The sequence below is a fragment of the Etheostoma spectabile genome, chromosome 10, assembly GCF_008692095.1.
Source record: "Etheostoma spectabile isolate EspeVRDwgs_2016 chromosome 10, UIUC_Espe_1.0, whole genome shotgun sequence".
NCBI lineage: Eukaryota > Metazoa > Chordata > Actinopteri > Perciformes > Percidae > Etheostoma > Etheostoma spectabile.
The window spans coordinates 3,566,528-3,710,706 of record NC_045742.1 but is presented as its reverse complement, the minus strand read 5'-3'; the positions used below and the strand labels follow the sequence as shown (position 1 = coordinate 3,710,706).

The 144,179-nt window shown below is 40.9% G+C and overlaps 3 protein-coding genes and 2 long non-coding RNA genes across 5 annotated transcripts in view; 3 read left to right on the top strand and 2 right to left on the bottom strand.

The window, feature by feature from the left end:
- LOC116697171 (uncharacterized) overlaps positions 1-2,477 on the top strand; it is a 13,668-nt gene extending 11,191 nt beyond the window's left edge. The window contains exon 3 of the long non-coding RNA XR_004333944.1: positions 2,466-2,477. This is a non-coding gene — a long non-coding RNA (uncharacterized LOC116697171). The remainder of the gene's footprint in view (positions 1-2,465) is intronic.
- A 19,702-nt stretch (positions 2,478-22,179) lies between these two features.
- slc25a48 (solute carrier family 25 member 48) lies at positions 22,180-38,507 on the top strand. The gene is made up of 5 exons (XM_032528461.1): positions 22,180-22,292; positions 25,984-26,236; positions 32,096-32,383; positions 34,851-34,984; positions 37,734-38,507. The coding sequence occupies exons 2-5, from the start codon at positions 25,987-25,989 to the stop codon at positions 37,836-37,838; spliced, it is 777 nt and encodes a 258-aa protein (XP_032384352.1). The 5' UTR covers positions 22,180-22,292; positions 25,984-25,986; the 3' UTR covers positions 37,839-38,507.
- Positions 38,508-54,769: 16,262 nt separating this feature from the next.
- cplx2b (complexin 2b) lies at positions 54,770-112,550 on the bottom strand. Its single transcript, XM_032527662.1, has 4 exons — positions 112,439-112,550; positions 73,714-73,877; positions 56,647-56,825; positions 54,770-55,584 (listed from the first exon to the last, which is right to left on the bottom strand). Exons 2-4 carry the CDS (start codon positions 73,742-73,744, stop codon positions 55,387-55,389), a joined length of 408 nt encoding a protein of 135 aa, XP_032383553.1. The 5' UTR covers positions 73,745-73,877; positions 112,439-112,550; the 3' UTR covers positions 54,770-55,386.
- A 16,003-nt stretch (positions 112,551-128,553) lies between these two features.
- Positions 128,554-144,179, top strand: part of LOC116696587 (uncharacterized) — a 16,072-nt gene continuing 446 nt past the window's right edge. The window contains exons 1-2 of the long non-coding RNA XR_004333780.1: positions 128,554-128,568; positions 137,477-137,482. This is a non-coding gene — a long non-coding RNA (uncharacterized LOC116696587). The remainder of the gene's footprint in view (positions 128,569-137,476; positions 137,483-144,179) is intronic.
- Positions 133,931-144,179, bottom strand: part of thoc3 (THO complex 3) — a 15,607-nt gene continuing 5,358 nt past the window's right edge. Inside the window, exons 4-7 of the mRNA XM_032527661.1 lie at positions 143,594-143,755; positions 141,801-141,901; positions 139,376-139,705; positions 133,931-133,942 (exon numbers count right to left, since the gene is read on the bottom strand). Of these exons, the coding sequence (XP_032383552.1) occupies positions 139,542-139,705; positions 141,801-141,901; positions 143,594-143,755 (427 nt within the window). The 3' untranslated portion in view covers positions 133,931-133,942; positions 139,376-139,541. The remainder of the gene's footprint in view (positions 133,943-139,375; positions 139,706-141,800; positions 141,902-143,593; positions 143,756-144,179) is intronic.

Here is a 144,179-nt window from a genome sequence, read left to right as displayed (position 1 = left end):
CCTACCTTTATTACTATTTGTATCCAAAAATGTATCCCCCCCTCCCTCAAATGGATCAATGCAACATCACCAATAGCCCACATATCTTCATTAGAAGTATTTTAACCCTTGTGTAGTCTCTTACCATCAACCATAAAAAACAACAACATTTTTTTTCAACATTATTGCTTTTTCCAACATTTTTCTCACTTTTTCGATGTTGTGGGGGCTTTTTTTGATGTATAATATTTTTAATGTTGACATTTTCACCTTGTTTCGATGATTTTTTGAGACAAAGAAAAAAACATTAACTGAAAACGGGTCTATTTGACCTAAGGACAACATGAGGGTTAAACTAAGTAAAGCGCTATAACGTGAGAAGTCTATAGTGCGAGTGGAAGTTGCTGGTTGTATTTGTCGATACAGAGCTCCAGGACGGGCTACCAGCGTTACATCACTTCCGGTGACGCTGAACGTGACGTCCATTAAAAAAAACCTCAGTCTCAATATACTGTAGAGCAGTGGTAGATTACAACTAAGTACTAAGCTGAAATAATTAGACCATCAAACACACAACTGTTTGGTACTTTTCCTGTTTCTAAAATGTAAAGTACTTTTACTTTTAGTACTTTAAGTGCATTTTCCTGATGATACTTACAGACCCAAAATACACAGCCACCATGTAACGTTAGCCGTAGCCCCGAATAGCCACATCACTGAAGACACACTTTGTCTAACTTGCTGACTTTGTCTAAAGCGTTACAGCCTACTAAAATGAAAACACACTCAACTTACCACTCTGAAACGTCCTGCTGACCTCTTCTAAAAGAAATGAATTGGTCCTCTTCGCCTGAATCCTCTGAACGTGAGTATTCCGACTCTAACTGGTAAGGTCTTGCAGATCCCACTGCCATGTTTGTAGTAACACAATCAGATTCCAGGCCGCCTTCTACGCAGATCTGTGCATAGCCAATCAGAGCGTTCTGCTCTTGAATATTAATTAGTTGTGGGCTGAACATTCCATCCTGCAGCGAATCCAAGCGTTTGTGTAGGGGAAGAAAAAAAGCTCCCAGAAAAGTGTAGGAAAAACAACCAACTCTTTTTTTGTTTGTTGGTAAAACTATTGAAATAGTGTTTAATAGACAGATATAAATGGTACAGATATGAGTTTAAGTGTCATCATATGGGACCTTTAAGCAGGACTTTTCGTCAGGGTGTTTTACAGTGTGGTATTAGTAGGCTACTCTTACTTAAGTTAAGGATCTGAATACTTCTTCCACCACTGCTGTACGTACCAATACCAGCAGCCTAGATGTGTCATGAACTCTTAATGTCTATGATTGGTGTCGTTACTTGTAGTTCTCCGCATTTAAAAGCACATGAAGTAGTAGATGAACACAAACATCTGTCCAGACTTTAATTTGTCTTACATGCATCTCCCTCTACCCATAATCCCTTGTTTTTTTGGGGTTGTTGAATATAAGTGGAGGAATTACATTCTCCCTTGGTGGTTAAATCACCTTAACATGAAAGTGTGGCTGAGTTCCAAATCCTTCCAAAACACATGCAAAGCCAACTTGCACATATAAATCTTGTTTGTTTTGGGCTTCGGAGGACAAGATAACAAAGCCCTCTGAGCCTTGAGCTCAAACATTCAACACTGTACTTTATAATTACGCTGTTATTCAGCATCCACTACCATTTCCTGCCTATCCAGAATCTACAGTAAACACCTTAACATATAAAGCTGTCTTCTTAACCCTCTTGGTATGCTCCAATGTAACCTTAATCCTCTGCGTCAATTTGACCCCAATTTAAACCTCCAGAAAATGAACGCCAATGCCTTTGTGTCAGGTACTTGAAGTCTTTTTGTTGACTACTGAAATACCCCTTTAGATAAAACATACCTCCCCTCCGCCCCTCCTTAAACATCCACAATATCCTTTATGCGAAACGACTATGGAAGAATATGCAAAGTACCCTAAAATCACCGATTAACCTAAAGTTTAAAAAACCTCTTTTGCTGTTTTAAATTTGGCTTTAGAATTTTTGGAAACTCAAATAAAAACCCAAAAAACCGGATTTTTTGGGCCAAAAAATCCTTTTTTATTGGAATAAAAGAAAAACAAAAACCAAATACTCCCAAAAAAGGTGTTTTGGGCCATGGGAAAAAAAAAGGGCTGAATTTTAAAAGGGCCGGGGCCCAAACAAGGGTGGGGACATTAATTCATCTTTTCCATTTTTTGGGAATGTAAAAAATTTTAACCATGGGCCCTATTTTACAGTGGGGGGGGGGTTTCCCAACCCCCCCAAAATAAAAACTGCCCCGTGAAAACCCAACTCAAAGAAACCTTTTAAAATTTCCCCTTTCATAAAAAAGACACCCCCTGAAACCCCATGAATGAGGCAAAAAAGGCCAAATTTTTGCGGAAAAAATTTCACCAAAAATGAAGGAAATAAAGTGTTTTTGCTAAAATTCAATTTAGCAAAAAAGTGGAACCCTCACCCCCCCTACCCCCCCCAAACCCCCCCCCCAAGTTAACCCAAGAATCCCCTTGCCAAAAAATTGAATGGGCCCAATTGACCCCGGATACCGGGGGTTTAACAAAAAGACCACTTTCCCAATAACTTCACAAAACCCCAAAACACGCCTTAAACCAGCTGACAATTTTTAAATTGCATACTTTTTTTTAATTAAACCGTGAATACTACATATCCCCGGGTGGGGGGGAAAAATGTGCAGCAAAGCATTTTTTTAAACATGTTTTCTGCGCCGTTTTCTATTTTAAAAACGCTTTTTAAAAGGCAGAAGGGCGAAAAAACCCTTTGGAATCCGCGCTTTTTTTTTCCTCCACTCCAACCTCTGTGTGTTGTTTCATCGCGTGCACCCCTGGACTAGCTCAGCTTTATTTACTGGGCTGCTTTAGGAGCTCCATCGGAATCACATGTCCCGTGACAGGAAGGCTGCCACGCCAGGAGAAAAGGTCGTCCGTAATTGAAACTGTGACATTGAAAAGGCAAGACAGAGGTGGAATTAATGGTCCGTCCCGACACTCAAAGATGAAGTTATTCTGCCCCCTAGTGTCAGCCGACCTGTCTTGTTTTTTCCAGGAGTGTCAAACTCTCCTATTACTCTACACACTGCAAAGGAATCATATAGTTTATTGACATGCTTTCATGAAAAAGTATGCCAAGAATGTTGGAGAAAGTGACACAAAATGTTGAAAGAAATCTGCATAAACTTCAAAAATAGCACCACTTTTTTTTTTTTTTGTATATTCCCAAAACATCCAAAAAAGCATCAAAGGTTGTTAAAAGCCATCTAAATGTTGGAAATAGGTGCAAATACGAGTCGGGCCAAAATGTATCGTGAACCTAGTGGTGCTCATGAGTTTATGAACTCATGCTAAAGTTGACTAAAAAGAGAAATAAAAAAAATCACCTTTTGAAATTTGATCTTAATGCCTTAATTAAAAAAGTTAGGAAAAATCCAACTTTTAAGGACACCAATTTCTTTGTGAATGAATAATGTATTGTGTTTGTCAGTTTTAAGTCTATGCTTGTAAGGGCAGTTGCTGTTAAAATAACACCTTTATCTGACCTTTATTTAGGAGTGGTGATGACGCAATGGATATACCTTGTGTGTGGGAGATCTTGGTTTCCATCTCCCTCTGTGATACATCAACCAACTGTCCCCCGACAAGGCAAATTTAAACCCCCAGTTGGGTCCCAGAGGCGTGGGACCTCTGACATAAGCATTGTAGCACATACAGTGGTGCTCATGAATTTTTATGAACCCATGCTAAGTTTTACTTAAAAGAGGAACAAAACTTTTGGGAAATAGAAATCTCTTTGGGGAAATTGATCTTAAATCCTTAATTTAACAAAAAAGGAAAATAACTTTAAGGGCACCATTTTTCCTTTGTGAATACTAATGGATTGTAAATAAATAAAATAGTTCTTCCTTAAAATACAGGGGCAAAAATATACACCCCCTATGTTAAAATACATTGGGCATAAGTATACACCCCCCTATGTTAAATACAGGGGCATAAGTATACACCCCCCTATGTTAAAATACAGGGGGCATAAGTATACACCCCCCTATGTTAAAATACAGGGGGCATAAGTATACACCCCCCTATGTTAAATACAGGGGGCATAAGTATACACCCCCCTATGTTAAAATACGGGGGCATAAGTATACACCCCCCTATGTTAAAATACAGGAGCATAAGTATACACCCCCCTATGTTAAAATACAGGGGGCATAAGTATACACCCCCCTATGTTAAAATACAGGGGGCATAAGTATACACCCCCCTATGTTAAAATACAGGGGGCATAAGTATACACCCCCCTATGTTAAAATACAGGGGGCATAAGCATACACCCCCCTATGTTAAAATACAGGGGGCATAAGTATACACCCCCCTATGTTAAATTCCCATAGAAGAAGGCAGTTTTTTATTATTAAAGGCCAGTTATTTGATGGATCAGGATACTATGCATCCTTATAAAGTTCCCTTGGCCTTTGGAATTGTAATAGCCCCCCCCCCAATATCATCATTTACCATACCTAGAGATTTAAGTTGTTATTATACTATTAGTCTAACTGAAATAAAACCATGCCAATCTCTATCGAAAAAAATAAACAAAAATGACAAAAAAGTTAAGCGAAATTTGACAAAATACGTGGAAAAAAGTGACAAACAAATTGGGAGATGCAACAAAAGACTAAAACTTAAAATATTAAATTTTGACCTAGAAATACTAAATGTTGAATGGTCGATGAGGAGACAACACACGTGTTAAAAGCACGTGGAATCATCTGTACTTTCAGTAACTCACCTGCATGACACAGACACACACACATGCCATTTCAGAGTTTGAAGAACAACAACAAAAAACTGACAATTCTTCTGACTGTGCACGGTTCATTGCGTTTTATGTCTCTTTCATAGTGTTTTCTATTTCTTTACATTGTTCATTTAATTTAATTTTTCCTGCTGTTATTAAAGCATCTAGATACAGATCTCCAAACACTTGGAGCCACATAACACCATGACCCGGACGGCAGCTCTTACTCGCCAAGTGCAAACACAGACATGTGCTTTTGACAGAGATCTTCTCCAACAGATCCATGCATACGTACCACAGGTCAGTACACTTTGCACAGCACTTACAAAACAACACACCTCCAGTGTTGTTGTTTGACGAAACATCGAATCAGAACAGATTTCTGAGAAACGTCCTCATCTTTGGGGTCTTATCGATCACAGAGCTCAATAACAAATGTCAGACATCTCTCAGTTGCATAGTGGCCCAATCTTACCTGCAATGTTGTCATATTTGTTTAATATCTGCATTTTTATACATATTATATATTCCACTTGCAAAAACTGTACAAAGATTCTGTACTACACTCTATATTTATCTATATCTATATATCCATAAATATTTTTTCGTAGACTCTTTGTTGTATGTCTATATTTTTGCGTATTTAATGTGTAACTCCATGTTGTCTTTCACATTTTGTGCCATGTCTTGGCCACAAATTGTTTTAAAATTGTTAAATGTAATCGTTTCTATGGAGATATTATAGCCACTTATTAAGCCCCTTGACGTTTTTTCGGCAATTATCCATCACATATTCTTTTGTGAAACATATAATACTGTTTTAATGTTTTTGTTGTGAAAATAAAATGAATCAAATCAAATCAAGTCAGGTCGTCGCTGCAATGAGAATTTTTGTCAATTGGCTAACCTGGTTAAATAAAGGTCAAATCTATTTATTTTTTTCTAAGTTGAAACTGTTCACACCCCCCCCCCCCCACCCCCCCACAGCTATCTAACCTCTAAAGCACACACTCTTTCTCTTCACTTACTCTATATCATGAGAGATATAAACTGCAACAAGTTAAATGATATACTATATATATTAACTTGTTGCAGTTTCTATCTCTCATAATTACTAATTTATTAGTATAAAACAGAGAAAATGTGTGTTTGTCCATCGGCTGTCTAAGTAAAGTACTATATAAGTAAAGTACTACATGACATTCGGTTCTGTCTGTCTGACACACATCGAAGCTTCCTCGACGAGGGGGTAAACTCACGCACCATCCATGTCAACCACACCTGCCCCCACGGACCAATCACAAGCCAGAATCCGGTACACACCACGGACACATGTCAGACTGGCACACGCAGGGTTCAACGGCACAGACAGGACTGGTTTTCGCAGAGATGGAGCATGTGACCTCATGTTTATATTTCTGTGTTTAACCCCAATACAAATTCAAAGCCGTCGTTAATGTTGAAGTTCACTTTAACCGGGTTATAAAACAACATAACCTCCCACACAGGCTGAATACATCCACGCATTGCCATGAACGGGCTCGTATGATATTGCACAAAAACATTATGCACATTAACACGTATTTTATATGAAAAGTAGAAAGCCGCCGACTGGTTGACGTGACATCAGTTACACAGCTCCATGACGCCTAGCGACGGTTGCTAGCTGTTTAAGACGCTACAGATCTTTCTTCCGAAAATCAACACTTTTGTTGACAGTTTTTATTGATGTTTTTAACTTTTTCTTACGTTTTTGTCCCTTTTTTCAACACTTTTGACATTTTTTTTCAACGTTTGTCACTTTTTTGGACGTTTTCAACACTACGTAACACTAACTTATTAACTTTAGTTTTACAGTTATTTTGGGAATTTATGGTCAATTAACCTCATTTATAGGAAATTATACCTGATGTTTGAGTTAGAAAAGCAGAAATTAGGAATTATTGAGACTAAAATTAAAGGAATGGATGTTGATGATAATCACAGACTGGAACATGTCAACTTTTACTCAATACTATTTCAAAAACAGTCTTTTTTTTTTTTTCAAATGCTATAAAATTTAATAAAACACTCTAAAGTTAATGAAAGTAGAGATTTGTACTTACCAAAGAGCGTTGGGTGGAATCAATCATGTTTTTTTGGGTAGTTACAATTGGATAGTTATGGGATATCATATATATATATATATATATATATATATATATATATATATATATATATATATATATATATATATCACCAGGGTTGAAATTGTTCTTTCTTTGGCTCACCAGACCTACAGTACAAGACAGATAAACATACATATTGTACAACATCTCAAACTTTAACTATAAAAAAGATGTAATAAAAATATCAGGATAAAAAAGAATACACATGCTTAAATTCATTATAATAGCAGCTCAGTTTGTCACTTGATTTGAAGAGGATGCTGATGACATTTGGAATATATAAGATTTTTAAAAACAGAGGCACTCTGAAGCAAAAGACCTCAGGAGCTCAATCTGGCTGGAATAGGTGTGTGTACTGTGCTTTCTGCAGTGATTTTCTTAGCTTTCTTCCTCATTCTGTCAGTGTATATTTGGGTCAGGTGTTTGGGGGGTTTTCCCACCATTTTGCTGCCATTGACACTCCTCCTGTTTAGCTTTTTGAGTTTGCAGCTTAAATGGCCACACCAAGCAGAAAGGTGAAATGTGTGTGTTGTATCCTAGCTCAGTGATCTGAGCCCTGACCCCCAGACGCCTCCGTCCTCTGAGGAGATGGTTGTCAAGAACCACACCTAGGTACTTCAAAGTTCCCACAGTTTCAACAGCCATGCCATTAAGGAAAAACGGCTCTGTTGTTGTGTCTTGATTGCAAAAGAGTAACTCGTTTGTCTTTGCCAAATTAATCTTTAGCCCGCCATCATTGCACCATGCTTCGAGGGCCTTTATGTGTGCTAGATAGGAGGCCTCACCAAGGGGGGCGGTTTTTTGTAAGAGGCCTACTAAGGCCATGTCGTCAGTGTATTTTATCAATTTAAAGGTGCTCTTATTTACAGAACATTCACATGTGAATAGAGAGAAAAGCAAAGGGGAAAGGCAGTCTGCACTAATATGTACTTCTGACAAAATGCTAATGCTAAAAATGCTATTTACGCATATACTCTCTCATATACCCTCTGAGGGGACAGGAGAGTCTCTGATCCAGAGAACCAGACCCTTATCTATGTTAGTATGGGCTAGTCTTTGCACGAGAATGGGTAGCTTCATAGAATTAAAGAGTGACAACAACAAAAAACTGTTATGAAACGTGTGTAACGTTATCATCATCACCACTGGCGCCGGGTGGTCATCGTCTGTTACCATGGTGCAGATGACGCTATCAGCTAGTATGTGTCTCCTCTTTTTCTTTAGTTTTGGCCTATGGTTGTTTATTTTTTTGCTGCTGGGCAACAAACAGGCATTCGGTCACCAGCTGGAACGGAGCGCTTGGAAATCTAGGAGCAATGTTTCGCCAAACCTGCTTTGTCCCACCGTAACAAATTTCTTCCGATTTTATTTTGTGGGAACCAGCAACTGAGAAGCTTAGGGGAAAGGTAGAGGAGTAAAAGTATGCCTTTCATTTAGGAAATGTAGTAGATTAAAGTAGAAATTATTAATATATAAATAACATTTAAATAACAGTTAAATGAGAACATGTACATCTCAGCACAATCTTCCAAAATTATAAATTATTGTAAGTGATTCAAATCAGAAATTCCCATATTATAAGAAAAGGAGTAGGAAGAAAAGGAGTAGGAAGAAAAGGAGTAGGAAGAAAAGGAGTAGGAGGAAAAACCTTTCCAGGTCCTTCCCCCTTTTTCTATTTTTATCTTTTAGTTAAATACAAAACAATTTGATGCTTCACCTATTTATACATGTTTACATTACATGTACCGTATAGCTACAGTGCCTACATACACACACATATACACATACACACACATATACACATACACACACATATACACATGCATACACATAGACACACATGCATACACACATTTACATATTTCTTTTCTTTTATATCTGGCTTCTTCATTTCCGTCTCAAACCGAATAATAACCCCCCCAAACTAGACTTATAAGCCCAGGAACCCGCAGTCAGTGAACAAGACTATCATCTTGAGTCTTTTTCATATCCATTCAAAATGTTCGTTTTAAATAGTCTCTTAAAATTGCTCATTGTTGTAATAATTTAATTTTTTCACTGCAGCGATTATGAAACCTTAAAGGTATAAAAGCTGTTGGGAAATATAGATGGAAAACTGGAGGTCAAGTGTTAAGTTGGCTGTAAACATAGACATCCCTCCCCCCCATCCCCCCCCCCCCCCCCCCCGGCCCCCCCTTCCCCAGACAACCCAACTCCACCCTGTGATGACAACACACTGATAACAGACACACACTTTTTTAACACTTTGTGGAAAATTACCAGAGAAATGCAAGTTCAACCAGCAGCAGGAAACAGCTGACTCACACTTTCATCCACATCACTCTCTGGCGTTTTGTTTCTTCCCTCTTACCAACAAATACAATCTCTCTCTCTCCTCTCTCTCTCTCTCATATATATATATATATATATATATATATTATATATATATATATATATATATATATTATATATATATATATACAGAGTATATACAGTGGTGCTCATAAGTTTACATGCCCATGCTGAAGTTGACTAAAAGAGGAATAAAAAAATCCTCTTTTGTAAATAGATCTTAATGCCTTAATTAAAAAAAGGAAAAATCCAACCTTTTAAGGACACCAATTTTCTTTGTGCATAGTATCCTGATCCATGTAATAACTGGCCTTTAATAATAAAAATGTGCCTGCCTCTATGGGAATTTAGCATAGGGGGGTGTTTGCTTATGCCCCCTGTATTTTAACATAGGGGGGTGTATACTTATGCCCCCTGTATTTTAACATAGGGGGGTGTATACTTATGCCCCCTGTATTTAACATAGGGGGTGTATACTTATGCCCCTGTTTTTAACATAGGGGTGTGTTTGCTTATGCCCCTGTATTTTAACATAGGGGGTGTATACTCATGCCCCTGTATTTTAACATGGGGGGTGTATACTCATGCCCCTGTATTTTACATGGGGGGGGTGTACTTATGCCCCTGTATTTTAACATAGGGGGGTGTTTGCTTATGCCCCCTGTATTTTAACATAGGGGGTGTATACTTATGCCCCTGTATTTTAACATAGGGGGGTGTATACTTATGCCCCTGTATTTTAAAATAGAGGTGTATACTTATGCCCCAGTATTTTAACATAGGGGGGTGTATACTTATGCCCCTGTATTTTAACATAGGGGGGTGTATACTTATGCCCCTGTATTTTAACATAGGGGTGTGTTTGCTTATGCCCCCTGTATTTTAACATAGGGGGTGTATACTTATGCCCCCTGTATTTTAAGGAAGAAAACGGATTTATTTACGATACATTATTCATTCACAAAGAAAATTGGTGGCCTTAAAAGGTTGGATTTTTCCTTTTTCTTTAATTAAGGCATTAAGTATAATTTACAAAATATGATTTTTTTATTCCTTGTTTAGTCAATTTCAGCATGGGCATGTAAACGTATGAGCACCACTGCATACACAGTTATGAGCTAATTACATTATTTTGAAAGTTTAAAAGACATTTGACTTCTTCACTTAAGAGATTTATGTTGTAAAAACAGTTGAATCGCTCTCTACATCATGTCCTCCTAGCAACTGTGGAAGCATCAACCACACAACAATTCATTAAAACAACAGATTTAAACAGTTGCTGACCATAAGCCAAATAAATCAGCCAATAAAAAAAAAATTTTGGGAGAAATATAGATAATTTGACCATTCTGGGCTCTGCCACCAAAACATGAAAGATATACAGAAAAACACTTGAAACAAAGAAAGAGCAGCGTGTACCAGAGACCACTGACATGGAAATATCAGAACTTGCTATTTAAAATGTAAAGTGAAATATGGAGTCAAAACATACTGTATTTTTGTACTGCAACAACATGTATGTGACAGCTTTAGCTGGATTCTGTAGATTAAGACCTTTAATATTCTCTAGTTTTTATAATGTAGGACATTTTATAACTTTATTACTTGGTTTGCATTAACAAATAATTGTTGCTCGTCCCTAAAAGACACCGAGGAACTCAGCTCAGTAAAAACACCCCGCAGGGAAAAGGGAACACTGGCTTCATTGATTCTGTGTGTGTGTGTGTGTGTGTGTGTGTGTGTGTGTGTGTGTGTGTCTCCTCCAGGTGCTCTGGTTTAGCTATTATATGTTAAGTACACAGTGCTGTGGACATAAGTCTGGCAATGTGAGACTATATCCGTCGGTGAGGGTTAAATGCCAGCGAGCTATCAGGAAACCCAAGGCCGATGGTAGCTAGGGGCCGGGGGGGGGGTCTCAGCCCACCCAATGAAAGGTTAACCCTCCTGTTTTCCTCGAGTCAAATTTGACCCATTTTCAAAAAGTTTCTATATCAGAAATTTGTTTTTTTTAATTTAATTTTATAGCATTTGGAAAAAGAATTGAGAAAAAACGTCCAAACAAAGCACAAAAAACATTGAAAAAAGTGACATAAACGTGAGGATAAAGTTAAAAAATGTCATGAAAAGTGACAAAAACATTGGGAAATAGTGACAAAAGTGTAGAAAAAGACGGTCAAAACTTATAAAAGATTAAAAAAATGTATTTGACCCGGAAAAAACAAAAGTTGCATGGTCGTTGCATTTAGATCTCTTATTGAATCTCATTAATTTTCTGCATGCTGGTGAATTTTTCTGCAAGAATTTGTGCCTTTTCTGAATCAAGTTATGGTGCAAATGTCTTTATTTATGTTAAGGAAATGGGGAACTTTCCATAAAATTATCTCTCAATGCAAATCATCAACCAGCTATTAGGCTAACTGAAATAAAACCATGCCAACCTCTGGGGGGGGGGGGGGGGGGGGCAAGGCCAAGGGAACTTTATCAGGAGGCATAGTATCCTGATCAATGAAATAACTGGTCTTTAATAATACAAAATCTGCCTCTATGGGAATTTAACATAGGGGGTGTATACTTATGCCCCCTGTATTTTAACATAGGGGGGTGTATACTTATGCCCCTGTATTTTAACATAGGGGGGTGTATACTTATGCCCCTGTATTTTAACATAGGGGGTGTATACTTATGCCCCTGTATTTAACATAGGGGGGTGTATACTTATGCCCCTGTATTTTAACATAGGGGGGTGTATACTTATGCCCCTGTATTTTAACATAGGGGGGTGTATACTTATGCCCCTGTATTTTAACATGGGGGGTGTATACTTATGCCCCTGTATTTTAACATAGGGGGGTGTATACTTATGCCCCTGTATTTTAACATAGGGTGGTGTATACTTATGCCCCTGTATTTTAATAAGAAAAGGTATTTATTTACAATACATTGTTCATTCACAAAGAAAATTGGTGTCCTTAAAATGTTGTTCCGCATGGGTTCATAAACTTCTTGCAGCACTTCTTGCAGAAATTTTGCTGAAACACATCTGAGCTATTACAGCAGGTAAATTAAGTGAATGCATCACTGAGACCAACAGGTGCCACATGCACATTGAAGGTGACATTTAGAGGTGACGTCCCCAAACAAGGAACACCGAGGAGAAGGGAAGAGGAATTGGAGCCTCCATGTGTGCGTTGACTCAGCAGAGATAACATTAAATGAGAAAATTGATCTGCAGCAGAATACATAATCACTTGAAAAGAAATACCGAATGCCTGAGAGCCCTGTTGCATTATAGTCCATTATGTTTTTGTCTTTAAATTGTCATATTATATAAAGACATTTCCAGCATAAATCGGTGCACAAAGACTAACCACAGTATAGATAATTAAGTGCTTGTATTTAAAGATTTTAAGAGGGGGGGGGCGTGACAACCCAGATCTTGCACTTCATTGTATCTGACCCCACAGATGTTGAAACCAAATCTTTCTCTCTGGGTTGCCATGCCAGCTGTCAGTAAGCCAAATGTATGTGCAATCTAACAAGGGATTTGAACTGGCAACCACTGAACTGCTGGTCTGCTTTTCTACCCTCAGGCATGAAGTTGGTGTTTAATGTCTTATGCGGGGTCAAAAGCAGAGGACAAACGTCCCCACAGGGATTAATGTTAAAGCTTTGCTTAACTTAAAAAAAAAAAAAAAAGAAACACAGACGCCCTAGTGGAAAATTCCCTTTTCTAGTTCTCCCATTGAAGACTGGATCACATCATATAATAGACTGTTAATATTAATGGCCAGAGCATCTGGTTCAACAAAGTGCTGCAAAGGAGGAAGTGTCCTAAACCTGCGTTGTACACGTGCAGTTGCAAAAGGAGGTCTGTTTTTGTAGAAGTATACAAGAAAGTGACCCACGTTTCACTGGATTTATTACCTCAGTCAACATTTTCATATTGAGTTTATTGTCTCAATTAGTTTGAAGTCTTCTGCAACACAGAATGGTGTTCATTTTTTTGAATTATGGTCTTATTTTAAAATCTGCGATACAAGCAGACGGTGTTGTAGGGTGATGTGATTGCCAGTGTCACTCCCCGATGTAAGTCGAGGGCAGATGTGAGTAGTGCGTGCATCAATTGGCGACAAGTAGCCTACAAGATGCTAACGAGAGATTTCCGTAATGTCAATACAGCAAAAATGGACCTACTTAACGAAGTTGGTTCGCTACTGGCTACAAGTTAGCATCAAATTACAACAAGCTTGTCAGTTGAATGGTGTTTTGAGCTAACGTTAGCAATCAATCAACCATAGATAGCTACGTTTTTGAAATGATTGCTAGCCTAGCTACAAGCTAGCATCACACACAACAAAGGTTGTCAGTTGAACGGTGTTTTGAGCTAACGTTAGCAACCAAACAATCATAGATAGCTAAAACGTTTTTGAAATAATTCCCATCTTCTGTTATTGTTTGTAATGAGAAAAGTTTATTATTTTATGGATTTCACAAATCTCAGTATGACACGTTATGCCATAAACCGTTTAAATCTGAGCATGCGCGACTCAAATCTGCACTCGACTCACATCGGGGAGTGTCAGCCAGTGAAAGTGTGTAACGTAACCTAGAGTGTAAGTGCTCCTCCCTCCCTCCTCCCTCCCTCCTCCATCTGTCTAAATCTGTGTTATATACAAGTATCACCAGGGGCTCTGCACAGGAACCCAGCATTGAGAACATCGTTGGTGTACACAGAGTTTACTAAAAAAGGTTTTGAGCAAATCTTAAAAGTGGCACTTCCGTCCTAAACATGTTTTTAAAGAAAAGTTGGACTCGGGTACATTCCCAAAAAGACCCTAGGTTGCATTTTGGCAAGAGTTACGCTATAAGCCTTAAAGCTCCTAAGTTTAATTCTACATAAAAGACATTTAAAAGAACTCATATTTATTTTTTTAACCCCCCAAGGTAGTATAAGTAGACCCAATTTTGGTTTTTCGTGCATATTTTGAGCCCCTTTTACCTCTCTGGGGGAGCAGGTTGTCTTTCATATTCCAGGCCTATATATAGTATATATATATATATGAAAGAATAGGCTACATTTACATCACAAAAGGTCTCTTAACCCTCTTGTTGTCCTCGGATCATATTGACCCGTTGTCCTATATCAATGTTCTTTTTAACTATCCAAAATAACATGATTGATTGCACACAATGCTCTTTGGCAAGTACACATCTCTACTTTCATTCATTTGGGGGGGGGGGGTGTTATTCAATTTTTTAGCATTTGGAGAGAAAAACTTGGAAGTGGTTTTGAAATAGTATTGAGTAAAAGTTGACATATTCCAGTCTGTGATTATCATCAACATCCATTCCTTTAATTTTAGTCTCATTAATTCCTAATTTCTGCTTTCCTAACTCAAACATTAGGTATAATCTCCTATAAATTAGGTTTATTGACCATAAATTCTAAAAATAACTGTGAAACTAAAGTTAATAAGTTAGTGTTATGGAGTGTTAAAGGTAAAAAAAAAAAAAAGACAAACATTGAAAAAAGGGACAAAAACGTATAAAAAGTTAAAAACATTGATAAAAAGCGTCAACAAAATTGTTGATTTTCAATTTTGACTGGAAGACAACACAAGGGGTTAAACATTAGTTTTGCATTGCGAGATCTTCCTCCACAGCGCCATAATACTATAATATTTATACTGACCCCCAATAGGTAAAGTTTAGGCTCCTTCATGAAGATAGTATACAAACTTTCATAAAAATATCTTTGAAATGTTCTAGTGGAGCCGGGCTCAGTCAGGAAGGGGTTAACGTCCAACAGAAGCCTACAGTCTGTATTTTTTAGCTCAGCTCTCCACCTCATGGCTCATTTCCATGACTGGGTCCCTATGGGTGTGTGGCTTTCGGAGAGCTCGCACCTGATTGGCCGAGAAAGCTGTCGCTCAGATTCACGCGTGTTTCTGATTGGCTGCTTGGTGCCAACCTGTACTGCAGCTCCCATGTCAAAGCACACGCTCTATAAGATCTCTTTTTTTTTCTTCTGTTTCTCACACACAGATCTGCCCGCAACTTTATCAATAAGAGCCCCGAAGCTTGGTTGTTTTCCTTCAACTAAAAATAAAAACTTTTTTAATTTTTTTAATTTCGCTGACAGGCCGATGAGAGAGAGTCAGCTGAAGTCTGGCTGAAGATGCAGACCTCGAAGAGCTTTCGGATGGATGATTTTATCGCAGGGTGGATCGGCGGTGAGTAACACACACACACACACACACACACACTCACACACACACATATTTACAGCCTTTCATTCAGAGGGAGAATGAGAGCCTCTGTTACCCAGTGTGCATCGGGTCAGTGAGGGGGATGGTGGGTTGCATGTGTGATCAATTATATTTGCATGGAAGAAAAAAAGACAGGCACAAAGGTGTACCCTTCCCCCCCCCCCCCCCCCCCCCCGCATCCACATCCAGTGTAAATAATGGAGAGTATGCAGATAATCCACCACTCTCTCCCCCCCCCCCCCCTTTTTTTTTAGAATTGTTTTCCTTCTTTTTATTAATTTTTTGTGGGTCAGGATCGGTGGAAGTACGTACATAACACACACAACACAACACACAACAAAAACAACAAGGGAAGGGGGGGATTTCAGTATTTCATGAAATCAGAGTTTTATCTCTATTTTACATACTATACTTCCCTCAATACTTATATTTATTATACCGACCCCCCCCCCCTACCAACCTACCTCGCTTCCCCCTACCCACCCTGCCATCCGCCCTCTCTCCCACCCCCGCAACCGTTTACCCGCACACCCCGCACATTGCTGTTTGACATACACATACACAACACAAACAAACTAAAGATAAATAAACACTCTCGCCTCCAGTGTTTTACCCCTGAACTAAAATGAAGGCAGATCATTTTTCAGACATGACTGATCCTATGTAGACGTTTTTATTCTGCTGAGGAAAAGAAGAACTCTCCAAGTTGGAGCACGTGCAGGGACCGTCCCGGCCGCTAGGGGCGCTGTTGCTGCACCCTTCTTTCAGTTGCATAAGCCTTGTCCTGTTTGTTTTTTTACACGTCAGCTGCAGCTCTTTTGAATGTAATTTCTTACATAACAAAATGTAAACACTAGTAATTATTAAATATGAAAAGAAAGAAGCAGTGACTGAAAAAACGCGTGGTTTAAAGTAAAAGCAAAGAGGATCAGATACAAGTTTTAACTGGGAACGCTAAACTTAAAAGTTTCTTTAGTATCCATGTCAACCAAAACCACAAAAAAATGAAATATATATACTTAAATATATATAAGAAAATACATAAGAAATTTGAAAGGACTCCCATTAATCATGTTGTGTGCGAGTTATGTGGCAAATTTAAGAACAAAAGTAGGATTATCAATCCTTTCAAAAAAAGAAAAAGGAAGAAAAATCTACAAAAGAATATTACACACAAATATTTATATTCTATCTTTTCTTTAATAGCACATTTTACATTTTGCAAGAAACATTCTGTTGAACAGATAATCGATGGCTATAAGTTGATTGATTTTTTGTGTGTATTTTTGGTGGGGAACAACCGAACCCGGCCATTCAAACGCATGCATTTCCACAGTTGTTTTGTTGCCGTTTGTAGACCCCGGGCTGGCTATAGACCGCATTTCTTTTCAGTGTGTTCAGGGACAGGCAGCTAGCAGATAGTGAGATGTTTTTTTTCAGTGTGTTCAGGGGACAGGCATCTAGCAGATAGTGAGATGTTTTTTTACAGTTTTTTCGGGGACGGCACTACGTAGTAGAGTTTTTTTTACGTTGTTCGGGGGACAGGCACTAGCAGTTGGAGATGTTTTTTACGGGGTTTTTTCGGGCGGCATACGATTTGCGATTTTTTTACAGTGTGCAGGGGACAGGCAGCTAGCAGATGTAGATTTTTTTACAGGGTTTTTGGGGGGACGGGCACGCAATGGGGGAGATTTTTTTTACGTGTGTTCGGGGACCGCTGCAAAGGGGAGATTTTTTTTCAGTGTTTTCGGGGGACGGGGCTGCAATGGGGAAAGATTTTTTTTTTACAGGGTGTCGGGGGACAACGCTGCAGATGTGAGATGTTTTTTTTTTTTTGTTCAGGGGCAGGCACTAGCAGATAGTGAGATTTTTTTTCAGTGTTTTCAGGGGACGGCAGCTAGCAATGTGAGATGTTTTTTACAGGTGTTCAGGGGACGGCACTAGCAGAAGTGTGCCCGGGAAACCAAACTTCTTTAAGTTAAATTTTTTATGTTTGACTTTACAAAAAGTCTCTCGTTAGAATTTTATGCAAATTGTTTGCAAAGTGTTGACGCACAACTCCCATCTTCACTCCTCACATGGGGGTTTGACCAAAACATCGCCTTTTCTCGCTCTTTTCTTTTCTTTCTTCTTCTCTTCCCCTAAAAATATTGCTTTCAACTTGTCCGAACGTTGAATTAAAACCTCGAGGGTCGGTTTTAAAATTTTTAAAAGGTAGCATGTAAAAAGTAACAACCAAATTTTTTTATTGTGACATTTTAAGAGTTATTGTTTAAATTCTTAATTTTTCGCAAACATAATGGCACTGCGGGGGAGGGCAGACAGGGCAGCGGGAAAAGTAAAAAAAACCCTTTTATGGCCCCAGGGGAAAATTCATTGTTAGGGCCACAAATGGTAGTAAAAAAAATTAGTGTAAGAAAAAGTAAGTTGCTGCAATATGACCTTGTCATTGTCGAATCTCACCTTATTTTCTTGAGTTGGTTTAAAGGGTTTTTGGTCTAAAAAATTAAAAACATGGGAGGAGTAAATCAGTTTTTCCCCAAAAGCCCAAGATGAGTCCTAAAAGTCTCGTTCTGTCCAAAAACTCAAAGTTTTATCTACTGTCACAGACGGGCCAAAACTAGAAAACCTCAGAAAACTTTTCTCAAACCGATTTATCGATTGTCAAAATAAATCAGGTAAGCAAATTTTCAAACTATCATTGATCTTCGAGCTCTAAAAATCAAATAAATACAAAGGGGGTTTTACCAAGCGTTACCAAAATGTGATAACGAAACAAAATAATATATGGGGTTTTTCTGAATTACTAAAAAATGTATTAAAAAAATATAATAGACCCGATGCAAAAAACAAAAAGGGAAAGGTGCTTGAAATTAGGCTATAATAAAAATGATGTGGGATAAAATATTTGCTTACCGTTTTTTTCCTTTAATCTTTTCTTACTTTAATGTTTTTTAAATCTGCAAAACCCTGTGGCTGGGGGGCGTGGGTATCGGGGGTGGTGAAAACAAAGCCCCCAGCACCCACACACCCCATGCCACGGCAGTTAAAAGGGGTTTTAAAAGGCCCTCGCCGGGGGGGCCTGTGGTGCCCAGTTTGACAGTCCTTTCTGATCGCTTCCTAAAAGGGCTCAAAGCTTTAACCAAAAGGAACCACACCTGTTCCCCTCTTTTGTCTTTTAAATGAGTGAACTCTAAAGGCAAAACAAACCAAACTGTTAGTCCCAATTTGTCTGGGGGGGGGGGGACGCAAAAAGTTTAAAACAATAAACCCGGGGGAACAAAAAACGGCAAAAAAAAGGGGATATTGTAAACTCAACACCAAAACAAATGAAAACAATCTGCAAAAGAATGAATACAGGCTGGTTTCAAAGGCTGGGTTCAGGTCTGCCGCTTCTTTAAAGCCCCCGCAATCCTCTCTCTCACTCTGCCACTCTCTCCCACTCCCCTCTCTCTCCTCTCTGCCCCTCTTACTTGCTCCTTCTGCTACTCTTGCCCTCTCTGCCCCACTTGCCCCCTTTCCTCACTCTGGGACTCTGCCCACTCTGCCCAAACCTTTCTCCTCTGCTCCCCTTTCCCCCTCTGTCCTCTCTGCCCTCCGCTCCCTCTGCCCACCTGCCCCTCTGCCCTCTGCTCACCTCTGCTCCTCTCCCACTCTCTCCTCGTCCTCTGCCCATTGCCCCTGCCACCTTTGCTCCCCCTGCCAACTGCCCCCCTTTTTCACTCTCTCATCTGCCCACCTGCCCATTTCTCCTCTCCCACCCTGCCACCTCTCCCTCCCGCCATGTCACCCCCTCTCACTTGCCCTCGCTCAATCCGGCCCCCCTCTGCTCCTCTGCTCCTCTGCCCACTCTATTCACTCTCTTCCCCTCGCCCCCACTCTCTCCTTTTTGCCACTCTCTCCCACTTGCCCCCCTCGCTCACTCTGCTCACTCTTGCTCACCTCTGCCCACTCTGCCCCCTGCTCACTCTCCCCTCTTTCCCCCCTCTGCTCAATCTTCCACTCTGCTCACTCTGCTCACTCTCCCCCCTGCTCACTCTCTTTTCCTCTCCCGCTCCTTGCCCTTTGCCCCTCTCTCACTCTCCTAAAACTGCCCCCCTGCCCCCTCTGCCCCCTCTCTCACTCGCCCCCTCGCCCCACTCTCTGCTCCTCTCTGCTCCTTGCCCCTTGCCCCCCTGCCCACTGCCCACTCTGCTCACCTGCTCCCTTGCCCCCCCTCTCACTCTTGCCCCCCCTTTCCCCTTGCTCACTCCTTTCCACCTTCCCCCACTTGCCCCCTTTCTCCCCTCTCCACTTTTCTCCTCTCTGCCCTCTTGCTCATCTGTCACTCTGCCCCTTGCCCCCCTTTCCCACTCTGCCATCTCTGCTCCCTCTCTCACTTGCCCCCTCTGCTCACCTTCTGCTCCTCTCGCTCACTCTGCCCACTTCCCCCCCCTGCCCCTCTCTGCTCCTCTGCCCACTCGCCCCCCGCCCATCCTCACTCTCTGCCCACTCTGCTCACCCTGCCCACTTGCTCCTCTCTCTTTACCCCCCCTCTGCCCCCCCTGCCCCCTGCTCACTCTCTGCTCACTCGCTCACTCTTCTCCTCGCCACCTGCCCATTGCCCCTCTGCTCAACCGCCACCTGCCCCCTTGCCACTCTTCTCTCTCTGCTACTTGCCACCTGCTCACTCTGCACAAAACCCCTTTCACTTCATGGGCTCTTTTTAGTCTTTTTGTTTTTCAGGATCTTTAAAAAAAACCGCGCCCCATTTGCTTCCCGTTAAAACCGTGGGGGTGTTTTTGCTTTGGGGGCCCCCCCTAAAAAAAGGGGGAAAAACTTTTTTTCCTAGGTTTTTTTTATCTTTTTTCCGCCCCGGGGCCCACTAAAAAACACAAACAAAAATCAAACCAACCCCTTTTTAAATTCCCTAATTTTTTTTAAAATAAAATTTAAAAACCAGGGGATCCTCCCCCAAAAAGGGCAAACACCCAAAATTTAAAAAAACCCCCTCTTTTTCCCCTCCCAAAAAGCCCTTCAACAGGGTTAGGAAAAACCCTTTACGAAAGGGGAAAAAAAAAAAAAAAAAAAAAAAGGCCCCGGGCCCCCAGAGCCCCCCCAACCCCCCCGGGCTGAAAACCGTGGGGTTAAAAAAAAATCCTAAAACCAAAAAAAGGGAGACGAAGCCCGGGCCCCGGCCCAGCCAAAGGGCCCCGCAGGCGGGCGGCGTTTGATGAACCGGTGGGGTTTAAATGGGGGGGTTCCCCAAAAGTTAAAAAAAAAATTATTTTTTCGTAGCTTTTTTTTTCCTTTTCTTTTTTGGGGCTTTTCTTTTGGGGCCCCGAGAAAAGGGGTGGGGGGCCCCCCCGGGCACGTGGGGATAAATCCCCAAAAACTGTTTACCCTTCCAAAAGTTTTAACTTTTTATTTTTTTTTTTGCATTTTGATTTTTTTTTCTGGTTTTTTTTCCGTTTCCCCCTTTTTTTTTGTCAAACTTACCATTGGGGGGTTTTTTTGGGACCTTATTATCCCAAACACTGAAAAACTTTTATTTTTGTCCCTTTTTTTAAATTTTGGGTTTTTTTTTGTAAATGCAAATTTATTTTGTTTTTTTCGTTATTTTGAATTTTGTCAATAAACCTTTTAAGAATTTAATAACCCGGGTGAAACAAAAAAAATTAAAAGATAAAATTAAAGGGAATATTTTATTAGTTTGTGTCCTTTTTTTTTCAAAAACACTTTATATATTCTCCAAATGCTATAAATTGAATAAGACGCTCCAAAATGAATGAAAGTAGAGATTTGTACTTGCCAAAGAGCGTTGGCTTCTGGTGTGGAATCAATCATGTTATTTTGGGGAACTTAAAAGAACATTGATGTAGGAAAACTCCGTTTCCAGTGACGTTTTGTATATTTCTTTTTAAATTAAAAAGGACACAGATCCATATAGAACATGACATATAGTTGGTTTTGCTCCATTTCGTAGTTTGGTGCAGTATTATATTATTGACAACATCTTCATTACATTTTACTATCCAGGACAAGAGTAGATATTTATCGTGGAAGTCTGGACAGCAAACCTCAGGATAGGTTTCAGGATCTTTTGAGAGAGAGCAATAAAGTAATCTACAAGAAAATACTTGTTGTCTGGGGAATGCTAAGGGGACAGAGTAGAGCGGCAAATATGAACGGATTTTGATAACCGGTTTGAGTTATTTATTTTTGTGACCAAATGTTTCTATTTCAAGTTTACAAACAACAAAATATGCTGAGACATGAGAATGTGTCTCAAGGGTTTGAGTCATTTATAACAGTAAAACAAAAAATCTCTGATTCCAGCTTCTTAAATGTGAATATTTTATGGTTTTGTCAATCCTCCATAACAGTAAACTGAATATCTTTGAATTGTGGACAAAACAAGACGATTTCTGACAATTTATAGACCACACAACTAATCGATTAAATGAGAAAGTAATCGGAAGATTGATCGACATTGAAAATAGTTGTTAGTTGCAGCACTTGAACATAGGCAAGCTAAAAATGAAGGGTGCTGGAGCTTAGCTTAGCTTTCTATTCTATGTTGTTATGAAACTGATTGGTTTCTCTCCTCCAGACGCGGCTCCAGGCGGGGAAAGGCTACAAGAACACGCTACACTGCATTCTCACTATCTACAGGAAGGAAACGGTAAACACACAATCCACAAGTTGAAATTGGCCATTCAAATCTTTCACAAACCCCTCCTCATACACACAGCACACACATGCAATTCAGGAGCTAGCGCAGGACCAACCATGGTACAGTACCCGTGGTGGTTTGGGCTTTTTTCTTTGGATTCTTTTCCTCTTTTTTACATATATATTTTTTTATCCTGTCTTGTGTTCGTATCTTTTCTCCCCGGTCTTGTGTTGTTGGTCCTGTCTTGTGTACCCCTGAGTGTCTGTATGTATGTTCTGTTTCCTGTTTTATTTTGAAGTCTGTTTTTTGTCTCGTCCTGTCTTTAGTTCTACTTCCTGTGTCTTCCCGCTCTTGTGATTACCTGATGTTTTCCACCTGCTTCCCTGCCCTCTTGTAACCTGCCCTCGTTACCTCGTTACCTCGTTACCTCGTTGCCTTGTGTATTTAATGTCTGTGCTTCTGTTGTCTCTTGTCAGATCCTTTTGTCCTGTCTGCGTGTTTCGGTCGATGTTTCCGATCTTCCCCGTGAGTTTTCTTTGTGCAGTTTTCCCATTCGCTGTTTTTTGCCTTTCCTTTTTTTTGCCCCTGGACTATTTTTGGATTTTTGGGACTTTTTGTTGTACTTGTGGACTTTTTGTAGTACTTGTAGACTTAGTTTTTGTTTAAATAAAGCCTTTTGAAGCCTTCTAACCTACGCCGCTTTTGGGTCTTCCTTCCGCATCATAACAGTACCTGGTGTTTGGAGCAGTTTAGGGGTTCGGCACGGAAGGCTACTGCCACACCAGCCTCACATTGCTAAACCTTCCTCCACAGCGCTGCGGAGGAGGATCTGGCTAGTCCACACAGCATTCTGGGAAAAATGTGCTCTGGTTTATTGGCATTTCTTTAAACCAATTACAATTGTCTCCGGTGGCGCTAAGCGCCGTACGGAGCCACGGTGTCGCTGCAAAATAGCCTCGGAAAGTCATTTGTTTTGGCCGAACGTGTACTTTAAAAAGTTGTTTTAGTCGTGCAACAGAAAATTCAGATAGGACAGATAGTCTAGCTAGCTTTCTGGATTTACCCTGCAGAGATCTGAGGACCAGGTAACCGTAGTCCTCAGATTGGACAGATAGTCTAGCTAGCTTTCTGGATTTACCCTGCAGAGATCGGAGGACCAGGTAACCGTAGTCCTCAGATTGGACAGATAGTCTAGCTAGCTTTCTGGATTCACCCTGCAGAGATCTGAGGACCAGGTAACCATAGTCCTCAGATTGGACAGATAGTCTAGCTAGCTGTCTGGATTTACCCTGCAGAGACCTGAGGACCAGGTAACCATAGTCCTCAGATTGGACAGATAGTCTAGCTAGCTGTCTGGATTTACCCTGCTGAGATCTGAGGACCAGGTAACCATAGTCCTCAGAAATCCACCAGAGCTAGAATACAAAGAAAAAGAAAGAGGACAATTGGAAAAGGAAAAATAACTGAGTGTGTTGAACATGGTCGTAATCTTATGTTTCCCTCCAAGAATTACATTAGCATTAGCTACTTGTCAACCAGCACCTTAACAGTAGGTACCAAAGCACTTTTCCTCTCTGTTCCCACTACAGGTTGGGAGCAGAATTGTCCATTACCATTATTATTCTCATGTCTCATTCCAATGAGTTAATGAACCACTAAAACAACTTTTGGACACATTATTTTAAGGTACAAATGAATCTTTGGTGTTGGATTGATCAGCATTGAAATCAATCAATATCCATAAATAAGGTCTCTGTTGTATAACTGTTGCAAAGTGGGATGTAATCAATGATGAAACAATGCCATGTGGCAGAAAAAAAGTAGTATTACGTTTACTGAGAACCCCAACCAAACCCTGGGTTTGGTGTATCGTTAGTTCAGGACCCCAGGAAGTGCTCCGGGCTTAGAAGCAAATTGGAAGTCGGGAAGAGACACACGATTAAATCATTCAAGTTAGCAAAGCGCCAAACCAGAAGTAGCCGGAGGTCTCTAGTGGGCCTGCTGTATGGACCACACAGTGTGGAAGTAGTGTCAATCATTTGGGTAATTTTTGGCTCAGTGCCACTGAGTAGCTCTAATAGGAAGGAACGGGGCTCTGACTCCAACACTGTATCTTTATCTATTCTTATAATACATCCATGGTTAATTCTGGTTAGCGTGACACTCCTCTGTCAGTCATTGTCATAAATCCGGGTCACATGAGATAAGCAGTTGTGATTGGCCGGTCCAGGTTCTCTTTGGCTGGAAGTCTGTCTGAATATGAGGGGGGGGGGCAGATGTATCTGCCAGAGCAAAGTAACATGAGCCTGGTTTGGCTGACCTCAGCAGGATTGCTGAAAGCCGTCATTTTATCTCGAGTTCAGTGAGTTCAACCAGCTCATGAAGTCCTTTCTTTTGCAGCTTTAAAAAGATGATCAATGAAAGATCACCAAAGTCTAGTCATTTGTACATCGGAATTATTGCAGCAACACATTTCCAGTATACACAATTGTGCAACATGGCTGATTCTGGGAGTCAGTGAGAAATACAATGTACTATGCATCCTTGTGGTTGGATGGCTCATTTTAAACACTTTTGATGGAGATGGAGAACCATGTGTCAGCCTTCCCTCCCTGGCAGAAATTACAGGCCTGCTTTTCTCAGTGGTTGGCTGATTTACTCAGGCAGTGGACAGCTGTGTGACCTCCCCCTGCTAAGAGGGAACGGTTTCCATAAAAGAAATATTTGGCAGCAACTTCACCCACAGTTTTCATTCTATGCACAGGCCAATATAATCTGAGTGTACTTTTGGATTCAAAATTGGCACTGTAGGTTGAAGGATAAGTCTCTTTTTTTAATCTGTCAGCAGTGTTTTCTCTATGTGGATTGTGGTGGCTCGACACGGCGAAATTTCTGCCGCCACGGTATCAGAAATAAGGAAAAGGCCGTTTATCAACAGTGATTATTAGAGTGCATGTTGGAGAATAGCGCGGCCACTCTGCGGAAAAGGGAGAGACAGACAAAAGAGAGTGCCGCTGTCCAGAGGTTGACAGCGGCTTGAGATTGCGTGTGTGCATCTTTGAGAACTTTAAGTCGTATAACTCGTGTTGTCAGTTCATTTAAGCCTGTTGTTCTTGTGTCTGTAGTTCTTGCAAATATAAGTTGTTTGTGTTCTTCACCTGCTAAAGTGCAGGTGGCTGTTGACTCGATATAAAGGCGATTGTTGAATGTTCACGTTTGTATTTTAGGTGCATTATTTACATGCTACAGTTAGGCTACACTGCATTAATATAATGGAATTAATAGTGGGTTTATTGTTATTATTTGCTGTATGTAATTCCGATGTTTTTGCATGCATTGTGTATGATAGCCTTTACAATGTTAGTTATTTCTTTGCAGAACCACACACACACACACACACACACACACACACACAACAAATACTAAAGCTACCCACGCCCATGTTTGTAATGTTGCTTGATCTTAATTAAGCATCAAAAGAGAGAAGTTGTCTCCGTCCGTGTTTTAACAGACACACCTGGGGTGAAGTTGGAAACCAGAATCAGCTAAAGTGAAGTTTGAAATACTAATAATACAATTCTAGCCCTCACTCACAGTAATATAATACAAATTGGAGATGTTCGGACAGATCTGCCCCCAATGGTACAAAACAAATCCTTAAGGAAACACTGTCAGTAATCCCTGCCTTTGTGTTTCTCAGGTCATGGGTTTCTTTAAGGGCATGTCTTTCCCGCTGGCCAGCATCACCGTCTACAACTCAGTGGTGTTTGGCACCTTCAGTAACATACAGAGACTCATAAGCAAGTATCGCTACGGTGACGGGCGGCGTTCCTGCAGCATGGCAGACCTGACTGTGGCCAGCATGCTTACTGGTCTTGTGTCAGTGGGCCTGGGAGCCCCGGTGGATCTGGTCAAGATCAGACTGCAAATGCAGACGCAGATGGTTCTAGCAGGTAAATAAGGACAGTTTTCGTGGGATTTTTGTTTTCCTCCTTCAGGAACCAGAAGGAAGAATGTATTCTCCCCTTCCTTTTACAGCTGAAAATAATAGGAGACCGTTTTTTTTTTTAAATGTACTTTTCCCCTGGTTTTCTGGCACATACTTACATATAGACAATAGTCTTTTCAACATGGAAATGCCTGTGTCTTCCATTTAAATTTAAAAACAGATTTAAACCATGTGTAGCGGGTTGGGACCAACCCGCTACACATGGTTTAAATCTGTCCAAATAATTAATCAAAAAAATACGCCTTCTATGAGAAGACACAGGCAAAAATAAAGCATGAAGAGATGACACAGGCTACATCTCCCCTTCTACATTTTGGTTTAAAAACCTTACATTCACACTTGGCGTCTACACACACTTCTTAGCCCCTAATACGGACAGATTTGGAAACACTGCTGACCCTTTTTTGGTTTGAAAACTCCGGGGCTGCTTTGTAGTCTGGATGGACACGAACGTAGACTTTTGTGAACTACGATGCACGCCCGTCACTCTTATCGGTTAGGTAGCTTACAAACCTTCCAGTAACAGTTCCACCTCGTCGTCGGTCCAAGCTAGTAGCTCCCTGGCTGGGTTTTCTCTATCATTAAAAGGCTAAGCCTTCAAGCCGTGTAGCATCAAAATGAACTAAATGACTTTTCTCCGATCTAATGATTGTAGTCCAACATTGGACTTCCTAAAGTGCCCATATAATGAGGAAAAAATGACTTTTTCTGGGATTTGGGGTGTTAGTTTGTGTCTCTGGTGCTTCCACACGCATACAAACTTGGTAAAAAAAAAAACTACCCATGCTGTTTTGAGTGAGATCCAGTTTCTGAATGTCCTCTGTCTTCAGTCTCCGGGTGGGCTAACCGTAGCACATGCTAGCGCTAGCATGCTAGCTCTTTCTCCATGGCAAAACACTGCTACAACACCCACTAGTTCACCATAATCTCCAAAAGAACTACTTCCATGTGACTATGACACAATGAATGTGACATATGACTCCCAACATATAGAAGTGAGATGTCTCACTCTGGAGCTAAAACAGAGATCCAAACACAGGGTGAAAACAGGATCTGCAGCACTGTGCAGTAAAACAAAGATATGGTGTTTTTTGAATATAAAACCATGTAAACTTATTCTGGTACAACCTCAAAATACAATTATGATCCTTAAAAAATGAGCCGAATATTGGCGCTTTAAGCAAGTTTTGTCTTTAAGCTCTCTGAGTGTTATTTATTATCTGCGCCAGCTTTTCATTTTAGATACAGATATGGTGACAATAATCCAAAATTATCTGGCAATTTCTTTTTTTTCTTTTCTCTTCCCTTCTTGTTTTTCCAGCCGGTCTGGAAACCTATCCCCCCCCCCCCCCACCCTTCTTTTGAAATAGGAAGAACCTACAACAGACAAACCAAAGTCAATTCAATTAAAACAAAATAATGTGCGAAAACACCAACGAATATATATAATTATATATCAATATCATTATTCTGATAGCCCCAATATATAGAAATATTGGCAAAATACAGTGGTGCTCATTAGAACCCATGCTAAAAGTGAATTTAAAAAAAAAAAACACTCATCTTTTGAAAATTGATCTTAATGCCTTAATTTAAAAAACAAAAATAGGAAAAAGATGATTTTTTTATTCCTCTTTGTAATCAACTTTAGCATGGGTTCATAAACCTACGAGAACCACTGTAAGTAGTTTAGGGAACATAACAAGTCCCTGAAACAAAGAAACCCCCATCTGTACGCTACTGAAACTGGTACAGTCCATTGGAAGCACTCACTTCCTGTTTGGCCGTTTGGACCCCTGGCCAGCAGGAAGCAGTGATGGTAGCTCATGCTACAACCGTTTTGTCAACTTACATTAACCAATACATAAATCTGAATGGAATGTATTGATTGGTTATTTAGTTAACAATCTGATCAATAACTCGGTACTGTAATGACCAGTAATGACTTACATTTGCAAGTTAGCGTGCTGTAACCACATGTACTTACTATGCTATCTTAACTAAGCCACAGAGGCCTGAACCACCCCCCCCCCCCCCCCCCCCCCTCCAACAAGCCAGTAGCAACATAACTAGAGCTTCAGAAACTGGAATGGATCTGTTGAGTTAAATGGGATATTTCGGTACATTAAGTTAAGGTGGTTGTTAATTTTGAAGTGCTGAAAGGAGATGAATTGTTAATTGTAAGGAAGCACTAGGAGGCCTTTAAGTTGGAGTTGAATTTGTATGTTCAACAGTAACAGATACGTTTTGGGGCATTTTCAGTTTTTATTTTGATAGGACAGCAGAAGACATGAAAGGGGGGGGGGGGGGGGAAATGACATGCAGCAAAGGGCCGCAGGTCGGAGTCAACCCCAGACACGCTGCGTTGAGGAGCAAACCTCTATATATTTGGGCACCCGCTCTACCAACTGAGCTAACCCGGCGCCCATTCCTACCTTTCTTCTTCTTTTTTTTTTTTAAGATTGTGTTTTAGGGCTTTTCCCTGTATAAGTCACAGTGGATAGACAGGAAAAGGGGAGAGAGATGGGGGACCACACGCAGCAAAGGGCCGCAGGTCGGACCCAAACCCGGGCCCCCTGCAGGACTCAGCCCACATGGGGCAAACGCTCCCACTGGGTGAGCCAGAGGCCGGCCCAATTCCTACCTTACTAACAGAATAACGTTTTAACTATTTACAAGAGCCGGCAAAAAAAAGCTCTTACTTGTGCTGTAAAAATCGCCTTAATTTCCACTTTAAATGTAAAGTAAAACTACCACCTGAGCATCCTGAGCCTCATCAAAGTCTCTTCCTTATACTAATAGCACGTGCGTTGTAAATTTCCATGTACATACAGTTAATGAAAATTCACACTTTGATTCTTAGATGTGTGCAAATTACTTCTGTTTGCACTTTGGGGCAATTTCCCAGGAAAAGCACTGCGAAAAGACCAAAAAACGGCGAACAGTGTCTGAACATGGACAGTTACGGCAGTGGCAGTTGAACTAGTACTAAAAGATGTTGAAGTGGTTGCTAAATTTTAAGTGCTGAAAGGTGTTTAAACTGTAAATGCTGAATGGAGGTGAGGAGCCAAGTTGACATGTAATTTAACCTTCATTTTGTCCTCAGGTCAAATTGACCCATTTTCCTATATCAATGTTCTTTATAACTACCAAAAATAACATGATTGATTCCACCCAACGCTCTTTGCCAAGTACAAATCTCTACTTTCATTCATTTTGGGGCGTCTTATTCAATTTTCGAGCATTTGAAAACAAATTGAAGTGTTTTTGAAATAGTATTGAGTAAAAGTTGACATATTCCAGTCTGTGATTATCATCAACATCCATTCCTTTAATTTTAGTCAAAATAATTCCAAATTTCTGCTTTTCTAACTCAAACATCAGGTATAATTTCCTATAAATGAGGTTTATTGACCATAAATTCCAAAAATAACTGTAAAACTAAAGTTAATAATTTAGCGTTGAAAAAGTCAAAAAAGTGACACATCGGAAAAAAGTGTCAAAAATGTTGAAAAATGGCACAAAAATGTAAGAAAGTGTTGATTCTCAACGGAAGACAACAAGGGTTAAGTGCAAGCACTGAACGGAATTTAAAGGCTTGTTGAAGTGTAATTGACAAAGACGTTTTCGGTCTCTTTCTTTCACTTTAAACATTGTGTTGTCTTCCCATTAACCATGATCTTGTCCTTCCAGGTCAGAATTGAAAATTAAAAAAAAATCTGATTTATTTGTCACTTTTTCCAGCTGTTGGCGCTTTAAAAAAAAAACTTGAGCTGATTTAATAACAGGTTTTACACTTATTCTTGGAATTCATGGTCAACAAACCTCATTTATATCAAATTATACACGTGTTTTTAGTTAAAAAGGCAGAAATTATGAATTATTTTGACTAATAGTTAAGATCAGAGGATGTTGAGTGGATCTCAGATGGGTAGATGTCAAAGTTTAGTCCGGATACTGTTTGTAAACCATTCAAAAAAATTATTCAAATGCTCTAAGATTTAATAAAACACCCAAAAAATTCAATGAAAGTAATCATTAATTTAACCTGAAGAACGTTGTATGGAATCATCCATGTTATTTTTGGGCAATTTGGTTGAAAGAAACCCATATTTCTGATACAAAACACTTAGAAACGGGTCAGTTTGACCCGAGGACAACACAAGGGTTAAACATTGACAGTCAATACAGGTGCAGCAGTGGATGACATAAAGGAAACCGGAATAATTTCACTTCAAATTGGAACAATTATTATGCAGCAGGTAGTGTTTCGTAGCTTCTACAGTAGCTAATAATAGAGGATTATAGTTTGAGTTGTGTTGTCGTGGCTGTAACTTTATGATCGACAGTAAAACAATAAAACCAAGGTCAGATCAGGTTAATTACAAGAAAATATTGGCACGTAAAACATTCATAGCTTTTTATACGTTTATGGTTACTGGTTAATCTCGCACCCCTCACACCTGCCCTCATGTGATGACTCACATGTGTTTCATTCACTTCCTGAAACACACTTTGGCCTGGTCATTTAATGACTATTTTTAGGATACTGCCAGAATTTTAGCTCTTCTGTGATTGTGCCTGAATTGTTGAATGTAACCTGATATGAAACTTGGTGCATGATATTCTACAGCACAATAAGGTAGAGATATTAAGTTAGCCATTTTAACTGCAGACCAGAGGAACTTTTTTCCAAAAATGTCAGGAAAAGCCAATTATGTCCAAGATAAATAATGCATTTTATTTAAAGCGCCTTTCATGACACCCAAGGTCACTTCACACACAAAAAAAATCAAGCTTCAAATGGCCGCAACCAACAGTCCCGAGACAGGGGAATATTTTGCCATCCCTGCGAGCCATGTCGATGTTTTTGCAACAAGGTCCTCGGTGGGCTTACTTTGGGCGTCGGACAATGTTGCGTTGACACCGATGCTCTGCAGAAGGTGCACGGCTCCCCCATAGCCGGTAACGTTTTATTAAGTATTTCCTCATTCCTTACGCCAGCAGATGTAGCCATATGCATGAAGTTATTGTGGGTAAGTAGTGATAGTGGCCTGGGCTGTGGGCTTAGGCTACTGCGGTAAACTTAACTTGCATCCTCCGGTCACCATGGCATCCTCCAGTCATCGGGCATCATATCAGACTCCAACAAAAAACAGCGGAGAGATTATAAACTGCGTCGCTATATATAACGAATATCTACTGTGCATTAACAAAAGGTTTAATGAAACCGCATGAGGAAAATGATATGACAAAGACAAATGTTACACTGCAGCTGTCAGTGGAAAGACTGAAAGACATGCCTCCCTTCTAGAGTCACATCGATCAGTCTCCAATCATTCTGAGTTTCACAATTACATTCCCTGCACCTGGGGGCGGTTCCATGTCACCTGGTGTATTTAAACCCACTGTCATTGGTCCGTTGTCGGCACGGTAACATGTTGAGCGCATCTCAAAAGCATCTCAAAAAGCAGGTAAAAATTGATTTTTTTTTGCGTTTATAAAAGATTCATGAGATAAAATGAATATATAATAATAACAAAACATACAATATATAATACCAACATAGCAAACAATGTATGCATCTATCATATCATATATCTATCATATCATATCTCTCTATTTATCTTATCTCCAGATCAGAACAGTGCTTTAAAGATTTACCATTTTCTACTGATTTCAACAATCACACAGGCAGAATTCTATCAGGGAACTTACTTCCTACAACAACAGTAGCAGGTAACGACGTATCCCGCTCGACAACAGCGTGGCCGTCTAACCACATTAAATTCCCGTTCTGCAGAGAATTTGCAACTTGCCGGCAACATGTCGAATGGCACCAACATCCCGATGCGCTCCATCGGCGTCCCCGGCCAGAGGCTCTACCGAGGCCCGATCCACTGCATCAGCAGCATCCTGCAGACCGAGGGCCTGCAGGGCCTGTACAGGGGGGCCGGGGCCATGATGCTGAGGGACGTTCCTGGATACATGCTCTACTTCATCCCTTACACCATCATGTGTGACCTGCTGAAGCCAGACGCCTCGTCGAGCCTCCACCCGGGTTCCATCTGGCTGGCTGGAGGACTAGCAGGTAAATGTCAACACAGCGCAGACACGTGCAGCTTTTTAACATTTCCAGTAGGGAAAGACCGATTATCGGCCAGTTTTTTTGGCAGATTATCTGTGTTCACGTTTCATTTACCTGATAACCGATAATGTAAATGAATTTAAAAGTGCTGCAGCTCTGTGTACGTCCCTCTGCTTCAGTTTCACTCACCACTGAGTCTGAATGATGGCGTTTTTCCACCCCATGGTACCTCCTCAACTGGCCTTGACTCTACTCGCCTTTTTGGGTTTCCATTACAAAAAAAGTCGCTGGTACCTCCTAAAGGTACTTTTTTTTAGTACAACCTCCGTTGAGGTTCCAAGCGAGCTGAGGCGATACCAAAAGGCGACGTGAAAACCTGCAGGCTGCTGATTGGTTGGAGAGAATCGTCATCATCGCTAGCGACAGACTGGTTGGGGGGGGGGCGTCCTGTCCTGCGTCCTGTCTGTGTCCTCATGTTGCCCGTTTTCCTATATCAATGTTCTTTTTAATTCCCCAAAATAACATGACTGATTCCACACAACGCTCTTTGGCAAGTACACATCTCTACACATCTCATTAATTTTCTTAGAAGTCAGGGAGACTTATTCGCTCAGAATACGCATCATCTACATCATCTTTTTGTCTCTGGTTTTATTAGATGGCATAGGCGTAATTTACAGGGGGATGGGAGGGTTACAACCCCCCCCACCCCCCAATATATTCAAAACTGGCCAGTGCAACCACCCCGAAAACCTTTAATAATTTCATTCTTTTTTGCACCGTAACTTGATGCAGAAAAGTCACAAATTGTTGCAGAAAAATTCACCAGAATCCAGGAAATGAAGTGTTCGACATGCTCAACATCTGAATTTTGTTCAGAAGTGGGGATCGATCTCAAAACGTCTCCGAAATTGTATAAAAATAAAGTTGCGTATTAAACTGGGCCTACAATAACATGTTGGGAATACCTTTTTTTGCATATGCTATTAAAATAATTGCTGGCATTCTTTTTGTAAATCATGTTTTTAATGTTAAACGTCATCAATGGGTTTTTTTTCACAAATTGGCTGATTTATTTTTGCTAATATTTTGGATTCATTTATTCAACACATTTAACTATAATTTAACCCCCCCCCCCCCCCGCAGTAACTCTCAGGACCCCCTAGAGGGTCCCTAGACCTCTAGAACAGTGACGTACTTTTTCAACGTTTGTCGACTTTTTCTGAGCCTTTTGAAATTTTCGTGTTTTTTTTTCCCCAAATTTTTAAACAGTTTTTTTTTATATTTGTCACTTTTTTTGTCGACATTTATTTTTTTCAACATTTTTTCACATTTTAGTCACTTTTATTGACATTGTTCTCTCTTTTTTTTTAAAGTTCAATTCAATTAAAGTTCAAGTCCAATTATTTTTTTCTCCAAATGCTATAAAATTGATTAAAAAAAACACCCAAATTGAATGAAAGTAGTGAACTGATTATTTACGGGAACCATCCACGTTACTTGTTTGGACAATTTATTTTAAAGAAACCCAAATTTATGATATATGGAAACTTTTTGGAAAGACAAAAGAACACTGATATAGGAAAACGGGTCAATTTGACCCGAGGACAACATGAGGGTTAAAGGTGGAGAATTGGTTTCTTAGACCATGAAACATGAGCTGGTCACATGTAACGTGATAAAGTATGTGATAAATGGGTTTTGCCTAATTATTTGATGCATGTCTTATTAGATCACATGTGTATGCAAAACCTTTTTTTTTCTCCTTTTGGCCATTTTTGTGTTGCCTAAACTCTAAGTTGTTGTCCATTATCCCATCCTGTTTCACTCACTCTGTTTTCTTATTCGTACATATCTGGAGACTTTTAAATAATAACACTTTAAAATTTAAAAATAAAACTTTGGTTTAGATGATACTGTTATGTGGTATCTGTACCTGTATCAGAATTTTTTTAACGATACCCAGCCCTATGCCCGGTTTTGTGCCTCCATTTCACATGCTGACAAGCAGGAGCTTCTATTTGTTTGTTTGTTTGTTTGTTTGTTTATTTATTTATTTATTTAATTCAGGACAATGCACATTGATGAACAAGCACAACAATACACGTAATTTCTAAAAATCTAAAAAATTGGCTAATTTCCATCTGCAGTCCAATAGGCAGGTTGGAGTTACAGTAAAAAAGACGTAGGATAGTAACATTTAGTATATAAAAACAAGAATATATAAAAATAAAGAAAAAACAGGAAAAAATGGAAACACAAGTTTGCGGTGGTTACACGTTTGGTGAGCTCTAAGCCGCAGCTTTACCTGGCTCTTAAAGGAGGCCAAAGTGGGACGCCCCCTTATAGTTGGAGGAAGTGTGTCCCACAATGCACTGCCTTTGATTGATGCATTATGGCTGAAGGAGGTTTTTCTGAAAGGAACCCCACAGTCCCTTGTTCACAGGCTTGTTCTTCTTCTCTACTTCAGGGTCCATTTCCTGGGTCACGGCGACTCCGGCCGATGTGGTGAAGAGCCGAATGCAGGCGGACGCTCAGCTCCAGAGGAAGTACAGGGGCGTCTTACACTGCATCGTCCACAGCTACAAGACGGAGGGCGCTCAGGTGAGAGCCCAGTGGGGTTTACAACAGACACATAATACAATCCTGGAAATGTTCATTACAAACACAGCGATGCAATTTATCACTTTAACACTGGACTCAACACTGACTCTTTTGATAAATAATTTATGGTCTTTTCTGTCTTCATTTGACGAATGTTCTTATTGTTGTTGTTATTATCATTATAACTGTTATTTTGTTGTCTTTATACTGTCTTTTTTATCTATTTTTTTTTTTTTTGCTTGCGGGCGTCATCCCAAAAGGATTTTGTACAAAAAAATTCTCATAGAAATACAACAAAGGTGAATTGTAGTTTTTAAAAAAGTACTTTTTGGTTTTAGATCCAACCCCTCAATCACCCCAGCCTGGCTGACTGTACTAATTGCTGTAAATCCAACAGATGGTTTCATGGTTTGGAGGTGAAGCTTTAGGAAACCGTGGGACCCCGATGAGAGACCAGCTGTGTTTTCTCAGAACTTGAGTCCCCTGAAAGTGCCCCGGACCGCGTGATTCTGTCAGCGAATGAAAGCCTGGCGTCCAGACGAGCCCCTCTCAGTGCAAAGATCACGTTGCAGCATCGCATCTACACGTGCACTACCAACAACTCACGTGTGACTGATGAGAGGATAATTGATAGTCAGATTTCTTTATTTCATTTTTATTTCATCACAGGATTTTCTTTCAACAGAATGAGCTGCGGACAAACGGCCTGTATAATAAACGACCTTGTCCTCTTATCAAAAGTGACACTGAAATAATATTAAAAATCTTACTAAAAGTTTTTAAAACAAATCCCTCATCAAAATAACTTAAAGGTCCCATATGATGAAAATGGGTTTTTATGGGATTCTGTGTGTCATATAGGCTCGGTGGCGTAAAGTAAAAACTGTGAAAGGTGAAATTGCCACCATTTCTCCCCCCCCCCCCCACAAAACTAGACCGCCTCCCATCTAAAGGGGCCAGTTAGAATTGTGTTGCGTATAAACCGGGTCATCTCACACATGTAAAATCTAAAGACGTTTAAGCCCTAGGCCGTTAAAAAATTGCAGCGTTGTTCATTTTTAATTTCAACTGGTTGTTATCTTTAATCATTTATAGTGATTTCTAACCGATTTACAATGCACCGTTACATCCCAAGTCAAGTTTTTAAAATATATATAGTAGAAAAGAAAGATTGGGTCATTCTTCAAAAAAACATTTAAAAAAAAATAGTTGACATTTTAATGACATACAGACAAAATAAACACAGTTTTTAAAGGTTTTTTTTGTCCTTCTTGGCCTAAAACCAACATCTTGTCCAGCACACAGCGTCCAGGTGTCAGGGTTTGTGATGTTCATAATGTCAAAGGTTGCAAAAAGTAGACAAACTTCCCAGACTTCCAACTTGGAAACGCTCCAATAACCTTGGAAAACAGTTCTGGGGTCAATAACAGAAGGTCATTGGTGTTTGAGCTCAGTGGACTAGACCTGATGGTCCCAGATCAATGACTCGGGTTATTACAGGACAAAAAACATGTAACAGTGTTTTCGTGGTTTGGGAAACAAATCTGGTGTCACTGCTCTACTACTGTCAATCTACTGTTTATTTACAGTAAGCATACGTTTTTAAATTTAAGGTATTTTACTGTAAATAGACCCTTTCTTACCGTATTATTTGAATTTACAGTAATATACTGGCTGCAGTGTGATTTACGTCTTTTCCTTTATTTTAGATTTTAGGTGTACATTTACATCAAAGGTTTACACTGCACTTTACAAGATAAGGTATGAAGTACATGAATAAAAGTTACCGTGCAGTGTAAGAAATGAACAGTTATTAAAAAAGGCAGCATCAGAAAAATCAGAATCAGAAAAGCGTCTCTTGTTCTTGGGGTGGCAGTAGCTCAGTCAGTAGGTAGTTGGGTTGGGAACTGGAGGGTTGCTGGTTTAAGTCCACATACAGACCAGTAAGCTTGGTGGTGGACTGGTAGCTGGAGAGGTGCCAGTTCACCTCCTGGGCACTGCCTCGGTGCTCTTGAGCAAGGCACCGAACCCCCAACTGCTCGGGGTACCCTCACTCTGACAACCAACCAAGGAGTTGGTTGAGCCATCACCGCAGCAGCGTTAGCACGTAGGCTAGTCCACAATGCTCGTTCATCACTCAACCAAATCCTGGAACTCTGTTTGTTATGGTTCGTGGTGCGGGTTGGCACAGTTTGTTTTTGTTGTGGTTTGTGGAGCCTGGGCTGTCTACAGAGATTGCGTTTTTTTACATTGTGTTCTGTGGACAGGCAGCTAGCAGATACTGAGGAGATGTTTGCTTTATGTGACAAAAAGCCGCTAAACCTAAATTAACCTAAATTAATTTGGGAAAGGCATTTGATACTGTATTCATATTTGTTAAGATGATAACCATAGGGCCGTGGCTCATTCTTTTTTTACTTATTCTGAAAAACTAACATTTTGGAACACAATACCCAGCACTATCAGTTGTATACTCTCTCTAGCTTTAAATCACACCAAAAATATACAGTAACCCATCATGTGTCCATAAACCAATCATGTCTTGTCTGAAGCAATGTTTAAAATGGAAAAAGTTCTTTTAATTGTGTGCGGTGTAGCTATTAATATTTAGTCATTTCCATAACTGCTTTGTGACTTTGCTTTCCCAGGGACTGCTGATGTAATGCATGTATTGGGCTAATTCCTGGACAGTCGATGACGGTCCGGCGTCCCAGATAACACAATTAAAACTGTCCGTTCTTGTGTGCAGGTTTTCTTTCGTGGGGTGTCGGTCAACGCCATCCGAGGCTTCCCGATGAGCGCCACCATGTTCCTGACCTACGAACTCTCGCTGCAGTTTATCAGGAGTCTCTAGGACAAAAGGAAAGGAAATCCAAGGAATCACGCTCACGAGCCCCAGTTTCTCTGAGACGTGAGAGTTTTTTGTAGCACACACACATCAGAACTTTTGAACATGTTGCTGTGAAGTGAATATTTTCGCTCTCTGATGTAGCCACTGCTGACCTTCTGGTCACGCAAAGATTGATTATTGTCTCAATGAAGTCTTAAACTCTACATTTTAATTACCAAGAATTAGGACATCAAAGCCAAGCATGTCTTCCTGAGCAGAGCATTGGCTCCAGTACTGAACGTGTCTCTGTGTTAAGCTATATAATATATAAAACTTTACTTTACAATAGGACTGGATCCGAATATTCAAATATTCGTTCATATCACGCTTATGTAGAAAACTTCAAGTGTTACCCAACAAGTCACTTTGTCCTGCAACCACAAACCAGGCTCTTCATCTCTCGCGTCGTCTTCTCTTTTTCCGTGACGTAAAGCTGCCTTCAAGTGTAGTCGGAAATTATACTTTCCTCAGTCGCTGCTGCCGCCACGGAAGCTTTGAAGAATCGCTGTTAAAAAGCACTGAAGCTTCGAAGCTCAAAAACTGGTATTTGGTACAGCTCTACTTTATAAGTCGTCCTGGTATCTCTAGGAGTTTTGTGATTACAGTATTTAAAGGACTGAACTAGTTTAAAAATACTAAAAACGTGTTGTTTTTGCAATTGCAGTACGAAGTACTCACTGGTAGTAACGTAAATGGTTTCTGTGAGTTTAAAAATACCTTTACTGCTTGTTTGTGCAACTAGACATGCTAAACTATTAGCATTACAAAGCTAACAGGGGACACATGGTGGATTTTGGTGTCAATATTCTCATTATGGAAAGGATGAGTACATCTGATGCAAATTTTCCAAAGAGCTCTGCGTTTTCCTCTTGAGGTAGTTTGGAGGAATCGATGTGTTGTTCGGGATCAGTCTGTCCTGAAACAGACTTTTTACTTTCAATGAAACTGCTCGCATACCTGCAGCTTTTTCAAGGCACAGACCATCGTTCTTCTTTGTGGCCCAGATACAAAGAAGTACTCAGTTATATTGTGTTATTACACAATAGCCTGTGCTTCGATTTTAGGTTTGAATCAGTTTTTTAGGTTCTATATAACCATCATTTTAACAACATAGCAGTAACTATGAGTATGTGACACCGACCCTTCACACCTTTAAATACACATTTAAATTTGTCTATTTTAAGTTTAGCCCTGGAAGGGCAGTTGCTGTTGAAAGAACAACTTAATTTAACCTTTACTTGGGAGTGGTGAGGGCGCAATGGAAATGACATAACTTTTGTGTGGGAGATCTGGTTTTAAAAAACTCTGTGATACATCAACCAACGTGTCCCTGAGCAAGGCACTTAACCCCTAGTTGCTCCAGAGGCGTGGGACTTCTGACATATAGCACATGTAGCACATACAGTGGTGCTCATGAGTTCATGAACCCATGCGTGTTAAGCCAGACATTACATTGTGACTTGCAAATCACCAAATTTTAATGAATGTGCGTATCATCTGGTCTTTGTTTCATTCATCAGTAAGGAGTAAAGATGTATGAATTCACGCATTTATAAAGGATGGGACGTTTTCAACACCGTTGAGTCTAAATTGAACATATTTGTTAGCTTTCAGTGTTGATTTCTTTGTTTTGGTTTGTAATTCATTTTGGTTGTATTTTGCTTTTTTTGCACTTTTTTAATTTCCCTGATTGACATGTATAAGTAGTGCATTGTCGCATTTTAATGTCACTTTTAGAATATTTCCTTAACCTGAGAATGAAATTGATGAGTAGGTAGAGTTGGCGGTGTATTACCTGTTCTTAATGTTGTGTGGAAGAGGACATTTCAATCATGACATCAGCTGTTGCCTTCCAGTGCACACGGACTGTGTGTGCATCGCACGTTACCGTCCACTTGTACATATTGTGTTTCTTATATTAAGAAAATTGAGTTTTACAAGTTAATTTTAACTTCCTCATCATGAACCTTTTTTTCCAATAAAGCGCATGAAGTCAGATACATATTTGAGATTTTGCAGTACAGTTAAACTGTTGCTTTGTAAAGTCTGCAGAATACATGTAGAATCAAAGGTCAGTTACACCGACTTTACAGCTAATTGCACAAAAGAAGTTTCATTCTAATCCGAGACTGAAGTGAAGTGAAGAACTACATTGTTAGTATACTAAAGCAAAAAAAGGGGGTAGGACCAGAAAGGTTTTATTTGTTTTAACTTCTCCCTACTCCTTTTTGAACATGGGAATCCTTATTGGAATCATTTACAATTATTTTGATAGATATGCTAAGTGAGTATTACAGTTTTTTGTTGGTTTGTCTTACTTGTGCTGAAATGTACATGTTCTTATTTATCTTTTTATTTTTAACACATTAAAAATAAACAAAAGTAATGGATTTAAAACTAAGAGTTACGGCTTATAAGATGTAATCATAAGATGCAAATCAACAATCCCTTCACTAAATCAAGTTTTCTGGATTTTTGAGTGTTTACCTTTAAACAAAATGTCTGTGGCGTGCCTAATAGCTATATTTTTGAAATGGTTTTCTTATAATGTAAATACTTGTAAATATGTAAACTGCCATTCAGACGGTGGGGAGACACAAGTGTGTTATTGTGTTCAATAAAGATTTTAAACACATTTTATTGCTGCCTCTGTGAATTTGCTCCTCTGAGAATAACGTGCGCCTCATGTGATGCCCTGTCATGAGTCGATTGCAGCTAAAAGATAAGTTGTTACCAGATAAACACTCTTATGTTTACATTTGTTGCAGGAAAAATGTCATTATCATTCGTTGGTACTCTGCCTGCAAACTGCTGATAAGATTTGGACTGAGGTCACCGTCGTACCTACCGTTAACTGTGTACTTTGTGTATGTTGTGTACATTAACCTGCAGCTGCCTGTGATGTTACACAATGTCCACCAGGTGGCAGCGTTTCACACACAGACTCCTGCAGCAGTCATTCAATACCCCCCCCCCCCCCCCCCCTCTGCTTCTCTGCATTTAAAAGGCTCAGTATACTGTGTCGAAATAGGTCTATATATATATATATATATATATATATAGATTATATATATATATAGATATAGACCTATATATATATATATATAGCTATAGACCTATATACATATATATATATATACATACATATTATATATATATATATATATATATATATATATATATATATATATATATATACACACACACACACACACACACACACAGTATGTGTTTATGTGTATATATACTGTATGTATTTACAGTATATATACACACGTAATCCACACACAATCCATGACTTGCTGCTCAATCACAGGAGCACTTTCAGTGAAAGACTCATTCTCCCAAAATGCACCACGGAGCGCCACAGGAAGTCATTCCTGTCTGTGGCCATCAAACTTTATAACTCCTCCCTCTAAGTGTCTGACACACACACACACTTAGAGAGGTGGAAACTGGACAATATTATCTGTATATTATCTGTTTAGTGCAATGACACTGGCCTGAAATGTGTGCAATACTCTACTGCTACTATTATTATTACTGTTCACCATTACAACTCCTTAATTATGTAAATACCTTAGCATAACATTCCTTTAACTATGTAAATACCGTACAGATCCACACTCCTTACATTTCTCTATATTTCTACTTGATATTTCTATTATTTGTGCAACTGCAACACAGAATTAAATCCTTTCTTGGATCGATCAAAGTATTTCTGATTCTGATATGCATATATACGGTATACTGTATATATACACATGTTTATATGTGTATATACTGTATGTATTTGTGTAGTAAATGTTTACCCTTGTTACATGAAAGAGTTGTATTTCATATGTTGATCCTCTGCCTGCACAATGCTGATAATGCAGATAATACCTACGGTTAACTGTGTACTTTGTGTATGTTGTGTATATTAACCTGCAGCTGCCTGTGATGTTACACAATGTCCACCAGGTGGCAGCGTTGCACAACACAGACTCCTGCAGCAGTCAGTCAACACTTCCCCCAGTTCTGTCTCTGTACTCAAACAGGTTGTCCACTGGAGTTCAGTATACAAGGAATAATAAATACAATTGAATACACTTTATTGTCTTTTGCACAAGCTTGTGTACAACAATATATGCTGTTCCAAAAGTCTCCCCAATGCCACCCCCACTAGCTTGTGGGGTGTGGAGCCACACACATTGACTGTGTCTAGCCATGGTACAGCCAGGTTTCCTTTCCCTTTACCAGCCTCTTTGATTCCAATGTGTTCAAGGCACCTGGGAACCCCTGGGATTCCTCCCTTTTGCACAGAGGGGTTCTCTGCCATGTTCTTGTTCTTTAGGAGGTAGCCTGACAGCCGTTGGGAAAGGATACTGAAAGACACACCCCTTCTGCAGATCTCCAACTTTCTGTCTTGCAACTTCCCCCCCCCCCTCCAGACAACCCTCAGGATCTTCCACAGACGGTGCATGAGCTTGGGGGCACTTTGCCAGATATGGCCCCCCATTGGGTCCTGGTGCTGAGCTGGTTATTGCAACCCTGAACAGTTTGGATTTCTTTCCAACTGGGTTAAAATAAAAAGTATATAGAGTATATAAATGTATGAGAGTCATAGTATGGTATGTCTAAAAGACAGTCATGAAAAATGTCATAGTATAGTATGTTGAAAAAAATCATAAAAAGTCATAGTATAGTATGTCAAAAAAAATTAAAAAGTTGTAATAAGCTATAGTGTTGTATTAGTATTTATAGTATGTCGAAAAATAAAAGTCATGAAAGTCATTGCATAAAATAGTCCTTAAAATGACACTATATAATGACATGAAAGTTATTGTATAGTGTGTCAGAAAAAAGGCATGTAAAAAATAAAAACAATACAACATTTATGGTATGGTATGTTGAAAAAAGTCATAAAAAAGTTATATTTTAGTATGTCGAAATAAAAGTCATAGTATAGCATGTCAAAAAATTCATTTTGTTTTTAAAAAAAACAAAGTATAGTATGTCAGAAAAAGTCATGAAAAAGTCTTAAAAAGTTATAATAGGCAATAGTATTTTGAAAACAAGCATAGTAAAGTACGTCGAAAAATAGGTCATAAGTCGTTGTATAAAATAGTCATTAAAATTACACTATGCGTACTGTATGTCGAAAATATTATAAGTCATAGTATACTATGCCGAAGAATCATAAAAAGCCATAGTATAGTATGTCAAAAAATTATAAAAAGTCATGGTATAGTATGTTGAAAAAAATTACATTAATATATTTCAAAAGTCATAGTATGGTATCTCAAAAAAGTCTTGATAAAAAGTCTTAAAAAGTTATGGTAGGTATTTTGAAAACAAGCATAGTATAGTATGGTGAAAAATATGTCATAAAGTTCATTGTATAAAATAGTCATTAAAATTACACTATGCGTACTGTATGTCGAAAATATAAAAAGTCATAGTATTGTATGTCCAAAAAACATAAAAAGTCATAGTATTGCATGTCAAAAAAATATAAAAAAATCATAGAATAGTATGTCGAAATAAATGTCAATGTATGTGTGTCAAAAAAGTCATAAAGAAAGTTATATTATTGTGCGTTGAAATAAAAGGTATGGTATAGTATGTTGAAAAAATTCATAGAAAGTCATAGTATTGTATAACGAAAAAAAAGTCATAGTATAGTATGTCAAAAAAAAAATCATAAAAAGTCGTAGTATTGTATGTCGGAAAAAATCATTTAAAGTCATAGTATAGTATGTCAATATAATCATAAAAAAAATCTTAGTGTAGTGTGTCCAAAAAAGTCATAAAAAGTCATGTTGAAAAAAAAAAAAATCATAAAAAGTCATAGTATAGTATGTCGAAAAATCATAAAAAGTCTTAGAATAAAATGCCGAAAAAAAATCTGTCTATAGTGTGTCAAAAAAGTAATGAAAAAAGTTTTATTATGGTGCGTTGAAATAAAAGTTATAGTATAGCATGCCAAAAACATTCAGTATAAAGTCAAAGTACTGTATAACGAAAAAAAGTAATTGTATAGTATGTCAAAAAAATCATAAAAAGTCTTAGTATTGTATGTCTAAAAAAAATCATTTACATTCATTATAGTATGTTTAAAAAAAAAAAATTATAAAAAGCCATAGTATAGTAAGTCAAAAAAAATCATAAAAAGCCATAGTATAGTAAGTCAAAAAAAGTCATAAAAAGTCATAGTATTGTATGTCAAAATAATCATGAAGAGTCATAGTATAGTAAGTTGAAAAAATTATAAAAAGTCATAGTATAGTATGTCGAAAAAATTCATAAAAAGTCATAGTGTTAGGGTACGGCAAGGTGAAGGACCCAAACGCAGAGAACCAGGAACTAGGCAAGGGCAGGTACAAACAGGTTTATTGACACCGTCCAGGAACACACAGGGAACAAGCAAGGTCCAAAAGCCAGGGGAATCCAAAACACAAAAAAAAACAAAAGCACAAAAGGCAAGCAGTTCCAAAAACAGGTCCAGGGGAAGACAAAGGTAAAAAAAAAAAAAACAGGTAAACAATACAGGGAACAACTCAAGGAGACTATAGGCAGAACGGCTGGACCGCAGACACGGCCGTCTTCACAAGACACAAGGATCTAACAAGAGGCAGAGGGAACACAGGGGTTAAATACAAAGGTAACGAGATAACAGGGAACAGGTGAGACATCAGGTGAATCACATTAGGTCGGGGCTGGACAATCAGACAGGCAAAAGTAAAGCTAGACAAGACTAGACCAGACAGGAAACCATACTACCAAAACAAAACAGGAAACAGACACAGGGGAACACAAGACAGGACCAGCAACACAAGACTGGGGAGAAAACCGAGACCAAGAACACAGGGAAGGCCAAATGGGAAAAATAACCCCAAACAAAACCCCCAAACCACAACACATAGTATAGTATGTTGAAAAGTCATGTAAGTAGAAAATAATTCAGACAAAATCATAGTCTAGTATGTTCAAATAGGTGTAAGTTCAGTATGTTAATAAAGAAAGTCATATAGTATGAAAAAACAAATCCTGTTATATTATGTAATAAAAAAGCCATGACACAGAATCAGCTTTATTGGCCATACAGAGTTTGTTAACACGTTGTCTTTGGTCTAAATGTACATACACAGAAACAGACACAAAGCTAAAACAAAGAAAACAAACCCGGACAAAGATAAAACCTCCACAGCTATGCACAATTATTCATTTCTGTGAAAAAGTATTTGTGTATGAAGAACAACATTTAAATTAGTGCACTCGTGCAAAGGGAGACGGAATAACGAAGAAATGATGGATGAAAGAGGTTACTTTATATACATGAGGTAGGTGGATGTGACAGAATATACAATGTGCAAAGATTCATATTTGACATTAACGATTTGTCAGTGTACATTTAACATATAAAGCCTTTAATAGACAGGTTATTGCACGGGGATATTTTCAGACACTGTGACTGAACTAAGTGATCATCAGAGTAACGGCCTGTGGAAAGAACGTTTTTTTGTGTAGTTGTTTTGTCGTACATTTATCTGTAGTGTCTTCCAGATGTGAGAAGTTGGATCAGGTTGTGTCCAGAGTGTGATGGGTCTACAGAGTCTGCAGGGTCTGGGTCTGATGTTTCCTGCCTGACTCTGGAGGTTGGCGCCAATCTTCTTCTTCACCTCCTGGTCATTGTCGAGGTGCCCTTAAGCAAAACACTGAACCCCCAACCGCCTGGAGCCTCTATCATGTGGCAGCCCCTTCACTCGCTCTGACAACTTTACATTAATACTTGTCTATGGGTTTTGTGTGTGTATTTGTGTGTATCTAAGGCCTTTGTGTATTCCAACAACAACACTATGTACAAATATAACTACCCGTTGAGGGGTAGTAAAGTGTGTTCTTCTTCTTCTTCTTCCATTCATCCATTTCATTTGTATAGTATGTGTTGTGGGTAGCAGGGAAAGGAGGACCAAGAGGCAGGCTGGCGGGTGAACACAGGATAATTTATTGAAAAATCAACAGGAGCAATCCACAAGGGAAAAAACAGTTCAAAGAAAAGTCACAGGGAGCACTGGGAAAAGGCCAAATCCGAGGAACAAAAGAAGTCCAAAAATCCAAAGGGAAATGAGTCAGGCCTGAAAAACAGGCCTGGGAAAAAAGAATACAAAAACAGGTAAGGAGCGGGGGGACTCATGAGGGATACAGGCACAGGGACGCTCACAGCGACCGGACTCACAACTAGGATTACCTGACAAGAGACATAGGGAACACAGGGGTTAAATACAAGAGTTAATGGGGAACATGTGAGACGTCAGGTGAATCACATTAGGGCGGGGCAGGACAATCAGACAAGCACAAAGCAAAGCTAGACAAGATTAGATAAGACAGGAAACTACACTATCAAAATAAAACAGGAAGTAGAACAAACAGACACAGGGGAACACAAGACAGGACCAACAACACAAGACTGGGGAGAAAACCGAAACACAAACACAGGGAAGGCCAAATGGGAAAAATAACCCCCCCCAAAAAAACCCAAACCACAACAGTATGTCGAAAAAAGTCATAGTATACTATGTCATAAAACGTCCTTAAAGGTCATAGTATAGCATGTTGAAAAAGTCAATTAAAAAGTCATAGTATAGTACGTCGAAAAAGTAATTAAAAAGTCATAGTATAGTATGTCAAAAAAGTCATTAAGATGTCAAAGTATATTATGTTGAAAAGTCATTAAAAAGTCATGGTATAGCAGGTTGAAAAATGTAATAAAAAGTCATTAAAAAGTCATAATGTAGCATGTCAAAAAAATCCATAAAAAGTCATAGTATAGTATGTCAAAAAAGTCTATAAAAGTCATAGTATAGCATGTCGAAAAATGTCATAAAAAGTTATAGTAAAGCATGTCAAAAAATCATCAAAAATTCATAGTATAGTTTGTCAAAAAGGAAAATAAATAGTCATGGTATAGCATGTCAAAAATGTCATTAAAATGTCATAGTATATCATGTTAAAAAAGTCATTAAAAAGTCATAGTATACTATTTTGTAGACAATCATGAGGAGGCACAACACAGCATGTCTTAAAAAAGTCCTGGTATACAATTTCCTAAAAAGACATTAAAAAGTCATAGTATACTATGTCAAAAAAGTCATAAAAAAGTTATAGTATAGCATGTTGAAAAGTGACATTATTTCACCTTGTTTCCAGTACAAATCAACTTTCAAGACTCCAAACATTGAATCGTCATGTTCCTGATCTACTGACAGGATGCAGTGTGTAGAAGATGTCACATGTACTGGATTAGTGGACATTAAGAAGTGAACAATTGGTTGTTTTCTCTGTCCATTACATTGCAACCAGGTGGCAAAATGAGACTGCCCACTTCTTTATTGTATCCTGTCTGCAACTCACAGCTAGAACTCCCTGTTCTCACTTAAACACGTTGCCTTGCCTTCTGTCCTCCGTGATCACTCAATCTCCTCTGCTCCCCATCTGTCAGCCTCCTCCATCCACTTCTCTTTCTTTCCTCCTTTCTGCCTTCACTTTGGGGTTCACATGTCTGTGATTTTCCTTCCTGGCTGTGTCACAGTGCAGCTGATGGTCCACTCCTACACAGAAAATACAGGGACCTAAACGCATCGTCTGCCTGTATCGCAAACTCTAAGGCTCCATGTGTTGACTTATGGCTTTAATTCAAGCATCTAGATGCAGTAAAATGCCTTGGTACCCATCAAAAATGCTTTCTTAGAAAGTATAAAATAAGGTAACTGCCAATTTCAGCATTTTCTCAACTTGCTTCTCAAGATTAACTTTAGTAAACTTAGACCACTCGTCTTAAAAAGAGAGTTACTGCCACAAAATGCATATATATACAGTATATATATATATATTTAATTCAAGGGGATGCACCTTTTACATTTTCCATCACCATTAGATCTAATTTTAAGAGACTTTTCTCCAGATATTCAGCATTGCGATCTTTGTGTTACTTATTGGCCAACATGTGCGTTGATATTAATACTGCACACGTACAGAAAACATATCAACAACTCTATAAGATTTTGAAAGTTTAGACTCAGATTCGATAACCACCTAAAAATGAACTCAGGTGAGCTAATAAAAGAAAAAAAAAGCCAAACCAAAAGTTTACGATGCAACAATGTCATGGCGCCTTTAAGTTATTGTGGACAAAAGGTTTCCACTGGTATTACTCTGACTGTTTCTGCAATTAATTTGGACGATGTTATTGTGAGCTGAGTCGGGTGTTGCCGTTCACCGTAACCCACATGTCACTTTCATGTTTCACGGAGAAAAACCAACAAATAACAGAAATGATCTCCCTCTGGACTGTTTGTTCGTTTTGTTGCTTTGAGAAGAAATGGTGGGAATGGAATTATACTTATTCCAAGATACACAGTGTATATGCATGCCTTCAGGAAAATAACACACAAACATGTATACACACATACCAAACACACACACACACAAAATTATACAGCCCTTTGCATTTACAGTGTCCCTGTTAATCTCACTCTCTCTCTCTCTCTCTCTCTCTCTCTCTCTCTCTCTCTCTCTCTCTCTCTCTTATGTTAATAACTTGTGTTGAGTTTTCCATAAACCACTTCCCTGCTGTTTGTCATTCAAAGCCCCGTAAAAAGGAAAGTCTATTGGTACCTGGAAAACCCAAACAGCGCACACACACAAACACACACAAACAGCGCACGCACACACACACGCATGCACATACGCATGCACGCACGCACGCACACACACACACACACACACACACACACACTCTCACATCTGTCACCTTGTATGTCATTCAGGATTAACAGGACTGTTAAAGAGCAGCTGTGGAGTAGGGAAGAGAAGCAGGTGGACAGTGTGAACATGTGGAAATGCAGTGAGTGTGTGAGTGGAGCAGGGTGTCACTGACAAAAGACTAATCAAGGCTCATGTGAATAATCAGCCTTTCAAATACTGATTTTCTTTTGATATTTTTACATTACTGCACAGAGGCTATGATGCCATATCTTCATTTAAAACAAATCTATAAATTAAGAATCTATAGTACAGTAGATCATGAAGTATGTATGAAGTCTGCTCAACACAGAGCCAGCAGCTTGTCAGTCACACGTCTAACACCATTCTTTATGCATCGAGATCAACACACTCCCTCCATGGAAAAGTGTCTTGAGATAACTTCTTTTAGGATTTGACACCTTAAATAAATTTGAATTGCAGTATAACGGGATTGCAGGTGAAATCTGTTGTATCCAAGTTGATTTCATCAAACTACAACTTTCTTTTGGTTTATATATATACACACACATATATATATATATATATATATATATATATATATATATATATATGTATATACACACATATATATATATATATGTATATATAATGTGCCAGTACTACTGCAGAATTTAGAGTGAAGACCAAAACTGGTTATATGATATAGTTACTATAGTGTTATACTATGAGGCCCTATGTGTCTGTGATAGTGTAACATAATCAATTCCTACACACACACACACACCCACACACACACCACCACACACCCACACACACACACACACACAAAACAACAGGAACGCACAAACGCACGCCAGACACACATCTGAGATTTCTTTGTGGGATTAGTAAAGGTTTGTTAGCCCTGCCTTTGGAGATTAATATATTCACTAAGAGCCTGGAATATGCAGCGAAGTCTTTAATTATAGAAGAGATTTCTTTAATTAAAAGGTCAGTCTCTGAGGGAACTCTAAACACAGGGAGGCAACGACCATTTCCTCAGTGACGTGCTTGCAGAGCCACTTTAATATTAATTGTATATAAAGGTTTTCTTCCATTGAGCCACTTCAAAGTAATTCTCCATATTTAACCAATGCAACTGTATATTCCCTAATATAATAATTTGACATACTATGGTTTAGCAGAGATTACAAATCACTCAATCAACTTCAATTTAAACCTGCGACCATGATTTAGGTGTCACACTAATTCAAGGAAAACTGCAAGGCAAGAAAACAAAATGACCCCGGAGAATAAGCTCCCCAGAGCTAAGAAAGGAGAAAAAAAACACAACAAAGGAAGCTTTTTATAAACATTTTTTAATTGGTGTTATGCATTTAATTTCCAAAAAGACCGATTCAATTCCATTGATGAGACAGTTTTACAGTGATTGGGCTCCACACAGAATATATGACATGCAATTAAGGAACAAATAGCATAAGAACTCATATTTTACATTCTTAACCTCTGCATCCTGAAATTAGTTTACCCTGAATTACAAAATAAAGACCCTCTTGATTCAAATACGGGAACTTTAGGAAGAATCCATTCCCATTTTCAGTTGTTTATCTCTTTTTTAAGCCTTTCCCATGTTTACCATAGTCCATGTCAGATCCAACCTCTCAACATGGGGTCTGCCACTGGACAGTAAAGAGAGCTAGAGCACAACAAAGGTCACATCATCAGCAAACTTGTGAACATTGCCAATTAACGTTGGTCGGCACGAATGGCCAAACTAAAGGGATTGCTGCCAGGTACTGAACCCCGATCACTACCATGGTACATGTTTGACGTCTAATACCTTTCAACTTTATCGTTTCGAGGCCTGGCGCACAGTTAACAAAAATTCTACAGGTAGTTGACAGTGGTAACTCTTTAGATGCCATAACCATTGTTAGTGTAACATTTAAACGTATTCTAGTGCAAATGCCAAAAAGACTGGAATGTATTTAAAGAGTTTCTCTTCACAGTAACAAGAGCTCACACAAATATCTCGACTTCCACTGGAGGGAACGTAAACGTGGTGAGAAGACGAGCTCTCTAAGACCTAACCAACGTGACTTCTCTGTAAAAACGTCCGCCGAGCAAGCCACGTTAACAGGATTTACTGGCAGGAATCAGCAGGGCAGTTACAATAATGTTCGTTAAGTGTACGTTGAAAAATGTTACGTAAAAGACAAACGTTATGACATCATAACAGTGTTCAGGAAACAGTCCAGCCTTGTTTTGGAGGAATGATGAAGTTTAAAGGAAAGTTTGTATTCGTCTCTCCATCTCAACAGCTATTTGAATTTCATAAAGTTACATTTATGAAGTTAACATGTGTGGCATGTCTTTTGCACACTGGCCAAATAAATCATTTTGTGTTGATATATTGAATAGTCGTAAGAAACATGTAATGGAGACTCTTTGTATTTATTTATGTGTGTGTGTGTGGGGGGGGGGGGCTGTTTCTGTGCTCCTGACAACAGAAGATGCTTTGAAAATCCATTTTATTTAGCTGCAATCTCTTTCGCTTGCGTTTCCCCTAAAACAATCTGCATCAATGCCTTTGAGCTAAGACGTCTTTAGAGAAACACCAGCCAGGATTCGATGTGTTGTGTGTTCAATGTGGCCTTTCATGTCAATGTTCACATACACTCTCACTCCCCGACATCTACTTCTGTTAGGAAAATATACAGTTAATATAGTAAAATAATCAATTATTATGTATAACCCCTAGAGAAACTACTCCTTTCTTAAATATTGTCTATGAACCAAGGATTTATCTAAACTAAAATAGCCACAGCGGCTCCACAAACACAGTTTTACATACGGACGTAGCATCTCATGCAACCAGAATAAATTAAAACACTTCACACCAGGACAAGAAGCAGATGAGTTACAACTAACCTCACGTACAGATGACATGGTAATAGCCCTTTTTTTGAAAGGCAGTTCACATGCTGTGACGCCTTGAGATGCAGCCTGCTGAGAGACCATTTTACATACAGAGGAGGTATGGCTGTAGTTTCCATGAAGGGCCCATGAATTAAGACTTATCCAGGATTATATATCCCCGCTTTCCTATCCACCCCGGGACATACAAGGCTTGAATTAGCTTAATCCACATGCTGTGCTTGAAAACTGTAGGAGGAAATGTGGGAATCTTTGTGTTTATGTAACGAATGAAATAAAATGAAGGTGATTCTCCTCAGACAACTCAATCAAAGCACGCTGCACTGGAAAACATCTCAATTTCTGCACTGCAACCATTCAAATCTATACGTGGCTGACGCTCATGCACTACTCCAACATGGATGCTAAGCTTTTGATGAAGAGCAAAGCGACTGCATTAAAACTAAGCTCTCTGCCGGTTGGTCTCTTATAGAGAGAAATGGAAATAAGTGTGAAGTATTTTACATTGAAATCAAAACACCTAGGTTATCAAAAAAAAGCAAATATTTTAGTTGCAGTATCCCCTTTTTATGAATTGCATATCCCCCATTTACTTTTTAAAAGCCTTTGAGTCTTCAACACCTAAATGTTTTTGGCGACAACGAGCATCAATGAAACAGTGATTTCTTTAACATTAAATGGAGTTTACGTTGCCAGCTCCCTAGTACAAAGTCTGTGTAATGTCTGAACACTGGGAGATCTGTGGGTAAGGACGAAGGGGGATTTGCACGAAATTGTCCAACTGGAGGGATGTGAGATTCGGAAACTTCTGTCAGTGATGCCAAAATTGGCAGACAATAATGGCAAAAAAACCTGGTTATTTGTGACGAAATTAAGAACTGGCTGCATGAGAACGCATCTGACACGGACAATCTCTTCCATGTGTGAAATGGCAACTTCTGACAATGTCCACTCCTGGTTAGTCGGACATTGTCATCATCCGGAGTTTATATAAGAACAGCGCTAGTCTGTAGCTGTATGGAGCAAGATGAATTTTCGAAAGAATCAATAAATCTCGATCTATCTATCTATCTATCTATCTATCTATCTATCTATCTATCTATCTATCTATCGATCTCCACAGATACAGTCATAGATGATCTTTTTGCTGCTGAATAACAAAGCTCCTGTGCTTCCCCAAACTGCTCAATGAGACAACAAAGAACATTGAACACTCAACAAGCCCATGTCACAGCCGATCCTTCTGTTGCCTGAAGACCCGTACAGAAACAGGAAATTGTCTATTTTTTTTTTCTTTTGGTGTATTCTCTTCTCTACCAAACATCTGCATGCTCAACATTTGAAAGGAATGTGTTAAGTATACCTCTTTTAAGACATGGCGAGACTAGGGAGCCCCCCAGCTTCTGCCTGTGCACAAAATAGTCCAAAGACACATTTACGTAGTATAAAACAGGACAGTAGGACTCAACGACATGGTCTCACGTCACAGACACGTAGAAAGACACACACACAGAAACACACAAACTTACATGTAGTACACTGAGACAGTTATAACAATGGCTTCTTTTTTCTACATACATTTTCTCTGCGTGTACATTAGTATAGAAGAATGATGAGGATCTACAAACAGTTATTTCGGACATTTTTTTCTTTTTCTTTTTTACAGAAAACAAACATGAGATAGTAAACTTTTAATGTTGCTATTATTGCGATCTAAACGATATGGCTTTGTCTAATGAAAAGTCCTATCTGAGCTAGAAAATGAAAAAAAAAGCACTTTTTACAGTGCTTATGACAATTTCCTCATTAGTCTTCTTAATTCCTAGAGTTATTTTAAGTTCAATCATCATTTAGGAATAACCCACATGCTTTGTTTTACTGATACATGTCTGTATTATTAGGTACTTTTACTAATTGGAGATTGTTTCGATTTACAGTACATCTACTTAAATGCTATATGACAAATCACTATTTTATTTTGTTGGATTCAAAGATACAGGATGCAGAGTATACTCAGCTCTGAGTTAGTGAACTCACAAACCAGTTTTCCCAGGTTCAGTCTACAGATGGAAGGAGTTTTATTTAGCCACGGAATACTTTTGAGGAAATTGGAGAGTAACATTTTAGTTTAAGTGGTGGTCTTAGGGATGCATGCACACGCCTCGCACGTACCATAAAAAAACAGATTTGGCATGCGCATCTGTTGTTTTCGGCGTGACAAAAGAAATGTAAGATCTCACCAGTATTTCTTTGGTCTCGATGTTGATGAACTTCAATCAAGGTAAATTTATGCGTTTGAAAAGATGAGGAGAAAAGGTTAGATCCGCTGCAATGTGAATGAAATCACAATTCAACGAGTGTATTGAAAATAATTGGCAGCACATTCGCAAAATGTAATAGTCAAAGTCATTTGCACGACATTTGGCATTTGCATTCATGTGTGAAGAAGACGAAATAAAATTAAGAGACACTTAATAGCAATCAGTTATTCAAGTGCATAATGTAGAACCCACTTTGAACCAATCATAGATGGTGTGACAGGAAATGACAATATGTACAGTACTTGCTGCCCCCCTTGGTCATCACTTTGATTGTCTTTGGGGACCACACTAACTAAAATCATGATGACTTTAAGCTGTGTGTAAATCTGTAATTTCTGGAGGTCAACAAATGGGATTAAAACAAGATATCTTGAGCTAAATAAAAATCTATTTCAGAATCCAAAATCCATACATTGACACGAGGTCTTGACACGTTTTAAGATCTTAGATTTTATTTCTCTAGCATGATGGCAGTCTAACTAGCTGACATGCTTAGAAAGTCTAGCTTTTTTTTAGCCTTAAAGTAGAGATTGACGTAGGAGGGAAATAAAAATCGTTTTCTTCAGCAAACAGTTCTTGTAGGTAACAGTGACTTATGTTTTTAAATACGTTTGCGGACTGTGAGGCCTTCAAAACGTGGTCCGGGATTTCCAGAAGTAGTTTGAAAAATGGCTTCTGGAAACCCCAAAATACGCCAACTTTACATCAAATACATTATTCCAAAAGTGTCTGATGTTGTAACTTTGAACGCATGCCTACATGCTACCAACAACTGTACACCTGTTTGACTCAAAATTAAACCCTCATTTACAATCCCTCCGCTAGAGGAGATGGTATGAAGGCACATGTCCTAAAAACTCAAATGCTGATTCATCTTTTTGTTTGATTTTCAATACAAAGACCTACACGAAGTTCATAAAAGTAGAAAACACCCACTGAAGTAAACACGACATGCTCCATCTACTGGATAACATGGTGGCAGTGCCGTTGGAAAAACCACAGAAGCATGAGAACAGGACTGTGAACTGTCCTTTTAGGGGAAAACTGTTCTCCATTGGTCACCATTGTCTAGCAACAGATGACGACCAACCAATCAAAAGGTTTGATCGTAATAGGTGTAAAAAAAATTGCAACAAGAAAAGGACAAAAAGACTAGTAGTTGTAAGAGTTGTGCTAAGTGGCAGTTGAAAGGTTGTACGGCAGTTGTGGCAAATAAAAGGGGGAAGAATGACGCAATCGACGAGGAGTAGAAAAGAACAAAGTAAACAATTTCTAGAAAGGCAGTGTGTAGCCTCTAACAGTTTGGCAGGACCTCCCCCCCCCCCCACCCAAATCCTTTCCACTTCTACATGCCCTAAATCTACACTGAAACCAATGCCCCCAGTCCCTCTTGCAGGTCCACTCAACCCAAAGTCCCTGACAGAAAGACCCCCGCCTCCCTTTGCCCCGCAGCCTGGACCCTGGATTTAGGGTTTGTTTGATTAGTAGTGGGTTTTTTTTTTTTTTCACTTCTTAAACATGTCCTGCAGAGGTCCGGGCAGAAACTTGAGGACAGTGTCAAGGATGCTCTCCTCGTCCTCTTCGTCTTCGTCTCCGCATCCTCTCGGGATCGCCTTCTTCGGGCGTGTCAGGGACCCCTCGCAGGCCTGCTCCATGGCCGCCTTCTCCTCCGCCTCCTTCTCCTCCTTCTTCTTCAGCCCATACTGAACAGAGAGAGGACAAAAAGTTGATATGCGGAATTTGGGTTGGATTAGAAATAAGAAGAAAAGCTCAGAGGCTGTTAAAACTTTGCAGCTCCAATTCCATTTTTTGCCATCCAGAGTTGCAAAGGTTGTACCTAATTTAGGAAGAAGTAACACATTTACAGGCTGTGGAGCATATTTTAGGAACATGTTTTCTGGGACTGATGACCATACTAACCTATTCCACTGCAGAACAGAGACAGAACGCATCGCGTACCCTGAACGCATCGCCCAGCGGAGGGGAAAACAATCTGCGCCACAATACTAAACTAAGGGCTGAAGCGCTAACAAGTTGTTAGCGCATGTAGCTAGCTACAAACATTAAATTTAAGCATGTCAAAGGATTATTTTAGCAACATAAGTCTACCAGACAGGACAAGTTAGCTGTTAGTAAGCTAATGTTAACTATTTATTAGCAGGCTAAGGCACTTGCAAACATTACACTGCATTGCTTTGAGAGTTATCCAAATTTAAACACAACACAAGTTGCATAGCCTGTCCAAATAATAGCCTAAAACTGCCATTTGGATTTTTAACTTATTAGCAAAATGCTTGATGTAAACGTAATTTTGGGCACAGCGTTAGCTTAGTGTCATTTTTCACCATTGTGTCCACCTTTGTCTTCGTAAAAAAGGTTTTTTGGTTCAACACACACATCCGTCAACTGCACTCTCTTCATCAACTCAAATCCCAATTTAAAACACATCTGTTTAAATTGGCACACCAACCGTGTGCCCCTTGATTTTACTGACATCATTGTTTTTACTAGATGTCATGTTACATGTTTTTATCAATGTGTGCAAGGTGTCCTTGGCAGTCCTAAAAGTTGTCTACAAATAAAAGTCTATTATTAGTCCTCACTTATTATTAGTAGTTACCTACTTTGTATTGCACAATACAAGTCAATGGAGAGTGGAGATTTGTTTTCCCCTCCGTTGGAGGCGGGACTTAAACGTCTCTTTTGGATGCACATTAGAAGTCATAAAGTTAAAACATTAGTCAAACCAGAGGAGACATTCCTACCTTGTCCCTGATGGTCTGCCGTACTTTTTCCCTGTCGGCCTCCATGCGGGTGTGCTTGGCCTTCCGCTCCTCCTCCTGCTGCCTCAGCGCCTCCTGCCGCTCCTCCTCCTTTTTGGCAGCATCTGGATCCTTCTTCTCCTCCTCCCCACCCAGCATCTTACCCATGTCTTTGGTGGCCCCTGGACAGAAAAGAGATATACAGATGTTGGAGGTAAACACGGGCTGACTTTGCGGTTTTACACACTTTCCCACCCTGACAATAATTGCTGGGGGAAATACTAAATACCTGTTCACATTTTTCCAGCAAACTCTTCCATGATATAATTTCATTCAATTCAGGGCCCTGCAATCAATAAAAGACTACACAATGTCCATTTTTATTTTCAAATAACAAATTTGTTTTCCCAAGATTATGTTTTTGGGGGATTTTATGGCCTTTATTCACAGCCCAGCTTGAATATAGGAAAGGGGAGAGAGAAATGGGGGGGGGGGCACGTACAGCAATGGGTCGTGGGTCGGATTCAAACCTGCGGCCGCTGCCTGCAAAGGACTCAGCCCACATGTAGTGCACACGCTACTGGGTGAGCTCGAGGTTGCCCCATCATGTGTCCATTTAACACCATCAGTTCTATTTACAGTATCAAAGAGCAACTAAAATAGGATTTGAAATTGTTACTACTGAGCTCTTCCAGAAGTTTTTATGAAAAACAAACAATTTTCTATAATTGAAAGCATAAATACAAAGAGGAAATTTCGAAATGAAGGCACATGCTAGGCTGGCCTGTTATCTTTTTCCGACTTGCAGAATGCACTCAATCTACCACGTTCCTCTTTCTTCTTTAACCTGCAGTTGAGATCAGCACTCAAGGCATACGGTGTCCCTTGGCAGAGGGCTCTGCCCATCCATCCTATTCGGAAGATATTTACTGTGCAGCCTAAAAACTGGGGTATGGTTTCCAGGCTTTATCAGTTCTCAGTGATATCTAGCTGCTCGCTCCTTCTTATCAAGAGGATCTGGGCTTGTGGTGCCCGGGACTGAGTATTGATCTCGACTGGCATGATATATGGTCTAACATTACAGAAGTATCACACAATTCATCAGCAGATTCACTACATTTTCATTAATAGGACATATCTCACCCCTGTGAAAATGCACCACATGAAAATAATTAACAGTCCTTTATGCACTTTCTGCCCAATGAAAGCACAAGCTACATATCTTCACATGTTCTGGGAGGGTTCTCCTGTTGGTCAGTTCTGGAACAACATTGCATCCAAAATTTCCAGCTTGTTTAATGTTACTGTGCCTGTTAGTGTTAAAGTTTTGATTCTGAATGACCTGTCAGCCTACCAGCTCTCTAAAGCTCAAAAGCGTGCTGTGTTTGCTGGACTCACAGCTGCTAAGAGAATGATTGCAACCCGTTGGAAAACCACCTCATGTCCTGTCTATCTGTACATGGACCCTTTTCTTTTTGGGTGTTGTGTACATGGAGCTCTCCATGGAGCGCCAGGAAAGACCCTGGACACTTGGCACAGGGTGTAGCCATGTGTTTGGTCCCTTGTCTTGTGTCTTTCTCTGTGTGTGTGTGTGTGTGTGTGTCTGTTTCTGCATGTGTTGTTTTGTTTCCCTCCCTCCCAGCTTTCCTCTCTGTATTTTTTGGCTCTGGGACACATTCCAATGTCAAATGTTCGTATCTGTTGATAATTTCGGAATGTAAAATTAAATTAAAAAAATCTGATTACACAAAGAATAACGGCACATGTCCAAGATGATGACATGTATTGATATTATCATTTTGCATCAATCATATTGGATTGGATACATTCATCCCAATCAACCCAGACCACTATTAAAAATAAAATACATAAATAGAGCACATGAACGCTGACACTTATCTGTCAAATTAACATATGAAAACCCTGTGCGTAAGCAGTTCCGAGGATTATTTGGTGATGGGGTTTCTGAAGATCCTCGAGGTGTCTTGGATAGAACAAGACTGGAGGAGACCGGCCAGCTGGAAAAACTTCAAAGAACCGCTGAGACAGAGGAAGACACATTCGTCCATCTGGTGTCGGCCATCTGTCAGAACTACCTGTACCTCCACGTCCCTCTTTGACATGTACCTGAAGTGTTAAACACATAACCAACAACATATGTGTTGTATTTGGAGGGAAATCTGCTGAATCACTTGCTGTCAACAGGAAGAGGGTGATGCTATAATTATATTTTTGTAATTAAATTACATTTGATACTCTACTACACACAGGCCTAAAATACACACACATGCTCAGTTCCTATGTATGCACTAATGGAGAGATGTGGGGGAGTGGCGCCCTGAGTGGTTGAGAGGGTTCGAAGGTGAACTGCTATCACTCCAGCTACCAGTCCACGCTCATACGGGGACTTGAACCTGCGACCCTCTGGTTCCCAACCCAACTCCCTATGGACTGAACAGGTGTTTCTGGCTCTGAATCTGTGGTTGGAGTCACCTGTTGCCTCCATGTTCCTGCTCAACACCCTCTGCTACAATTCTCCATGTCTCTCTCTCTGTCTGTCTGTCTGTCTGTGTCTTTCTCTCTCACTGTCTCTCTTTCTCTCTCCGTCTCTTTCTCTCCCCCCCCCCAACCGGTCGAGGCAGATGCCCCACCACCCTAAGCCATGGTTCTGCTCCAGGTTTCTGACTCTTAAAGGAAGTGTTTCCTTGCCTCTGTGGCCTAGTTCTTGCTCTTGGTGAACTGTTGGGTTTCTGTAAATAACATCACAGTCCGGTCTAGACCTGCTCTTTATGGAAAGCGCAATGAGATAACTAGTTGTTGGGATTTAGCCATATATAAATAAAATTGAATTGAATTGAACTGAACTACTGCCACCCCTGTTGTTCTTCCACAGATGACGGATGCATTGAAACGACAAAGGAGAAGTCTTTTTCAAAATGAATTTGGGGTTATCTGGACTATATCCAGGCAATGAATTGAGTAGTTGATTGACTGAAAACTAACCACAAGGAATTTTTGCCGTGTATTGTCTGGATGCTGCTTTTAAAATGTGAGGGTTTGCTTTTGCTGTAATTTAAATCTCTTTGGCTTTTGGACTCTTGGTCATCTGAAGACCTTTGACTCGAGGAAATGGGATGGGAGTTTTACACTATTTTCTGACACTCAGTTGATTGATCAAAATTTTCATTTTGTCACCAAAAGAGCGGCAGAAGTGGGTCTTGTGTCATAATTTATAAGAAGTTTAAAAAAATGTAACTTTGCTTGATTGATTTTGTTATCTTAATGGCAGTTAAGACATTGTCTGCTTCAATGGTATAGCTTTTCTTAAAGGTGCCCTGCCACACAAAACGACGTACGTACTCATTTTTTTTTTAAATATGTTAGGTCCACACGTATGTGTGTGTGTTATGTGAAAATTAACTCCTACCTCTTCTGTCAGCTCTAGCCACAGAAGACATAAGAGGAGAAATCAGGCCAATCATAACAGCTGGCCAGTCTGATGCCATGTTGCCTGAGCTCATTAATATTCATGAGCTCGCCCAGTTTCGCTGGGTAAAGGATGCTGATACCCAGGCAGTCTTGGCTAGCTGTTAGCCAGTCAGAGTCAAGCAGCTTAGCTTGTTGAATATTGATGATAACTGGCAAAAATCGAGCGGAGTCTTCCTTCAGGCTTTCTATACCACGCTAGAATGGCTTGAAACAAGGTAACCAAGTTACAGAGTCCATGGTAGATCTTCAGACATTACCACAAAGTCATGAAATACGTGTGGTAGGGCACCTTTAAAATAAATTTCCCATGTGCACGATGTACTACACTAAAGTAAAACAATCCTAAGAGAAGGTTCTCTGGATGTTTTGGGCTCTTCCACCTACTTACCTCAGCTCCATCTATCTCTGCCTCTGCTCCTATAAAGCGGGATCAGCTCTTCATCTGCAACAGAAGCTGCTTTCTAGATGTAAAAGAAACTCCCTCTGGCCTATTGATATCGCCCCTGTTACCGCCCTCTGATCGATAGTAAATACAGGACCACCTGAGCGTGTATGAATTATGGATCCTCCAGCGGGGAGAAAACTTCATCTGAGTATTGATCTTCCTCTCGGGCAATAGTGAGAGGAGAGCCTGGCTGCCGGCCTGCTTTACCATCCAGGGCCTTTCTTTAACCAGAGCCAGAATAAAAATTAAATATGTTTTACTGCTGAGGAGATTATTTGAGTGAAAAATAAACATTGGAGAGCTGTGTGTTTCCTACAGTGTATCCCAAAGATTTCTTCTTTTTTTTTTAAATAATGCTGTTGGTTGTGTAGCTTCTTGACATCATTAAAATTCAGCAACTGCATTTTTGAAAAGTCATTAGTGCTCCAGTGGGTCATTGAATGGGGTTAACTGCTAACAAGCTCCTTATGAAAGTAATCATATTGATTATTCATCTGTTTTATCTGCTTTACACGTGTGTTTGGGTTGAATACCGAACTTCAATACTTTTTTCTATATTTTTTTGTATTGAGTATTGAAAAATGCCTCGTCATTACAACACCTAAGGAGCAAATCACATTAAAGCTGCAAACCGGGAACTCCCTGCTGAGTTCAAGGATACCTCACACAAGTCTCTACGTCATACAGGTCATTAGCTGAAAAATGGGGCGTGGCTAAAGCAGAGGGGCGGGCCAAACCATCACCAATGAAAATGGGAACAATGATACCTCACACAAAACTCGACATCAAACGGGTCATTAGTTATAAAAAGGGGCGTAGCTAACGCATAGGGGGCGGGTCAAACCATCACCAATGAAAATGGGAACTCTCTGCTGAGTTCAATGATACCTCACACACAATTTTACATTAAATGGTTCAAAAGCCATAAAAGGAGGCGTGGCTGGAGTATAAGGGTGTGGTTAAAGTAAAGGGGCCGGCTCAGTATCACAAGAAGAACTGGGAAATTTCAAGCAGATATGACAATGTACACTGTAGCAGCCACTTTCTCCTTCATCACTAAACACTCAAAATGGCCGCCATGCCACGCCCACACCGTTTGATGAAAAGTTTTTCTTTTAATAACCATTAGCCATTTTTGGGCACCTTTTCCCCAAACCCTTAAAATACGTACATTTTCACCAGACTTGATGCGAACGCCAAATTTGTTAAGTTTTAGATTATGTTCTTGTTTTCAGGACATCTAATAGAAACAGAACGTAATTAAGTCGCAGACTTAAAGACTGTGGGATCCTGACAATAAGCATTATTGATATTAACATTATGTCCGACATTATGTCTGTATTCACTTTTGTCTTCATAAAAGCCCAGTTTTTTGGGTCGGCAGCTTATGAAAATTGATGTCAGATGTGGATATCACCACACAGCAGCTTTTAGGCATTTTTCTGTTGTTTGCTAGCAGAGAGAAATTGATGAAAACAAGTCAACGGAGAGTGGAGAGTTTCTCCCCTCCGGTGGGCGTGTCTTTTCGGAGTATGACACAATGTCTCTACATGGTGGCCCCGAGGAACCTTTAATCACACTCAGCTGTTTTTCTGTTCTCTGTTTTTTTTCCCACTGACTTCAGTGTGGAAGGTTTGGTTTGAGAAAATGACTAAAAGTTACTTTTGAAAGCCAGGAAGGTCGTTAAAGATTAACGGTTCAGTCATCGCTATATCGATTACCGACCCTTATTACCATCATCAACCCTCACCGAATTATTGTGGTCATTTAGCGTTATGTGGCAATAAAAAATGAAGTACTGCCTCTTTTAAAGCACACAGGAGCCGAAGGAGAACATTCGGAAGGACCAGAGTAATTTACTGAGAAGAAATGGTGCTTAAGGACTCTGTGGTTGGCTCGGGGGGTCTGTGAGGCCGTGGGGGGGGGGCGGTCCTGTAGCTCTGCAGCAGACTCATATAGTGCTCCTCGTTGCCCTGCAGCGCTGTGTGGTGGCAGCAAATCTGGAGATGACAAATTAGCACTCAGCTGGTGGGGTGGGGGGGGGGGGGGGGACTCGCTGGGGAGGCAGGTTAAGGTCACGCTGTCCGCTGAGTGTGCCTCATTGTGTTGAAACACTCAAACACACACCATATGTACTGGAACTGTGTGTGTGTGTTGTGTGTCGTGTGTGAGCATACACCTTCAGAGCAAGTGCGTGCAACCACACACACACACACACACACACACACACACACACACACACACACACACACACACACACACACACACACACACACACACAAACAAAAACACACACACATGAGAAAACGGTTGCTCACGCATGAACACACCAACACACACGCAATGCTGTTACGTGTTTTGAATATTCCAACTATTTTGATTATCAAGTAATTGGGTTGAGTCATTTTAAGAAAAATAGTTACATTTCTTATTTTTGTAGCTTGTTAAAAGTGAAAAATTTCTATTTCCTAGACATTTGTGGACGTCATTTTGGGCTTATGGGAAACACTGATGGCTATGTTTTACCATTTTCTTGACCAAACAACTATTGGATTTATTGAGAATATAATAGAAAGATTAATAGTTGTTAGTTGCAGCCCTATTAATAAAACACTGATATCCTTAGTCAAAAGAAAAGAAAAATGGACGTATGGACTCTAAGTCAGAGTATGCAGAGTATGGCTAGTATAGAGTAGAGCTAAATATTGTAAATGAAATGATAAAGTAATTATTACTCCACTTGCCAGAGAGGTAGAGCGTTTTCTCTTTGACCCGTCAGCATCTTTACCCTTCACATGTTCCCTCCCTCCATCATCCATCCATCCATCATCCCTCCCTCCATCATCCATCCATCATCCATCCCTCCCTCCCTCCCTCCCTCCCTCCCTCCATCCATCCATCATCCATCCATCCATCTATCACCATCCATCCATCCATCATCCATCCATCCCTGTGACCTTCTGCTTCTTTTATCAACTGCCTTTCATTCATTTATTTACTTCCTGTTCCATCTTTCCTACTCTTTCCCTTCCTTTCAAACCAAATTTCTTCCCAGCGTTCGCTTCCCTCTCCACAACACAACCATCACTTTGATGGACAGGACTCATCTATCCTTCTTCCTTTCTTTCCTTTGCTTCCTTGTCCACTTCCCCTCCTCTGTCAGTCCATTAGAGGCCAGTTCACAGATTTCCACCGCAGACAAAGGTGGGCAATTCGGGGCAAAGTGCTCAAACGGCCCCAGTCCTCTTATGTTGCAATCAGACGCTCTTTACTTCCCTCAATCTTTTTCGCTGGCTACGTTTTTGTGCCACAGGGGCTGTAACGCACAACAGCTCAGGGTTTAAAGAGGCGGAGACAGGGCGGCGTCATGCTCAACGTCACTGCTGCCAAATCCAGACACATCCAGTCTGGTGCAGATTCCTGTCTTTTTGCGGGTGCTTTTCCCCCAAAGTGCAAATAGGATTAATTTAGGTTGATTTCACATAGGGCTGGGCTATATATCAATGTTGTATTGATATCGCGATATAAGAGTAGATATCGTCTTAGATTATGGATATACAGTATGGTAATATCGTACTATAGTAAGTGTCTTTACCTGGTTTTACAGGCTGTATTCCAGTGACATTATGTCATTTTCTGAATTTACCAGACTGTTCTAGCTGTTTTATTATTTACCTTTACCCACTAAGTCATTAAATCATTTCTGGGACCAATGCTCAACCATACAATATCGTTGGATTATCAACATCAAGGTATTTACTCAAGAATATTGTGACACTTAATTATCTCTACATCGCCCAGCCCTACTTTTGCACCTACCTTGTTTGGTCTGTTTAAAATGAACCCTGGAGGGTTTGGTCGGGTAGTCAGAACTCTGACTTTTTTTTTTATAAAGTCAAATTTTTTTGGGAACAAAAAAAGTCTTAATTCTGACCTTTTTCTCATTCTGAGAGACTAAACTCAAAATTCAGCCTTCAAACTCCGAACACCAGTGCATGTTTCACATGTGGTCCACTTCAGTATATTTCCCCACTATCTTTCATAACTGGTCATTCTAGAAACGATTCAGACAGAAAGAGCAAAACACTGAAGCAAAAACGTCACAAATCATCCACTCAAGTCTCAGTTGAACTCATTTATAATGAATGAAAGAAGAAACACGTTAAGATATTGTGACATTTTGCAAAGTCATTTGTTTTCTCTCAGGTCAGGAGGTAGATGTGAGACAGACAGTAGAAGAGGAGGATGATTGTTAGTGAACCACGTTAATGTTGCTGGAAAAGGGTTAAATAAACTGTATCGTCTCGAGCCGAGGCCACGGAGTGAAGAAAGCGTCTCTTCAACCAGAAGATGTCATATAATATTTATCTGAGAGTGCAAACATATCCGAGGCGCGGTGGCGTTGCACCCGGCCCCTCTCTGCAGGAAGTCTGATATCTCCTGTCTGGTGGGCAGCGAGGGAAGCCACAGAGAAAGATAGAAACACAGATAAAGCAGAAGGAAAATAGGAAGAAATACAGGATACGGTGGTGAATGAGGGTTTTTGATTGAAAGTTGTGATAGATTTTTTCAAAAACTGAAGGAAATTGTGTATTCTGTTTGCTTGAGGTGAATTTTTTTAGCGGAAGGAAAACCCGAGAAAAGAAAAGTGACAGAAATCCATTTGTCAGATCCATTAAATTATGCCGCCGTGACATTTACAGCCACACAGCCTTCCAGAAATGTGTCCATGTTCTGGGGTAATGTGCTGTTTGAACATTAGCTGGTGCCTCGCAAAAAATGCCAAGTTCATTTTCTTTCCTTTCTTATGAATTATTACTTTTCCACGCCAGACCAGGATGCTGGTACATGTCCAATCTACTCCCTCTGGAGAGTGTTGTGGGCGTCTGAAGCGGCTGTTTGAAGAGCTTACGTAAGCAAATATGCACGTGGGTTGTTCAGAGACTTTTGTATGGCTGTTTTCCGCTATGTTATGTTATTTTATTTTAGCTGGTCTGGAACCTTACTCCCTCCCCCCCCCCCCCGCCCCGACATGCCTGAGTGCTCTGGTCTATGTTATGAGTAGCAATGTCTACATAATTCAGGTTTTCTTTGTCTTGTTTGTCTTAATGTTGTTAAAATGCCATGTGATGAGATTTCTATGCAACTTTAATTTCCCCATAGAGACAATAAACATAAAACAAACAAAACAAAGTTTTATACTTTTAATTTTGAGCATGCCATTTAAGTGGTGTTGTTTTTTTAATTTGAACCTGCTTCCTGAATAGGTTTGGGTATCCTTTGGGTTTTTACGATACCTGTGACTCAGCTGGTCAAGTTGCAGGCAGCTGGTTTTTGAACTTAAAGGTGCATTACCACACGAATTTCATTACTTTGTGGTAATGTCTGAAGTTCTACCATGAACTTTGTAACATTTTCTGTGGAAACAAGGCGTTTGTTACATTGTGTCAAGCCATTCTAGCGTGGTATAGAAAGCCTGCACGAAGACTCAATTTGTTCCGGTTCTCATTAACATTCAACTACCTAAGCTGCTTGACTCTGATTGGCTCACAGCTAGCCAATGAGAGCCTGGCAATCAGCATCCTTCACCTAGCTCATGAATATTAATGAGCTCAGGCAACGTGACGTCAGACTGACCAGCTGTTGTGATTGGCAATTGGAAGTTAGGATGGAAGTACAAAGAGTCGTTGCAGAAGAGATGACACACCGTTTCATTGCATTGGTGGCAACTGGCAGGTTGCAAGTAGTTGTAACTTGTCTTGCAAATCTTTGGTCTGGGCTTTAGGCTACTTCAAATCATGTTGAGAACTGTATGAAAATGTATTTAGGTGGAGCAAGTGTAACGAAAAGGTAAAAAGTAAGAGGCAGAAAGATGGAAGCCAGCGCTTAACCCTTGTTTGGTATTCGGGTCAAATTGACCCATTTCACATTTTTACAAGAAGAAAAATGGTACAAGTTACATGTTTTCTACCTGAAAATCAACGTCCTTTCCTTATTTCCTGTGATAAACATGTATTCCTGACTCAATTCAGAACATTATTCTGGATATGACACTTATGTTTTTTCCATAGTAGATTTTTAACATGAATTATAACCTTATGACAAAAAACTAACCCCACTTCCATTTTTAATTGTGTGCTAGTAGAGACTGATGCATTCCCTAAACATATATGTTATCTCAATAAAGACAATATTTGTTAATAGATTATGAAGTGAGATTTTATTTCAGAATTGTTTTTAAAACCCCAAATAAATCCCGGGTCAGCTTGACCCGAGGGACACGAGAGGGTCCCGGAAGTGAAGACAACACGAGGGTTAAGAATGAAAGAGAACAATGAGGATGGATTGAAGGAGAACACAAGACAGAGGAAAATCAGAGAGACAAAGCATGGACCATTGACTCCCCCCCCCTCCGGCCGCTCAGATGGATGGCAGTGGAGCTGGGTAATTTGTTCGAGGTGGAAGGGTTTGAAAAATTAAAGTCATTTTAATAATGGATGACCTCCATTTCCAAATTACACCCTCATAAGTCACATGAGCACCACATCGATCAGATGTTTGGGAAGCGGTGCGGCCTTGTGCCCGAATCCAAAACCCCACACATTCAGCTGAAGTGCTCTTGGTTTGGGTCTGTGTGGAGTCTCCGGTCAACTAATCAACCTGCACGTTCCACTTCCTGTTTTTTTTGCACCTTCCCTGCCCGATCGCCATCATCCCGCCTGCACAGGAAATTAAACCGTGAGTTCGACCTGCCTGGTCAGGACCAGTTCACGCTGATCCCTCACAGATTACCTAGACGTTATCTTTTATATGAGCTTATTCATGAGAAAATGTGAGATGTTCACGTTTTTGATATCCTGGCGAAGGCAGGAAGTACATATTGGGGACAAAATAAATGTTTTAATGGCACTTTTCCAGAGACGAGGTACGAGATAGGGTGAACTTTGTTTATTACTAAAGATATGGGCTGTAGAGAGACTCAGTGGTCACATCTGATCAGCTGCACACATGTCAAATAAGCAGCATAAGCAGCATCTCTCACAGTATATCAGAGATGGGGACTCAAGTTTGAGACTCGGACTCGGGTCACACATTGACTTCAGACTTGACTTAAGACTTGTCCTCTAAAGGCGTCCAGATGCTGGACAATCTTTGTGTTTAGGAAACGTTGATATAAACTGATCATAACCTACCTACATAACATGTAATTCGTATCTGCTGCGCGCGGCTACACGTGTGAGAGGACTACAAACATGTCGGCCGCATCGGCAGCTACTGCGCCATTCATCAGAAGCTTTGGCTTTAAAATCTTCATTCAAGGACCAAACAAAAGAAGCGCTAATTAAAAAATATCTATCTAACTCTAGCTCAAAGAATTAAGACTTGACTTGAATTCTAGCTCAGAGACTTGAGACTTGACTTGGACTATAGTTCAAAGACTTGAGACTTGACTCTGACTCTAGCTCAAAGACTTAACCTGGACTCTAGCTCAAAGATTTAAGACTTGACTCTGACTCTAGCTCAGAGACTTGAGACTTGACTCTGACTCTAGCTCAGTGACTTGAGAATTGACTTGGACTCTAGCTCAATGACCTAACTTGAACTCTAGCTCAACGACTTGAGACCTGACTGACTCCAGCTCAGAGACTTGAGAATTGACATGGACTTTAGCTCGAAGACTTGAGGCTTGACTCTGACTCTAGCTCAAAGACTTGACTTGGATTCTAGCTCAAAGACTTGAAACTTGACTTGGGATCATGCTCAGAGACTTGTAAACATCTCTCGCCGTATATATTCCAATCACATGTTGTGTTTAAGGTTTTTTGTCATTCCTAATCAACTTTGATCTTGATGCTTATTTAAAATGTAAAAATGGTCGAGCTGTTGATGGTTTTGTACTGACAAACAAACATGGTGTCCGCCCAGTGAGGTTCCCACCCCGGGCCATGGATCCGCCTCGCTGTCCTGGACGGATTAATCTAACGCAACGAGGAAACTCTGATGAACTCGATTTCTAATTAAGAACCAGTAAATACGATCTGTGGCCCGAAGCTGAAATCTATACCTCCGTCTGCACCAATGAAATGTTCTGGAGTTGTCCAACATCTAATGACATTAGTTAGGCCTGTGTGTGTGTGTGTGTGGTGTGTGTGTGTGTGTGTGTGTGTGTGTGTGTGTGTGTGTGTGTGTGTGTGTGTGTGTGTGTGTGTGTGTGTGTGTGGTAAATTAAAAATAAAGTTGCAGGTTAACTGGACAAAGTGAATGTGTCTCAAATAAAGGAGGGCAGATTTCAAATGAAAGTTAGAAAAAAATCGAGAATTTTTTTATAATCTACTTTCAAAATAGTGTTTTCATGCAATCATTTGTCACTTTTTTAAACTTTTAAATAGAAAAAAGTCATGTTTTATTTCACGGGTCTGTGATATCCAAATAAATTCCATTGAATTTCTGCAGGAAATTGACAAGAAAGATCTATGGACAGTAGTCTTGCACTAATTATAGAGAAAATTGGAAAATTATAAACTTCAGATTAATTTATTCCAATGATTACAGGTGTAATTCTAACTTAAAACTAACTACAACTATTTTGGTTCGTGCACAGCAGGTTAGCTGAACATGTAAGAATGTGAGATTTGTTGACAGGCAATTATGAAATTCACCATAAGTATATATGATACAATTTATAATAATGAAAAAATAAAGAATGAAATAAACTTCGAGAGAAAACAGTCAACCTTGAATGTCAACGTTTACTAAATGGAGGTTTTTGTTCTAGAAAGTTTCTATTTCCCCCTTTAATTAATATTAGAAACCTGGCACATAAAAATAAATACAAAAATATGTTTGGCTGCTACAACATCAATCAGATTGGGTCATTTCTATCCAAGAGAAACACTGTGGGGTTGTTGTTGTTGTTGTTGTTGTTGTTGTTGTTGTTGTTGTTAGATTGATGTCCTGACACGCCCACCTAAACACTGCACTCCCATTGGCTGGAGTATGCATTTCATCTCAATATGGTCTTACTCCCCTTGGGACCAAAACCACGACAGAGACCTCATCTGTATAAGTGTGTATATATATTTATATGGACAACCAGCTGCGTCCCAATGAAATAAATGCCGCCCTGTTCCAGGAGAAAAGGTCAAAGCAAAGATAGCATCTCTACGGGTGGAAAATCACAACCCTTCAATCCAGGATGGACGGATGGCTGAAGGGGTAAAACTGCTATACTGTAGCCTGGAACATGCAAAGGAGGAGGGGATGGAGAGATGGAGGGATGGAGGGATGGAGGGATGGCTGAAGGGGTAAAACTGCTATACCGTAGCCTGGAACATGCAAAGGAGGAGGGGATGGAGGGATGGAGGGATGGCTGAAGGGGGTAAAACTGCTATACTGTAGCCTGGAACATGCAAGGAGGAGGGGATGGAGGGATGGAGGGATGGCTGAAGGGGTAAAACTGCTATACTGTAGCCTGGAACATGCAAGGAGGAGGGGATGGAGGGATGGAGGGATGGCTGAAGGGGTAAAACTGCTATACTGTAGCCTGGAACATGCAAAGGAGGAGGGGATGGAGGGATGGAGGGATGGCTGAAGGGGTAAAACTGCTATACTGTAGCCTGGAACATGCAAAGGAGGAGGGGATGGAGGGATGGAGGATGGAGGGATGGCTGAAGGGGTAAAACTGCTATACTGTAGCCTGGAACATGCAAAGGAGGAGGGATGGAGGGATGGAGGGATGGAGGGATGGCTGAAGGGTAACTGCTATACTGTAGCCTGGAACATGCAAAGGAGGAGGGGATGGAGGGATGGAGGGATGGAGGGATGGCTGAAGAGGTAAACTGCTATACTGTAGCCTGGAACATGCAAAGTAGGAGGGGATGGAGAGATGGAGGGATGGAGGCTTCATAATTAGTGTTGGGCATTGTTTTGATTTTAACAATTACGATTCTGTTTTGCCTGATTCTTAACCCTCATGTGGTCCTTGGGTCAAATTTGACCTGTTTTCAGTTTTTTGGGACATTTGAAATAAACACTGAAAAAAATCAACATTAGAAATGTCAAATGACTTGGAAAAAAACATAAAAAAAGCACCCACAACGTTGAAAAAGTGTCAAACATGTCGGAAAAAGCAATAACAATGTTTCATGGTTGACGGGAAGACCACACAAGGGTTAAATAAATATAATTTCAAATACATCCAGTTTTATGTTTATGTACCGTTACCCCTAGCTACGGAACATAACAGAGGCATAAAGTCCCAGGTGAGGTTGAGATTTCAAATGTAATTTGTGAGAAATGTCTCACCGTCTCCGACCAATCGCCTGCCTCCATGTGTGTTAGGCACAATATTGGTAAAAAACTGACATTGCGATTATTTTTTCATGCGATGTATATTGCAGTATTAAAAAAGACACATTTTTCCCAAATGACATAGCTCTATTTGGAAAAACAAGATCATTCTCAACAACGGGGGTGATTTTGTTGAATTTTAACGCTTTACAAACCCCAAAACGATGTAGCTTCTCTTCTAAAGTGATTTTGGAGCGGGAAATTAGATGGTTAAATACTCTGGTTGATGACATGACACCATTGTATTCATATTATACTATCACTCCAGGCTAAAGTGAATGACATTGAATGATAGTGCATGCATGTTGCTTCCTCTAAGATTCAGGTTGCAGTTGGCTATTGTTGCCTGGTGGTTTGTTAGATACATTGATCAACACTGACTGTGATTGGGGGTTTGTTAGATACATTGATCAACACTGACTGTGATTGGGGGTTTGTTAGATACATTGATCAACACTGACTGTGATTGGGGGTTTGTTAGATACATTGATCAACACTGACTGTGATTGGGGGTTTGTTAGATACATTGATCAACACTGACTGTGATTGGGGGTTTGCTGTGCATGCAGACCTGCACGTCAACCACTACAACAGGCAGAGGCAGAGGCAGATGCCCCCCCCCCCCCCCCCCCCCCACCCTGAGCCATGGTTCTGCTCGAGGTTTCGGCCTCTTAAAGGAAGTTTTTCCTTGCCTCTGTGTCCTAGTGCTTGCTCTTGGTGGGAACTGTTGGGTTTCCGTAAATAACATCCCAGAGTCCAGTCTAGACCTGCTCTTTATGGAAAGACCTGGGAGATAAATAACATCCCAGAGTCCGGTCTAGACCTGCTCTTTATGGAAAGACCTGGGAGATAAATAACATCCCAGAGTCCGGTCTAGACCTGCTCTTTATGGAAAGACCTGGGAGATAAATACCATCCCAGAGTCCGGTCTAGACCTGCTCTTTATGGAAAGTGCAATGAGATAACTGTTGTTGTGATTTAGCGCTATATAAATAAAATTAAATTGAATACAACAAACTGTGTGTGTCCAAGAACACTTAAATCAGTGTAAATCACGTTAAATCAGAAAGACACTGCTGTTGTAGATTAGTTTTACGTTTCCAGCATTGCGGCTCCGAACCGTTACCTGAGGGGGACCGACCCCTTGTTTCTTCAGGCTAACTATATTAGCTTTAGCCAATATGTTGGATTAGGCTGGCCAGCTAGTGGTCAGTAATGGAAGAAATAAAGCAAAAACATAGGCTGCAGATCAAAAGGAGCACCCAAAGACTTTCAGACCCAATCAGAAACAGCCCATTAGACCAGACCCAGAACGTGGTCAAAAGCCGACAGATTGAAATGGAGAGGGAACAGCAACACCCAGACCCAATTAGTCTGAATATAATTTGGGCCCAGTCGAACCCTCTTAAAGGAGAAGAAAATTCAGGAGAGAAAAAGGTTTAGGTGCGTAAAGGGATCGGGGGAATAACGCATGGAGGAATCAATGGAATGAAACCGAGATGAAGAAATGAGAAAGAGGGGAAGTGAGATTGGGGAAGGACGGGGGACGTGGGGGGGGGGGGGGGGGAACGGGGTAGAAATAATCAAGTGATGGGGATGAGAGAGTTTTGGGAGGAAGAAAGCGAGAGGGGCAGGCTGAGCTATAGAGGAATAAATCTCATTTCATTGTGGCCGGTGGTCACTGAACTGATGAAATGAGATGAGAGGGTTGATTTAAGGAGACGTTGACCTCTGGCCCCTGGGGGCCCCTCACTTTCAAGAACATTCACCCAGCCGGTTTTATGTTGCTCTTACTGATTGAGTCCAACCTCAGTCGATGTACAAGTCACCTGGGGTATGAATGAAAAGCAGGGGCCAAGCTTTGAACTTACAAAAGAACTTGTTCGCATAAAAAATGTATCACATTAAATCCTGATGATTATTCCATCCTGTAAAATGGTTCAAACATAAATACTATATAAATAATAATACATCATAGGCAGCACAGTGGCTAAGTGGTTCGCACTTCTGCCTCACAGCAAGAAGGTTCTTGGTTCGAATCCAGGTAGTTGGGTGCTCCGGTTTCTTCCCACCATATGACGTGCATGCCAGGTAGGACTACAGTGTTTGCAGAAATGTTGATTAATGTGCATTGTCCTAATAAAACAAATGTGAAAACAAAAAAAATACTTGAAGACATTTCGAATATTATAATTGATTTCTGCCTTGTGTCTGATATGACAGTTTCTCCCAAATACATGTGAAAGGAACTTTTTGTCCACTTAAAGGTACAAAATGGCTTTGTCACTGGGGCGGTACCTTAATGGGACAAAATTATACCTTTTCTACAGGTACTTTGTTGTACCTTGGTACAACAAAGGTACAATATTGATCCTCAAAGGTCCACATTTATCATGTCATGCAGTGTGGGACTTGCTCTGGTCTGGTCTTGGTCTCAACCCCTTACAGTCTTGGTCTTTTTTCTGTCTCGATACACTTTGGTCTTTGTTAGTACATTGTTGCCAATACAAAGGTCTTTACAAGATTTAATGCCATTTGATCCAACGGTTAAGCAATTAAATGATCGTTGATCTGCCTTTCTCAACATGTAACTCTGCACAGACAACCTTGAAATGATGCTTTATATTTGTTTCCCCGGTCATTTTCAATGAAATCGACATGAGAACGCAGGCTTTATTGAGCTCTGAGCTAAATCTTTCTACACCATCCTCACAGAAATCTACCAACTTGTTCCGGCCTGATTGCAGCATAGAAAATTGCCAAAGCATTGACAGTTGATTACTTACCACCTAAAGCTTGCTTCATTACAAAATCCATGGTTCCTGCTGATTAGTGTGGTTGTTTATCTCAAGACCAAAGAGAACTGAGCATGTAGCCACCAAGCCTGGGATCTCTGGGTGTCTTGGTCTTTTGCACTTTCCCGTCCTTCTGTCGTAACGTCTTCAGTGACCTGAGAGAGACGAAAATCAGTATTAGTTTGGAATACATGTTAATTCAGGAAGTGCTGGGTTCACGATTCCATTTTCAAACCCTCCATGTCCCAACAGCCCCAACAGGCCCTCCATGTCCCAACAGCCCCAACAGCCCCTCCATGTCCCAACAGCCCCAACAGTCCCTCCATGTCCGAACAGTCCCTCCATGTCCCAACAGCCCCAACAGTCCCTCCGTGTCCCAACAGCCCCAACAGTCCCTCCATGTCCCAACAGCCCCTCCATGTCCCAACAGCCCTAACAGTCCCTCCATGTCCCAACAGCCCCTCCATGTCCCAACAGCCCCTCCATGTTCCAACAGCCCTAACAGTCCCTCCATGTCCCAACAGGCCCTCCATGTCCTAACAGCCCCAACGGCCCCTCCATGTCCCATCAGCCCCAACAGTCCCTCCATGTCCCAACAGTCCCACCATGTCCCAACAGCCCCAACAGTCCCTCCGTGTCCCAACAGCCCCAACAGTCCCTCCATGTCCCAACAACCCCAACAGTCCCTCCATGTCCCAACAGTCCCTCCATGTCCCAACAGCCCCAACAGTCCCTCCGTGTCCCAACAGCCCCAACAGCCCTAACAGGCCCTCCATGTCCCAACAGCCCCAACAGTCCCTCCATGTCCCAACAGCCCCAACAGTCCTCCATGTCCCAACAGTCCCTCCATGTCCCAACAGCCCCTCCATGTCCCAACAGTCCCTCCATGTCCCAAAAGCCCCTCCATGTCCGAACAGCCCCTCCATGTCCGAACAGCCCCTCCATTTCCAAACAGCCCCAACAGCCCCAACAGTCCCAACAGTCCCTCCATGTCCCAACAGTCCCTCCATGTCCCAACAGCCCCTCCATGTCCCAACAGCCCCAACAGTCCCTCCATGTCCCAACAGTCCCTCCATGTCCCAACAGCCCCTCCATGTCCCAACAGTCCCTCCATGTCCCAAAAGCCCCTCCATGTCCGAACAGCCCCTCCATTTCCAAACAGCCCCAACAGCCCCTCCATGTCCCAACAGTGTGTGGGCCTCTGATGTCTCTTATTGTTTTACTGTATTTTAGTATTTATTCATTTTTTTCTTTTTCTTTTTACAATATTTCATATTAATTGTTTTGTATGTTTGAGTTTTCTGTGCAGCACTTTTTGTAACTTTGTGTTTGTAAAATGTGCTATAGAAATAAAGTGGATTGGATGTAGATCTCCAGTCCGCCAGGTATTGGACGGTGTGAGACAGTGGATCACGCTGATGTTAAGACAACAGATAATGGGATCTTCTTAGCCTTCTAACTGTGTGACAGGAACCCCGTTCTGGGAAGCCCGTGGGTCAATACTCAGGCCATTTGCTCCAAGTCACTTATCCGTCTGTAAATCAATACCGCTGGATCGCTCCTCTTCTACCGCGGACTGGCCATAAATATTTCATGGTAAATTAAACGTGTTTGATTTCTCACGACACACATCCAGCACACATGCAGAACATCTTCTTATATCCACACTAGAGCTGCAAAGAATAAGCAATTAATCGAATAGTTGTCAATTGTTTAATTAATCTGCAAGTATTTTGATTAGAGATAAGAGTCATTTTAGTGTAAGAAAGAACATTCTCTGATTGCAGCTTGTTACATGTGGATATTTTCTAGTTTAGTCTCTCCTCTGTGACAGGGAATTGAAAATAAGACATTTGAGGATTTGGGCTTTGGGAAATACTGATGGACATTTTTTTTTTTTTTTTTGGAGCAAACAACTTATTCATTGATCGAGAAAATAGTCAACAGATTAATCTACAATGAAAATAGGCATTAGTTGCAGCCCTAATTCACACATAAAACACACATATTTGCACTGTATGTAAGAGAAATACCAAAAGATAGTCAGATCTTTCCTCATATATTTTCTCATTAATATTTCATAAACTATGACAATCCACTTTCTCAGTTTCCTGTTTCCATCCCAGCTGATAATACAATCACTGTGTGTGTGTGTGTGTGTGTGTGTGTGTGTGTGTGTGTGTGTTGTGTGTGTGTGTGTCTGGTGTGTGTTGTGTGTGTGTGTGTGTGTGTGTGTGTGTGTGTGTGTGTGTGTTCATTCTGTCGCCCATCTGCACTGACCATAAAACACTGAATTTGAAATGTTTTTACAGTGCAGAGTGATATGTGCAGCAGTCTTCGAGCAACATTGGAAAAAAATCATGTCAAATATCTCTTCAAGGGAGAGGAGTTAAGGTTTGCCCAAAAGTCTCTAAGTTGTGTCCGTACCCTAAAATTCGAAAATGGCCACTCTCCGTCACACGGCCCCAACAAAACCTTGGTTCTGCTTAAAATATGCGCCTATTTTCCATCAAAAATAGGTGGGTCAAACAAACACAGGTCTTCCACCCAGGAGACCCCTGTTCACATCCTGTTTGAAACCAAAAGTCAATGTTGACTTATTTTTAAATGACGTATAGTACAAAAAAAACTAAATTTTCCTGACCAAGTAGTTTTGTTTCAAGCCCTGTGTTTGAAACTGCGGCCATTTCACAGTCTGCACCTGACGCTGTTACGAGGATAAGTATGGTTTCCCCATAAATGTCATTGAGGAGGTTTTTGCATGGTTTGTAATACAGTTGGACAGCGGACATTACGGGAACTGCAGCTGCTCTGAAGCCATTGTAGAGCCTGGTTGCTGATTGGCTTGTTATAAATATGATGCCCTGTTGTCCCTGTGTTGCGTGCCTGTGTACTCTCACTGTTGCCCCTTCACCTACTTGATAAACTCTCATACTGCACTAGTGTCAACCAAGATGAAATCCTCCACATGTATTGCACCTGATGAACCAGAATGCCAATTCCATTACGAAGCAGATAACTCATGCTCCTTCTTGCAGAGAAATCCCCCCCCCCCCCGTGTCATTTTGCCACGCCAATATCTGAGTAGAGCTGGGATGAGATAGGATGGGACGGCAGATTGAGCTGCACAGCTTATTCTGGGAGGTAACAGGGGAGACAAGGCCGAGCGGGACCACAATCCATTTGTAACTGTGACCGAGCGCTTCAGGGGGTGAAGAGCCTCATTTCCATACACACACACACACACACATGGACGCACACAAGATTTCATTAACTACTGTACGCTGACACACAATGCGAGAAACACAAATGCTACACACTGCAGTGCCCTGCTATACACATGTAATATGTGTCTGTGTGTATGCATAAAAAATGGTGTGTGTGTGTGTGTGTGTGTGTGTGTGTGTGTGTGTGTGTGTGTGTGTGTGTGTGTGTGTGTTGTGTGTGTGTGTGTGTCCGCGTGTTGTCACTGTTAGGAGAAGACGGAGGCAATCATTTTGAAAATTCAATCAATAATTGCATTAAAGGAAAGGAAAACCCTCATGTTTCACTGGTAAAAAAAAATAACAACAAGATGCTCATCTATTATTCACTCAGATGTCATGACAACAAATATAAATAGTTCAACAGATAAATCACCAGAAGACATATTTATCAGATTACTTGGCTTCTTTGTTCCTAAACCAAGGGGATTTTCTTGATGAACAACATTGGAAAATGTATTGGAAACTGAATAAAATCCAAGACATGGTTTGGGACCATGACAGCAAGGTAAATGTATTTAGGTCAAACATCTAAGTTGCTTCCTTCAAGTTCTGGTAACAACATGAAAAAAGAAATAACAAAAATGTGTGTTTGAAAGTAATGAAATGTACATTGTGGCAGCATTTTTCCTGAAAACATCTCAGCCTCCGACCCCCCCCCCCCCCCCGGGCGAGGTCAGAGACCATCATGATCACCCAGGGTTCAGCGTTATCCTCATTGTGTACTACGTTCTTTCTTCAAACACTTCATGCAGCTAAACAAAGAAAAATACACAAAACTAAATAAATGTAGCTGTGTGTGTGTGTGTGTGTGTGTGTGTGTGTGGTGTGTGTGTGTGTGTGTGTGTGTGTGTGGGGTGTGTGTGTGTTGGTCTGGCAGAAGAACATCTCTTATCGTTTTCGAAGCAGACTCAAGGAAACACTAATCGAATAAAGAAAAGATGCTGCTGCCTGACAAGGACATCTGGAAGAAAAGGACACACACACACACGCACACGCGCAACACACACACACACACACACGCACACACACACACACGCACACACACCACACACACAGCTCTCTGTTTTTTGTTGTTACGTGTTTTCATTGTGGAGACAAAAGCGCACTCTGACGTTACAAGACAAAAACTGGGTTTTCCCTGTCTACACGACAATTTGATCACCTTTACTCTGACAGGTGTTCTACAAAAAAAAAAAAAAAAACTCAATTTGTTTGGATGACAAGCCAACATTTAAACAGAAAATAAAATTAAATACCCATAAACTCATGTGGACAAGGCCTGGTCAATACAAATATTTCAGCCTTCACCAAACATATTTGCTCATAGTTTGTATTTTTTAACCATCATCTCTCTGCAGACTGCAACCTGCTCCAACACAACAGAGCCAGGTCGACACCATCTCTCAAAGTCCTTCCAGTGAGGACGACCGGAACAATTCATCACATCAAGAGCTTATCGGTGGGCGGTCGGCATTGGACTGGAAGCTGAAGGGTCTCTCTCTCTCTCTCTCTCTCTCTCTCTCTCTCTCCAGCATGCTGCTAACATCTCCGTTCTGGTGATAGCGGATCGGGCCTTTAAAACCTTGCATAACCCTTCGCTTTCACACAGGGCCAAATATACCATACAATCACTGACGCCAGCACCCCAGGGCATCCCCCCCCCCCACCCCCTCCTCCACCTCCCAGAAACCCAACCATTTGTCTCCCCCTTCCATCCTCCAACCAGCCTTTCTTCTCCTACTTCTCCTTCCTTTTTAATTTCATAATCCGGGCGCTGGCAGCGGTGCGTGACAAAGGATAATGTTATCAGGGCCGGGCAGGACGGCGCGCTGATCCTATCCGGCTAATTGGAAGTTGTTTCCGAGTTGGGAGCGGCTCGGCGAGGAAGGCGGAACATGAGTCTGTCAACGCATGTTTATGACAGGCGGAGGAAATGTGTTAGGGGGACGGATAGAAAGAGTAAAAATAGGGGAAAAACGATTTACGTGTGTGTGTGTGTCTGTGTGTGTGTGTGTGTGTGTGTGATTTCAGTTCAAAGATGACAGGTCCGGACAGGATATAGTGATGATACAGTATTTTAATGATGGAAACAAAAATACATATTGCTGCTGTTGTGCAAAAACTCTTACTTCAGTTTAGCTGATTTTCATATTTTTTGCTTTAAAGGATGAGGCTGATTGTCAAGAAATTCCATGAACAACCATGTTTTTCCTGATATGCGGAAAACTTAAAAACTGTTGGCCAACATGTAAGCAATGTCATCAAAAAATGTATAAGGAGCTAAAGACATCAATGGGGTCCTTTAAGAAAATCCCCTGTCATCTCATATATCTTTTCCACCGAGCCAGTTCTGGTGCTGGTTCGGACTCAGTGCCAAATATTGAACCGGTTCTTTGCTTTTCCACACACACATAAACCTGGTTCTGGGCCAAGAACACGGGTTCCAACTCAGCACCAACTTAGCGCTGGTCTAGAGATAAGAACCGGTTACGTCAGGTGCCGGGGGGGCGGGGTTATCATGACGTTCAAAAACTAAAACTTCTGGCGACCATTTTGAAAACCCCGGTAAACTGTTAACCATAGAGAGCTGTTGATGTTAGCTTTGGACATGGATGGGAAACCAGAACCACCGTGGTCTGGGGAGGAAACCAGAACCACCGTGGTCTGGGGAGGAAACCGAACTGGAGTAGAACCAGCACCGAACTGGCACCTGCACCAGAACCAGCACCAGCACCAGCACCTGGCACATCTTAGTCTCGTTAAACTCTTTCTGGAGCTCATTACTTCAGATGTTCTTAACCAAAAAGATTCCATTCATCGTTTTCCAAAACCACTGTGGAGATCTGAGGTTTACACCCCACAATGTGTTCTTTCCTCTCTCGTGAACAGTCGCAGTGGTTGCACCGGTCCCACATCCTGCATCTTCGCTGCATTAGTGATGTAATGGGATGTTCTCATCACTGTTTAACCACCCACCGCCACCATGTGTCCATCTCTGTAGCACATAGTGGTCGGCGCTGAACTGAAACAAATTACAACATGCAAGTCTGAAATCAGGAAACTTTACTTCTGTCTCAACCCCAGAAATCTGGTCCAGGTTCTGGTTTCGGCAAAAGCAAACTTTTAGACTGTCCGCCCCCCTGGAAAAACTCTCCCATAAGTAGTTACATCTCATATTTACGTTTATAGGGGCAGCACCCTCTAGCTGACGCATTAGTTATTACAGAGCAGGGCAAGACCCGCCCAACGACGGCATTTACCTTGAGTAGGTAAGGTTAGGACAGCCAATTGGTCAGGGGGTAGGACCTGAACAAATCAGGTTCTGTTGCCTTGCATAAGCATGGACGCCTGTCCAATAGAAACATGTGAATGCAATTGAAGGGCGGGTCTTGCCTTAACAGCGTTTTTAAAACTGTGACTATTACACTCTCCGTTTTTTTCTGGCCTGTGGGTATTAGAGGTTTGTAATAAACAACCTATATCGCCGTATGGTTTGGAGGACTGGAGCTGTCGATGGTTCTGGTTCCTGCCAAAATAAATCCTTATAAAACAGAAAGCAAACATCTGATGAGCTCTCGTGTGTACAGAAAGAAACAGAAAATGAATCACAGGTGAAATTCTCCGGTACCCTTTAACCAGTTTCAAAGACAGATGTTGGAAAAAAAACTAAAAAAGTAATTTGTAATGGTCAGTGCACACACACACACACACACACACACACACACAGCCCCCAGATGGCCTTTCACCTTGTGTTTGATGAGCGTAGCCTTGGGACAATCGACTGTCCCTGACTGGGAAAATCAATGTATGAGCACTGGATGAATGGAACAAGATGGCTGACTGACAGGTGCTATTTCCTCATCAGGTTAGCGTGACTCCCCCAGGACTCCCAGTCTTCATCTATCAGAGTACGGGGCCTCATGAGATGAAAAGGACTACAAAAATAACAATATAATTTTCTTTAAATAGGACTACAGTTAAAAGGGAAATTGTGTTTTTGATGTAGGGGTGAACTGTCCCTTTAAGCTTATTGTCTGTCTAGATGCTTATTCCAATGCATTCTGGTGGTGTATAACACACAAAAACGTATGCACAACTATTTGTGTGATGTCCTACTAAATTACAGCAACTGCCAACCAATCATGTGAAGAAGTTTATCCGACTGGTCACATGATAGTTTAGGTTTAGCCCAGAAAAAGTGACTGTGAGCCGGGTACAGGACCCTGAGAGGGGACGGTTGTAACAGCGGGGTTTAGCCGACAAAAGTTGACAGTCGTGCGGCTAAGACAGTTATGTTTAGGCACCAAAACGTCTATTAACCCTGGTGTTTCTTCACTTTGGGGACCCTCTCGTATCCCTTGTGTCAAACTGACCCGTGACTTATTTGGGGTTTTAAAAACAATTCTGAAATAAAGTTTTACTTCATAATCTATTAACAAATATTGTCTTTATCTCAATTTCAAACACCTGTGATAACATCTATGTTTAGGGAATGCATCAGTCTCTACTAGCACACAATTAAAAATGGAAGTGGGGTTCGTTTTTTGTCATAAGGTTATAATTCATGTTAAAAATCCACTATGGAAACATCATAAGTGTCATATCCAGAATAATGTTCTGAATTGAGTCAGGAATACATGTTTATCACAGGAAATAAGGAAAGGACGTTGATTTCAGGTAGAAAAAAATGTAACTTTGTACCATTTTTCTTCTTGTAAAAATTGAAAATGGGTCAATTTGACCTGAATATTATACAAGGGTTAAGATTAGAAAAAGATTGTGGTTTGGTTTAAAACACTGGTCCCCTTACCACAAGGGTTTCATGCCTGGGAGAGGAGTCATGTCCCAGGAAGAAGTTAAGGAGAAAATGCAAGGTTTTCAACCAGAGAACAGGTGTCCATGTCCCTGGAGTACTTGTAGTCCAGGGACATGACACCTGTTCTCTGGGTGAAAACCTTGTGTTTTCTCCTTAAAGGTGTCCTACCCCACGTATTTCATTACTTTGTGGTATTGTCTGAAGTTCTACCATGGACTCTGTAACATTTATTTGTGGAAAAAATGCCTTGGTTACCTTGTTTCAAGCCATTCTAGCGTGGTATAGAAAGCCTGCAGGAAGACTCAGCTCCATTTGGGCCAGTTCTCATTAATTTTCAACAAGCTAAGCTATGCTTGACTCTGATTGGCTAAGAGCTAGCCAATGAGAGCCTGGCTATCAGTGTCCTTTACCCAGTGCAACTGGGCGAGCTCATGAATATTAATGAGCTCAGGCAACATGACATCAGACATCTTATGTCTTCTCAGTGGCTCGAGCTGACAGAGGAGGGAGCAGTTCATCTTCACATTCGCCACATACACACACACACACACACATATGAACATATTTCAAATAATGCAAGTAAAAAGGTTTTTTTTGTGACAGGGCACCTTTAACTTTAGAGAACAGAGTTCGTTTCTGTGGTGGAAAACCTTGTGTTTTCTCCTTAACTTCTTCTGGGACATGACTCGTCTCCCGGGCATGAAGCCCTGTGTTTTAGGAACCACATATCCACCCTACGCCGATCATCGTAGTCTTACAGCAAAAAACACGCCGCGAATAGCCACAAAGCCCCACAAAGCGGCGCTATTTTCATTTTGTGTTATCCAATCTGTCAGTTCACACCAGCTGCGATCAAGCGGTCGGCCCGCGAGCTGAAGCAATCGTTTTGCCGTCTCTTCTATTTCATCTACCAGCAAATGCGTCAAGTCTGGTAGGGAATCGCACACAGGAAGGCAACAGCGCAGCTGGATACTTTACAAAATAAAACAACTTTCAAGTCAAGTGCTCGATTAGGCACAAATCTTAGTTTCACAGGGCTTTGGTGCAGTGTTTCCGCACATATCTGCTCATTAACAAATAGGTGGAATACACACGATTCACAATGCATTACGTTTTGTAGCTATATGAACATAATATAATATAACGTACAAACATTAATGTTCTTAATAAGAGCAGCCTGCCTTTGCACAAGGAGCTTCACACATATAATAATGTTTTTGAGAGTAAATAAGCATAGTCTGCAATTCACGTATTGAAAATTCCACGACAAAACCGCACAAAATCAACCAAAAAGAAATCCTTTGACTGATATGTGATGACAATTCAGTTCAGATCTTTGAAAAAATTAATTAAAATCGTCCAACAAGACCATAAACAAGCTCTGAGTCACGGGCAGAATGAGTCAAAGAGACAAAATCCCAACAAAGAAAATCAAGAAGTCTGATCTCTCCATAAAATTGCATTGTGTGAACAACATCACACTAACATTAGCAATAGGATGCACTCTTCCGTTGCCATTTAGATCTGAATATCATCGTCTCTGCTACTCCCTGTTGCGTGAACGGTGTTTTATTGCATTTCGCGCATCGCCCGTGACGCTCCCGTCCACTACTATTAAAAGCCTCATGGTCTTTTCCTGCAAAGCTGCTTTAACATGGTCAATAAACCCAGTCTCACACACACATACACACAGAAAACTAGGTGTACAACCATCTTTCATTGTGTTTATTCAGAGTAAAACACGGCTGTCGGCTGTACAAAACAAGACCTGTTGCAACAACAACAAAAAAGTCACCAAAGACAGAAGATAAATTTGGGAGACGTCGGCGAATGAATTAATGATGAGCTGCTAACGCCGGGCCTCGCTCTCAGACCTGCCAGGCAGCGACTCCACCGCCCCGCCGACATTATTTATTCATGTGACTTCGCCGTGATGAATTATTCCCTCTGCACAGACTGGAAGGCAGAGGAGGGAAACTTGAACTCCATTTCATTTTTTCTACCTCTGAAAGTGACCGACCAGCCTTCGCATGTTAAAGGAGCTTCTGCGAAATCACAGTGTGTCGCATGGAGGAAGCTAATTTTAACTTGCATATTTTATATTTTAATAATACTTAATGAGGTTTATTATAGCACCCGACTTCCTGCAGATTGGTAACTATGACCGATTAGATACTAGTCATCAATTTTTCACACATCCTTCTATTAATGCTTCTGGTCTATATTCAGTAGCCTATTTGGTCGCGAAGCCCTGTTGAGTAATCACTATAAATGTGGTGAGAACAGCAGTTTGTATCTAAGTAAATGAGTTGGTTATCTGAAATATACCTTTACTTTTTTTCTTCTGTGTGCCTTTCTTTCTTTACCTGCTTATGTGTTAGGTCATGTGTTTATTCCCCCCCCCCCCCCTTTTGTTGTCTTTCTACCCTTCGGCGTTTGGTTGGCTTGGTAATAGATCGGCGTGTGGAGGCGGGAGCTCTCGGGGGTGTGCATGTAGGCGGATGCGTGCATTTGTGTGTTTTTATGATGTTTTTGTTCATGTTTGTTTGATGTTGTTTTTTTTGTGTTTTGTTTTAGTTCCTTTAGACACACAAAGAAAGACTAAGTTAAAAAAGAAATGACTGATTTATAGAGTGTTTAAAGCTTTAGTGCGTAACATTTTGATATTAACAAACGTCCATTATGTTCAAGTCATTACCAAATGAGTTGACACAAAGCTAATTAAGACTATGAGCGCCACACAACTCTCTCTGGATTTCTCAAATATGTATATATATATATATATATATATACACACATACATTGACCAAATACATCAATGTCGATATTGCGGTGATATTGTAGTGTTGACTATTGGTGCTTTCACAAAATATTTACTCAATGAAACCTGAATAATCATCAATAATGGGAATATAATGACTATGTGGGTAATGACATCACTTTACTGTAATGCAGCCTTTAAAAGCAGAAAAAGACTCCACTTGGGTGCCATAGCAATGTAACAATATATAAAATTTAAGATGATAACCTGCCTCATATATCTACGCCAATATAATATTGATGTATTGCTCAGCCCTGATATACAGTAGGATGTATACACACACACACACACACACACACACACACACAGTTAAATAACTGACTGGAAACCAGAAGCTCTGGCTTGTATATTTCCAGAGACAAGGACATTAAATCCTGACTAACCCACATCTCCGTCCCGTGGTTGTTAGCGAGCGCCAGAGCGTGCCACGCCATCAATGAACGATAATGTCCTGACTCACTCTGCTGTGGAGACAAACGTCCCCTCATCGCACAGCCCAACTGCAGCTTGGACTATTGACTCGTGCAATGTTCACAGTGTGCAGTAAATCAGAGCGTCAACGGGCACGTTTGTGCTCCGACGCTCGCATAAAGACAAGAGGGAGAAGAATAAATGAATGGAAACAGCGTTCCTGTTCACACACACTCGTTGTTGTTGTTGTTGTTCCATCTGTTGCTGTTCCTTCACGTGGTTTCCACCTGCCAACATCTTTCTTTTTTCTATTCTTTAATTCCCTAGAGTGTGGGATTAAATCTGGGATGTTGGAGCTCAAGCCAAACATCTTACCCACCTACCTTTAATTTTAATTTCATTCAACCCTTAGAACAGATAGCAGAGCCTGTGGGATTCAATTAGATGCAAAATAGTGTTTTCTTATCATTTGAAGAGAACATTGTAGATGATTTAACTGTTGAATAATGATATGCTATACCCGCATCTGTATTTGTACCATTATCCTTGTGTATGTAAAGTTTGTGAAATGTTTTTGATATGTATTAACCGTTGTGTTGTCTTCCCGTTAACCATTAACTTGTCCTTCCAGGTCAAAATTGAATTTCATTTGTGCTTTTTCCATGTTTCTTTTCACTTTTTCTGATTTATTTCTCACTTTTCCCAGCTTTTGGCGCTTTTAAAAAAAAACTGAGCTGATTTAATAACAGGTTTTACACTTATTCTTGGAATTAATGGTCAACAAACCTCATTCATATCAAATTAGACATACGTTTTTAGTTAAAAAGGCAGGAATTATGAATTATTTTGACTTGTAGTTAAGACCAGAGGATGTTGAGTGGATCACAGATGGGTAGATGTCAAAGTTTAGTCCTGATACTGTTTGGAAACCATTAAAAAAAAAAAGAACTCAAATGCTATAAGATTAAGTAAAACACCCAAAATGAAAGTAATCAATGTTACCTGAAGAACGTAAGGAACCATCCATGTTATTTTCGGGCAATTTGGTTGAAAGACATCCAATATTTCTGATATAAAACACTTTGAAACGGGTCCATTTGACCCGAGGACGACACACGGGTTAATACTTTGGCAACACAGTGACAAGGCAAATATCTCCATCTTATAGACGTATATTATAATTGTGTCTAGGGGCGGCCTCCACCCAGTAAGAGAGTTCGATCCATGTGGGCTAGATCCTGCAGCAGCCCACAGCTCGAGTCCGACCTGCGAACCCTTAGCTGCGTGTCATCCCCCCATCTCTCTCCCCCTTTCATGTATATCCACTGTCACTACTATAAGAAATAAAAGGGAAAAGCTCCAAAAATGAATCTTTAAAAAATTATTTTGTCTATATTGAGCCCTAGAATTATTTTCTTAATTCATGAAGTTGAGGGACTTTTTTAAATTGTGACTTTTAATACTTAGCATGGGCCAAGCTTAAAAAAACAACAAGCTGGACTTCACATAGGGCCTTTTGTCAGACCCTATGTCATGGATGTGTATTAATAACTGGATACCAGACCTAAAGATGGCACATATTCAGTCCAAAGAGAAACATTTGCCTGGCACGTAAGCCCAAAAATGTAAAAATCTTCTGTGTTTTCTTCCGTAATATGCGACCCAGGATATGTCCAGTAGTGTTTCTTCTTTCTTCTTCAAAAAGATCAGAAAAGAACAAGTTATATCTGACCTTGTTTGCAGTTGGAGGTGTCCTGTCAACAGTTTTACAGACTTTCTTTACAATCCTGGTCTATGGTGAAAAGGATCTCCTGCTGCAATACCACGAGTGGCCACTGGGGAAAGAACTGGTTTCAAGACTGAGCAGCAGCAGTGCTGTATCCAGATCCTACTTTACCCCCTTACACCACCTGCCTGGTAAATGTTGACATCTCTCAAAAGTGACATTTTAAATTTCTACTGTAACTCCCCCTTTAACCCTGATGACATCACCGGGACATTATCAGGGTTATCTTTTCAGACATGGCAAAGCCGCTCCGGGCAACCAAAAACATTAAACTGTTGTTTTCCCAGGTTGAGTCTTATCAAACATGACTAGGAAACTCATTTTATGTAGAAAATGTTAAATAGGTGGAAGCACACTCCCTGGACAGACATAACACACACAGTATCTTACATTGAGACAGAATTACAATTCATTCTACAAAAGTCTGGAAACAGAGGGATTAGTGCTTTTTTTCAACTTATTTTTAGATAAACAAGTCTTTTAGGACTCGATAACAAACACAATGAAGGTTTGAAGGTGTAGGTGATGAGGCAGACACACAGAAAGAGAGAGCAGAGACTCAGACTCATAGTTGAATATTGTGTAATTAATGGAGCAATTAGCTGCTACAGTACAGCGCCCGACTCAGACATCTGTTCACATGACAAACAAACCGCCGTGCGGGCCGTCAACCATTTAAACAAAACACCCAGACGCAATCTGCGTTCAATTCAAACAAGCTGAGGCTTTTTTATTACGACCTTTACCTGTATTCATCCGGCACTTCCTCTTTATCCTGATCCTGCTCCACAGGTTCTGTGTTTACCTTTGTGCTAATTGTTGGATTATAACCTCGTTAAGAGTCATTTTAACAGATTAACCCTGGTGTTTCAAAGTGTTTTATATCTGAAATATTAGATTTCTTTCAACCAAATTGCCCCAAAGCAACATGGATGATTCCATACAACGTTCTTCAGGTAAAATTAATGATTACTTTCACTGAATTTTTGGGGTGTTTAATTTAATCTTATAGCATTTTAATTTTTTCCTCAACAGTATCCGGACTAATCTTTGACATCTTCCCATCTAAGATCCACTCAGCATCCTTTTATTTTAACTATTAGCTAAAATAATTCATAATTTCTGCCTTTTTATCTAAAAACATATGTATAATTTGATATAAATCAAGTTTGTTGACCATGAATTCCAAGAATAAATGTAAAACCTGTTATTAAACCAGCTCAGGTTTTGTTTTAAAAGCGCCAAAAGCTGGAAAAGTGACAAATAAATCAGAAAAAGGACAAAAACATATATATATATATATATATAAAAAAAAACTTTTGTACTATGCAGTACTTCCAAAACAATGCTGAGTTTTTTTTGTTGATTGTTGCGCTCAAAAATCTTTGATTATTCGCAACGTTTCCCTAAAAAATGTGATGGAATATGAAGGATATTTATGCAGTTTTATGCAATGACATTGCAGGAACTTGCAAAAACTGCGGTTTGATGAAAAAGAGAGTGAGTTTGTCTTGTCTTGTAATTACGTCACTTCAGAACGTTCCCATGGCAGCAGGGGAAAATGGCTGCTCTTGTGTGAAGTAAACAAAACATTTTCAACTTTCTGCTGAGATACATGTGACTTTTTTGCACCGAAAAGGCAGGGATTATGAAATCATGCAAGCCCGGCATTATTTTGCACAAAAAATCGACTATTTAGGCGGCAAAAGTGGGGCGTATTGGAAAAAATGTTCCCCCCCCCCGCATAGATAAATAGACTTTGGCTGATTATGCATTGAATAATGCGATCACATAATCATACTCGCGTTTTTCTGGAGGGACTGACTATGGATCCTTTTTGGAAGACACTAACAAATGGACTATGCTGCTGTTTGGGTATGAAGACAAGTTAAAAGCAGAGTATTTGAAACGTTAGCAGATGGCGACCGCCAGAGTGACAACGTGACAGAAAGATGATGTATGAGGTTGACATTTTTTGCAGAGTTAAGTGGAGGCGGCGCCTGCAGTCATCCATCAAGCTCTAATCTCTGTGGCGGGAATATAAATCTAAGATTCCCATGAACAAGCAGCGTAATGAACTTTAACCAAACGCTGTTTGATTTGAAACATTGGTTGGTGTTTTTTTCATTTATGCAAACATAGTGAAACATTAAACCATACCGTAGGAAACACAGGACGTTGGTTTTGGTTTTTGGTTTTAGGCTTTTTTTCACAAGTCACACAATTAAACACAAAAGACATCTGCAGCTAAACAACAGATAAGAGAAACATCTTGAAGTATTCTTTCTGCAAAAATGTCGAAACCCGCTGGCTAAACCAAAGCAGATGAGGCTCTTTCAGAGAGAGTAAAACTCCAAAAACACCAAGTCTTCTTTGCAAAACGGCTAACGGAGCGTTTCCTGGAACAGATGAACGAGCATCCTCGCATCGGCGTAGGAAAAAGGGGATCGATTTGCATGAAACGTGTAAAAGAAAAACAAACAGACAGACACTGAGCGAACAAAACCAACGAGTGGTGATGAAGTGGAATCAAACAGCAGGTGACATTTCCAGAGTGAACTCATTCAGCCGGAAGACAAAAGAGCCGAAGAGACAAAAGATCCTCCGACGCTGCCGACACGATTCGGAGAGACGCTCTTATGTTGACATTTAAGCATCTGCTGGTATTTTAACAACTGCATTGATTCAGAATGATATCCCTCCATCCCTCCATCCCTCCATCCATCTATCCCTCCATCCATTCATCAATCCATCCTTCCATCCCTCCATCCCTCCATCCATTCATCCCTCCATCCATCCCTCCATCCCTTCATCCATCTATCCATCCCTCCATCCATTCATCCCTCCATCCATCCCTCCATCCCTCCATCCCTCCATCCCTTCATCCATCCCTCCATCCATCCCTCCATCCCTCAATCCATTCATCCCTCCATCCATCCCTCCATCCCTCCATCCATTCATTCCCCCATCCATCCCTCCATCCCTCCATCATCCCTCCATCCATTCATCCCTCCATCCATCTCTCCCTCCATCCTCCATCCATTCATCCCTCCATCCATCTCCTCATCCTCCTCCATCCTCCTCCATCCCTCCCCATCCCTCCATCCATTCATCCCTCCATCCCTCCATCCATCTCTCCCTCCATCCCTCCATCCATTCATCCCTCCATCCATCCCTCCATCCATCTCATCCTACCCATCCATCCCTCCATCCCTTCATCCCTCCATCCATCCCTCCATCCATTCATCCCTCCATCCCTCCATCCATCTCTCCCTCCATCCCTCCATCCATTCATCCCTCCATCCATCCCTCCATCCCTTCATCCCTCCATCCATCCCTCCATCCATTCATCCCTCCATCCATCCCTCCATCCCTTCATCCCTCCATCCCTCCCTCCCTTCCTCCCTCCCTCCATCCATCCCTCCATCTGGTTTTCATCCCCACAAATCCTTCTTTTGCTCTGCATATTCATGTTTATCCATCCAATTTCCTAAGTTTTTACATCAATAATCCTCCATCCAGGGCTGTAGTCAAGACCACCTTTGTCGTGTCCAAGACAAGTCCAAGACCAAGACTAGTCAAGTCCAAGTCAAGACTGAGTCAGAGTCCAGGACAGAATAAAGATCTTATGCATGACAGTATCATGACAATCATTTGGGGTTTCCCTTTCCCTCCAATATTATTATCAACATGATAAAGACACCTGGACTCGGTCGAGACCAAAAGCCATATTGGGCAAGACCAGAGTCCAAGACCGGACTCGAGTAGGCATTTACTCGACATTTAATTATACTGCTGGTATTTTAACAATTGCATTGATTTAGAATGATATCCCTCCCTCCCTCCCTCCCTCCACCATCCATCCCTCCCTCCCTCCATCCCTCCATCCCTCCGTGGTTTGAGTCCGAGTTAAGACCGAGTCCAGGATAGAAAAAAGGTCTTATGCATGACAGTATCATGACAAACATTTGGGGTTTCCCTTTCCCTCCAATATTATTATCAACATACTAAAGACACCTGGACTCGGTCCAGACCAGATGCCATATCTGGCAAGACCAGTAGCCGAGACCGAGACAAGTCTGAGTCCATAGAAAAACTGTCTCGAGTCCGGACTCAAGTCCAAGACGGGCATTCTCATGTGTTCGTATGATATTATTAAAAAAAACATGCAACAATTGGTAGATCCTAAAAATTACAGCTGATCGGTCACATGACCGTTACGTTTGCTGTCCTTAACCCTCGTGTTGTCTTCCCGTCAAAATTGAAAATCAACCCTTTTGTTGACGCTTTTTATCGATGTTTTTACTTTTTTCTTACGTTTTTGTCCTTTTTTTCAACACTTTCAATGCTTTTTTTAACGTTTTCAACACCACGTAACACATTAACTCTTCTTCATCCATCCATCAGAGCATTAATCTGTCAATTGGTTTGTCAATGTCCATCAGAAATCTCTCCACCCATCCGCTTTCTTCAACCACATCTTTCTCTACATCCTTCACCCATTCATCCATCCTGCTTTCACTTCATTAATTTGTCATTCATTTATCTGTGTCATCCATTCTCGACTCTTTCCCCTTTCCATTCATCCATCCGTCATCCAGCCATGTATCTTTGCAGGTGTTTTGTTAGCCACTTAATCATCCAATCCCTCCATCTATCATCTACCCCACTGCTAATTAATCCATCTATTAACCAATTTACCATTTTCCTTCTTACAGCTCCATCCCCTACCAACTTTATCTATCCATCATTCAGCCTATTTCGTCATCCATCATCTTTCACTTTACATCTACCTTACAATCCATCTATGCATCAAGCTACAGTATCCTTGCAGCCATTAATTTTCCCCTTTATTCTGGCTCGTACCTGATGGACAGAGCTGGTATGAAGCTTGACATCCGGCGCCTTTCTCACATGCCGGATTTCAAGCATTCGCCTCTCCTTCCGCTATCTATTTGGCAATGGCACCATCGCTGTATCCAGGGCAAAGCGTCGCAAAAAGACGATTGGTTTAAATAAATACAGACAATTCACAACTTTTCCCCTCTATTCCTAAATGTAACCTTGTGTAACCAGACCATACTCCAGCGCTGACACACCTCTGCCAATGCAAACCTTTTCTCCCTTTAATTCAGCATCAATTCGTTTATTTTCCATCCACCAGATATTTGCATGTGTAATGTTGAACAGTAACCCTCCTCAGCCAATCTATCAGCCCACTCATACACACAATATACAATTCTTTTATCCACCAGTAGCCCTTTTTGTCGGTCCAAAATCAATGATTTTTTTGATATTGTTGGTCATCACAGTTTTGTGTTCCTCTGAAATCACAGACCTATTTTCTTAACTTATATAGCTTAAACTTAAATGAAATCTAAATCTGAACTAAGACTTTTGATTGGTGCACCACTGTTATCAAGTTAAACTACATATGTGAAAATGGAAAGCTTGAGAAGTTATCAGTAATCAGCGTTCTCTATAGGTTTGTGGAAGTCCACCAGGGACCAATTACAATCATCAGATCTGAGAAAAGTCATTTATCGAGTTTCGATGCTCACATTGATTTTACATTCAATCGGCTTGGGTGGTGCGCAAAAATGAAAGCTAACAATCTATTCTATGACTGTAAATCCAGAGACAACGGGATCAAAGTATCCAACAACGCCAAGAAGTGACAGCAGAATTTGTTGCCACTCTTCTTTTCCTGCCTCATGTATGTAGCTGCAGTCAGACTTCGCCCCCTCCTCCCCTCAGGCGGCGGAGGACGGAGGGGGAGGAAACAGGCTACAAATCACCAACGAGGCATTCGGCCATTTGTCTTGCGGTTGGGTGACTGAAGGAAGAAAAAATAGGAAAAGAAAGGAAAAGGATGGGAGGTGGTGCGGGGAAGAGGGGGGATTTTAAAAGAGGATGAGGGTAGCGAAGAGAAATGAGGACAGAGGAAGGGAGCGTAAAAGGGGGGGAAGGTGGCAAAGGAAGATGAAGAGAGGAGGCGCTAGAAAAAGGAATTGTATGTGTATGAATGTCAACGGGTGTAGCAGAAGAATAAAGCAGAAGAGAGGGAGTTGAGGGAAATGGAAGAAAATACTGACAGAGAGAGAGAGAGAGAGAGGAGAGAGAGAGAGAGAGAGAGAGTAAAATGATAGATTAAGAGGAAGTGACAGAGGGGGAGAGAAGAAGAGAAAAAGAGGACCGACGAGGCTGTAGTTGGAAGACACAAAGAAGACAATCAAGGTGGAGAAGAGACAAGGAGAGTGAGAGGAAGGTGAGAGAGAGAGGAGACGATGTACAGGTGGAGAGAAAGGTGCCGGCAGAAAGAAGTGATAGAGGTAAAAAGAGAGAGGAATGAAAAAGCTTTAGATGATGCACCATCTCTCTAAAGAGCCATGTGCTGCTTCTGGTAAGATACGATTCAACAAAAATAAGCTTCATGCTCCAATGATACGAAGCAGGAACCGTTTTAAATACTGGAACACTACTTCCAAATGTCACAGCTGAGAGGAAGTGATGATGATGATGATGATGATGATGATGATGATGATGTCAAAGTGAGAGGAGTTATTTTGGATATCTAGTGTCTGGAAAGTAGCTCATTTGTTCTATAGGCAGAGTTTGGTGACGGACACTTGAAGCACTTCCAGGCTCGTATGGACATGAAACTGTCCTGGTTGAGTCATCAGTACGATAGTGTCACAAAGCTCCAAAAAAAGCCTCTGGAAGGAGCTTGTTTTGGTGGAACATGTACGTTCAAAAGTAGAAAACTCTGATTGGACAGATAGTCTAGCTAGCTGTCTGGATTTGTAATACTGCACAGTGCCCTGCTACGCCATTAACTACTACAAAGAACTACTACAAACTACTATTTTTTGTGACCGTTATTGCCACTCTTCATTCTAACCCCAACCGGTCGTCAGACACCACCTACCAAGAGCCTGGGCCTGGGTCTGGGTCTGGGTCTGTCCCAGGTTTCTCCCTAAAAGGAAGTTTTTCCTCACCACTGTGGCCCTGTTGCTGCTCTGAAGGAAACTACTAGACCTGTTGGGTCCTTGTAAATTCTGGAGTGTGGTCTAGACCTACTCTATCTGTAAAGTGTCTTAAGATAACTCTTGTTATTAATTGATACTAAAATAAAATTGAATTGGATTGGATTTACCCTGCAGAGACCTGAGGACCAGGTAACCATAGCCCTCGTGAATCCACCGGAGGTTAGAACGTCGACACAAAGGAAGAGGAAGGTGACGGACATAACCAAGTGGAACGTCTATATCCACAATGTTCCACTTCCAGGATTGCTCAGGTGCCACCAGAAATCCCACCGGATGTCTGTCACCTTCCTCTTCCTTTGTGTTGGTGTTCTTACCTCCGGTGGATTTCTGAGGACTATGGTTACCTGGTCCTCAGATCTCTGCAGGGTAAATCCAGACCACTAGCTAGACTATCTGTCCAATTGGAGTTTTCTGTTGCACGACTAAAACTACTTTTGAACGTACATGTTCCACCAAAACAAGTTCCCTCAGTGGCTCCGTGCGGCGCCCATGACAATTCTGATTGGTTTAACCCTGGTGTTGTCTTCACTTTGGGACCCTCTCGTATCCCTCGGGTCAAATTGACCGGGACTTATTTGGGGTTTTAAAAACAATTCTGAAATAAAATCTCACTTCATAATCTATTAACAAATATTGTCTTTATCTCAATTTCAAACAGCTGAGATAACATCTATGTTTAGGGAATGCATCAGTCTCTACTAGCACACTATTAAACATGGAAGTGGGGTTCGTTTTTTGTCATAAGGTTATAATTCATGTTAAAAATCCACTATGGAACAACATAAGTGTCATATCCAGATTAATGTTCTGAATTGAGTAAAGAATACATGTTTATCACAGGAAATAAGGAAAGGACGCTGATTTTCAGGAAGAAAAAATGTATATTTGTATCATTTTTCTTCTTGTAAAAATTTGAAATGGGTCAATTTGACCCGAATACCATAGAAGGGTTAAAGAAATGCCAATAAACCAGAGCACGTTTTCGTCCCGTCCCTGAATGCTACATGGAGCAGCCAGACCCTTCTTCAGCTCGTTTTGGAAGAGGGTCTGGCAAAGCAAGACTACTGTACATTGCCATTTAAAAAAATATATAATTATAATTGTGACAATGAAATTAAAAATAGTTATAAATGCATTTTTATGTAAGAATGGACCACTCGGCCCCGGGCATCTTCACATTATCAAATCTAAAAAAAGAAGTTTGGACACCCCAGGTCTAAAGCAAGGAAACGTCTAACAACACAGCAAGCAAAAGGACAAAATTCAAAGGTGAAAACACTGCAGCGAGAAGTACAGGAGACCAAAAGTCGGCAGTGGGGGCTGAAGTTGGACTGCTTCAGGATACAAAACAGATCCAACTTCTTCTAGTCTCCACCACTGAGCAGCATTGTTGTTTTTTAAACAACTGGTTGTCAAAAAATGCAATGAAACTGATGTACAGCGCTTTGGATAGACGTGTCCATCAACTGGAGGAGAAGCAAGACGAGGCACTGAATTAGTGATCATCACGCCGTGTGCAGGTCTGTGTTTGCACTCCTCAGAGAGACTAGCGCTTCATAATGCATGGAGAGCTGAGAGGGTTGTCTTCAGTCGGACCGTCTGCTCCCAGATCTGGGTGGAGGGACTTCCCCGAGTCCCGGCAGACACGTCGGCGTTCTGCAGCACCGACCACGTCACGACGCCGTCGCTCCAAACAAGCCCCACTGAGGAAATATGGGTTGAAATGATATGTTTCCCAACGTTATTCTTACTCCTATTTAGTAGAATGGTAAATTCTGCAATTTCAATAATTCAAAAAGTACTTTTTCTTGTTTATGGATTAGTATGATGCCGTGTTAGGGCCATGGTTGATAAAAAATTACCTTAAGGAGCCGGGGGAGGGGGGGTAATTCAGAAGGACATATTATTTTTTTCTTGGAGAATATCCAAATTTGTTTCAGGTAATTTTATAACTTGAGTCTCAGAGAGATCAAATGTTTTCCTTGTGCATTCACCACTTTAATCTCAGAGAATATCCACATTTCTCATAAATGTAGATCTTTACTATCAGAGAACATTCATGTTTTTTCTCATAAATGAGAACATTCATGTTTTTTCTGGTAAAGTTCTGACTTAAACCTTAGAGAAAAGTCTTTCTCAGAGTAAATGTATCAGAGTAATGTATCAGAGTATGTATCAGAGTAAATGTATGACTTTAATCCGACTTTTGCCCCCTCCCCCGGCTCCATAGTTATTTTTATTTTTCCATACAATGGCCCCTATAATTTATCGTAGATGTAAGTCGAGGACAATGTGTGGGACAAATTGCAATTTTGATCTGATTATGTCACTAAATAACAAGTAGAATGACTATAAAAATCCGCAAAATTGTGTGCCAAAATCCTCGTAAAAAACTTTGTGGTTGTTGTTAAAACACATAATCATGACTTGTTGGCTCACCAGGCAAAAATATTGTTTGATAGTTAGTTTGATCTAGTGACTCCTTGGTCCTAAATATGCTATTTGTTAGGAAAGAATTAGGCAAACCTGCCTTTTAATATTAATGCATCAGACCTTGACAGCCACTGTCCAAACGTCCGTGTTTTACAGGTTCAGAGTGAGAACAGGTTGTTTTTTCACACCTGCCTAAGACTTTTGCACAGTACTAAACCACTGGAACTTATATCGTTACTCTGTAAGTATACGTCTGGCTTCCAAGAAAACTACATTAAAAAATAAACGTACGTAATCATGACTTGTTGGCTCACAGGAGCAGCGACCCTTAGCAACGTCGAAGCTTAGCAATCAGTGTGTGGGGGGGTGGGGGGCGTCGAAAACGGCCAAGACCCAGATAATCAGACACAGAGCGGTCACATTCACTGGTATGAAAATTGGCCAAAACATTGATATATACGATTGTTTATTGTTTCTTCTTCAGCTGTTTTTTTTCCGTTTCAGTACAAGCGCTCTCTGCAGCCTCTTCTTCCCTCCATCGGGGTTAAGAGGGCTGTGGTAAGTGGCCAGCGGCATGCTGGGAGGGTGGGCGGAGATGCTGTGTGGGTGGAGGACTCGCTACGCCTGCCAACTGCTCGAGTACAGTGATGAATGTTGCCGGGAGATGGAGAACAAAAACAATGCAACTCAAACCGGGGGGAAAAGAGAGAGAGAAGAGAGCTCGGGGTTGTTATTTTACCTCTTTATTCATCATCTGTATTTGCAACTACTGATTTATTTCATCCTCTCTTCGGTCATATTTTTAATGAATTGGCACAAAATGATCATCGTTCCCCAGACGACGCATCCCACTGACTCTGATCTCTGACTTTTCAACAACAGAGGCTCGTATTTGAGGTTACAAGTGAAATATATATCTACTACTGTTGATTTGCGATGAAATTTGGTACACACCTTTGTGCAGTCCTCAGGATGAATGAGACTGTCCTCCTCCAAAAAACGCCCACATAAGTCGTTTATTCGAGCAGCAATTATTATGTTTATAGTTAAAATGTTTGTAAAAAATTTCAAATTGATATTCAAACTTTTCTTAGTCTCAAATGTTATTTTTTTGCTATTGGTATGAAAACTTTTTCTCATAAACATTTTTTTCCTCTCATAAAATGCTTTTTTTGCTATAAGTGTGATAACTTTTTCTCTCAAATATTTTTTTTTTCCACTCATATCATTTATTTTCTCGCATGTAATAATAATAAATAAAACACATCTCGCTCCATATGTAAGGAGGTGGGTTTTTGTATTTGGTATTCATCATCTGTACTTGCAACTACTGATTTATTTTATCCTCTCTTCTGTCATATTTTTAATGAATTGGCACAAAATGATCATCGTTCCCCAGACGACGCATCCCACTGACTCTGATCTCTGACTTTTCAACAACAGAGGCTCATATTTGAGGTTGCAAGTATAATAAATATACTAATATAATAAAATATGTATCTACTACTGTTGATTTGAGATGAAATTTGGTGCACACATGTGTGCAGTCCTCAGGATGAATGAGACTGTCCTCTTCCAAAAACGCCCACATAAGTCATTTATTCAAGCTGCAATTAAGACGTTTATAGTACAGATGTTTGTAAAAAAATTGTATTCAAACTTTTCTTAATCTCAAATGTTATTTTTTTGCTATTGGTATGAAAACCTTTTCTCTCTAATCTAGCTCCATAATCTACCTCGGGGGGGGTGGAGGGGTCAAACAACACAGGACCTTCACCCAGGAGACCGAGTGTCCCTGAAACGTAACTTTTTGTAACCCCACCCACCATCATTTCCTAAAAGTCTTGTTACAGCGCCGCATCACAGTTAGCGCCGAACCACATTATTGAAAATTGACTGAAAATTGAAGATTCCCGTCCCTAACACTCTAACGCTAAAGGAGACTTTTTCTGTCATACAACGCCGAAGGCACCTGACCACACGCGATGGGATTTTGATTTTTTTTTTAAATTGATAAAATAACTTGTGTGACAGAAAAAATGTCATAAAAGACAATGTCAATAACAGTGGCTAAAATGTAACAATGTAAAAAAAAAAAAAAAAAGACACAAATGTGAACAATGTCAAAAAAAAAAAAAAAAAAAACAGCTATTTCAAAATTTGGAAAAAAATACAACCAAAATTTCAAAAGCCTTAGAAGAGTCGACACCACGTTAAAAAGTGATGAAAACATTTGGGAAAGACAAATAACGGGTCGAAAAAGACAACCAAAACGTTGATAAAAAAAGGTTTTTCATTTGAAATTTTGACTCAGAAAAAAAAAAACTTTTGATTTTTTATTTTATTATAATTTATTAATCCCACAGGGGGAAACTACACTTTACACTCTGTTGTTATTACACACATTACACACGGGGGGGGGGGGGGGGGGGACAGCCACTTTGAACAGGAGGAACAAGTATTGGGGATTTTGTTTTCAGACAGATTAGAAAAAAAAGAAATGACATAATGTCAGATTTTAGCCTAAACCACGATGATTAAACTTAACCAAGTTTAGGCTATATGGAGAAGATCAGATATCACGGTATTCTTGACCAAATACCTTGATTTTGATATTGCGGCGATATTGCAGCGTTGACAACTGATGCTTTGACAAAATATCTTCACACTTAGATTTAAGATAAATAATCTTCAGTGATGTGAATATAAAGACTTAGTGGGGAAAAGGCAAAAAATATAAAAAACTAAAAAAGTCGGGTACATTCAGAAAATGACATCACTTTACTTCTGAAGTAACAGTACTTTTACTTGAGTCACATTATTCTGAAGTAACAGTACTTTTACTTGAGTCACATTATTCTGAAGTAACAGTACTTTTACTTGAGTCACATTATTCTGAAGTAACAGTACTTTTACTTGAGTCACATTATTCTGAAGTAACAGTACTTTTACTTGAGTCACATTATTCTGAAGTAACAGTACTTTTACTTGAGTCACATTATTCTGAAGTAACAGTACTTTTACTTGAGTCACATTATTCTGAAGTAACAGTACTTTTACTTGAGTCACATTATTCTGAAGTAACAGTACTTTTACTTGAGTCACATTATTCTGAAGTAACAGTACTTTTACTTGAGTCACATTATTCTGAAGTAACAGTACTTTTACTTGAGTCACATTATTCTGAAGTAACAGTACTTTTACTTGAGTCACATTATTCTGAAGTAACAGTACTTTTACTTGAGTCACATTATTCTGAAGTAACAGTACTTTTACTTGAGTCACATTATTCTGAAGTAACAGTACTTTTACTTGAGTCACATTATTCTGAAGTAACAGTACTTTTACTTGAGTCACATTATTCTGAAGTAACAGTACTTTTACTTGAGTCACATTATTCTGAGGTAACAGTACTTTTACTTGAGTCACATTATTCTGAGTAACAGTACTTTTACTTGAGTCACATTATTCTGAAGTAACAGTACTTTTACTTGAGTCACATTATTCTGAAGTAACAGTACTTTTACTTGAGTCGTATTATTCTGAAGTAACAGTACTTTTACTTGAGTCACATTATTCTGAAGTAACAGTACTTTTACTTGAGTCACATTATTCTGAAGTAACAGTACTTTTACTTGAGTCACATTATTCTGAAGTAACAGTACTTTTACTTGAGTCACATTATTCTGAGTAACAGTACTTTTACTTGAGTCACATTATTCTGAGGTAACAGTACTTTTACTTGAGTGCATTTTTTGGCTACTCTACCCACCTCTGCCTATAACACACATAACCAATGTGTTCATGGGTTTTTGGGTAGATTTTGTTATCAGGTCCTTTAAAGATCCTGCGGCAGCAGCAGCCGTTTTGCATCAAAACAGCGACTCGCTCTCATTCTGTGACTCTCCCATTGTCCGCTCCATAAAAAGCTTGTATCTAACACTGATTCTGATTCATGACCCGTTTCTGTTTCAGGCCTCGCACGGTGAAATGAGACACCGCTGTCACGCTGCCAACATTGGGCTCAACAGTGAAGCAGGGGAGGGGGGGGGGGATTTGCCCCATTTCCTGTCACTGAGACACCGACAGCTCGAGGAGCTCCATGATAAACGAAGTGACTGCCGGGTGTTAGACAGGACATTAAAGGGGACCGAAACTCGCCTAATGCCCCCGTTATACGGCGACTTATGTTATGTTATGTTAAGCCACGCAGTTGAAGTGAAGAGCATTTAAACCAGTGTTGCCAAGTCCGCTTATTTTAAGCGACTTTGGGCTTGTTTTTCTGTAGAGTCGCTTACAAACATTGGTAGTCGCTGGATGCGTTTTTTTTTGGGCTTGTCACTAAAGTGTAGTTGCTTATTTTGGCTTGTTCCCAGCTTGTTCTTGCCGGTTCGCTCGATCCCGCCCCTTTCCCCAGAAACACTACAGACAGCAGCGTTATTTCCCACTCACTTCCTGCTTCTAATTGGCTCTGACCCAGATGGAAACGAGTACCAGCCAATCAGAGGCAGAGCAGGGCGGTCTGTTGTTTTCTGGTTAGGAAAATGCGCGAGTATCGACTAATGGTGAGTAGACTGTAGGAGAGGTTTTGGAGGAATAAAGGCCCGGGATAAAGAGGGTGAAATACGGGAAGAAGTATAACAAAGACTGGGAGAAAGAGAAAGGAGGAAAATAATGGATCCAACCCGTCGTGGGGAACAAGAACAACTCAAAATCACTGTGAAAAAATGTCTATATTTCAAATCCCATCAGTTTTCTTATGTTAAATAATGTTAAACGGTGGTTTAACTCCCTCCTGGGCTCATTGTCTTGAAGCTCAGGGGGGTAAATAAATAAACTCTAGCCTACCGTGGGGACAGTTTACCAATCTTTCCACATGGATTGTAAAACCGTGCACACAGTTTGATTTATTGTTCTCTTCCAGGATCTTAGGGGGGCTCCGTAGAAAAAGTCGCTTATTTTGGGCTTGTTTTCACAGGCCTGGTTGCGTATTTGTCTCGCAAGATCTGGCAACACTGATTCAAACCCTAAATGAAAAAGAAGCAGAAGACAGGAATTGTTCTCTTTGATTTCTTCTGAATACACTGAAAGCATTACGATGTAGTTAAGTGACTTGGTTGTGCTTCAAGGTGGCTTTAACTTTCAGATTCCTCGCGGGAGTCATTCCAAAAGGATTAATAAAGAGAAGTCTAGGTCTAAGTCTAAGTCTTTAAGTTATTTAACCAAGCAGTGGAGCATGCTTTGCTCCGTGGTCTTGGACTAACTTGCAAAACCTGCTCCATCTAAATAATCTAGTCCCATTAAAGGAATTTAAGGCCATGTTAAAATGTCGTGTAATTCAAAAATGCGACTGCCACATGTGACCTGATCCTTTCCTCCATGTGTGATTTTGACTCTGCTGTATTTCTGTTTATATTGTAACAGGTGTGTGCCGTCTTCGCCAGGTCTCCCTCAAATAATCTCAAGGGACATCCTGGTTAAATAAAGGTTAAATAAAAAAATAAAAATGCTGTGTGCTTAACAAGCTGCGGAGAGCAGAGACAGAGCTTTGTCCGAGGAACAGGAAACACTAAATAATGATGAGCTTCTGAATTTAAAAAGGCCAAAAAACTACAATTTATTTTTGTTGCATATTATAGACAGATGTGGGTTCTTTTCTCGAAAAAGTATCACTTTCATCTCAGAGAATAGCAGAGTTGTTTTCTTGTAAATTTATGACTTAAATGACGTAATATTAACCCTCTCCATCGGCTTCGTTAATATTATTTTTGGTGCTCCAGTCGGTGTATGTGGCAGCAGGACGGTGTGTTTGGGACTGAGTCAAACTAAACCACAGAGAGTGTGTGTGTGTGTGTGTGTGTGTGTGCGTGTGTGTGTGTGTGGGTGTGTGTGTGTAATGAAGGAACATGTCAGTCAGAGCAACAGCGTGGCTCACTGATGTGTTTTAGTCAGGTGTTTTGGACAACAATGGAGCTCAATGGCACAGAGGAGGGAGACGACATCTCAGGCTTAGGACACACAATACTTAAGAAGCAAAACAATAAGAACACCATAAAGTATCACCAAATATAACCATTTCCTTTCCCCATGTATATACTTTAACTGTAATATGCAATTACTTTCCACTGCACTTTAATTCGGATAGCATCTGCCTAAACTTTACTTGTATTACCTTAAATCCATTGTTATACTGCTCATTTTAGCCTAACTTATTACATATACTGTATATATCTGTAAAAATTCTGTCTATAGTAATAGCCATCTGTATATATATTCATAGTACATATTCACCTGTAAACTCTGTTATAGTAACAACCATCTGTATATTATGTTCATTGTACATATCTGTAAAAACTCTATTTATAGTAATAAAACTGTAAAACTGGTCAGTGTAACCCAACCACCCCCAGCCTCCCAAAAAAACATATTATAATTTCCTTTAAATAAATGGACGTCTGCATCGTAAATTGTTGCAGAAAAATTCACCAGAATACAGGAAGAAAGTGTTTGATATGCTAAAAATGTCAATTTTGCTCAAAAGGTGGAGACCCCCCCCCCCCCCCCCCAATACCCATAGTTACGCCTTTGCATTGAAGCTTAACTTCACAACCTTTAACTTAATAAAACCCTGACACCAACTGGGATGCAGCGTCCTCCGTCTCCCTCCCCGCTGAAACACAAGCTGCTCCCTCTCCGATTGGCAGGCGCTAACGCGGCGATCCACGGCAACAGGTGCCAAAGGGTCGTTACCGCGGCAACAGTGGCCGTTGCGCATCAGCTCGGACGGCGTTCAAAGAGAGGACGAGGCCGACAACACGCAGGCTCCTGTGTATGTTTTAGCTGAGTTTAAGAAGCAGGAATGCTGAATATGTGCTGATGTGCAGACATTTCCTGAACATAAATAAAGCTCTTGTTTTCATTTTGTTGACATATTGGAGACAAAGGTTTTTACAGGAGGGAATCTCTTTTTTTCCACTTCATAAATCAGAAATAGTGTCAACAGCCATATGAAAAAACATGTCAGCATGTTTTAAAGTTTAGTATTTACGCTTAGCGAAAAACTAGTTTTGAGAAAACGGCCTTTAAAAGATTTGGATTGTAAAGAGACATTTTGATAAGATAGATCAGAACAGATATCACCCTGAAACTTCCCCAGTTGGTTACTTAGCCAACATTAAGGTTAATTATTTTTTGGGGAATACAAGTTTTCTGGCATTTTTATGGATAAAAAAATGCAAATGAGATATTATCTAATGTTAACCTTTAGTGAAGTTAGGAGAAATCCACAGACAAAAGACAAAGTGTAGTAAAATAAAATAAAAACTCCACTAGTCTGAAAGAAGTTATAAAACCAAAATAACGCAAAATATGAAAATTTAAAAAATTGTGTTTTTGACTGTAGTGTTTCCCCTTAAAAAGCTAAAGTGAGAGTCAGCAGAGTTAAGAGAAATCTACAGGCACAAAAAGACTAAGTGAAAGTTAAAGTACTTACTATCGCCTACCCCATGAGTAATGACAACACTGTTGGTGCATCCACATGAAACAAGCCTTCCGTGATCATTGAAAATCATGATGCCAGGTGCCACAATCTCCTGAACACAGCCACACTGAGACATCCAGAAAGTTGTGTTGCGCCGATAGTCTTAATTAGCTTTGTAGCAACTCATTTGGCAACGGCTCGAATGTAACCGACGCTCATTAATACCAAAAAGTTACGTACTAAAGCTTGAAGTAACACAGATGTGTGTTTTCCACTAGTCTGAAAGAAGACGTTATGGAAGCAAAAAAAGCCCCAAATCTCCCCCCCCCCCAAAAAAAAGAAGATATTTATGCTTTTAAAAGAAAAAAGTGAGAGTCAGCAGAGTTAAGAGAAATCTACAGGCACAAAAAGACTAAGCTAAAGCTAAAGTACTTAGTTTCTGTCGCCCCCCCCCCCCCATGAGTAATGACAACACTGTCGGCGCATCCACATGATACAAGCCTTCCGTGATCCGTGATAGCCAAGGAGCATTGAAAAACATGATGGATTCTTCAGAAGGTCATTATTTAGCAACTCATTTGGCAACGGCTCGAATGTAACCGACGCTCATTACCACATTGTTGTACGCTTGGTCAAATTGCCGTTTTCCACTTCTAGCTTTTTTTGTACAAAAAATGGGCTGCGACAATCTCCCCCCCCAAAAAACAAAAAAGTTTGTAAAAAAACAACCAAAGAAAAACCACAACATGGACAAAAGTGACAAATTGCTGAAAAGCAATACTGATGTTGACAATGCCATTCCCATTGTTGACGTGGAAGCACCACATAAAAGTTTAGTGTACTAAAGCTTAACACAGATTGTTTTTCCAAGTCATGAACGAGACTATTGGCAAGCACAAGACCCCATCTCAAACACAAAATTATACAAGCATGTGATGATTTACAATTGTTAGTTCACTGTTCTGAAAGAAGCGTTATGAAGCAAAAAAGCCCCAATCTCCCCCCCCCCAAAAAAAAAGAAGATATTTATGCTTTTAAAAGAAAAAGTGAGAGTCAGCAGAGTTAAGAGAAATCTACAGGCACAAAAGCTAAGCTAAAGCTAAAGTACTTAGTTTCTGTCGCCCCCCCCCCCCCCCCCCCCCATGAGTAATGACAACACTGTCGGCGCATCCACATGATACAAGCCTCCGTGATCCGTGATAGCCAAGGAGCATTGAAAAACACATGATGGATTCTTCAGAAGGTCATTATTTAGCAACTCATTTGGCAACGGCTCGAATGTAACCGACGCTCATTAACCCTCATGTTGTCCTTGGGTCAAATTGACCCGTTTTCAGTTCTTTCTTTTTTTTGTCACAAAAATGGGGCTGTCGAAATAAACTGTCAACATTAAAAATATCAAAAAAAGGTTGGAAAAAAAACACCAAAAAAACACCCACAACATGGAAAAAGTGACAAAATTGTTGGAAAAAGCAATAATGATGTTGACAAAATTGCCATTTTTCCATTGTTGACGGGAAGACAACAATAACAAAAAGTTAGGTACTAAAGCTTAACACAGATTTGTTTTTTCCACTAGTCTGAACGAAGACGTTATGGAAGCAAAAAAGCCCCAAGTCTCAAAAAACAAAACAAAGAAGATGTTTATGATTTTAAAGTTAGTTAGTTAGTGTTTCTCCGAGAGTCTGCAGTGCTATTGTGTTTGCATTTTGCAGAGCAATGTCCCGTCATGCTGACCTTTGACTTCCTAAAATCCATTACACATCCGAGTGGTCATTAAAAAGCAATACACGTCAAATAAATTGATTATGAGTCACCTAATGGGAGACAACCAGTGAAATGTATCACCGTTGCCAGACACATAATGAGCCGGAGAGGCGTCGGTGACTCGGAGACTTTTGTTTTTAGGATGAGTCATCGATTCAGAGCCGGTTGGGGAGACGCTTCGTCGGCTGCACAGTGAACCGGGGCAGGTAGGAAGGGACGGAGACAGACAGGTAGACTGGCTGATGATTAGAGAGGAAGACAGACGGGCAGACAGGTAGACAGACGGGTGGCTAAGTTCAACAGACAGATGGTAGCGAAGGGATGCCCTGTTACCATGAACTACAAATCCCCTTTTCACCAAATTACAAACTACTATTTTTTGGGAATGTTATTGCCACTCTTCATTCTAACCCCAACCGGTCCGTCAGACACACCTACCAAGAGCCTGGGCCTGGGCCTTGGTCTGGGCCTGGGCCTGGGCCTGGGTCTGTCCCAGGTTTCTGCCTAAAAGGAAGTTTTTCCTCTCCACTGTCACACTGTTGCTTGCTCTGGAGGAAACTACTAGACCTGTTGGGTCCTTGTAAATTCTGGAGTGTGGTCTAGACCTGCTCTATCTGTAAAGTATCTCGAGATAACACTTGTTATGAATTAATACTATGAATAAAATTGAATGCAATTGAATTTTGAAAACGGCAACACAAAAGCCTGACAATGGAATCCAGGAAATGTACTTACGTTGATCCAGGCTAAAAATCCTATTTGAATATATGTGAGTGTGTTTATCTCACGGCAATCTACAGTCATTAAAACTACAAGTTGAACTTGGTCTGCAGTGATGAGCGAAGCGGACTTTTGATTATTATTACCTGAAATGCCACAGTCCAGGCACTGAGTTCTTGTTCATGTCGGAGCTTGAATGATCCAAATATCATGAATTAGGGGTGGGGGGGAAAATCAATACAGCATAGTATTGCAGAATTTTCAGTGGCAATACTGTATTGAAACACAGGCGCCAAGTATGGATCTTCTATTATACGTGTGTTGGTCAGTTTGTCTGCTTGACAATCCCATTTTGCAGCAATAACATTGAAGTGATTTGAACAAAACAGAGAAATGTTTCTTTTTTAGATAAAACGGATGGAGATGTCATTTGAAATTGGGGGAAAATTAGAAGTTGGGAAAAAAGGTTATAAATTGCAATATAGCGCAGAATATTGCTGAAATGTACAGTATATCGTGATGATGTTGTATCGGGAAATGCACATTAGGGCTTCAGATGTCATTACTACACTTTATTTAGAAAGTTCTGGCCAGCATAACACTGAGTAACGAGCATTTTAGTGTTTGCGTGACTGATGCATTTTTCCTCGCCATTACTATCAAACACAATCGAGTTCTTACCTAACCATAAAAACTCTTAATAAACAGACAATATTCAGTAATCACGCACAATACAGCCTCACAATCAGGACAGTAACCAGAGAGACGTAACAATAACCGTAACAGGATCATAGAAATGATGAGCGCTTCCAGTAAATTGCCCTTTATTGTTTCCTCTAGGCTGAAAAAGAAAACCAGTGATGTGAAAATGTGCAGCAAACACTAAAGTACATAGAAGAGCTTCCTGTGCTCACAGGCGTTATGTTCTGGAGCACAAAACTGCCCTTTAAAGCAGAGTGTTGTCATTCCTGCTAGTTTATTCATATGTTTGCTACCAAGTGCAAAGTAAGTGTTATTACTTGGCAATAAATCCTTTTCTGACTCTGGTTTGTTACCAAGATATTTAAAAAAAAAACACAGATTTTAGTCAGGTCGAGAGCCAGTCAACAAGGGATCGGGTTTTGGGTCAGATCCAAGGATTAATTTAGGAACAATTTTTTTTACAAGACAATGCATGTGTTTGTGTGTGTGTGTGTGTGTGGGGGGGGGGGGCAGTAGCTAAGTCAGTAGGGAGTTGGGTTGGGAACCCAAGGGTTGCTGGTGGAGATGGTCCCAAATCATTTTTTGCGTATTGGCGTATCAGTTACACTTGCACGCATTAATTCATTTGTTTACGTATTGTCCAAGCCTTGTTTGCATGGTCCGTATCTGTCTCGCCCAGCTGATGTCTTGGATAAATGTCTTTGTCCTTATGTAACTGTATTGTTGTTTTAGTTGTCTACATTTTTCTTTCCATATTAACGTCTTGTATTAATGTCTGTAACCATGTTTTATGTTTCTGCAGAACAGGAACCGGCTGAAAACCAGTTTTCGAACTAAGTCAGGCCCGTTTTTCTATTGTAACGTAATGTCACTTTTTCTAACTTTCCTGTATAATAAATATATGAAATGAAATGATACCGAGTACTGATACCGATACCAGTGTGTCATATATTTCATTCATGTACTTATTTAACAGCTGTATCCTACTATCTCTGTATGGATGTGATTTCTATTTTTGTTGTCGGTCTGGCTCAGGTCAACCATGGTAACTTTTTTTTCAACATTATTATCTCTTTTTCCAACATTTTTGTCCGTTTTTTCAATGTTTTGGGTGCTTTTTTCTAACCCTAACAATTTTGGAGTTTTTTTCCAAAAGTTGTTAACTGAAAACGGGTCAATTTGACCCAAGGACAACATCAGGGTTTAGAACTTTAATTTATCATTAAATTGACACTCAGTTATGACGGAAAAAGCACATAAAAAAACAACTATGTTAATGTAGATTTTCTTTAGGGCTTTATTACGTGGCATCGGGTCGGTGCATAAACTCCAGTACTTCCCGATACCAGCGTTTCAGGCAGCATCGGAGGTGATACCGATACTTCTCTAGTTGCTGTTTCATGTCCCCCATACGGACCAAAGCAAGGCCCCAAACCCCAAACCACCCACTGCTCCGGTGCCATGTCATTTCTCCGACGCTCCATTGTTCCGACCACTCAATAACCCAAAAAATTCCCTTTTCTCCTACAGCCCAGTAGCCCGACGTCCCTTTGTTCTGAAAAATGACACCCTCTGCTCCGAGATCCCATTGTTCCGACCATATGGGCTTTTGTGGATCACCTTTATAGTGTGCTATATAGTTTTTTGTGCATGTAATAGATGTAAAATGTATACACATTTCCCTCCAAATGGAGCTTTCTCCACCACAGACAGGACTTTTTCTCAACTGCCTGAAAACGTCTCGCCCACATTCCTGTCCTCGGGTCGATATCTAGTCTCATATCTCGGTATCCAAATAATATCGATATGTAGCCGAGCTCTACCTTATCGTTACAGAAACTTCATGAAATGAACCAGATGAGGCTGATGCTATATGCGATGGGTGTTGATCTGGGACGCATTGTTCTGGGATGGCCGAGTGTGAAGCTGGTAGGGCAAGATCAAATATACTCACTACCAAAAATTAGACTACACCGCTGCAGTCTGTTGGCTTTGGTATATATGCCATTTGGCGGATTGGAGCGGTTTGTCATGACAACACAACCAAAAGCACGTGTGCTGTTTTATAAGTAAATCACGCTGAAATATATCAGCGACCACAGCAAATGTAAAACCTGCTGCCGTCGCCGCACTGACCTCAGGGAAATGAAAAGAGTTTCTATTTATCAGCAGGGCATCGTTTCTCTGCTCCTGAGAGAAGAATGTGGCAGCGCACGTTCAACAGATGAATAAATCTGGAGCATCGCCGAATCTCGGGCTTTGTGCTCCTGTGCAGCGAGCGCTTTGAGTGACAGCCGCACAAAAAGATCTGTCTGTCACCCCGCTGCTGCTGAAAACAGAGCTCCAATACAGGGGAGCCATATCCCTGCACTGATATATGCCATTAGCCCTGGTCAGTCATCCATCACATCCTCTCTATACGGTGTGAGATAAACCCTGAGAGGAAACCCATCACTCCTCCTGATCCACACACACAGCAGAGGATTTTGGAGACAACACGGGTCATTTTGCATCTAGGAGTTTGGGTTGGTAGCATCTTTTTCCAGAAATTCCCAATTTGGTGAAAGGGGATGGACAGCGGTGGAATGTACATTTACATTTATTCCAGAACTGTACTTAAGTTCAAATGTTGAAGTACTTTTACTTTGGTTGAGTCTTATTTTCATGCCACTTTCTACTCTGCTAAATTTCAGAGGGAAATATTGTACTTTTTACTCCACTACATTCAGCTTTAGTTACTTGTTATTTTACAAATTAAGATTTTTGCACACAAAACACATGCACTTTATAAAGCCTGATGTTTTCTTATAAATTAAACTACCCAACAACATAACGGCCAGCTGAAATGATAGAAGGTTAAACCCTTAGTCGATTGAGAGAACTGTTTCCAGTTTCTAAAATTGGAGGATTTTTCTGCATAGAGTACTTTGACTTTGAATACTGTAAGGAGGCTTTCATGATGGCACTTATATAACTTTACATAAGTAACATTTTCAATGCAGGACTTTAACTTGAGTATTTTTACAGTATGGTATTAGTATTTTTACTTAATGAAGACTTCTTCCACCGCTGGAAACGGACATACAACCTCAATCACACACAGACACACAGAGGGTAAACACACACATTTGTACATGCAGGGGAAGAAACTCACTTCAGAGAAGACCTCGTTGTCCTCTCGTTCTGAGTTTTAGGGGGATTTAGTCCTCATTTAGCCTGGTAATCAGTCTGAATTTATATTCCATTGATATTTTATCATTTAACTTCTATGATTCAGGGTTCTGCAACCAGGTTACATTTCCATAAGTCTGGATAAAATGGAAGTATCTCTGTGATAAAGTCTGTCGCTGCATGCTGAAAACGGCAGGTTTTTAAGAACATTTGAATGGTACAACAAGGCAGCCCTGCTTGGTTCTTTCTGGGAATGTTTGTAAAGTTTTACAAAGAAAGTGTTTACTAAATTTCCTCTCTAACGGGGACGTTTTGGGACTGATTGGTGAGATTACTTGGGACGAAGTACACACGGAGATACGCTGGTAAGAGATAATTAGGTTTAACCATGTATCATCTCATTTAAATACAGTGGCTGCAAAAGATGATTAAAAAGCGGAATAAAAGACGTCTTTTGGAAATTGATCTTAATGCGTTATTTAAAAAAAAAGAAGGAAAATCCAACCTTTTAAGGACACCATTTTTCATTGTGAATGAATAATGCATTGTTCTCCCAATCTCTATTACATAGGAATTTAACATAGTGGGGTGTATGCTTATGCCCCCTGTATTTTAAAGAAGAACATTTATTTATTTACAATAGAAAATTGGTGTCCTTAAAGGTTGGATTTTCCTGCATTTTTTTAATTAAGGCATTAAGATAAATTTCAAAGAGATGTTTTCTATTCCTATTTTTAATCAACTTTAGCCTGGGTGTGTAAACTTATGCTAGCCACTGTAGCTCACGTTCCTGTATTGTGTGAACAGCTAACTTCATTTAATATTGTTTCTATTTTGCGGGGTGCAAATGTTTCACCAAAACACGTTCCTTCCAGAGACTGTTTTGCAGAGCGGCCGTCTCTGCGTCCGGAGCTCAGCGCCGCGAAGACAACTGTGATTGGTCTAAAGAAATGCAAACAACCCAGAGAGGTTTTTTCCTCCGATCCAAAAATGTATCTGTGGTGTAACTAGACCTTCCTCCCCAGCTCTGTGGAGGAAAGTCTAACAATAGGAGACTGTGCTCGCCCCAATCAGAGATAACCAACTCCACACCCCCCCCCCGATTCAGACGCTGTTAGTCGATCCATCAAGCTCTTTGTTTTTAACACATACAGTGCTTTAAAGCAATATTGGGATTTAGAGGATGTTTGGATCAATGGGATTTGATTTGACTCACAAAAAACACACATGCCCATTTTTCACAGTCAGGAGCTTCTTATATTTCGGTGAAGATATAGAGGTGACTTTTCTTCCTGTGTGATTGATCAATGGTGCAAAAATAATGGCTCTCAATAAGACGCATGGCATGTATCAACACTTTTAAAAAGCTGAGAGATTTAACTTTAACTGAAGCTGCTGGAAATACTGTATGTGGACAAAGCATCTCAGTTTAGAGGCATTTTCCTTTAAATGTACATTAAAGCGATTCTATAGGTCACTATGGTTCCGACTCGCTGTGTGATTGGCTACAACAAGATGCTTGTATCTCACGTACACCACAGTCTGAAACACTAGCACTGCACAGAGAGAGACACACACACACCGCCCCTCTCACATAAACACAGCTCCCAGTGCATTACAAGGAGCTAATCAATGCACTGGCAGCTATAAATAATTCAGCCTCCCTCCACCATCACCATCAGCAGCCATCTGCAGCCGAGAAGCTGCAGCTGCTGCAGCTGCTGCGCGGGAACTGCCTCATCCTCATCAAAGGTAATCAGTGAAAAGCCCCTCAACTGCAGCCTCATCCTCCTCCTTATCCTCCCTGTCTCGTTATTCGCACCTACAGGCGAGACATGGCGGTGACAGAAGCATCAGATCCCACCGTCACCTGGGTGGAGAGAGAGATTTAACACCGCGCAGGAGGCGGGGAGAGCGGGGATCATCCGCAGCCGTTTCCGCATGTTGCATGGAAGCGATCAGCCAGGTGAAGCTGCCTGCTCACCGTCTGTCGCCTGGATGGATGTGCGTTTATGTCGACACACACACACACACACACACACACACACACACACACACACACACGCGCGCGCAAAGACACCAGCAGTAAACGCCTAAAACCTGTGCGCACCCTCTCACTCACTCCACTCACATCTCCATCTTCACAGTGCTGAAATAAATGCAAAACATCTCCGCAAAGAAACAAACAAAAAGCACGGAACAATACCGAGCAGCCCCTCCTCCACCCCCCCTCCTTCTTTCCCAACACGTTTTCTGTCAGATTTGAGTGCCCGGTGCGTTTGGGTTTTACTAACCTGATGCGTCTGAGACTGAGGAGGCGAAAGGAATCCCGACCAGTCTGCAGCCAAACCTCCGTCTGAAGCCCGTCCTTTAATACATTCTCTCTCTCTCATTTCTCTCTCTCTCTCTCTCGCTCTCTCTCTCTCTCTCTCTCTCTCTCTCTCTCTCTCTCTCTCTCTCATATTACCTCACAGCCTCCCCTCTGTACACCGCTCTGTATCCTCCAAGGCTGGAGAGAGAGAGAGAATGAGTCGTTCTCTGATTCCAATTCAATTTTATTTATAGCAAAATCATAACAGGAGTTATCACAGGACAAACAGAGTAGGTCCAGACCACTATAGAGAAAGCATTTGGTGCAACAGTGTTGAGGAGGAACCTCCTTTAAACAGGCAGATACCTCGGACAGACCCTGGGTCTAGGGTGGACCATTTGCTGCTGCCTGTTGGGACACAGACATACAGATATACAGAAATATGATTCATAGTAATTATAGCAGTGGGTTAGCCTGCGAAAACCCTGAAGAGCTTCGGGCAAATTTGAGATTTGCTCTGCAAGTTCCTCGAGCCCATTTCCAATTTTTCCAAATCGAGGCACCTATCACAACCATGATACATCAAATGTCTTTTATCCAAAGCGACTTCATATTTAGTGCTTTCAAACCTGAAGGTGCAAACGCCAGACAACAACTAATAAGTGCAAGTACATTCGCTTTAAATAAGCAAAACTACAAAGAACCACATGACAGTGCAGCTTCAAGATATACTGTATATAGTCCTAGTATTTTTTTAGTTTTTATGTTTATCCGAGGTGTAGTCGGAGAGTCTTTAGCCTTCGGAGGAAGGTGCGTAGGCTTTCGACCATCCTAACCCTGTCAATAGGGAGCTTAATCCACCATTTAGGAGCCAGGAGTGGTTAGTTGTCCCTCACTGTGAGGGACAACTAACCCGGTCCCGGTGTGATATCGCTCGTCACGGAGGACGGAACAAAACCGGAACGTAGCATAGACACGCCCGGTGGAGAATGGGGGTCAGAGATGGGGGTTCAAGAAGAAAGCATGTGGCGGTTCAATATAAAACCAAAGGCACAACAAGTGTTTCATCATTATCCTTTTTACTTTTCTCCAGCAATGTGTGTCAAACTGAACCAGTGATGGTGTGAAATGGAAAGAGATATTCCCAAAACAGCAATAGGCCTAAAGGCACTGTAACCCCCGACGACTCTTCTGTAACAAAAGAAGAAAGTAACATCCAACTGTCAGCTCCTCTCATGTCCAAACTGGAGCCAGTCTTGTCTTTTCAAGGGGCCAGGGGTTAGATTTGTGGGCTAGTGCCTTCTCTTCCAGGAAGACGCAAACAGCGAGAAGTGATTTTAACCCTTGTTAAACCGTCAAACATGAAAAAAAGTTATCGCTTTCTCTGACATTTTTGTCACTTTTTCATTGTTGTGGGTGCTTTTTTTAATGTTTTTCCAAAGTTATTTGATATTTCTTTCGTTGACATTTTCATCTTATTTCAAAGGGCCATTTTTTGTGATGAGAAAAACTGAAAATGGGTCAAATTTGACCCAGAGGACAACACAAGGGTTAAAATGTATTGCATTCATTCATAATCAGGATTTTAGGCTCACCTTTACAAATCTGTCCTTGTATTTTCTTGAATTTTTACTTCATAGATGAACTTTCAGCTATAGTGCGTAGTTTCTGTTGCCCCCATGAGGAACTCTAAATAACAACAACACTGTCTGAGCATTCACACGAAGCCTTCATGATCGCACCCCCCCCCCGCAGTTGCTAAAAATAGTTATTCTTGTTCTCCTATTTGTCTCCTTAGCTGAACGTTGCTGTTGTCATTTCTCGGCGCAAATGTCGCTGTCCGCCACGTGGCGGGTAGTCTCGCATTGCCTGACCTTCCTCCACAGCACTGCACAGGAGGGTCTGGCTAGTCCACACAACATTCTGGGATGAGAGAAAAAAGTGCTCTGATTTATTGGCATTTCTTTAAACCAATCGCAATCGTTTTGGGTGACAAAAAGCGCCAGACAGAGCCACGGTGCCGCTAATAAATAGCCTCGGGAAGGAACTTGTTTTGGTGGAACATGTGTATGTTTAAAAGTTGTTTTAGTCGTGCAGCAGAAAACTCAGATTGGACAGATAGTCTAGCTAGCTGTCTGGATTTACCCTGCAGAGATCTGAGGACCAGGTAACCATAGTCCTCAGATTGGACAGATAGTCTAGCTAGCTGTCTGGATTTACCCTGCAGAGATCTGAGGACCAGGTAACCATAGTCCTCAGATTGGACAGATAGTCTAGCTAGCTGTCTGGATTTACCCTGCAGAGACCTGAGGACCAGGTAACCATAGTCCTCAGATTGGACAGATAGTCTAGCTAGCTGTCTGGATTTACCCTGCAGAGATCTGAGGACCAGGTAACCATAGTCCTCAGAAATCCACCATAGGTTAGAACGCCAACACAAATATCTACAATTGAGGAACAGTGCATGAATGTGTCTCTGTGTTTCTGCATTAAGTTCAAATAAAGATGAGTCTATGAATTTGAATTTGCGGGGGGGGTGCAGTTTTTCAAATGCGCTGCACTTTCACCACATAAATTGCCGATTTCTGCGCAAAACAATGTGAAGCTTGCACGATTTCATAAAATCTTCGTTGCAAAAAAGTCACATACATCTCAGCTTAAGGTTGAAAAATGTTGCGTTTACTTCACACAAGAGCAGCCATTTTCCCCTGTTGCCATGGAAACATTATGAAGTGACGTAATTATGCGACAAGACAAACATGGTCTCTTTTTCATCAAACTGCAGTTTTTGAAGTTCCCGCAATTTCATCGCATAAAATTGCATAAATATCCTGCATATTCCGTCACATTTTTCAGAAAACGCGCCACATAATCAAGGATTTTTGCCTTTAACATTCACCAAAAATGTGATACAAAATACAGGAAATAATGACGTTGATTATAATGATGCATTTTTTCCATAAGGAACAGATGAAAGGAAAAGATGCCTGACTTTCTTTGTTGTTTACAATAGATCACCCGGACTTATTATGATAAAACAGCGGGCAGTGTGCCATTTTGTTGGCTAGCAGTCGGCTAGCAGTCCCTGAATGCAACATGAGCATTCTTCAGTCTGTGTACTTTGCGTAGCTATATGTTCCTTGTTGTGTTGAATCATTTAAACAGCAGAAACAGTTTGTTTAGCCGAGACAAATTTCCTAAATAATAATAAAATAATGAAAATCTATCTTATCTTATCAATGAAATATCAAACAAATTTGAAAGTGGGGGTGGGGAACACAAACTGGATTTTGAAAAGTGGAAATTACGCCCTTAAGCAAAAACGTCAGCAGGGAGTCCCTCCATCAGGAGGACACCTCGCAGTAACCAATCTAATGAGATGAGTGCCCAGTGCTGCTCTAATTATAAACAAACATGTGGTTCAGGTGGACACACGCGATGCCTGAGCCGCGCTGTAAAGCCCCCTGGGAGGTTTGAGTTTTTTTTATTATTATTATCTTAACGTATATAATGTTAAGTAATACCAATGTGTTCAGATGTTGCTGCTTATGAGAAAGTTAATGAAGCGGGAGGAACAGATGGCAGCTGAGAGAAGGGGGCGGGACTGCAGCTCTTTATAAAGAACAATAATGCCGCTGCGGTGGTGCGTTCAGGTGTCATCGGCTGTCAGAGCAGCCGCCGCAGCTGCCTGACTGTCGCTGCCGGAGGCTGCTGATGTGAAGCCTGGTGTAACACTAATGCACTCATTGTTAAAGTGTCATTACCAGCCTCATTTATCACTGAGCAAACACACACACACACACACACAGCAAACAGACAGGACAGGTGCTGTCTGCTGCTCACCACCATGTCACGTCAACAACAGGCCCGAATCAGCTGGATCTAAGCAAACAAGAGTGAAATACACCAAAAGAAACAAGTGCATTAACATTTTATGATGAGAGAGCTAAAACTGACGTAAACTGACTTGTATTTGAATGTATTGTTGTACATTAGCAGAACAATAGCAGTGAAGAATAGCTTTTAGTTCTATAATATCAATGCATTGGGAACACTGCACATTCAATTCCAAATCAATACATGACCAACATTGATCAAGTTTGTGTTCTACCTTCATAGAAAGTGAAGAAAAAGGAATATAAGGCTGTTCAAACAAAATGGCAGTATTTGCATTTTCATTGGTAAACTGAAATATTCAATTCAATGGTTCACAAAATGCACGGTTTGGTTCATATCACAGTTTTCTGTTCAGTTAGGTACATTTTCGGTACAAAGGGGGGGGGGGGACTTTCTTTCAATGACAGTAATAGTAGAAAGAACACCGGTCGTGTCAGATTGCCACCCACCGAGAGTCAGGGTCGGTTGAGTCGTTATGGGTCTGAAGGGAAGTCAAGGGGAGCTTGTAATGTTTCTGACTGTCTGCTCGACTTAACTGCATTTTAACAAACTACATTTATACACCAAACCCAGAGTAGGCCTAGCTAGGCTACATGCAGAACTTTGTACATTATTTGTTAAGTGAAAGAATGGCTTTTGTTGTGGATTTGCTTGACCGACCCTGAGCTTGAGGCGAGACTTCACTCGCTCTTTTGCTACAGATCCACTCATAGCCGGCTGATTCGCTCAATTGACAGACTCACGCGAGAAGTCGTGAGTCCTCGAGGGCTCGTGAGTTCTCGCGTGAGTCCCGTGGTCTGCGAGCTTCAGGCTCAGAGTCTGCGGGGTCGCGAAAGCTGTCTCGGACTGTCTCTCTGCTCACTCTGTTGCTGGAGTTGACTTGTGGAGTTGTTGTTGCCCAGGAAATTGTAAGTTATAAAGCTTTTGGCAGCTACGATGGCTAGGAACAGTAGTAGGGGAGAGCCGGGACGATTGAAACGCGGGACGGATGAAACATTCCAGTTTTCTCCGAGTGCAATGATGATAGAAAGACTTCCTTAGGTCTGAACATAGAACATGTTAACTTCCTTCTATCAGCCAAATATCTTCCTGTTATTTCCTTTAATCGCGGAGTTACAGCCGATAAACGAGTTTTGATGGTCAAACGTAAACTTCATTAGCGGCCATATTTTTTCTATTATTAACGAGGGTTTTTCATTTAAAGGTTTGACTACATGCTTATTCAGTAGACCAGTTAGTGTTCTCCACAATCCCAGACTTTCATATTTCAGGCTTGTTTACATGAGAAGCAAAACAGGCTGTAAGGACACATGTCTATGTCTGGACGGTTGAAACAGCTGTTTCACCTGTCCCCCACCTGGCTGTAACCCCATGGTTTTTAAGTAAATAGAAAAATTTAAGTAAGTAAGACAGGTTGGGGGGCGTTTTTTGGATGTCCAGTGGTATAACCCAAGTAAAAACCTTGTAAAATGACAAATTCCACAATAGAAACATGCTATAAATAGAAAGATTTACTGTTCTAGCTATAAAAATGTCAGAATCATCCACACTGCTATAATAACCGCTTCATACGCGCTTCAGGATGACGGCAATGAGTTATTAACAGACATTCACAAAGACGTATAGCCCTGCAACAATCTATCTATAATAACACCTTTTGGAAGTACCATCCATGATACACAGTAAAATATTAAAGTTGTTGGAAGATTATATGGCTTAAACTGTATGTTTCATTCGTCCCGTCCAGGAGGGACAGATGAAACATTACGCATGTCCCCCCCCACTGTAATAACTCCTGAACGGTTTTGTCCAAAGCTGAAAATGCAGCTGTATTTGACAGATGACAGGTGTAGGTTGCTAGTGACAAAATATCAGCTTTCAGTGTGATGCGACCGCTTCGTAAATTACATTTAATTAAAAAGTGTTTCAACTGTCCCGGCTCTCCCCTAGCTACAGCGGCAAGAGGTTTGTGTGTGACGCTGTTCATTCATCGTTTTACACTGAATTGTAGCAGGACTGATCCCAGTTAATGATACTAGAGACTCATAACTCATGAGTCAATTTAAAGACTCGGGTGAAAGAACCATCACGAGTGTTACTTGTTGGCACCCCTCATCAGAGTCGCTCCTCTCCCATTTCTCAGTTCATCTTCGACAATCAGGTCATCATTTCCTCCTCCTCAGTCATAAACCTAGGGGTTCGGTTTGACCCCCAGCTGACCTTCAATGATCCCATTAAACACATTTGTAAAACCTCCTTCCTCCATCTTCGAAACATCTCCAAACTCCGCCCCCTTCTAACTCTTCCAGATGCAGAGAAACTTGTTCATGCCTTTATTTCCACAAGGTTGGACTACTGTAACGGACTCCTCGCTGGGATGTTTGGCAGAAATATCCAGAAGCTTCAATACATTCAGAACAGCGCTTCCAGAGTCCTAATGAGAGTCCGAAAATATGATCACATGACTCCCATTCTATACTCATTGCGCTGGCTCCCTGTTTCATTCCGGATCGACTACAAAATCCTCATGCTTACACAAAAATGTATCACTGGACATGCACCATCATATCTACAAGAACTCATCACCTTGAAACCCTCCCCCTCGCACCCTCAGATCAACAGGACAATTGCTTCTTCAGGTCCCCACCACAAGGCTTTGTACTATGGGGGACCGAGCTTTTTGTTCAGCTGCACCACGGCTCTGGAACCAGCTCCCGAGTGACCTGAGAGCAGTGCAGAACCTGGACTCTTTCAAAGCTGAACTGAAGACTTTTTTTATTCAGAAAGGCATTTTTGTGCTGATTGTTTTATCGTTATTATTCTCCTGTGTAGCACTTTGAGATTCTTTGGAATGAAACGTGCGTTATAAATAAAATATATTATTATTATTATTTATTATTGAGTGACTAAAACAACATTTCGAACATATACAAGTTCCTTCCCTAGGGTATTTTGCAGAGGCACCATCCGGTGCTTAGCGTCACCCATAGCGATTCTGATTGGTTGACTAGGTTTTGGAAGGTTTTCCCCCAGCATCAGTGATATTCTCCCAGGGTCTGCAGCCATTCTTGCCCCTCCGAGGACACAAATCCTGGTTATGGCACTTACGTCGCTGCTCTCGCTTCGCCACAAAAGCCATCCTGTGGGGTCGGGGACAGGTGACTTATACACGCCATCACAAGCCCAATTCCACTTTGGAGAAACCGCTCAATTTATGAAATATGTCGGCAGGTCTGATTATTGGCTGGAGTAAAAGGCTTAATTTTGCCGTTGTGTGAGATCAGTGTGAATGAGATGATGAAGCTGCTAATGGGCTTCAGATCAGCTCGCTGTGCATTCAGGCCGAACCGCTGCTGCGTGATTGGTCGCTCATTTACAGCTCTCGCTGTGTATAGTCATTATGGGGCAGTTCTTACACATTGTCTGCATATTAAAAAATTAATATTTTATTACACTCATTACTTGTGGTCCTTTTAAGTCCACATTTCTGTGATTTAAGTCTCTCTGATGGTCTTGTCTAAAAGAAGCAACCTCCCTTTTTTTTTTTTAAACAAAACTTTGCTGTTAAATTCAGCCGATTTAAAGTAGGCTATTTAAAATAGAGACACCTTCACTGTTTGTAGTATTTTTCATTCTCACAAACAAGGTTTTCTCAATCATTCAGTCGGTTTCCTTCAGGCCTAACTAACACGTTGCATACAACCTCACATGACTGACTTGTAAAGCTGGATTTCTGCCTCATGCAGGGGTACGGCGTGAGGCTGGGCTATTACTGGCACAAGCATTCCTGTGAACGGGTGGTATGCCCTTACGAGCGCACAACATGTACAATCCAATTACGCCGACGCGGTCAGTTGGTATGACAACCGTTGCATGACAGTAGTAGCGACTTTAAGTTAAATTAGCCAGGAAAAGTGACTGCGAGCTGGGTACAATGCACCAACGGTGACGTTGTTCCAAGCTTACAGTTAAGTTTAGCGATCTTACAGTTAAATATAGCCGGAAAAGGGGACTGCGAGCTGGGTACAGAAGCACCGTGAGGAGATGTTGTCAGCAGCCTTACAGTTAAGTTTAGCGATCTTAACAGTTAAATATAGCCAGGAAAAAGGGGGACTGCGAGCTGGGTACAGAGCACCGTGAGATGACGATTGTTTCAGCAGCCTTTACAGTTAAGTTTAGCGATCTTAACAGTTAATATAGCCAGGAAAAAGGGGGACTGCGAGCTGGGTACAGAGCACCGTGAGATGACGATTGTTTCAGCAGCCTTTACAGTTAAGTTTAGCTGAAAGAAGGTCAACGACAGTTAAGTTCAGACACTAAAATGACTAGTTAAGATAAGAAAAAAAGAGTCAGGTTTAAAACACCAGTCCCCTTAGGTAGTACCTCTGGGACACAAACACCCATTTTCTGGGTGAAAGTCTTGTGTTTTCCCCTTAACCCTTGTGTTGTCTTTTCCTCAACATGAAAATAACACTTCTGTTGTCCCTATCACAACCCCTATCCCTATGCTTTTCAAAATAAAAAGAATCATGTTTTTTGGGGGTTTTATTTCACAATTTTTATCATTTTTTTATGTCTTTGTCCCTTTTGTTGACGTTTTGTCACTTTTTACATTTTAGCCAGTTTATCCAAAGTGTTTGACGCTTACTTTCAGTTTTTTTTTTTTTCTCATAGTTTTTGTTACTTTTTCCAATATTCTTTACACTTTTTCTCCCAATGTTTTGTCGCCTTGTTCGAGATTTTCAACCTCCCATATTTCTGATATTTAAAAAAACTTGGAAAGGGGTCAAATTTGACCCCAGGACAACATGAGGGTTAACCTCTTCTGGGACACCAACTCTACTCCCCTGCTTGAAAGCCCTGTGTTTTAAGGTGCATACGGCTAGCCAGACAAGCCAGATTAAGATGTTAGGTCTGGGAACTCACCATTGGCTGGGCTCAATCTGAGGGGCGGGATAAACGGTTGTCTTTCAAATTCCCCTCTGCACGCTATAGGATAAGGCTCCGACCAACCGGAACAAGACTAGCTCATAGATTAAACACAGGTTCCTTTTTTAAGAATGACTTTAGTCCAAGTCTTCCCGAGGCGTGGCCAAAGCCCATTCCAAAGACCGCTGTTCGCTAGCAGCAGCCATCTTCTTCTTTTTCAAGTAGCAGAGAATTGACGCCGAACCGTTGCAACTCTGCCGTCCTTAGGTTAATCCCGCCCACCGACTCTATACACGATGTGATTGGCCGGACCAGAATTGGTTTTTTTCCAGCTTGCAAGCCAACAGAGAGTTGCTAGACTGACCCTATAGCTGCAAATTACAGTTCCTGCTGCTAGGGTGCGTCTAGATTTCCAAGCTAGTTTACGGTAATATTTACAGTACATGGTGAATGGAAACCCTGGCGTTGACTCTATTGGTGCCAGCATAGAATAAGACGCAGTAAGCAGATGGGGTTAGGGGTAGGGGACCCTTCCCCTAACCCTGCAGAGCATTAATTGACAGATGGCCGATTCAATTACATTTCTTTGCTGACTGCAGCAAGATGACATTAAATGACTCAATGATAAAAAATAAAAAAAAAAAAAAAATAAAAGTATTTAACCCTTGTGTTGTCTTCCTGTCACAATTGAACATCAACGATTTTATTGATCCATTTCATCAATGTTTTTCACTTTTTCTTACATTTTTGTCGCTTTTTTCAATGTTTGTCACTTTTTTTGACATTTTCAACACTACGTAACACTAACTTATTAACTTTAGTTTTAGTTATTTTTTGGAATTTATGGTCAATAAACCTCATTTATAGGAAATTATACCTAATGTTTGAGTTAGAAAAGCAGAAATTAGGAATTATTTAGACTAAAATTAAAGGAATGGATGTTGATGGATAATCACGGACTGGTCAACTTTAACTTTTAGTTTTTTGGAAACTAGTAGAGATTAGGAAATTAGTGATTTTATAATTATTTATTATTATTGAATTAGAGATTTTTTACTTGCCAAAGAACGTTGTGTGGAATCAATCATGTTATTTTGGGTAAATACAATTGGGTAGTTATAGAACATATATAATATATATATATATATATATAATGTTAAAAAGAACATTGATATAGGAAAACAGGTCAATTTGTCTTGAGGACAACGTGAGGGTTAAAAACTTGATAATTATAAAATGAATAATAATTATAAAAAAAATAATCAATGATGACTCAAAACCAAACAAATTGTGTGCGTTAATAACAATTAAAACGTTCAAGGAAATCACTTACTGTACGTTCACACCGCCACCGACTTGAGCGTCTAAAGTTACCGGAAGTCATTCATTTTCAATGGAAGCTTCTCTCAGCTGCAAGGAGCGGCAAATCTGTCGACGTCGCGTTTTGGGCGTTTTGAGCGTGTTGAGCGTCAATCAGAAAGTTGAAATTTTTCAACTTTATGGTAATGAGCTATGACGCGGTTCAGCGGCAAGCAGCGGCTACCGCCAGCCGCCAATCGGAATATAGACGTCCTTCACGCTGGCTGATCCTGGAGAAACTTACGATGTAATCTTTCGTTCCTACCAAAACATTAATTCTGAGGACAAGCTCATAATCGCCGTTGCTGGGTTACCTTTCGTTTATAATATAACGTTGTTTGTACATAGGAACAAGTTAACGTTACCTGCCGGTCACATCCGCTCACAGTGAAGTCCGGCACGGGTCACTAGGTTAGTCCGGCGGCTGCTCGCTCTGCCTGCACGCCGCTATGGCTCAGCGGCTAACGAGCGAGCTAGCTACTAACAGACTCCGTTGCGACCAATTAATACAACTTCTGTCATTATATATGTAATTTATAAAGGTTTCTAGTGTCAGTGTATTGCGCTTCTCCCGGTCGAACAGAAAACGCCGCCACGTCAGAGCGGCTAGCGTCACTAAGCGTCCCCGTACTTTTTGACAAGCGTCCTCGGCGGGGCGGCCAGAGCTTTTTTGCAGCTCAAGTCGGTGGCGGTGTGAACGTACCATTACGCGCACACGCAGGCGTGTTTGATTTTAACTTCCCTGCCTCAGGTGGAGTCAGGCGGCCTCTGCTCGGAGACATTTAACATGTCGTAAACATACAAATTAAAGTGCATCACTTTTTGCTAGCGATATGTGCGAACAGTTGATGAGAACAGCCGGACTGCAAGCGGTACAGAACCCTGCAGACCGGGTAAGAGCCAAGCTCAAAAAGTGTGGATAGGCTACAAAAAAAAAAGTCCTTTTTGTCTTTACCCAACCATCCGACATCTTCTCCCCGCTCACTTCATAATGATCTGCAGTAGAACAACACACAGTGTAACTACTGATGTTTTATACAGTGGAAAAGTAACATGCTGCCTCTGGCGAAAATGTAATCAGTGACAGAATGCAGCGCTTATTAATCAACGAATCAGAGCAATGTTGTCGGGTGCAGAAAGGCGACTTTCAGTTGGTTTAGTTTGGGATGGATATCGGACAACAGAGAAGACATGAAATGACATTTAACCCTTGTGTTGTCCTCGGGTCAAATTTGACCGGTTTACAAAAACTCAGAAAAGAACGTTGAAAAAAGTGACAAATGTTGAAAAAAAACTAAAAAAAAAAAAAAACTGGAAAAAAACAAGCAACAAAAACAACTTGTTTTTAAATGGTGAAAAAGTGACCAAAACAAATCGGAATAAGTGACAAAAAACATCATAAACATTGAGAAAAGTGACAAAGAAATTGTTGAAAAAATTAAAAGTTTAAAAAAAAAGGGACAAAAAATAGGAATACAATTGACAAAAACATTGAGAAAAGTGCAGAAAAAGAACAACAAAATGTTGAGATTTCAACCCAGAAAAACACAAAGTTGCAGGTCGACGGGAAGACAACACGAGGGTTAAGAAAATAATTTTACCTTATAATTATACTTCATATAATCTCACTTTCTGACTTCAAGATGCTGAAAATATGTCATTTATTAAATTATATAACAGACTGAATGTTATCCTTGAAAACGTGTCAGACAGAATCGTCTCGTGCTTAAACAAAATGTCCTCTGCAATCAAATCTGAAATAATACACACACACACTCTCTCTCACTCCCCACACAAATACACACACACACACACACACACTCACTCTCCACACACACACACACACACACACACACTCACTCTCTCCACACACACTCTCTCTCTCCACCACACACACACAACACACACTCTCTCTCTCTCCACACACTCACTCTCTCCACACACTCACTCTCTCCACACACACTCACTCTCCTCCACACACACTCTCTCTCACTCTCCACAACAAATACACACACACACACACACTCACTCTCCACACAACACACACACACACACACACACACACCACACTCACTCCTCCACACACACCTCTCTCTCCACACACACACACACACACACTCTCTCTCTCCACACACTCACTCTCTCCACACACGCTCACTCTCCACACACACTCACTCTCTCCACACACACCTCTCTCTCCACACACACACACACACACACACACACTCTCTCTCTCTCTCCACACACAGACACCCCCACACACACACACCCACACCCCCACACACACACACACACACAACACACACCCCCACACACACTCTCTCCCCACAAAACCCCACACACGCAAAAACCACTCACTCTCTCACACACCTCTTCTCCACACACACACACACACACCACACACCCGCACGCACACACACTAAATCCACCACACACACACAAAACACCCCCTTTTTTCTCAAACCACACACACTCTCTCTTTCTCTACAACCACACACACACACACACCACACACACACACACACACACACACAGTATTTTTTCATGCACAAGGCGGCTGACGGCGGTCATGACCAAACCAGGCACGAGGGTGTAATTGCATTAAGCCGTGATGCCTTTGAACAGCAAAGTGCTGCCAGACACGCTGCTAATTAATGTGATTTGGGTCTAGTAGTGTCCAGAGTGCATTTGGTCTTCAGGCCGGACGTGTCCGCAGGCCGAGCCTTAATCTCAGCTAGTTACCGAGAAGCAGAAGACACGCTTTGTGTTGTTTTCTCACAGAAAAAGGAAAAGCAGAAGCTGATGTTTGTTGTTGCTGCATTACGACCTGAACACATCTAAAGCCCCAACTCTGTGGAACCTAGGGGGACCAGATGAGAATAAAACTCAGGAAGAGATGGATGGAAAAGATTTATTTGGGAATTCAACTGTTATGTCACGTAAACCTGAAAATACTAATAAAAAATCATTAAAATTGGGAACTCAAGTGTGATTATGAAACAAATGAAACTAACACGGGTTGGTCTGTACGGTGTTGGTAGTTATATTTAGTTTCCTACAGGAGCTTGGAGTGATTACACCACATTAATCTGTGGGTCCTATGGACAGACAGACAGACAGACAGACAGACAGACAGATGGACAGAGATAGACACACACACACACAGACAGACAGAGATAGACACAACACCACACACACACACAGACAGACAGACAGGATAGACAACACACACACAACAGACAGACAGACAGACAGACATACAGAGAGACACAGGGACAGACAGAGAGACACACACAACCCCACACACCAACACACACACACACAGACAGACAGACAGACAAACGACAAAACAGACAGACAGAGATAGACAGAGACACACACACAGACAGACAGACAGAGATAGCACACACACACACACACACACACACACACACACAGGACACACAGACGAGATAGCCACACTGACAGACAGACAGAGATAGACACACCCCACACACACCACCACACCACACCACGACAGACGGAGGACAGACAGACAGACAGACAGACGGAGGGACAGACAGACAAAAGACAGACAACAGACAGACAGACAGAACAGAGGAGGGACAGACAGACAGACAGACAGCCCAGACAGACAGACGGAGGGACGACAGACAGCCCGACAGAGACAGACAGACAGACAGACAGACGGGGGGACGACAGAGATACCCACACAGAGATTTCCTGATTTTTTTAGAGATGCAAGGAAAACATTTCCAACCAAATTGAACGTAAACGACACCACTAAGAACAGAATGACATCTACATTTTAACGTGCAGTTTCCTACTAATATTTTCTTTCTACTAAAAATAAAAAAACAAAAAGTTATTATATATTGTGCAGCCCTACTTTCTATGTTCTTATGACGGTGTCGCTTCTTTTTCTGTGCATTCTTTGTCTTTGTCAATGAGCCGTAGAGTATAAATAAAGGTTATGTGAATGAATGGATGAACGGATATAATGTGTTCATGCAGGTTTGCTCGTGCACTCAGAGATGTGAACAGGACATCAGATACAATCTTTTTATTAAATGCCCACGTAAACACATATGTGGGAGGCGTCAATTGGATTGAACCCATTCAGGAGAGACATTGGCTCGTGTGCTCGCAGCCACTATTTGCTATAAAATAAAATCACTCTGGAAGAAAATCTCATCACGTCTTTGATGGCGAGAAAGGTTTTCTGTCCCCCAGCAGCGGCAGGTGTGGACCAGATGTCTCCTCGAAACACATCGAGTTCGATCACGGTGAATAATTCATACGCGGATAATACTGTGCGTGATGTCTGATGTGTTTCGGGCTCCATCTGTCCTCATGCCGCCCGCCCCAAAAGACACTTTATCGTGTTTTCTCGCTGCAAAATCAACAGTTTTTCAGTCCCCACCCATCGCAGAGTCAACAGTTTATTTGTCTCACGTCCCAAGAAGAAATGAGTTGAAGACAGAACGTCCTTCCCGTAGTGTTTTCATTTTGAGTGGCCACCATTAACCTTTTATTCGGTTTACTGAGAACATGTTAACTCTGGTTATTGAGGTGCAGGGATGTGTACATATATATTTTTGCAGTATACGCTAAGGTGCAGACTTCTTCCTTTATCTTAGAGATGCAAAGACAATTTTCCTCTTATCTCGTAATTTTGTGTCTCGTATGAATAGTTGGGAAATATTTGTGAGTTCAAACCAACAATGTGTAGCTGATGAGAGGCTAACTGGTACTTTTAAAGTATTAAAGTGTTAAATAACAATATACAAAACAGTCCCACGGCATAGTTTTGGGGTGTTTTGGTCTGTGAGACCCGTTTTCAATGTTTGGTAATAGAAAAGTGATGCTATTTATTCTATTCTATTTATTCTCACCCTACAGGTTTCTGTATAGAACCCACCCTACAAGTTTCTCTATAGAGACCCCCCCCTACAGTTTCTCTCTGAAGCCCCCCTACAGGTTTCTGCATAGAGCCCCCCTACAGATTTCTCTCTGGAGCTCCCCCCCCAGGTTTCTCCATAGAGTTCCCCCCTACAGGTTTCTCTCTGGAGCTCCCCCTACAGATTTCTCTCTAGAGCTCCCCCTACAGGTTTCTCCATAGAGCCCCCCCTACAGGTTTCTCTATAGAGCCCCCCCCTACAGGTTTCTCTATAGAACCCACCCTACAGGTTTCTCTATGGAGCCCCCCCTACAAGTTTCTCTATAGAACCCCCCTACAAGTTTCTCTATAGAACCACCTACAGGTTTCTCTATAGAGCTCCCCCTACAGGTTTCTCTATAGAGCCCCCCTCAGGTTTCTCTATAGAGCTCCCCTCCTACAGGTTTCTCTATAGAGCTCCCCCTACAGGTTTCTCAATAGAAGCCCCCCCCCCCCCCTACAGGTTTCTCTATAGAGCTCTCTCTACAGGTTTCTCTATAGAGCTCCCCCCCCCCCCCCACTACAGGTTTCTCTATATATTACTGACAACACTTTCAGGGATAATGTAGGCTACTTGCTGTACCTGAACATGGGATTAGATCATCTGTAGGCCTATACCAACATTCATCGTATAGTTTGTTGGATTTTGGAAATCTCGAGTCGAGTCCTTTAAGTAGTAAAGTTGGGGGGGGGGGGGGGGGGGGGACGTGGCCTGTGGAAAATCTGATTGGCTGGTAACTTTAAGAATCTTCTCATCAGCCGTGTTGGCTGGTGATCATTTAAAGCCCTGGTTATCATGTATCCTAGTCCAAAATCCTTGGATCTTATCTACAATGTCTTCTGATTCCTCCTACTTTCACCCCATTACGCATTCCTTCACACTTAACAAATTATACAAGTTGTTCACCAGACCGCTGCCCTTCCTCTTTCTCCGGTTTTACCAATGAAAGCAAGACGCTGCAGCAATTAATCTCGTCTTCTCTGAACTAGTTTCAACAAGTAACGCAACTTCACCACAATGATGGATGGTTTAGAGAAGCTGGAGCGATGGCTCGTTCACCGATGATGAACTGGACTACTTTCTGTGACTAATGGACTAATCAGAGCGGTTACACATTTAGGCAGCGGAAGAGAAGGAGGAGGTATAGGAGGAGGAGGAGGAGGAAACGGACCAAAAATAGTGAAAGTGAATATAGAAGCTGCTTTAGTGAACCTGACTGGGAGCGGATGCTGTGGAGATAATTTAAGACGGAACCGGGGGGGGTTTTAATGCAGAGTGTGACGCTTTCTGGCTCTTTCAGATATCCTCTCCCTCTGTCTTTGTCATCATTTGTGGTTGGGTGAAGGGTTGTAATTAGTGTCTGGCGAGCTCATTTTCCCTTCCCGGCTAGTGATCTCCTACGTTACCCAGCATGCAAGTCAGAGGAGAGAATGAGACACCTCTCCAAGTTTATCTGATTGATTTTTGTGAGACTGGATCTACTGTAAAACTCTTGGACTGAAATGTAATCCGTCAGACAGCTTCAGTGTTTATCCCCAGTACAAGTTTTATTATTTCTTTTTTTAAATATTGTTTTTATTTCTTTTATTTTTTTATTTTTATTCCATGTCAACTCCGGGCCTCCGTAGAAAGAAACGCATATTTCTGATATATAAAAAAAAGAAAAAGAAATTGACAATGGGTCAAATTTGACCAGAGGACAACGCGAGGGTTTGTCACTCCCCAATGTGAGTCTAGTGCAGGTTTGAGTCGCATGCGTCACTTTACATGATGCTAACAAGAGATTTCAATCAATACAGTAAAAATGGACCTACTTAACGATGTTGGTTCACTGCTGGCTACAAGTTAGCATCAAACACAACAAAGGCTGTCAGTTGAATGGCGTTTTGAGCTAACGTTAGCTATCATAGATAGCTAACACGTTTTTGAAATGACTGCTAGCTTAGCTACAAGCTAGCATCAAACACAACAAAGGCTATCAGTTGAATGGCGTTTTGAGCTAACGTTAGCTACCATTGATAGCTAACACGTTTTTGAAATGACTGCTAGCTTAGCTACAAGCTAGCATCAAACACAACAAAGGCTGTCAGTTGAAAAGTGTTTTGCGCTAACGTTAGCAACCAATCAATCATCGATAGCTAAAACTTTTTGAAATGATTCCCATCTTTGTAATAAGAAAAGTTTATTATTTCATGGATTTCACAAATTTCAGTATGACGCAATAAGCTGCAAACTGTTTAAATCTGAGCATGCGCGACTCAAATCTGCACTCGCCTCACATCGGGAAGTGACATGTTTATTTGTTCTTTTATATCAGCTAGTGTCGGCCATGTTTCACGATGTCTGGAGACAGACACGTTTTGGGAAGAAGTCGGCAGCTGAAACAGCGGTCAGGCATGTGGGTTAAATGTTTGCTATGTCACAACTTATTTGGCTAAAGGTGTTTTCATTTAACATTTAGACCATCAACTTTTTTTTACATAAAAAGGTAACAACCGGCTCAAGCAAGCACAATTTTGCGCAACTGAATATTGAATTTTGCCGTTTCCATCCAGCTTTTCTAATGTGAAAATATTAAAATGTGCATAAAAATACATGAATGGAAACAGCTTCCATGACTCAAAATACAAAATAGTTTTCCGACTCCTCAAATATGAGCATTTGCTGCTTTTCTCTGCTTTATAGTTTATATCTTTGTACATTGGATATATTTTCAACCATGGACTATTGATGAGAAAAAGAGCAATTTGAAGAACTACTGAAATTTTCCACAACATTCTGTCATTTTATAGACTCAACTATCGCTCACTTAACGATTGACACATTAACCGATGACAAAAAGAAGACAATAAACTGAAATAAACTGCATGACCAAATCTGACCATCTGTTTTTAATCAGTAGGGTGAGAGGAAGAAATAAAAAGAAAAGTGTACTGTCCATAAGATGGATGCTGCTGTCCACACCTCTCCCCCTCTCTCTATCATCCTTCCCTTTTTACAGCTCTCTCCTCTGCTCGAGTGTGTGTGTGTGTGTGTGTTAATTGTGCGTCTGTCCTCGTGCTTGTCGTCTTCATCCGGAGAATTTGGCTCAGCGAACGTCAGCAGTTCACTGCCTCTCCTGAAAGAAAAGTCCTGACTCCTACATTTCAAGTTAAAGCAGTAATCCGTGTCCTCGCCGCTGATTCCCCCGAGGTCAAAAACCACAAATTTGAAACGTGAACGTCTTGTATTGTTGTCGGTGATGAACTCACGCAGTGGAGAGAACCTGCAGCTGCAGCCTTTATTTATCCGGGGGAGGGTTTGCTGAGGTGCACACATGCTGCTTTCTATGCAGTTTATCCAGAAAGAGAGAAATATGTGGTTTATGTCTCTTCTCTATCAGCATTTTTTGGGAAAGCTAGACTGAGCTACAGCTCGTTTAGGGAAGCACCGAATCTAGACTTTTTTTGGGGGTTTGGCCAAGTACCATATCTTACTCCCATCCTCAGTCCAATAACACAGTAAACCCATTCATGAAGTAAAGAACATCCACAGCAGTGTATTTTTCATTGTATTTGGCTGCTGTCTGTAGATTCCTTCATGCACAACTCGTATTCATTCAGATTGTTTTTTTGTTTTTTTTAACCTTTATTTAACCAGGAAAGTCCTGTTTTCAAGGGAGTCCTGGCCAAGAGGAAGGGCAAAAACACAATCAATTACATGTATACAAGTTATACAACACAGATAGTTAAAAACATTTACAACGTAAACAGGTCATTTCAGGTTCTCTCAATCTGGATTTAAAAGCATTTAAGGAAATAAGTTCAGATAATTAAAATAAGTCTTTTTGCAGAGAGTTCCATGCAGAAGGAGCGGAGTAGACAAAAGCCCTTTTTCCCAAATTTGTACAGGCAAATGGAACAAAGAGCAGCAAGTGATCATCTGATCGCAATGAATGGGAACCAACACTTCTCCATGTGATTGAACTACTGATGTTACATAGGATGTTTCCTATGCTAAAGTTTTAACAGCAGCCATGTAATGTATAGTTTAGGCTCCTCGCCACCACGAGACAAATCGGCATTGCAAATCAAACTTGGAGCTTGACTTGATTTGCCTTCTTTTGACTGAAAGTACTGCCAAACATCACTTTTTCTGCTCATGAGTTTGTTTTTAACTTTCTCACAGCCTACTGCATTGAACGGCCCACCTACATAAACACACTCCCGTGATCAACCGCAGCATCATTAAGTCGACCAGCCTCGTGCTAGCGCAGTTTGTTTTGGTGGAAAAAAATTCTAAGGTACCCCGTCAAGAGCCAAATATTCGGCCCAATGTGAAGCCAAATATTGGATTTGTTGCATCCCTGCTTCACTTTCACACTGGTCAGAGAGAGCGGAGTTCACTTCACGGCCAAAACAGCATACTTTAACCCAGGAAACGCTCATTCGTACTTTGGGAGAGTTTTGTATCAATTTATTCATAGTATCTAATCATAAGAGTTATCTCAAGACACTTTACAGAACGAGAAGGTCTAGACCACACTATAATTTACAAAGACCCAACAACTACAGTAATCACCTCAAGAGTGAGCATTTAGTGCGACTGTGAAAGAGATAAAAAGTGGTTTTAGGGAGAAACTGCGGGTGGTGAGGAAATCTTTTTCCTAAACTTAACTAGTCGTTTTGGTGCCGCATGATGCTCACTTTTTCTGGCTAAACTCAACAACCACGGCCCCTTAAAGGACCGTGATCTGGCCGTGCCTGTAGCCGGCCCGCAGTCACTTATTGGCCATTGACCAACAAGAACCTGGTCTAAGGTCAACAACGCAGCATTTCAGTGTTATTTTAACAGCATATTGGTAAAATACGCATAGGCTCGTGCACAGCGCGCACACTAGGCTTGTTACACACACACAAGCTTAGCACAGCAGCACACACACATATGCAGAAGATTAAAAGAAAAAATATAAAAATGTAAAACACCTATGATTAATTAAGACACTAAGTGCAACCCTTTTAAACCACATGCGTCTGGCGCACGGACCCGTTTCTCCGCAGTTAAACTAGCAAAAGTGAATTTGTACACTAAACCTAAACGCACCTGCACCGGGGGCTTTAATGTTCACACTTTTATACTCAACACTGCTCAAATAGGCTTATTATTCATTGCTTACACTGCGCTGTAACTTCTTTTCGTCTTACTTTTCATTTTGGTTGTGTAGGTCAGTGGTTCCCAACCTTATTGGTCTGAGGCCCCCCCACAATCCGGTCAGATGAACACACATTTCCCCCGCCATTAATTCCAGATGTATGTTCCAAATGTATAACAATATTCATTATATAAAATTGAATGTTGTTGATTTTTTTCCCCCCATCATAAACAGTCCACATTAAGGCTGGGTTCATAAACATCATATTAATATGTGTACATAATCTTTCAATTACATCCTAATTTATTTTTTTCAAATCCGTTAGAGCTACTCTAAGATCTTTCCACATACCCCTGGCAACCGCAGAGGTACACCCTGGACCCTGGTTGGGAATCTCCGGTTTTCTCTCATTCTTAAATAAGCTATAGCTATATTTAGTTCCCTATCAGGAAAACAGAGTATTAGAAAGAGCGAGATAGCATCAAAGATTCACATATCTCACCAAAACTCCCAAAAAATCTGCAAGAAGCCTCCGGTCAACGCCTCCGGTCAAGCAGCACAGCCGTTATTCAGAATGGCTGAAGTGCCCTTTAACAGATCCAGAGACCAATTTGTTTTGACTGAAGCAAATAGACGGGTGGGTCCGATTATCTCTCTGCACGCAGCTGCCTCCCTTAAAACCACACACACACACACACACACACACACACACACACACCACACACACACACACACACACACACACACACACACACACACACACACACACAATATCTGAAAGGATTGATCAGCATGCTCGGACACATCTCAGCTCTCCTTCTGATGAAACAGAGCAGGATCACTTTGGGGAAAGCTGCCGTTTAATAAATCAGAATATTGATCAGTTTGAAACCGGATTTCAGCTGCGTGCAAAACTCTTGGTTTCCAGACCCCAGCCATAAATGCACATTAGTCATCTAAACACGCCGATAGACTTGCTTTTAACTACTTGTTTACGTACGTAAGAATGCTCCCACGCATATTCTGCGTATACTTAAAGGTTCGCCACCAATTTTTTCAACCTGGACCCTATTTTCATATGTTTTTGTGTCTAAGTGACTGGAATAATCTTTGAAACTGGTCCTGTAGGCCAGTGTTTCTAAAATGGGGGTCAAGTACCCCCTGCAAGCACTGAAGGGGGTACGTGAGTTTTTTTTGTTATGTTATCATGCAGAATTCCTATAAATGTATACTATAATTGCAAATTAAATCAGGAATGTATTTTAAAAAATTGAAGTAGCATTTACATGTTTTTAAGTTACAAAGTTGTTGTTTAGTCAGTTGGACAGGCGTTGTGCAGCGCTGTTATGAACCTCTTTATACAGGCTGTTTTCCTAAAAAAAAAAGCTTTGCGCTGGTCAGGGGGTACTTTGCACAGAGAATTAAAAAAAAAAAAGGGTTGAGAACCACTGTCGTAGGCTGTTCGTGAGATCGCTTTAGTCGGCAGCGGCGAAACAAGCCACAGTGGAAGTTAATAGGGCAATTATCCAGCTTTACCTTCACAAAAGGTGCTTGTTTTTCCACTGACAGGCTCAGATTAATAATTCAATTCAATTTTATTTATAGTATCAATTCATAACAAGAGTTCTCTCAAGACACTTTACAGATAGAGCAGGTCTAGACCACACTCCAGAATTTACAAGGACCCAACAGGTCTAGTAGTTTCCTCCAAAGAAAGCAACAGTGCAACAGTGGCAAGGAAAAACTCCCTTTGGGAAGAAACCTGGGACAGACCCAGACCCAGACCCAGGCCCAGGCCCAGGCCCAGGCCCAGACCTAGACCCAGGCTCTTGGTAGGCGGTGTCTGACGACTGGTTGGAGTTAGAATGAAGAGTGGCAATAACAGTCACAAAAAATAGTAGTTTGTAGTAGTTCTTTGTAGTAGTTCATGGCATAGCAGGGCACTGGGCGGCATTACAAGGCCCAGCAGGACGGAGCAGGATGTAACAGTGCAATAGTGTCTGACAACATTATGGAAAGGCTTTCTAAGGAGGTCAATCTTTCTGTTAAAGAGTAAGATCCCTCTGTGAAATTGCATTCACTAAAAACACCAGATTCCATGTAAATAAACAGTCATTTTGGCATCGCAATACACTTTATTCAAAGTGGACAAACTAAATAAAAGCTGTTTTGCGTCGTCTTTCCAATTTTCCAACCACCACAACTCCATTTTTGATCGAAATAAACACATAATTTACCAATTTACATGTCAGAATATGTTGGCTCTACATAGGGGTGTCGGACTAGGGGGAAGGGGACCGAGTACCCAGGGCCCTCATGTGAGGAGGGCCCAAAAAGATGCTAGAATGAATAGCTGTGGATGCGGGGAGGGGCCCATAGAAAATGTCTTTCTAAAAAAAAAGGGCTCAAGATTTTGTGCTACGCCCCTGGCTCTACACACGCTAAAAGTACTGCTTTTCTAAATGGCGTCTGGTGGGTTTAGAGCTAGCGACTTCAGAGCCGTCTCTGGTTAAACACAAAGGTCTCAAATAGGTTTTAAAGGTCTATCTATGAGGGGATCCTTTCCATAATGTTGTCAGTGGCAAAATGAGCACTTGCACTATATTAACTGACATTATAGCTTGTTTTGCCGCTGCAGCGATCTCGCCTAATACTGGACCAATGCCAAAGATTGTGGTTCTCATCTGTCACTTGGACACAGGTTAAAAAACGGTAGTTACCCTTTAAGTTCAGCAAATATCAGATACGTTAAGACTTTTACTCGATATTCTTCTAAAAGGGAACATAATCCTATTTATCACAGAATACTTTGCACTATGTTCCACATTTAAATAATTTTATTTAACTCTTCATTGCACTCATGCCTCTATATTGTTTCTGTTGAGAGTATGTATATATTGTGTATATATATATATTAGTGTGTATATTTTTGTTTTGGTTGTTTTGTATGTGTGGGCACAGTGTGAGCAACGATGCTCCAAAGAAAAATTCCTCGTATGTATCCTCATACCTGGCAAATAAAGCGGATTCTGATTCTGATTTAACTTCTACCAGTCATTTACTGGTGAGATATTTGGATTTTTAAGTGTTGCTTTCAAGTACTTCATACAAGACTGGTAGTGACATAACACCTGCACCCCCCCCATCCCTCCGCCCCCTAAAATCTACACCTATGCCTAACAAGGTTTCAGAATCTTCCATCCATCCATCTTCGACCGCTTATCCGGTATCGGGTCGCGGGGGCAGCAGCTCCAGCAGGGGACCCCAAACTTCCCTTTCCCGAGCCACATCAACCAGCTCCGACTGGGGGATCCCAAGGCGTTCCCAGGCCAGGTTGGAGATATAATCTCTCCACCTAGTCCTAGGTCTTCCCCTAGGCCTCCTCCCAGCTGGACGTGCCTGGAACACCTCCCTAGGGAGGCACCCAGCTTCTCACCCTATCTCTAAGGGAGACGCCAGCCACCCTCCTGAGGAAACCCATTTTGGCCGCTTGTACCCTGGATCTCGTTCTTTCGGTCATGGTTTCAGAATCTTGAAAGGATTAAATTATTGGGACTTTGCACACACCACCCGCAGCACTTAATGCTGTCCTCTATCCACTGAGATGCGGAGCCACATCAAAATGTCAAACAGCGGTGATTTATCGTCCGGCGGTAGGTGGAACGGTGCGGTCGCTCCGTGCAGATCAGACCATTAAAAGTCAAATCAGATGGACCTTCCTGCTTCCACACAATGAGACAGACGGATGAAGGACACCCTGCAGGCAGCTACACTTGATTTATTATCCCAAGATGCTTGCTGGCAATCACATCCACGGATATTGACCGACCCTCTTCACCAGTTTCTCAGCCACAATAAATAACAGCTGGGATCAGCGAGCAGAATGACGGGGTGACACGCTCAAGGGCCACTCAGCTGCACCAGGCCACGATGCTCAATTCAATACCGGGTGCTTGACTCAACTGATTTGCATGTGGGCTCCAAAATGATCCCAAAGCAAACACACGTCCCTCATTCGGTTTAGTCTATAATTCTGTACTGTATTTCTTATTGCTGCTTGTTGTTGGGATGCTTTTTTGTGTTTGGTTTCTACTTTGTATTCTTACATTTTAATGTTTTTGTACAGCACTTTGTTCAGCTTCGGCTGTGTTTAAATGTGCTCTAGAAATAAAACTTAAAAACAAATCATATGAGGAAATGCTGCACACAAATTATCCAAATACGATCCTGCAATCAATGGTGCGATTGCAAATATTTTTATTTATTGTTTTTTCCCGCCTTGAACATTAGTAGCGTTGCTTGGATGAAGGAACATTAAGACCTGAGAAAATTAAGAACTAGAACACAATACTTCAGCAAAAACAATTTGGATTTTGACATTTTAAGACTTCAAGAACCCCCTCGGAAAACCCTGTTAACGACCAATACTGAGTCACACTCTGGTTTTCTTGGTCAGCAAAGCTCTCGTGTTGGGTTGAACCAAATTCTAACTAATTAAAGCAAGAACAGAGCAATGCCTTTTGACATCCCTCCTAGGATGACAGGAAACTAAAAGGCGAAATGTACTGCAGCCTGCTGGTCTGAGGCCTCGGGGGGGAAGGGAGCCACCACCTGTCACCTGCCACACCTCGAATGTGGACTCACGTCGCACAAATCTGTCACGACAAAGGAAGATGAAGTGCTTAGCTTAGACACTCCCACTGTCAACTGATGGTTCTATTAGGGTTTTTAAAGTCTTTTAAAAGACGTTAGTACTGATATTAAGTAGCTTGTGGAGGGGGGAGATCGAGAGAAGAGAGATGCCAGAACATTCTGAAATTAAATGAAGGAAAAATTGAGGTGGTTGTTTTTGGAGCAAAAGAGGAACGATTAAAAGTCTGCGCTCAGCTTCAAACAACAATGTTAAAAACAACAGACAAAGCCAGAAATCTTGGTGTAGTCATGGACTCAGACCTGAATTTTAACAGCCACATTAAGACTACATTACGAACCACTCAGACCTCTTAGGTCATCTGGGACAGGTCTGCTTTCTGTCCCCAGAGTCAGAACTAAACAGGGTGAAGCAGCTTTCAGTTTCTATGCTCCTCATATCTGGAACAAACTCCCAGAAACCTGCAGATCCGCTGCTACTCTCAGTTCTTTTAAATCAAGACTGAAGACCTTTCTTTAAATTACTGTTAATTTCTTTAATGTTTAAATTCTTAAGCTGCACTGTAACTTTTATTCTTGTGTTTTATCTGTTTCTATTTTTTTTAACTGATTTTATGTAAAGCACTTTGAATTGCCCTGTTGCTGAAATGTGCTCTACAGATAAAGCTGCATTGCCTTGTTCTGAGATGAAAGAATAGAGCACAGGAGGAAAGAAGAGAACGAAACAAAGAAAGACAGAAGAACAAAATTATACATTATTAGCCATGTTTTTAGATATTGTCGCATGCATTTCCTTGGATTAGGATGGCAACAAGATCTTGGTTGCAGCTGTGGTCCTGCTGCATCCCGCTACGTCCACTTATGCTCTACTATGCCACGCTACACCCTGTAACGCCCTTCAATGACATGAACTACAACCATTTGTAGTCACTCTTCCATTATCTTTATTGTGACTATTGTCACTGTGCATCACACCCCCCCCCCCCCCCCCCCCCGCACCGTCAGACTCCACCCACCAAGAACCTGGGTCTGAGGTTTCCTCCTGAAAAGGGAGTTTTTACTTGCCACTGTCGCACTAGTTGCTCGCTCTTTGGGGAATTACTACAACAATTGTTGGGGATTTGTAAAGTATAAAGTGTAGTCTAGACCTACTCTTTCTGTAAAGTGTCTCAAACTTCTGTTGTGATCTGATACTATAGAAAAAAAAAATTTACAGATCTTGAAGCTACCATCTCCAGCTGTTGGATAAAAGCTGTGGAGTACAGTATTTCTGTCTGAAAGACCACACCAAAACCTGAGTAAACCTACTTAATCTTCCAATATCTTCCATTTACTCATCAGTAAGAGAAACACATATCACACAAGATGTAACAGAGTTATTACTTGATTGAGCTATGATGAAATGATGCTAATTTCTGTAGCTGCAGTACGAGAGGAACCAACCATTACATTGGTGGTGAACTGAATATTTTATGAGTCCAACATCAGTCTCATATAAAAGTAATAACTCTGTTGTTGGGCTCGTGTGCAGAGGCAGACGTGGGAGTGTTTTCTGGGTGTGTACGTTTGTGTGATAGGCTGTGGGGTTTTGTGTGTTTGGTTTGTGTATATGTTCACTTCCATCTCCACCTTTTATCATCCAACACACACACACCAGCGACGGTTCAAGGTCCCGAGTAATTAAATGTTTTCCAGTTCAGACCCTCGACTGGGTCCTTTAAGCTGCCTTCTGCAACACGGTGTCAAGCATAAATATATCAACCTGACTGCTGTTGGATCATTTTCACAACTTTTACAGCAATACACATTAACATGTGATTGATATTTATCTTTAGATTGTAAACAGAATTAATCCCAGTTAGTAGTATGAACCTAACCTAAGCCTCATTCCAACTTAACCATCTTAAAACCCTCCTCATTAATCCAGCAATAAGGGCTCAAGACAAAATATTTATAAAGAGACTGATTTTAATATCAAAAAACGCATATTTTACATTAAAAAACAATATATTACAGGACTGGGAGATGAAGTCATGTGTTATAAAGGAAGTTTGGCGCCATCTGCTGGTGACAAAATGTTACTGTTGCTTTAAGAGTTATTTTATGACATGAGGCTTCAAGGTCTGACTGATCATAAGAATTTGAGAAAACTAGGGGGAAACAAACTCAGCTGATCCGTTTCAGGAGTCGTTGGGAAGGCCAAACAGTTTGACGGTGCCCGCCTCCCGGTTGTTGTCGTATTTGCCGTCCTTGTCGTCGCAAGCGTAGGCCAGCAGCGGCCTCTTCGGGTGCCAGGCAACGGTGAAGGTCGGCGAATCACACTGAACCTCCCACAGCTTCTCTCCTACACACACACACACACACACAAAACACATGAGAAAGTGGGGGAAAAAAACACCAGCTAAAACACAGTCTTTGATCTGCTTGGATGCAGTTTCTTAAATGTTGTTGCACACACTTAAATCGTGATTTTGAGCATCACATTTAATTGGAAAAATAAGATTCCCTACACACTTAAGACCTGTTAAAACCTCTTTCAGATGGGAACTTTTCTTTTCCAGAGCTGCCGTTTGGGGTTTCTCCGATAGCAGCGCTAAAACAATACTTTTAAAAACATAAAAAAATATGTATACATTAATAAAAAAAAAAGAAAAAACAAACAACAGTCGGCGAGATTTAGGAACGGCTTGTTTATTGCTAAGGCCACATGGAAATAAGTGAAATGATTTATTTAATAACCCTTGTGTTTTTTTCCCGTCAACCGTGACACATTACTATCGCTTTTTCCAACATTTTTGACACTTTTTCCCGTGTTATGGGTGCTTTTTTTGATGTTTTTTCCAAAGTTATGTGATATTTCTAATGTTGACATTTTCAGAGCTTATTTCAAACGTCCATTTTTTGTGATAAAAAAAATTAAAACGGGTCAAATTTGACCCAAAGACAACATGAGGGTTAAACTGTAATAACTCATAACAAGAACTTATTTCACCAGTAGATTGCTGCTAAACGATATAAAAAACACTAGATGGAAAAAAGGGTATTTAACAATAACTTTGAATGCACCACGAGGCTGGCAAGGCGTGTTTCAAGTGAACGCACCATCTGTGTTTTTACGTCCCGGTGTTGGAATCGGTAGGCTAACGTTAACCAAACTCACATGCAGCGATGTTTCCGTTTTGGTGCATCACAGTGCAGCTCTGGCATGTCAGTGGCACCGAAATCCACGTTACTATTCGGTCCGGTAGATACCGGTCGTTAAGGCACCCGTATCAGCACTGGGTGTCGGTACCAACTCTAGTCTCCAGTGGTGTTTCCCCATTCAAAAAGTAACAAATGTTCCCAAAAATGGTACAAATTGGCAGTAATAATGTGGATTAAAGCTCCAACAAACTGACACAAAACCTAATCTTCTGCCTGAGTAATGTTTGTTAAAATCATTTATCCATCCATCCATCTTCATCCGCTTATCCGGTATCGGGTCGCGGGGGCAGCAGCTCCAGCAGGGGACCCCAAACTTCCCTTTCCCGAGCCACATCAACCAGCTCCGACTGGGGGATCCCGAGGCGTTCCCAGGCCAGGTTGGAGATATAATCTCTCCACCTAGTCCTAGGTCTTCCCCGAGGCCTCTTCCCAGCTGGACGTGCCTGTAACACCTCCCTAGGGAGGCGCCCAGGAGGCATCCTCACCAGATGCCCAAACCACCTCAACTGGCTCCTTTCGACGCGAAGGAGCAGCGGCTCTACTCCGAGCTCCTCTCGGATGACTGAGCTTCTCACCCTATCTCTAAGGGAGACGCCAGTCCCTCATTTATTCTTTGGGAATAACCATACACTTTGTAAAAGTTGCAATTCGGGTGTTTTATTAATCCAAACTTGCTTACTACCACTTGTTCAGTTTCGCTCTATTTTTAGAACCAACATCTACATCGTGACAAAGATGCAGCAGAATAATGGTCTCTATTAGGTCTTTTCCACCAAGACTAACCAGGTGCTGGTTCTGGTGCCAGTTCGGTGCTGGTTCTACTCCAGTTCTCTAAGAACCAGCTGGATCTTCCCCAGCCTGAGAGCCAGCAGACCGTTGGTGTCCTCCCAAGACCACGGTGGTTCTGGTTTCCCATCCATGTCCAAAGCTAACATTAACAGCTCTCTATGGTTAACAGCTGACCGGGGTTTTCAAAATGGTGGCCAGACGTTTTTGTTTTCGAACATCATGATAACCCCGCCCCCCCCAGCACCTGACGTAACCGGTTCTTATCTCTAGACCAGCGCTAAGTTGGAGCTGAGTTGGAACCCGTGTTCTTGGCCCAGAACCAGGTTTATGTGTGTGGAAAAGCAAAGAACCGGTTTGATATTTGGCACAGAGTCCGAACCAGCACCAGAACTGGCTTGGTGGAAGAGATATATTTATATCTATTTATGGCAAACTGTGGTACTGACCCGTTTCCACCTCGGCGATGTCGATGAAGTGATCCTCGGAGGCCGAGGCCAACATCTTTCCATCATGGCTGAAGCTGAGTGTCCTCACAGGCCAGTCCAGCCTACAACGTCAGCCGCAATGAAAAGAAATCCCATGGTTCAACAGCAGGATAGATTCAGCAATGAGATAAACTTAAAGTGTCAAGTCATAATTAAATAAAGTGTTGTGGAAAATGCAGCAAGATGTAGGAGACAATTTCTCATGTATAGCACACCAATGCGTGGCCCGTTTATTTCACAGGAAAAAACATAACAGAATAAGGCGCTGAGCCTAATGCCAACCCCATAACGTCCCTTGTCATTCCCAACATTTAAAGGGACCGTGCTCCCCGAACAGTTAACATTACCTGCGGTGACTAAGGGCAGTAAATTACATGTCTAATCAAAAAGGTGTGTGGAACCACCCTTAGCAACATGGGGAATGGTGTCATGCCGTGATGTGTACATCTATTTATCACTCAATGCCCAAAGAAAGTAAAACCAACAATAACAAATGTATGTTTTTTTTTATGTATTATCACATGCAAATGTAAAAAAAGTATGCAGGGTTCAACAATAAGGGTTGCTCAATGACCCGGGGAAAGTAAAACGCCACGTCGGGCAAGCAAATATAACAAGCCATTTGCCCATTTGGGCATCATCATATCATAAATGATGTTATCGTTCTCTTGCCACAGTCGGCAAGAAATAGAGGAGACCCTGAAACAATCGCTGCAGCTGACGATAACATAACATTGGGCCCCAAAAATAAAAATAGCTGCCTTGCGACACTTTGCGCACCCCGTGTGTTCCAAGTGTTAGCCTCTCCCTATGTTTTGTTTCACGCTTTGTTTCGCCTGTACACCTCTCGATTGTTGAATTGGTGTGTGAAGAGTAATATCTGCACATGGGAAATTATGAAATTTGCTTGTGATCGCACTCGCGAGATATGACACCAATTGAGCTGGTGCTTGGCGCTGTTGAAGACATTGTTTACTTTTTTTTTTTTTTTTTTAGAAGATTTTTGATCTTGACATTGATTTTTTTGGGGGGTTTTCTCTCTTGAAAAAACAACATTTATATAGGGGCCAGTAAAAATTGACATTGGGTAAGTTGAATATCTTTTCACTTGCCCGACCGGACAAGTGAGAGAAAAAAACAAAAAAACAAACATTAACCCTTGTGTTGTCCTCGGGTCAAACTGACCCATTTCAAAGAAATATGTGACTATGAAATATGGATTTATTTCAACCAAATTACCACAAAATAACATGGATGACTCCATATGTCCTTCAGGTGACATTTATAATTACTTTCATTGAATTTTTGGGTGTTTTATTTAATCTTACAGCATTTTAATTCTTTTTTTTTAATGGTTTGAAAACAGTACCCGGACTAAACTGTGACCACTGTGATCCACTCAACATCCTCTGATCTTAACTATTAGTCAAAATAATTCATAATTTCTGCCTTTTTAACTAAAAACGTATGTATAATTTGATATAAATGAGGTTTGTTGAGCATAAATTCCAACAATAAGTGTGAAACCTGTTATTAAACCAGCTCAGGTTTTTTTTTTTTTTAAAGCGCCCAAAGCTGGAAAAAGTGACAAATAAATCAGAAAAAAAACAACAAAAACATTGGAAAAGCACAAAAAAATTATTCATTTTAAATTTTGACCTGGAAGGGCAATTTCACAGGAAGACAACACAAGGGTTAACGTTGAACCCTGGTTACGTATCGCCATTAAAATGTTAAGCACGTCCAACACTGACCTGGAGAAGCAGCGGACACACACCAGTTCTTCCACGTTCCACAGGCTGACGAGGGCGTCGGCACTACCTATGGCGAAATACTTTCCCATGGGGTCGAACTTGATGCAGATGCAGTTGGACGGGTGAGCGTTGATGGACTGGATGGGCTTCAGCTCCGGATAACTGCAAACAAACACACACTGGTCATTCCAGCATCCGAGACCACACGACTAAGAGACTTTGGACACGTTTCAATGACCTTGGATGTTGACACCAGGTGCGTTTTAAGGTTGTTGACACCAGGAGCGTTTTAAGGTTGTTGACACCAGGTGCGTTTTAAGGTTGTTTCCACTCAGGTGAAAAACGGGTGAATACAATAAAGTGTTGATCACCCAAGAACCCTGAAATAAAAGCTCCATTTACCTGGTTTGGTTTTCCTTTTGGGAACTTGTGTAGAGATGGGTCAGATAAAGATTAATTTTAGGGTAAAATGTTTTTCTTTTTGTGGTTTTGAGTTAGTCTGTATCCACGACGTTCCACTTTCTGGATTGCCAACAGGATGTCCATCACCTTCTGCTTTCTTTGTGTTGGCGTTCTAACCTCTGGT

Excerpts from the sequence above, each read along its gene's own strand:
- slc25a48 (XM_032528461.1), top strand. The coding sequence starts at position 25,987 with ATGGGTTTCTTTAAGGGCATGTCTTTCCCGCTGGCCAGCATCACCGTC. Across the intron at positions 32,384-34,850 it reads GCTGGCTGGAGGACTAGCAG|GGTCCATTTCCTGGGTCACG; the intron begins GTAAATGTCAAC and ends TCTCTACTTCAG. Across the intron at positions 34,985-37,733 it reads ACAAGACGGAGGGCGCTCAG|GTTTTCTTTCGTGGGGTGTC; the intron begins GTGAGAGCCCAG and ends TCTTGTGTGCAG.
- cplx2b (XM_032527662.1), bottom strand. The coding sequence starts at position 73,744 with ATGGATTTTGTAATGAAGCAAGCTTTAGGTG. Across the intron at positions 56,826-73,713 it reads AATGAAGCAAGCTTTAGGTG|GGGCCACCAAAGACATGGGT; the intron begins GTAAGTAATCAA and ends TTTTCTGTCCAG. Across the intron at positions 55,585-56,646 it reads GGCAGACCATCAGGGACAAG|TATGGGCTGAAGAAGAAGGA; the intron begins GTAGGAATGTCT and ends CTCTCTGTTCAG.